Source organism: Mesoplodon bidens (assembly GCF_964165515.1).
Source record: "Mesoplodon bidens genome assembly, chromosome: 12".
In the NCBI taxonomy this organism is placed as follows: domain Eukaryota; kingdom Metazoa; phylum Chordata; class Mammalia; order Artiodactyla; family Ziphiidae; genus Mesoplodon; species Mesoplodon bidens.
Window position 1 is genome coordinate 35123130 of NC_138168.1, and position 144179 is coordinate 35267308.

At 39.6% G+C, this 144179-nt stretch overlaps 2 protein-coding genes across 4 annotated transcripts; one reads left to right on the forward strand and one right to left on the reverse strand.

Moving 5' to 3' along the window:
- Positions 1–1400: 1400 nt before the first annotated feature.
- Positions 1401–2835, forward strand: POU3F2 (POU class 3 homeobox 2; the record flags this gene model as incomplete). The annotated part of the gene is made up of 1 exon (XM_081250655.1): positions 1401–2835. The coding sequence occupies one exon, from the start codon at positions 1401–1403 to the stop codon at positions 2715–2717; it is 1317 nt and encodes a 438-aa protein (XP_081106781.1). The 3' UTR covers positions 2718–2835.
- A 33312-nt stretch (positions 2836–36147) lies between these two features.
- Positions 36148–107215, reverse strand: FBXL4 (F-box and leucine rich repeat protein 4). Of its 3 annotated transcripts, none has more exons than XM_081250529.1 (9): positions 107107–107215; positions 91883–91971; positions 90619–91202; positions 78637–78979; positions 69762–70006; positions 61871–62084; positions 45437–45508; positions 41651–41963; positions 36148–36690 (listed from the first exon to the last, which is right to left on the reverse strand). In XM_081250529.1, exons 3-9 carry the CDS (start codon positions 91128–91130, stop codon positions 36527–36529), a joined length of 1863 nt encoding a protein of 620 aa, XP_081106655.1. In that variant the 5' UTR covers positions 91131–91202; positions 91883–91971; positions 107107–107215; the 3' UTR covers positions 36148–36526. The 3 variants fall into 3 exon arrangements, with proteins under 3 accessions (XP_081106655.1, XP_081106656.1, XP_081106657.1); XM_081250530.1 differs by lacking the exon at positions 107107–107215 and adding an exon at positions 105300–106308; XM_081250531.1 differs by lacking the exon at positions 107107–107215 and adding an exon at positions 99874–100635.
- Positions 107216–144179: the final 36964 nt, after the last annotated feature.

Here is a 144179-nt window from a genome sequence, read left to right on the forward strand (position 1 = left end):
AAGCAGCTAACGGAAAAGTTGCATCCAAAAGCTCCAGGAGCACGAGGAAGCGCTCACGCAGTCCCCGCGGTTCCGCTTCCTGGAGCCGCCCTTGGTGCCTCCCCCGCACCCGGAGGCCGAACACCCCTTGCCAGGCGCTCCTGTAGCCTGGCACAGGGCGAAGGTCTACCGGCTCAGGGTCCTAGTTTCCTAAACCAAATACTGTGCGCGCGCCCCAGTGTTTGAATGTGTCAGAGACTTTCAGAGTTTTGTTTTCAGCCCAGACCGCTGCGCTGTCAGAGCAGGCAACTCCGCTCCTGGACAGCCGAGGCACGGGCTGAGCCTGCCTCTCGTGGGGTCCTCATCCCGAAGGGCTGGAAGACAATTGGGCCTGGAACCTAAAAGGAAGACATCCTACGCTAGCGGCGGGGTGGAGGGGAAGAAGAGGACCTTTATTGGGGCAAAAGTGTCCGCACACCCTGGAACAAGAAGCTTATGGGCACTGAAATTCTAACTGTGAGGGAAAGGAGACTTCAACAGGGGGTCTGGTCTGACTTCTGGCTCTAGATATGAGACGTTGGCATGTGTGTGTGTGTGTGTGTGTGTGTGTGTGTGTGTCCCAAGGTGAAAAAAAATCGGACTCCCCATGGCTTGTTGGGACTCAGCCTTTCTCTTCCTCCTTCTTCACCCCCCTCTCCCGCCCTATTGGGAGGAGAAGGTGGACTGACACCCTCCTCCCCTCCGCCACCCAAGTCTTGCAAGTGTCTGTGGTCGATAGATGGCTGGGGCGCCCCCCTCCTCCACCGGGACCGCCCGGCGCGTCTGCTTGGGAGACAGATGGGGGGCGGGCCCATCCGAGGGGCGGAGGAGGCCGGGGGTGGGGGAGAAGGGGAGGTGAGAACTCTGAGATTCTGAATTGGGTGGAGAGGGGGGACCAGAGGAGGGCTAAGAGGACTCCGCGCCCGGGGGGGAGGAGGAGGGGGCAGCTCTGCGCCAATCAGTGGCGCCGGCCTGGGAGGTTGCTAGCGGTATCCACGTAAATCAAAGGGCGCGGAGCCAATGGGAGGGGGCGGAGGGGGCGGGGCCCAGGCGCGTGCCGCTGCGAGCTGGCGCTGCCAAGAGAGCGGGAGAGAGCTGGAGAGAGCAGGGAGAGGGGGGGAGCGCGGAGCTAGTCGGAGAGTGAGAGAGAGCAAGGAGGGAGAGGAGGAGAAAGAGAGCGAGGGCGGGCGGGAGGCGGCGGCGGCGGCGGCAGCAGTAATAGCAGGAGCAGCAACAGAAGGCGTCGGAGCGGGCGTCGGAGCTGCCCGCTGGGGAGAGAGGAGAGAGACAGAGAGCGAGCGAGGAGAGGAGCCCGAGGCGAAAAAGTAACTGTCAAATGCGCGGCTCCTTTAACCAGAGCGCTCAGTCCGGCTCCGAGAGTCATGGCGACCGCAGCGTCTAACCACTACAGCCTGCTCACCTCCAGCGCCTCCATCGTGCACGCCGAGCCGCCGGGCGGCATGCAGCAGGGCGCGGGGGGCTACCGCGAGGCGCAGAGCCTGGTGCAGGGCGACTACGGCGCGCTGCAGAGCAACGGGCACCCGCTCAGCCACGCTCACCAGTGGATCACCGCGCTGTCCCACGGCGGCGGCGGCGGGGGCGGTGGCGGCGGCGGCGGGGGCGGGGGTGGCGGCGGGGGCGGCGGCGACGGCTCCCCGTGGTCCACCAGCCCCTTGGGCCAACCGGACATCAAGCCCTCGGTGGTGGTACAGCAGGGCGGCCGCGGCGACGAGCTGCACGGGCCGGGCGCCCTGCAGCAGCAACAGCAGCAGCAACAGCAGCAGCAGCAGCAGCAACAGCAGCAGCAGCAGCAGCGGCCGCCGCATCTGGTACACCACGCTGCCAACCACCACCCGGGGCCCGGGGCATGGCGGAGCGCGGCGGCTGCGGCGCACCTCCCGCCCTCCATGGGAGCGTCCAACGGCGGCTTGCTCTACTCGCAGCCCAGCTTCACGGTGAACGGTATGCTGGGCGCCGGCGGGCAGCCGGCCGGGCTGCACCACCACGGCCTGCGGGACGCGCACGACGAGCCGCACCACGCTGATCACCACCCGCACCCGCACTCGCACCCGCACCAGCAGCCGCCTCCCCCGCCGCCCCCGCAGGGCCCTCCCGGCCACCCCGGCGCGCACCATGACCCGCACTCGGATGAGGACACGCCGACCTCGGACGACCTGGAGCAGTTCGCCAAGCAGTTCAAGCAGCGGCGGATCAAACTGGGATTTACCCAAGCGGACGTGGGGCTGGCGCTGGGCACCCTGTACGGCAACGTGTTCTCGCAGACCACCATCTGCAGGTTTGAGGCCCTGCAGCTGAGCTTCAAGAACATGTGCAAGCTGAAGCCTTTGTTGAACAAGTGGTTGGAGGAGGCGGACTCGTCCTCGGGCAGCCCCACGAGCATAGACAAGATCGCAGCGCAGGGGCGCAAGAGGAAAAAGCGGACCTCCATCGAGGTGAGCGTCAAGGGGGCTCTGGAGAGCCATTTCCTCAAATGCCCCAAGCCCTCGGCCCAGGAGATCACCTCCCTCGCGGACAGCTTACAGCTGGAGAAGGAGGTGGTGAGAGTTTGGTTTTGTAACAGGAGACAGAAAGAGAAAAGGATGACCCCTCCCGGAGGGACTCTGCCGGGCGCCGAGGATGTGTACGGGGGGAGTAGGGACACGCCACCACACCACGGGGTACAGACACCCGTCCAGTGAACTCGAGCGGGGGGGAGGGGCAGAGCGCGGGGCTCCCCCTCCCCTTCGGTCCGCGACCCTTTCCCGGCCCCCTTGTTCCCTCTCTAACTTCTGATTGTTCTTTTCTTTTTAATTATTATTTCCCCGTCCCTTAAAAAAAATAAGGAAAACAACTAAGGCACTGGACTATCCTTTAAACGGTAGCAGGTGTAATGATATGTTTTGACCTTTACAGGCTAGTACCCAGGCAATGGAGTGGAGTGTCTCATAGAGAGAGTGAGAAGAGAATGTGTATGTGTGTGTGTGTGTGTGTGTGTGTGTGTGTGTGTGAGAGAGAGAGAGAGAGAGAGAGATGGCTAGCACTGAGTTAAATACCTGGCAAAACTAAATAAATTACCAAAAAGACAAAAAAATCTACCAAACCGTGATAAACACAAAACACAGCTCCTGATGCTTGGAGTTGGCACATGCTGCTGTGTTTATTTAATGTGGATCCCCATCAGGAAAGAGGGAAAAATACACACGTTCTTTGATGTAGGCAAAACTTAACCACATAAATTTGCACTGCAAGAAAATTGAAGTTTACATGAACAAATTCACAAACATGTTTTTCTTTCCCCCAGCGTTCATTTTGAAGTTGCCGGGTTTGGTTTGGTTTGGTTTGGTTTGGTTTGGTTTGGTTTTTATTCCTCGGAGAGAGTTGAAGCCAGCTCTTGGCCACTCTCCATCTCTAATGTTCTTGTGTTGCCCCTCTCGTTTTTCTTGCTGTTTGTGAACTTTGATTACCTTCAGATTCCCCCCCCACCTCCTTACATTGGTATAATGTTTATTTGCTCCTTTTACCAAAGCAAACCGATTGACTTCATACAAAATAAATAATTCTCTGCTTTCAGGAAATGTGCATGGTCTACCCGCTTTATCCAAGGCAAGAATTCTGTTTGGAATACAAAAATGAAAGTGAAGCATTGGTTTTTGTTACCAGCCACAAAGTAAACTTCATTTTCAGGCAGTGTTTCTGGGGCAGGTTGAGGAGGGAAGAAAAAGAAAAATCGATAGTGAGTGACTGATTGCTTCATTTTATCAGGCGGGCCCATTGTGAAAGAGCTCAGAGGAAATGTGGAGGTTAAATATATTTCCAGAGTTGTCCAACAGAAGGGAAGCGGCACTTCGAAGAGAACTAGGGAAATATATATCTTCAGACACCCCTGTACAGTTCTCTGCCTTCGGTTTTAATAACTTAATTATGAGGAATTATTTGTGCTGACAGCAGCAGTTAAACTTTGTTCCTCTAATAGCTTTTGTTTTTTAACATAAAGAAAATAATCTGGGAACTTAATGGTGTATGCATAGACTGTGATTCTTAGCACACAAATACCCATATGCATACAGAGAATATCTCCACTCTAGGCTGACTTTGTCTTCACTAGCTCATTTGTTTATCAAATCATATATAAGGTCCCACACCCTCTTCTTCTGTAATTTATTACAGAAAATACCAGTTTGACTTGGAGAGTTTTCCCACCTCTTTTACTAAAGCCAAATGAAGTAGAAAAAAGTGTTATTTTCAATCCTTCCTTTTCTCCCTTTGTTAACAGTTTTAAGTGCGTTTTTTGACCTTATCTTGATGGAAAACGATTAACTCTCATAACAAAAGGCTCTACCGGGAAGTGAAGGTGGAAAAAAAAACTTGTAACTTTATTGAAAATAAATACCATTAAACTGTGATCAGTTAAAATATTAAATAATAATCAGCACAAAAGGGCGCTAAAAGGGAAAACACTTTTTATTCATCTTAAAAGTTTGGGGCTTTTTTTTCTGGTTAGTTATTAGACAAATTTTTATTTGAAGAAATTAAATTCTCACTACCAGAAAATTATTGTTCGGCATCAGATTAGCATTGCAATCAGTAGTTAATGTTTTAGGAACTATGCTTTATATTGTCTTTTCAAACACCTGTGATTGTTTCATTTTCAATGTTTTTGCAAGATAAATGATGGCTTATAATGGGCATATTTATTTGCCTGTATTTCATTTCCCCCAGTGACTGTCACAAGGAGATGGAGCTGCTTCGGGGTGCATCCTGCCGCCTGTTCCTAAGGTGTGGGAACTGGCCTTTAGTGAAGCAATCCAGAGCAGGGCATAGAGCCAATGGTAAAGCGAGGAAATGAATTTTCACATTCTTATTACCAAGTGGATAAGGTCAGAAGCTGGAGTTCAGGGGACGTGTCTATAGCTCCTCTAACTCTCATAGATTTACTAAGATGAAAGTTACCACTGAACCTTACCACTATGTATATATGTTTAATATCTGTCTTTTGAAATGCAGAAATAGTTTAAACGTTTCTTTGTCTATTTTCTTTTTTTTTTAATGCTACCCAGGGAAATATTTTCATATCATTTTTAAGTGGCCTGCCTCAATGTATATTTATTTCTTTTAAAGCAAAAAGGTTCTGGAAACTGTTTTTCTGTAGCTTTAAATGAGTAGGTGAGCAAAATCTATATGGGATGTAATTTTTGTTCAGTCTCTTTAAAAATACTTTGTTTTGGTACATTTGGTTGTGCTTGTGGGGAAAATAAAAACGCAGAGATCCTTATATATTTATGTTAAAGTAATATTTTATTATCTACATAAAACAGAAATGCACAATACCTTCATAGTTTGTTCTAATTATTGAAATATCTTTATTTTATTTTAAAAATAGTGCCAAGTTTTAAGGGGGGAAAACCCTAGACCTTATACTGACTGAGTTGAGTTGTGTGTAAAACACTTCCCTTCCTTTATACTTCGTAAAGTTTTGGAATAAATTTTTTACATATACTGCCAGGTTTCATGTTTATAACTTTCAGGAACTTTTTTTTTTTAAAGAGAGAATACTCTTCTGATTCACTTTTCTTTGCAAAAACTATCAGTCCCAAACCTTGCAGTCACTAAGCCTGTAGTATTCCATTGAAATGGTCATTGGGTTTGAACTTCAGTTTGTTTGCCATTTCATGGTCTGACAAAGAGGTGTTTGTCCCCTGAAATATCTGCAGTGCCCCTGCATCATCTTTCCAGGTTAGCTTTACCTTATCTGATTGTGCTTTTTTGGAGAGCATCCATGGAACTAGGTGGACTTTGATCTTTACCCACATGTCCTCACATAATTTGGGACCTACAGAACAGCAAGGCTTAGTAAAGATGATTATTCTTTTTCACAATTAACAAATATCTTTCAACAAAGAATGATTCTGACAATATGCACTATGTGTGTTTACAAAGTGATTAGAGGGAGGTCCTCTATATTGTTCCTGTGAGGCTTACAGAAAAAGATGGAATTTGCAATGGTTTATACAATAGTGTCTATTTCTCATCAGGCAAGCAAACAGGATCTGAAACAAGAAATGAAAATAAGAAAATAACATAGGGGAAAGACTCAAGACCAGGATGCTAATAACAAATTGTTTCAGATAGTCTTAGATGGAGCATCACAAGGTTTAAGGTTAGTGAGAAATCCAAGCAGTGTTGCATTAGTTTACAAGTTTGCTGATCTATTTAAAGTCCTCCTTGGAACAGTGGTTTGAGTATATATATGCCCATTCTGAAAGGTAGTTGCTGGGCTTATTACATCTGATCATCTTTTCTAACTCCTAGTCAATATTACACAGGTCCCAAACAGATTCAGCCAAATGATCTTATCAATAGTCTGAACAAGAAGTGACAGAAAGAAGAAGTGTTTTGTGACTGCAGTCATGCTGATGGGTAAAATGTTTAAGCTGGCTATAGATTTGAGTTCTGCATCAATATCCCCCTCCGTTGTAAGCAGAAAACAAGCAGCATCTGCCCTCTGCAGGGCATTTGAGTGGACCTTGAGAAGGCTTTTTTTGTTCTTAGCCACAGGGGCTACTGACTGGAAACCATCACGTGTTAAATGGACACGCCACGGTTTTGACCCATGCTGGCCGTTCAGACTCTAGAGCTACTTGGGCAGTTTTGATGCCCGTTTGGGGAGTGTATGGCATGCTAAGGTGAAAAACTCCATGGTTGCCACTGGGAGAAATTTGGGGGGCAGTCATCCCTAAAATGTTGACTAGCCACAACAACAAATCCTTTCGTTTCCCTAAAGACAATAATGCAGAACACGGCCATCCTGAAAGAGCTCCTGTGTTTCCTCCAGATAGGTCACTTTTAAATTTTATGGGGTAAGATGGGGAAGAAATGATCGTGTGGGAGAGTTATGCGAAGGTCAGATGGAGGGAGTGACCATAAATAATATTATGCTTGGCACTTCTAAACATTCTCAGTTCCCATGAAGTTACCTCCCTTATATTTCAGATTCAACAACAAAAGCACTCTTCTTCCCGTCCTGCTTTTGCCAGTGGGAACCACACACTGGTTGGCAAAATTTTCTGGTGAAATAAAGGCATTCATCTTTCTATCTTCTTATGTCTTCAAAAGCAACTAATAAAGAGGTGCAAGAGCAACAATGGGGAAAAAATGGCATGTGAGCACATTGGTACCTGCCCTTGTGTGTCTATATGCTGCATTCATTTGCCTTTCATTTGCCTTACTGTGGAAGCGGCTTGGATAGTGCTGGGTTGCAGGGTGAGAGAAATGATCTTTTTATCACTGGTCTCTGTGATTTGTCTTTGTTGATTTTTCAATCAGTTTATAGAACTCTGTTCTAGATTCTATTGAATTCCTAGACAAGTTAAAGAATGAGGTAAAAAACAGAGCTTGTACAGAAAAAGGAAGAAAGATGGTGAAGTGAGGGTCAAAGGTAAAAGTGTTTCTTCGGGTCTGCTTGTGTATTTCAGTGAGGCAAAGGGGACAGTGTTTATTGAAAATGAAAGAAAAAGATGCATCTTTGAAGTACTATGAATGAATCTTGACCGTATGACTAAACGGGATGTACAGCTAAATTTATACAAACATTTTCCCTGTTCAGGAAAGTTTACTTTTTCAGGGATGCATAGTCTCTTAACAGGGGGCAGATGGTGTTAGGAAGAGAACCAGGGCTCCTGGTACATATTGCCCCTCCTTGATTCAGGATGGGAAATAATGCAACAGTGGCAGGGGCTTGCCACTCCGCTAGCAAATCATGGAATAAACTTGCTCACCTTTGTAGAACTTGGCCCAGAGTTATTTCAATGACCCTTACGTAGATGTGGGTACAGAAGGGCCAGAAAACGGCGTTTTAGTTTTCTTTAAGGCTTTGCTTGGTTGTGGAGATAAAGAAAAGTCAGAATATTTTCACATTGTTCTTGTGTTTGGTGGGAAACTAGGAGATTTGTTTCCTCCTTTTTTTTTTAAGAAAAAAAGTTAATTAACTTTATCATGTAGTACTTTCCCTTTACCATACCAACAACTCTGCTTGGCTTAGCTATTAGAGGTTTTAGACACAATACCATATCCCATCAAAACAACCCTGGCCTCTCTTATTGTTCCTAGAATTCTGGTTGTTGATAACATTAAGATGTATTTCTTTTTTTTAAAATGTCTGAAATGTTATTTAATACACCAGTAAAAGTGCATCTATATCTTAAAGTTCATTTCTGCCACGTCTTTCTGAGTTTTTATAGCTCTTTGTCTGGGATTTGGAGGCGGGGGGTCGGGGGGGACTTCCTTACGCGGATCGCAGATGAAGAGCCTGGGCTCTGGAGTGGCCTGTGGCTGGCGGCAAACAGCTCTCTGCTCTCCGAATGGGGAGCTGTCATCTAGAAAAAAGAAGAAAATAAATGCCCCACAAAGACTCACTTGTCACTGATTTTAGAAAGACAGGGGAGCACTTGGACCCCATCTGAGCAATATGGAGGGGATTTTGATTGTTATAAATTGTATACGATTAACTCTCGGTGTGCAGAACGGCGGCGATAGGAAACCTCGCTGTGGAGTAAATTTGAATCTGCATCCATTTTGATTTGGAGCATCTATTTTTCCTCCCACCAGTGTTTCCTCTGGGTTTGTTGTTTAAAAAGAAGGAAAGAAGAAAGCCACACACAACTAAATATGGCCAAAGTTTGGCAGCAGAGTGGGAAAAAGAAAAAGTTTCTTGCGGGTCTGTAACACAAATTAGCCATTGTAAATCACTGGGCTTTACGGTTCGGGCAAAAAATCCTTGTGGAAAGTGTTGGGAGTTCTTTCCCTCCTCCTATTAAGAAATCTCATCCCGTCCGAGGATTTTTATGTTCCACAGCACAGGATTCTGGAGAGAACGATTTGACATTAACAACTTTGGGTCGTTTGTTTGCTGCCCTAACAATATTCCTTCCAAGTTGTGACAGCGCCTGGGCCAGGCAGGCTAGTGTGCTGCGCGCGGGCGTCGGCCCGGCACCCGGCGCACGGGAGACGCCCCAGCCCCGCTGCGCGCCCCCCACCTCGGGGAGCCCGGCCGCCGCGAGGAAGGCCCAGGCAGTTCGGCCAGCCGGCATGGTTGGGGGTGGGGGGGACCGAAGGAAGACGAGCCCGGCTCTTCCTTGACTCCAGCCCCGGCCTTCGCTCCCGGACGATGAACTGCCCCTGAGTGTTGGCCAGAGATGGAGATTCTCTGCGGCTCCCGCTGCTCGGGCGCCCCGACCCCTAGGGGGAGGGTGGACAGCCCGGACCTGCTGGGCCGTTCCAGCACTCTCCCTTTCCAGGCAGACCCTGGGAGGCGGAGGGGGGTCGGCGATTGGTGGGTTCGCCTACCCCAGGCTGAGGGGTAGAGCTGGTGGTCAGAAGAAGGAGGGCAGATGCCCTGGGTGCGGCCACCGCCCCCGGGGAAGTTGTTCCTAGTCGCGGTGAGTTGGCGGGGCCTCTCTGGGGGCGCGCGTGGCCGGGGCAGAGATGCGATGGGGCACAGAGGCAGCTAAGTGTCGAGGGTCCAGGGGCGAGTGACTCTCCTAGCTTTCTGCCTGAGCGGCTTTTCCGCTTGACTCTGCAAAGTTGGGCCCAGGACATGGCTTTGTGCTTGAGAGAGGCAATTGTGGGAGAAGGAGCCCCAAGAGAAGAGGGCAGAGGCGGCGACTGCAGGAAAACTGGGGAGGAAAAAAGCTGCCCGCGAAGTAGATAATTTGGCCTTGTCCTGTTTGTCTATTTTGGGGGGAGAGAGGGTGGGGAGATGGGGAGGGTCAAGGAATGTAGCAAGGGAGCCGAGAGCTGGTGAGCGAAGTTCGGAGCGTGTTCGCTTCAGCCCACACCCATCAGACTTGTGGCTGCTCCCGACCTCAGCTGCCTGCCTCCAGTGGAGCGGAACCGAGTCTCCCAGCTCTGAAACTGGGAGGAAAACGAACCTCTGAATCCTCGGACACCGATCTCTCCCTGCTGGGCCTAAAGTCGCTCTTACGTCTACACAGGAGGAAAGTCAGTTCCCCAGCGAAGGGAACCTGGGAGCCCCTCTGGGCACCCCATCGTCCCAAGTCAGAGCTGAGGACAGCGAGCGGGGAGGGGGCCGCGCCGCACCACCCGAGGCCTGGGGCTCTCCTCTGGGGTCTGGGTACCCGAAACCCAGGCGGATGCCCCCCTTGGTCCCCCAAGGCCCCTGGGAAGGGTCGCTTGGTGGGAGGAAATCACTCAATTCTTAAAACCCTTGTCGACGGGCGCTGGGAGTTCTAGCAAGGCCTTCCGCCTCCAGAGGAGGGGAGGCCCAGCGGGGCACTGGGGCTCTTAGGGACTGGGGTGCGCGGCGGGGCCACTGAGGTGGGAAGCTGGCCGAGGAGGGGTGGGAAGGCGGCCAGCGCAGAAGCAGGGATTCCGGCGCGGCGCAGGTCTGGGCTGGCGCCCGGCCCAGCCTCCGCCCAGCGCGCCGGGCCTCCTGCTCTCTCCCGCCGCGCCCGCCCGCGGCCACTCACCGGGCCCCGGAGCCAGCCCGGGCGGGGACGCACGCAAACAAGGATGCTTCTATTTACTCGCCTCTGCCTGTGGATTTCTAAGACATTCAGCAGGCACAATCATTAAACTAATTTGTATTTGATTGTTTGGGCGGACGGAGGGTAGTTTTATTGCGCTAAGCATTCAAGCAGGCACGCATCGCTGATTACCAGTATACATTAAATAAAGTTGTTTGTACACATTGTCTTACCACATATAGGCAGAGGCTTATTATTCTAATTACTCTAATTAGTGCATTGAAATGTTTTCTACTTGATTTGAGGAGACAGTGATTAGTTCTATTACTTCTTTTAACTCGTATTTTATGGAAAACTGTTGGTGCATGTTCAAATTACTTTATTTGCCCCTGGAATATAACTCTGACCCAAACGCAGTGAACTGCACGGCCCTTGCGGGGCCCCAACTTTGATGTGGGCCTCGGCTTGGAAGAGGCGTCTGTTATTTATTATTTCCCTCCCACCCGCGCGGCCGCGTCTCCCAGAGCTGGGCCCGCCGCCCCCGCCCCATCCTGCGTCCCAGATGCGCGCCCCGCACTGGCCGACGGACCCGCGTCCCTGGCCCGCTGCCCCGCTAGTTCCCCGGTTGGGATTACTTTTAAGAGACGCCCTTAAGCATATTTCCCGTGAATCTGTTTCTTGAGCTTTAATGTTACTATTAATTGATAAGATCAGCTCATCAAACATACTATTTCGGTAGGGAATTGTAATTAAAACCTTAATCCTGTTTGAGACTTTTTTTCCTTTAAATTCCTTTTTTCTTATGGAAGGGGTGCAAAGTTCACTATAAAAAGTATTATAACAGGGAGATTAATTCGTTATCTAAATAACAATCTTTGCTATTGATCCAACGTACTTTCTCCACCTTTTGTTGGTCGGGGAGGCCCTTAGAAAGGAGAATATGACAAAACAGATTTGGAGCGAGCCCCACACACTGCGATCCACTTGGCAAAGCCAGGGGGTCTGCGGCCCTCCCCGCTTAACCACAATCCGAGGAAGCTCCCGAGGTGGGTCTTGGGCGGCTTCGGCGAAGCCACGGGGAAGCGCCGGGTCAGAGCCGCAGGCCTGGGAGCGGGGCCTCCTCGGTGATCCTCTCCCCTGGCAGAAGGAGATGTGCTCAGTTTCTAGGTAAATATTCCACCGGTTCTGCTTTTACTGTTAATATTTAAACTCGGATTATCCCATCTCTAAATGCGCGTTCCTAACCTTTGCCGGTGGCGGGGATGTAATAAACCCTGGCGGGGCCGGGGCGTTCAGCCTAGCCCGATCTCTGCCGCCGCCTCCCGCCTCCCGCCCCCCCCCCCACGCCGCCCCGTCGGCTCCCCCCCCCCCGCCCGCCCTCCGCCCCCCTCCGCCCTCAGCGAAAGCCGCGCGGGAATGAAATCAGCGCCTCCCGGCAGCTGACGGCTGAGCATCCTGGGCGCTCGCAGGCTGGGGGGAGGCCGCCCTTTATCCCGGCCGAGGAGTCCTCCCGGGCTGCAGATGGACTGGGGCAACCCCGCGGCGTCCCGGAGGAGAAAGCGCTCGGCTTCCCGGATGCGGCAGCCCCCAAATGGCGGGTGGGAGGCGGGGAGGTTGGGCGGGGTAGCTGGTGTGATGGTGGGGATCGGAGCCTCTCCACATCTCTCTCCCCTCCTCGCTCGCCCTGTTTAAAAGAGGTCGTGGCCCCAGTTTGAGAAGAAACCCAAGAATTTCTGAAGCGAAGAGGAGCGTCTGTGCTCCTTGGTCAGCTCAGTGGTCCGAGAGTTTCTTCTTTTCTAAGAGCTTCCCCCAACTCACACCCTCCTTCTTCCCTTCTAACAAAGTCCTCTTCCCGCACTCACAGACTTGTTATGTAACAGTCTCCCAGGCGGGTTTAACGAGAATAAAGGCCACCCCAGCCCCACCCCTCTTTCCTTTCCCTTCCCTCCTTCCTCCCCCCTCCCTTCCCCCGGTGCATCTGTTCTCCAGGACTTTCTGTCCTCGCACCCAAGACGGCCGCAGGCCTTAGCCGAGTAGAACTTTGGCGCCCCACAGTGGCATCGGCTCAGAATTACTCTGGGTTTTACAGCCTCCTAATCTGTTCCAATGTTTTGTTGAAGATCCAACTCTCCTTCCCTATCCTCCTCCTCTGCCTCCTCACTCTGCGTCCTTTCCCTCAACTACTAACCAAACGCTTGTGAAGGTGACTCTATGCATCTGACTCATACAAAGGTTTCTAAACATCCAGTTCTAGAAACTAAGTAGTTTCTAAACCATTCGGTTCCTAAAACTGCGTCTGCGAAGACCATACAGGCAACACCAGAAAAGTTCCCCAACAAAGTTAAGAGGAAAGCGAGCTCCCCCCAGTCCTTGGTTCCTGCACGTTTGGACTGTGGTGGGCAAGTCTTCAGTCTCTCAGAGAAGCCCCAGCTTTTCAGGGCCATCAAGACCAGAATATCAGGCTAGAAGCAATGGTTAATATCAGGAAAAAGGGTGTCCAGTAAATGCTATTTTAACTCAACCTAGGTTTCACCTGTGATTTTTTCCTATCTAGTAGGTTTGTTCAGTTTTAGGGTTCAAAAGAGAGTTTCCATCTGTAAGTTGAATAGAGACCCATCCATGAAAGAACTTTCCAAAATAGGGGAAACATCTCTCCCGCTCCCTCAACACCTACCAGGGGTGTCAATTCAGCAGGCAGAGCTGAGCTTTGCTTTCTTCAGGGCCCAGTGAATTAGTCCCTCTTTCACTCTGTAGGCCATTTTCACCATGGATGGCGATTTTCCCCTCTGCCTTCTCCCAAGTAACATGACAAGGAGGGGGAAGAGGAGAACAAGGGTCTGGAGGTACTGATGGACTCGGACCTGGGCCTGCAGTCAGAACACCTGCATTTGTGCACCAGCTCTGCACTTCTCTGTGAGCGACCTGAGGGAGTCACTTGATCTCCGAATCTCAGTTTCTTGCTGTGCAGACTGTGGTTAATACCACTTCTTTCTTTCCAACAGGATTTAAGTAAGGCTCAAATGAAATAATGTCCAGGAATGCATATAAAGTGCGAGTCTAATGGAAAGGGCTCTTGTTGCCAACTCCAGTGGAGGCTTCTGCTGTGACTGTCCAGCAAGAAAGGTTTTTAACTTAAAAACAATGACGCAGTCTTATGTCTACCAGAGTGGGGGAAGAGGAATGCAGGGACGGCCATCTCAATTGCATTATCCAGGAAAGGCATCACCAATTCTGATTTGCTTTAAAACCGGGCTGCCGCTGCATGTGATTTTTTTTGTATTTAGGATGTTCAGGCCCTGACTTGTAGCTAAAACTGTCATGAGGGCCTCCAGCACCATATCCCAGGACTCCTGCAAACCACTCCATGTCTTTGACATCTTACAACCTCTTGACGTTTATTGCATCCTTCTCCAGGAGTCATTTATAGCAGCCCGCCTTAGTCAGGAAGGGAATACTGGGATCATACACTTAAAAACCAATCACACACACACGTAAAGTAGCAGCAGCAACAAGAGCACTAACCACCAGCAGCTCATCGTGAATAGATACAGGCCTCCCACCTGTGGAAAGCTCCAGCGCTCCAGGGCCACATCCAGTCCCTGGGCTTGCAAATAAAGACAGTTTGGATCCAACAGGCGCTCTGCGACACTCTAGAGTCCCCCGGGGAGGCGCTGTGGCGGAAGTCAGTCCCCCACTCCGGGGTACCCTCCGCCGCTCAGGGGCCCCATCCCACTCAGAGGATCCTTCCACCACCCTAAGGCCCCTTCCATCACCCTAAGGAGTGGCCCGGCCAGTGCCTCCTTTCGCTGGCCCCGGGAGGCCCCCCTTGGGGCGCGCAGCCGGGAGGGGCCGTGCCGGAGCTGGGGTCCCACGTGTGGGTCGGGCGCGGGCGAGGCGGAGTCTGCGCTCGAGTCCCGCGGGAGCCCCGAAGGCGCGGGCAGGCCCGGGGCGCCCGATGTGCAGGCGGAGCGTGGCTCGCCCCGGGCCGCTCAGAGCTGCACTCCCTCTTCCTGTTGGTAACGTGGGGCGGCCGGGGCTGGGCCAGGGCCAAGTTTTACAAACACTTTGTCTCCCCAGGAGTTCAAGTGGGGAGGCGAGAGGCAATCGGTCGGGGGCCGGAGCCGCCACGCCGAGCGGAGCATCGGGGGCCCCAGCATCCCGCATCCCCGGGACCCGGAGAAGCCGCCCCGCGCAGACGAGGAGGTGGCCCGGCCGGGAAATAACCTGAGGTCCCGCGATCCGCTCCCCGGCGGCCCCAGTCGCGATCCAACGGCTCTCGCCTAGATGGTTTCCTTCTGAACGCCTGGAGGCCCCTGAGGCTTCCCTGGTCCCGCCGCGCCACGATGGGGGCAGAGGGGCTGCGGAGGCTGCCGAAGGCCGCGAGGGCAGCGCGCCTTGTGCGCGGGGAAGGGAAGCGAGAGGGCACCCGGACGGCCTCTGGGCGGGAGCCAAGGACTGCACACTAGATGCACTGTCACCTGTTTGCAGGAAAAGCCAAAACACTAGCCCCAGGACCGCAGGACTTCTACCAAGCGCATGGAGTCCTGAACCAAGATGTGTGGGCACTGCTTCCCGCAGCAAGGCGTTGCTAATGCCTGGACGTGAACCCACACGCGTTTCCCAAAGGACACACCCACTTTCCATTGATTAGGATCCTTAGTTGGAGTAATCAAATTAGGAAGGGAAAGGTAATTTAGCACTCTTTTTGTTAAAAAGAGAGAGAGTGCTTTGGCAGAAAAAAGAAACTGGAGTGGGCCCTCTAGGTAGGAGGTGACTGGCCCAAGGTGAGGCGGGGAAGCAGGAAAAGGCAGAGGGTGATCTGGTTTGGTCCCTGGGCCACAGCACTGGAGCCGGCACCCGGCTTGAGAAGGCTGCTAAGGGAGCCTCCTATGGAGTTAATTAGTAGAGGGTCTTGAAGAAGTTTTAATTAGATTCGAAAGGCAATTAAGAGCCATTGTAGAAGAGTGATCCGAAGAATATCAGGCTTCAGGAAGGAAGAGAGTCGGCGCAGAGCATTGGGTAGGTCTGCGAGGACAGAAAGCAAGAAAGTTAGCTGGGGACCTGCGGGAGGGCCCGGACTCCACAGTGGTCGGAGAAGTCTGAAAGAGACAGCAGCTGATGGAAAGGAAGAAGAGAATGGTGAGGCCATGACTACACCTGGGGGGGAATCAGGATAGAGAAATGGCCCAGGATAGAGAAATGGGAAGCAAGGAGAACTGCAGAAACTGTGTTCAGCTTCAGATGTGCTACTTGCACTAGTTTCTCCCTCCTTCTCTCTCTGTCTCTCTGTCTCTCTGTCTCTCTCTCATACACACACACACACACACACACACACACACACACACACACACACGAGTCTCATGAAGCCATCAGGATAGCAGCTTTCTCAGCGATATTTGTCCGTTTATTGAAACTACCTCTAAGGCAGACCCTAGTAAAATCAACTTAATTTCAATTCAAGAAATTTTTATTAAGCACCTACCTACCATATGCGAGGCTCTTTCTTAGATGGTGTTTCTGTAACTAGCTGGAGAGAATAGGAAGGAAGAGAAAATGAACATAAATCAGAGACCGCACATTTTTCATACGTAGTAGGCGGGATCCACGGGCTGTGAAACCTTTACAGAAGGACCACAGCCAGGCTTCCTGTAACTTCCCAGAAGGAGGCCTGCTTGAGCCATATCACTTCTTTTTTTATGTATCTTCTACCATATATTTTCATCCAAATCTTTATTTGCTTCCAAGGGAGTTAAAGAAAGGAGTCTATTTTAAAGAAATTTAGACATCCGTTAAATTTCCTTCCTTAACATGTTAAGTCATCTAAAACTAGGAGGGGTTAGAGTTGGGGATATTTGTTTACATTTAATACTACTTCCCAATTAAAGTGCAGAAACCCCTTTCTAAGATTTCCTAGCCTTCAAAAGATAGGAATGGTATACTGGATTACTTTTTGTTAGGAGGAAAGGCAGGCAATTTGAATAGAGGCCAATGGAATACAAATATGTCAATATTCTCTTGAATACAGTATAAAGGAACTGAGACTGCCTGACTTAAACGACAGAGCACAAACTTCCTTCCACATCATATCTTTTCCTCTTTTGCATGCCACTGATAGCCAACCTTACAGTGGTTCTTTTTTTTTTTTTTTTTTTTGGCCTGACCAGGTATTGAACCTGGGTTCACGACCACTGGACCACCAGGGAATTCCCTGGTGGTTCTATTTGCTATTTCCCATTTAAAACCAAGCTAAGCGAGGACCTTGATTTTTTTTTTTTTCTTAGAAGCTTCCTAAGTAGTATTCGGAAAAGAACTTTTCACCTGAAAAATTTGTTAGAAGTTAATATTTGGGGGCTCTTGAGATAAAAATGAGAAATTATTTTCTGCAATATTTGTCAGAATAAGATGTAGTCCTAATATGTTAAGAGAAAGTTTTCTGGAGTACTTTCACAAGCACTTTTTTTAGATGTAGACATACTACTCCAAGCCCACCCCACTCCCTACAATATTTTACAAATATGTCATATAAAAAAACTTCTCAGGTGCAAATAAGTGGATGGGACAGGCTTTTGGCTCCGAGTTGGAAGATGTACGTGTACAGTGGAGCCTCTCTTCTTGTCATTACCATAATTAATTTGGAAAGGAGAGAAAAGGGTATTGTGAAATGATAGTGCATGGGGGCTGCATTATCAGAATAATCTGTATAGTGAGGCAACATTTTAGAAACCAATTTAAAAAATATTTCTGAAAGAGTTTCAGGTAGCGTAGATTTGAATGCTGTCTTAATCAGATGATAACTCTAATGGATACCCTTCTCTTTATAATTTTGCAGTATTTCATACAGAAAGATCAAAAGAAAAATATAACAAATACCTGCACACCTATCACACCATTTAAGAAATAAAACATTGCCAATACATTATTCACCCCTCAGTTATGGCTCTGTGATGGCCTTCTCCTCTCTTCCCCACCAGAGGTGACTGCTATCCTGAATACAGCTTTGCCATCCATGAATTTTAAAATATTTTTCTACATATTTTTTACACATGCATTTCTATTTTTTTATGTTTTAAAACTTCATATAAATGATATAAAACTTTTGAATAAACCACACTTCATAAAAACAATATTAAATATCTCAAATGCAAAAGGCATCTTGGGTACACTGCTATACTTTTCAGACTTACATAATGCAACATATTGGTTCAAAGGCCTGTATGGCTCTTCCAAACCAGTTATGTTTTCAAAAATTGAAGCTCTGCAGAGCAGAGTAAAAGGCAGAATTAGTCATTACAATGTGTTTTTGCCTTTTTCAATAGGAGCAAAATCTCTATATTTTACAAATTATCAGCTTGGTTGTGTATATAAGCCAAAGAAACTAGACTGGAATGTATGGGTACTTCTAAATAACTGTATGTCCCAACACTTGGCCCTTCAGAAATACGTACTTTCAAATAGAAAGCATTATTTTTCATTTGGAGTACTTTTATAAGTATTACATGGTTCAGGAAGGATTCTATTATATATATCAAGACAATTTGGAAATTAAAAGTGTACTCGTTTCTTTCTCCATTATAAATAAAAACAAGAGGGAGGTAGATTGTTTCCAAAGCTCGTCACACAGTAGCCCCCATCCGACACCCTTCCTGCAATGAGATTTTGCCACTCCTCCCATCAGGTGGTATAGTTATTCCCCCACCCCCACCATTCCTACCTAAGCTGGGTTGGTCCTTGCTGTTACCAAGAAAACGCGGCCATAGACATGACTCTACATGGCTTACAAGGTAAGTTTTAAACACCTTGTCACTTCTATTTTTGCACTCTTGGAACCTCTGAGGGGAGAGGAGAGATGAGATGCCTCAGCCAACAACCTGGCTGAGCCCAGACCCAGCCAGTCAGCTAGCCGAATGCAGCCACAAGGGTGCTCACACAAGATCAGAACTGCCCAGACCATCCACAGAATCGAGAGGAATCATAAATCATCATTGTTTTAAGCCAGACATTGTGAGGTGGTTACAACACAGGAATAAATAACTGAAAAAAGGTAATATGAGAATGGGCTTGTGTTATAGCTCAGGCACATTTGCGCGGTAAGGTGAAGTCGTAAGAAAATGTCCACAGAGGGAAGTCTTACCAGTTCTGCATCATAGTAAAACCAAATATTTTTTAAGTTCTTGGGGTGCCATTCCTGCCCAACTCACAGTCCTCCAAGGTATGTCTAATATGAACAGAGACTTTACACTAGATGAAATTTTTCACACAACCAGTCCAAGTGACTCCCTAAGCGTGTGGGGAGCCCTGAACTCCTCTGATATCAGTATTATTTATATTTGCCATGAGGAGTTTATAGTCCAAGTACACAAACACATACCAATTTCCAGAACAACAGAAACAGATAGGTATTATGTGTCAGTTGACTCAATTAGAATCCTTAGTTGGAGGAGAATTCAAAGCTAGGAAGACTAGGGTAAGAAAATGATTTAGCAGTGTTTAATAAAATGAGAAGACGGGGGGGCTTCCCTGGTGGTGCAGTGGTAGAGAGTCCGCTTGCCGATGCAGGGGACACGGGTTCGTGCCCCGGTCCGGGAGGATCCCACATGCCGCTGGGCGGCTGGGAGCGGCTGGGCCCGTGAGCCATGGCCACTGAGCCTGCGCGTCCGGAGCCTGTGCTCCGCAACGGGAGAGGCCACAACAGTGAGAGGCCCGCGGTGAGAGGCCCGCGTACAGCAAAAAAAAAAAAAAATGAAGAGACGGGATCTGGCAGGAAGAAGGGGGATGGTACTCTACAGAGGGAATGAATGGAAAAGACAAAGAGAACTTGCCGTTTATAGGAAATGGCTGGGAGGAGGAGTTGCTTATTTCTTTAAAATAGTAGGATCTGACTATTAGGGCGCTCCCATTTGCAGCTACTGAAATTCAATCAAACAGGCTTCTAAACCCTCAAAATCAAACAAAACCCAAAAGTAAACAAAAATGGGAGTTTATTGGATCAGACAACATAACCCTTCTGAAATGACTCAATCCCGGGGGACAAAAAGCACCAGCAGGACTGAGTCTGGCTCACTTCCTCTCCTGGCAGCTGAATGCATTCTGGTGACTGGAACTGCTGGCTTGAAGCTGTAAGTCTGTATTCTGTACAGTGAGGCACCCTAGCTCAAAGAGTTCCACCTGAGGCCCAGCACTAGTCTTATTGCCCATCTTTTTAAACAGTAAGTGTGTGTGTGTGTGTGTGTGTGTGTGTGTACAGGCGTCTGTAAGGAGGGTTGCAATGCTCTGGTCAGTCCTGAGTTCACATGCCAACTTCTAAAACAAAGGAATCAGCTGCATCCAAACCATATGTCCTGAGAGTCTGAGAGTTGAGAGTTCCTAAAGAAAATCAGGGTGGTGGTTCAGGAAGGGGTAATATGTGGCTTGAATAGACAAAATAAATGGAATAAAATAAAATAAAGTGTCTACTATAATCAATGTACTTTTAATACAGTAATACTTGTATTTTAATCATCTGTTGGCTATGACTTAAATTAAGGATACTTGGAGAGCTCTTTTTCTCTTCTATCTTGACTTAGCAACTTAAAGAAATAGGTTGTATCAATATTTGAGTTACAAAAGAGAAGGTTATTTGTCTCTTACCCTACTGTTTCCTTATTTCTTACTGTAGAGGTAATAGACCTTTCTAGGAAACTACCCTTAGAAGATTAAAAGATTTCATCTAAAAAATGTACTTATTTGAAATTCCACAACATTCTTAACGAAAAAATATTATCTGCATAATTACATTAAATGGCTTCTGGAATACATTACCACTAATGATGCTAATAGAGTTAGTCCAGATGCAAACTATAAAAACATCCATTATCTTTTGTCCTTGAAGGAACTTCAAAAATTGCTTTTTTTCTTGTAAGAAGCTTACAAATGTTATACTCTAATTTCTTGTATGTTGTTTTGTAAACTGTTCTACAGAGCCCCGATAACTCACAGAAGTTTCTGAAATGATTCTGAAAATATATCCCATAATTTTGTACTTTTTTCTGTGGCCCAATTTCATATGTAATTGATTTAATGTCTGTAGTCACCAACATATTTAAATATGATTTTTATTTTCCTTCCTAGCTTGTATTCAGCCTACAGATATTAGCACTATATACAACAGAAACATTTTCTACTATTTTGTAGGAAATAAATTGTTACCATTATTGGTAATACACAAAGTTGAAAATGGGTTTCATTGTGCATCAGTGTTATGTTAACTTATAGAATGTACAAAAAATGTCTGTAGTGATAAAGTAACTTGAATATTCTGGGTCTCAAGTTCATAAAAAAGCAAATGTCCTACAAAAATGACGTTTATTAAAAAGTAAAGTAGATGTTTGTAAGGTAGGCAAGAGCATGGCGATAGAAGAGTATATGTAATGTAAACTTCTGCTAGCCTTGAGTGATTGTATGATGTCATTATTACATACACAATATTCTGAATCTAGTTAATAAAATGTTTTTATTTTCTTGTACATAATATGTAGGTCATAAGCTTTTTTGGATTAGGCAGTGTTCTCCAGAGAAAGGATATATATGTATGTATGTATGTATATACATACATAAAGGAATTGGCTCATGGGATTATGGAGGCTGGGAAGTCCAAAATCTGTAGGGTGGGCTGACAGGCTGGAGACCCAGGAGGACCAGTGTTCCAGTTGAAACCCAAAGGTAGTCTGCAGTAGGAAGAGGAAGAGCCAGTGTTGCAAATGAAATCTGAAGGCAGTATGCTGGAGAAATTCTCTCTTGCTTGGGAGAGGCCAAGCTTTTTGTTAGATTCAGACATTCAACTGATTGGGTAAGGCCCACCTACCTTAGGGAGGGCATTGTTTTACTCGAAGTCCATCAATTTAAATGTTAATCTCACCCAAACACAAAGAATACACCCGGAATAATGTTTGACCCAAAAGCTGGGCACTCCACAGTGTCAAGTTGATGTGTACAATTAACCATTCCAAATGCACTCCTTGTCAACTTGGCATCCATACGTATCTCCTGAAACCATACTTATCTCCAAATAAAGACAATAAGAAGGTCACAATTCCCCCTAATATGATACAATTATTCTGCATACAACCAAAAATGCACTAGTCCTTTCCTGAGGAGAGGATGCAAAGTCCTTAGATGACATTTACTCTTCTTGATATCCTTAACTTTCCATACTACAATGGAAAGTTAACAATACTTAAATATTATGATATAAAGAGACTACATCGTATATTACCTGATAAGGAGATAAGAGAAGGAAGAAACAAAGATATTTGCTATACAAACACACACACAAACATATTCATAGTAAAATAAGGAAGAAATATGACAATTTCTGTAACTGGTCACATGGTCCTGGCTGGTGTTCATGACTAGTTCCTTCCACTACCCATTCCGTATTCCCTTTGCCTTTAGCGAGCACCTCTGCTGGTTCTCATTCTTTACCTGGTGAGGTGATCCAAACCTTCATACCTGACAGTGTACTGTCATATAGGGAATACTGAGGCACCAGGCCAGGCAGTAAGTGACAAACAGGGAAGTTTAGTCTGGGGTGGGAAAAATGTCCAAATAAGTGGGCTGTTTTTATGTGTTTTAATCTTATTTTACTACAAGTGTTGTAAACTTTTCAACAGCTACTTGTTTCCTTCAGTTTTCATAGTGCTTTGGACCTGTTGTCTGAATAACCTCAGTTCTGTTCCAGTCAGCTTATTTTTATGGCAGAAAAACCTCTACCAGTATATGTTTTGGTTTTAGCGGGCATGTATCAGAGGATGCTGAGGAATAAATTATCCTCTTAGTTTGTTTTTTAATCAAGAAGGTTTCTAGTTTTCAGAGGAAATCCTGAATGCTATTACCCATTCATATACTATCCTGTATATGCTCACATGAAGATAAGTGCTCAGTTTTATGGGAATGTAAATCTCGTGCCTTTCACCAACATTGAATTCATAGTTGGAGTTTCATATTCAATTAAGTAATTAAAACTTGTTGAAATGAAATATCCACTTTAAATTGCCACCATTTAAAATAAAGTATCACACGTAATTAAAAAATAGACAAGAAAAAGATGGAAAGAAGAGAGTTTGCAAAAGAGATGATAAATCTGAAAGTAATAAATTAAAATGACTTTCAAAATAGATGGGAAATTAGGAAAAAATAAAACTGCCTTTTAAAATATTGCCTATTTTATAAAACTTGGATCTTAATAGTCTTGCCTTATACTAGAGACAAGGCCAAGCTGTGGATAATCTCCAAAATTTTTTTCAACAAATATTTATTGAGTACCCACTATGTGTCAGGTACTATTCTAAGCCCTGGAGACTTAGCAGTGAACAAAGCAGTCTTTGTGCTTATAGAGCTAAAAATGAAAGAGGGGTGGGTATAAATCAATCCATAGCTTGTCGAATAGTCATAAGTGCCATAGTCATAATAGTCCTTTTATGAACAAAAATATAGCAATGTATGGAGGCCAGTGATTGATGGGTGGAAGAGACTATGCTACTTTATTTTGCATGGTCAATAAGGACCTCTCTGTGTAGACAATATCTGAGCAGAGATCTAAGGAAAGTGAGAGCTGGCATGGTGGAGATACATGGGGAAGAGCATTTCTTTAGGGAGCAAGATGCTGAGGGTGAGGGGGCTGCTGAGAAACTAAGATCTAATAGGATAAGGGCTCTGGGTTTTATTCTGGAGGATTTTAAGCAGAGAACTGACATGATGTGAGTACATGTTAAAAGAAGTATATGGATATGGAAATTAGATTGAAAGGAAACAAGGGAAGAAGCAGGGGACTGGATGTAATAATCCAACAGTAGTTCTAAGTTTGTAGTATTTCATTTTCATTTCATTCTGAGATGGATCTGCCCTGTATGCATTTGGAGAAGGCTAACACTAATCAAAGCACTTTTACTTCAAAGGAATATTAAGATATTTTAGTTTACACATTTCTAAAATTTATATATGAAATAATTCCATCACTTACAGAGGTCCCATGCACTAAATGTGGTGATAAAAAAACTAAATTCAAAAAGACAAAATATAAACAGCAAATAACGAATGTATAACTGAGAAGCATGGTATTAATAACCAATTTTAAATTATTATGCTAAGTGTATAGTATCCCAGTATGTGGGTTTTTTGGGTTTTTTTTTTTTTTGCGGTACGCGGCCCTCTCACTGCTGTGTCCTCTCCCATTGCAGAGCACGGGCTCCGGACGCACAGGCTCAGCGGCCATGGCTCATGGGCCCAGCTGCTCCACGGCATGTGGGATCTTCCCGGACTGGGGCACGAACCCGTGTCCCCTGCATCGGCAGGCGGACTCCCAACCACTGTGCCACCAGGGAACCCCCCAGTATGTGGGTTTTTAAAAAATTATTATTACCAAAATAATTTATAGGATTTGTACTGCTTAGACTAGTTTGGACACCTGGGGTGCTTGTTAAAAATGTAGTTTTCTGGGTTCTATCTAGTCTCAGAATCTCCATGGGTTTGGGGACAGGAAATTTACATTTTAAACAAGCTTCCAGATGATTCTTATATATAATGATGTTTAAACCAGTAAATCTCAGAGTAATGGAAGAATAGTAGTTTAAATATTAAGATAAAAACAAGTAGGATTGCATTCTATTACTTTGTCTCAAATCTAGTTTTTAATCGGGCACAATATGAATAAAAGAAAATTAAAATTCTATCGCTCTGCCATAATTTTAAAAAAAAACAGTGAGTTAAACTATAATAAAAATTGCAGAAGGATATGCTTTGTTAATTAGATGATGATAAGACAGCATTAGAATGAGAGCTTTACAGTAAGAATGACCTTAGGAAACTTGTGGAACAAGTTTCTTATTTCACAGATGAGAAAATTGAGCCTCAGAAAAGTTGAATTAACAGCCAAAAAGAAGCACAGTCCAGACTGTGGTCTCATGACTCCCGTTTCCCCTCTGTTATTTCCATTATTACACCATCACTTACCTAGGAATATTTCTGTGAGTTTATCATATTTTTAATTTCCTACAAAATTAGGTGATAATGATATTTGGGAAAAAATTTATTTTATTTTCCAAAACATGAAATACAAAGAGTGAGGATCCTTCTAAAAATCCTGAACCTAAGCCAATGTAATCAGTAATAGATTTTTTTTAAACGTTAAGATGTTATTTCCTTTCATATTATTTTGACGTCCTCTGGCTACTCATAGTGAGTGCAAATATGTGTGGTACATTGTGGTATCACTGTTCAGAATCATCTGTTCCCCACACTGTGGGCTATGACTTAACCATAGCTCCAACAGGATGAGTAGCCTTGTTGTCTAGTGACTGGGCTTGGTCACATAATTTGCTCTGTCCAACAGAATGTGAACAGACTTGATGAGCAGTATATCCACTGAGACACTTTCATTTTTTATTTTTATTTTTAACTTTTTATTTTATGTTGGAGTATAGCCAATTAACAATGTTGTGATAGTTTCAGGTGCACAGCAAAGGCACTCAGCCATACATATACTTGTGTCCATTCTCCCCCAGACTCCCGTCCCATCCAGGCTGCCACATCACACTGAGCAGAGTTCCCTGTAACCAACAAGGACCTACCGTAGAGCACTTAAGACACTTTTAGATGCATTTCCCGTTGCTGCCAGTTCTCCTGCATCCGTGCCCTCTGCCACCACAGGGCGTACCCCAGGTAAGGCCTTCTCTGTCAGCCTGGGTCCTGGTGGGGCAGACCTGAACCTGAACCACATCTTGAAGGACAGCCACAGCCAACAGCCCACAGAGGCCAACTTGCCACATGACTGAGAAATAAACGTTATTGAAAGCCACTGACATTTTTGAGGTTGTTGTTCATTGCAACCTGATAAACCTAGCACACAAATGCCTCCATATCCAGGACAAAACTCTGGTACCTGAGGCAGAAAAATATCAAAAGTAAAAAGTTTGAGGGTCCCAAGCAAAGAGTCTTTGTTATAACAAAACCATGTAAATATCTTATCAATGTGCCTGCATATATGTTAGTGATGTTTTTTATGTAGTTTAGAGGTCGATATATGATAGGTGCATATTTGAGTTATGGTCATTTGTGTCTGGAAAATAGGTGTAATGAATCTACATGACAATTTCATAATGTAAAATTGCACCAACATGCGGAAAGGAAATGTCACAATTTATCTGGGGTTATAATTTTCAGTCCATGGAAATATAGGGAAATGGTTTTTAAAATTATAATCCCACAAACACACAATGCTCTCTATCAACGTACATGACCAGTGTCGGTTTTACATTAGCAAAAACAATTTGCTTCTCCTTGTGAGTTTTTTCAAAGTTTTTCTTCTTAATTCTCCTACTGATTACTGAATATTAGTTTAGAAAAAAATGCTTTTGAATTTTCTTCTTTCAATGTATTCAATGGCAAGGAAGAATTTCATAGATTTTGAAAGACCACTTGATTACACCTCTGGGGGAAAACTAGCAATAGCTTATTATGCCTATTTCTCAGAAATTATGAGATCAACATTTAATAACGTCATCTGGCAGTGGTGAACTACAGCCAGTTCATAACAACTCAAAAGAACAAAGTCTGCATCTCATCCCAACTCAGCCTTGAGGGACTTCACATCAATAGCTTGAAATCAGTCACAGTGGGAGAATTTATAAGACCAAAATTGGAAAGCACTACAAATCAGGGCACTACACATTTTCCCCCTCTGCCAGAGAGTTGGTTTTTAAATACTTATCAGTGTACCACTGGGCTTAAAAAGTCACCTTCTTTAACATTTGGTATTTTAACGTTCAAAATATTAAAAAATAGATGGCCTCATTTGATTTATGAGGGAGGATGTAAGGCTACAGTTACAACGGAAGCTAGTGGCTTGTTACAGAAGTTTCAGAAGGACAGAAGGCACTGAGGCATGAGACTAGATGATGCTCCAGGAGCCCTGTGCCACTCAGACTCGAGACTGGTAAAACTGATGCACCCAGCTTAAGAAATGAGACCCTTGATTTTGGCAAGGAGTGCCCATAGATGGGAAATCATAAGATATTTTAAAAGACAGAAGCTGAACAGTCATCTAATAGTCTAATGTGTTTCTCTTTTCTGGGTAGATACACATGGTCAGACACTGCTGACAAACAGTAAGGATAAAGTCTGCTAAAAACACACATTTAAAGGTCTTTCAACTTTACAAATACTTCTGATTATAAAAATGTATAAATATTTATTTTAGGTTTCACTGGGTGCAATTATTTTTAAGACTTTTAAACAAGTTAGCAGGGCTTCAACACTATCAGTTCTTTATTTGGGGTGTCTGTCAGCAAAAACATCTCAAGTAAGAAGAATGGTATGCCAGAATGTGTGTTAGTATTAACAGTTCTCTAGCTTGTGTTGTTGTAATCTTAGCAGCAATTCGTAAATATTCTATAGAACACATTGCTGAAATATAACTTCCCACTTAAAAAAACGTTTAACAAAATAAACACATATTTTTTGTGAGACAAGTAAATACATGTATATATATGTAACTAACATCTAATAGAGTTCATATAAGAGTATCTATTAGGGAAGAAACAATTCTCATAATAAATTACCACATTCCTTTATTGGAAGACTTTAGCAACAGATGATAGTAGTGAATTGTTGTTACTATACCCTTAAAAAATATATTACATATTAAATATTTTTAAAATAGTCACTGATCTACTTTTTTCTATTACTACACAATTGATGATTAGAATAGTTTATGGGCTAGCACAAATATTAAATAAAGCAATAAAGCAATTTGACAGTGAAATTCTACTGCCATTCAGTGTTATTAATACTGAATTAAATATTAAAAATAATCAGATGGTACAGCAGTTCCTTTAGGCATTTCCAATGACTAGACCATGATTCATATTTCACAGGATTTTAGGAAACCAATAGTAAACACATATTCTAAAAATCTAATATATGAATAAAAATTGAGTTAGAAATTATGGGCCAAAATATAAAGTGATCATGCTCAGAAATATTTTAAAATTCATATTATCAAAGTATTTAGTCAACTTCCTAATCGTCTTAAATAAAAATTAAAAATATTTTTATTAGAAACAAATTATAATGTATAATCTTTAGCAAATATATTAAAAATTATTGTAGTGAATACTTTTGATAATACACCATATAATGCTGCTTAGCAGCAATTTTCCAAACTGTGCTCTGAGAAACTAAAGTTTCCAAGAAATGTTTACAGGTATTCTGCAGAACATTAGCAAACACTACAAATCTTCACTCTATCCCACCTTCACAGTGTCCATTAGATATTAAAGGTTCTGAAGTTCAGTAGTAAAGAAACCTAACTTTGTTGAATCCATTGTATCCTATGCTTGTTCACCATAAAATTTTCTTTGCATATAACCATTTTTGAAAATTGCTCTGTGGTTGTTTATATACATTCTGTAACCACCTGCCGCATCTTTGCCTAGCACACAGATGTCAGTACATTTTTGTTGTCAGTATATACTGCTGACTAAATGAATAGATGAATGTGTTTTATCTTGTGTCATTTATTCCATTCTAGCTCACTACAGGTAGTTTGGTGTGACAAAGAACTGTGGAACAACTTAGGAGCTTATTGGTAATGAAGGAATTGGCTTCTACAAAAAGCAAATAAGGTACATGACACCTTATAAGTAAAAGTAGGAAAACACTGTATCAAACTTCATTTTGTTTTATTTTATTTTATTATTATTACTATTTTGGCCGTACTGCATGGCTGGTGGGACCTTAGTTCCCTGACCCGGGCCCCCAGCGGTGAAAGTGTGGACCACTTTGTAACCAATGGACCTCCAGGGAATTCCCTGGTTTCTTTTAAATAACAAACTAAACAAACTTTAAGTAAATAAATCTTATTTGGAGTAACTACTGAGAAAGTATAAAGGAAAAGTAAATAACAGTGTGAATGCAGTTTACAGTTTAATTGCAGATGCATGTAATTTTAGAGTTTACAACAGACCCGAGCTGATGTCATTTCATAGCATGAGGATGGATTGTTAGCGTTCAGCACATAGATGATAGCTTATCTTCCAGGCTTATTTTCATCTAATTTCATAGAGGCTGTGACACAAACCTATTTACCCAAACCTTCCATTATATTCAGCAGTGTCCTGAAATGATCAGTTTTGAAAGTGAACTAATGAGATACTCAAGCTTATCTTATTATTCTAAAGTACAGGATAACATGAACAATAAAAATCATTAGACACTGAACAGCATTTTTATACAAATAAAATTTAAAACATCTCAGTCAGTTGTCTGCACAGCTTCTCATTTGTAACGGAGCTGTTTCATCTTTGGCATAATTTAGTCAATTTATCTGATCATATGACTGCTTTGCTTTAAAATTTTTCCTTAAAAATTTTATACCTAAGACTGCACTAATTTACTGTACAAAATTCATTGATAAAAAAATCTTCCTTCCTCTGAAAAATGTCGATTTTGACATAATAGCCTTTTTCCTTTCAAAATCGAATAGACAATTAATGGTATTCTTATGCACAAAAATTTAAGCCAAAAATTCAGACTCATAGGCAAAAACATTAAATACACTCTGCTCTGCCAAAGGAAAAATCTTGGCCTCTATCCACATTTATAAAGCAATATATAAAATATATATAATAAATCATCTGATTAATTTATCTCTTCCCTTTTGACTTGTAGCTATAGCTGCCAATCATCACCTCATTTGCTTATTGACATTAACATACTGCTAGAGAACTAGGCTGCAAGTATAAAACCATAGCTGCAAGAAGTAGTGTTTTGGCAATAGCTAACATTTTGTTAAGGGTCATTGACAAAATTTTTGGAGTGGTTAAAAAAAGTTCTGAAGTAGCAATATTAAATGTGCTAAATGGGGGGAAACTAACATGAAACACCAATAAACGTGCGATAAATGGCTTTGAAGATGAAAATTACTCTGTTAGTAATAGGCATCCTTTTATACCTTAAAGTAAAAAATGAAAAGCCAAACATTCATTAATAATATATATGGTAACTAAATGTAATTTTTATTGACTCTTCTTGGTTAGTATTATTACACTTGCAAATATGAGTTTTCAGTCTAATTCCTACGAAACACCATAAAATAGAAATATTTCTGAAAAGAAATGTTTTTCTTTGCTACATGTTGGTTCAAAATTAATCACTCCGAAGGAGAGGAAGAATATTAACTGTCTAAACGTTTTGCTACATGTTGTCTATTTTTAGGGTCTTATTTCAGAGCCATTTAAATTGAGAAGATCCTTTAATTATGCTCCCAGAGTCAGGAACATACCTTTTATCTATTATGAGCCACTGGGAAGATAACTTGTCTTACTAAAATTCTAAGATAATTATAAAAAAATTTTAAAGTCAATTGACAGTGCTAGTAACAATGAGTCATCTGGCTTCAAATTTTAATGGATAGTCTATATATTCTCTCTTATTAAGGGAACCCTTGTACACTGTTGGTAGAAATATAAATTGGTATGGCCTTTATGAAAAACAGTATGGAAGTTCCTCAAAAAATTAAAAATAGAACTACCATACGATGCAGCAGTCCCATTTCTGGGTATACATCCAAAGGAAGTGAAACCAGGATCTGTAGAGTGCACCCCTACATTCATTTCAGCATTATTCAGATTCACAATAGCCAAGATGGAAACAACCTAGAAGTCTGTCAATAGATGAATGGATGAAGGAAATATGGTGTTTGTGCGTTGGTGGGGGGGGGATGTATAAAATGGAATATTATTCATCCTTAAAAAAAAAGGAAATCCTGCAATTTTCAAACAACATGGATGAACCTGGAGGACATTGTGCTAAGTGAAATAAACAGACAGAAAGAAAAATACTTCATGATGCCTGTCCAAACACCTAGGGCTTGTCTCTCATTGGTTCCCCCCCTTCCCCTTCATCCTTCAGACAAATTGCAAACTGTTCGAAACAGGATGTTGAAGGTGCGGATTCCCCAAGTGGGGAGATTGTTAAGAAAGAGGCCGGTGGGGAGAACCCGAGCACCAGGAGATGAGGAGATGAGGGGCCTTTTCCAAACTCTTCCCAATCAGACGATGTACCATCCTCTTTGTGTCCCATGTATGTTTCAGCTCTAGGAAGGTTCCCCTGCACCTGGAGTTTTGGGACCCATGGAATTGGGGGCCAGGAAGTATTACTCTAAAGGGGCTGCATTTGCTGACCCATCCTCACCAATTCTCTCAGCCCCACGAGTGTCCAGCCTTAGGTCTCATGCAGCTGTGGGTCTAGTGCGGTCAGTCCACGTTGCATCACAGCCCCTGAACGTATTTTGTAAGTATTTCTCACTCTCTCACTGTCTTTGTATTTCTTTTTTATAATTTACTTTATAATGGTGTATAGCTGATTTTCAATGCTGTGCTTCTTTCTGCTGTACATCCACTTGATTCACTTCCAGAGAGACATCAATAAATTTTTTTTCAGATTAAAAAAAAGAAAGAAAAATACTACATGATTTCACTTATATGTGAAACCTAAAATAGTCAAATTCATAGAAGCAGAGGGTATAATGGTGGTTACCAGGGACTTGGGAGGGAGAAATGGGGAGAGGCTGGTCAAAAGGTACCAAGTTTCGGTTATGCATGATGAATAAGTTCTGGTGATCTATTGTACAACAATGTGACTAGAGTTAACAATACTTTTTACTTGAAATGTGCTAAGAGGGTAGATCTTAATGTCACCAACCAAAAAATGTGTTAACTATCTGAATAGACAGATAGGCTAATTAGCTTGGATGTGATTTTTTTTCACAATGTATATGTATATCGAATTATCAATTGAATAATTGTATACCTTAAATATATACAATTCTAAATTGTCAAATATACCTCAATGAAAAAGAAAAAAATCCAAAATTCTTGTTATGGTAAAAAAGTTTTGTTTTCTCTGAGTCAGTAAAATACTGTCCTTAATTTTAAAATCCAAATGGTAAAATTAGGAAGATTATAAGCTGAGGACAGGTTTGAATGTGGTTTATAAAATTAGGAATGGTCAAACCTGGGTTAACTGATTTGAGAATCTCCTCAGAGGTCGCATATTCAGTCCACAAGCCAAATCCAGACTGCAACTTAAAAATGGTTTTTACATTTTCTAATGGCTAATAATAAATAAAAGAATATTTTGTGACACATGAAAATTACATGAAATTCAACTTTCAGTGTCCAGAAATAGAGTTTTATGGGAACGTGGCTACACATATTCACTTATTTGTCTATGGTGCCTTCCACATTACAATGGCTGAGTTGAGCTGTAGCAGCAGAGACCTATGCAGTGCTCTCATCATTTTGCACTACTGCTCAGCACGTTACAAATTGTAGTGACAGTTATTACTACCAACATTTTGAATGCCACACATACTGTCATTCTACAGTATTTCAAAATTTTTTATTACCAGTGCATACTGATAATGTCAGAACAACAAAAAAGTAGACTTCAAGTGTCACGTGTTTAAGGCACGGAGGAGTATGGATTATTTTGTTATCGAATTAGACGGCAAAGCATTGTGTCTAAAATGCAAAGATCCTGTAGCTGCTCTGAAAGAATATTATACACGGTGGAATTACCACACTAAGCACTCACCACAATATTTTCAATTCATAGGAATGCAGTGGCCAGAAAAGTTAGAAAATTTAAAACAAGGTATCTCATCACAGCAGAATTTCTTTACAAAAATTAAAAAATGAAAATAAAGCTACAGCCAAAGTAAGTTTCTGAGTGGCTCATTTGTTAGCCCAGCAAGGAAAGCCATTTACCAATGGTGAGTTAATTAAATTATTTTTGATTCATCAGCTAAAGAAATGTGTCCAAAGTAAACTTGCTTAAGACTATTAAATTAGCCTTTTGGCAAGAACAGTTGCTCAAAGAATTAAGAACATTGAGAACAACGTCATTAGTCAATAAAAAACCAAGGCAAATGATTCTGAGTTGTTCTCCTTGGCTCTTGATGTGTCAAAAGATGTTACTGATACTGCCTAGTTATTGTGATTTATTTGTTGAGTCAATGCCAAGGTTGAAGTGACTGAAGAGTTGGTTTCTATGAGTCATCTGCATAGGACAATTACGGACAAGAATATTTTCTAAGAAGTTAAGAAAACGTGAGTTCAGTATAACCTGAAGTAGAATCTGCTAAGATGTGTTACAACTTGTGGTGGTAAAAATATGTGTGGGGTAAACAAGGGCTTAGTTGGTCAAATTTACAAAGTTTGTGAAAATGCAATGTTTAAAACCTATGGTTATTTACTGTATTATTCATCTGCAGGTACTCTGTGGAATATGTATGATTCAGTCTTGTTACTGAACTAGCAGTGTCAATGGTGAACTTCATCTTACCGTCATCAGCTGTTATTTTTTTCATCAGATATAGAAACTGAATATCCTGATTTGCCCTCCCACACAATAGTCTGTTGGCTAAGCAGTGGTAGTTTTATTGTGAGTTGTTGAGATCAGAGTTGATATTGAGATTTTTCGGAACCAGAAGAAATGCACTCAAACAGTATTATAGAATACTGAATGGCTTTGTAATTTAGCTTCTGTTGCAGCCTTGATAATGTTTTGTAATGAATGCAACCAAAAACTGAAACAGTGCACAACAGTGAGAATAGCTACTCCCATTGTAGGTGGGATTCACTGGGATTCAGAGAAAAGCTTCCGACTCAAGGAGAACTGCAGAGTGGTGCTTCTCAAAGGGTGGCCCTCAGACCAGTAGCATGAGCATCGCCTATCATTAGAAATGCAAATTCTACTGAATCAGAAGCTCTGGAAGTGAAGCCAGCAAAACAGTGCTTAGATGTGAAACAGACTACAGTAAAGTAATTTTGATGACAACTAACACTGTTTGAATCATGAAGCCATGTCAAGCTGCTTTAAAATGCTCTTTTTTTTCAGTGAAAGATATATATTTTTTTAATTAATTAATTAATTTATTTATGGCTGTGTTGGGTCTTCGTTTCTGCGCGAGGGCTTTCTCCAGTTGTGGCAAGCGGGGGCCACTCTTCATCGCAGTGCGCACGCGGGCCTCTCACTATCGCGGCCTCTCCCGTTGCAGAGCACAGGCTCCAGACGCGCAGGCTCAGCAATTGCGGCTCACGGGCCCAGTAGCTCCGCGGCATGTGGGATCCTCCCAGACCAGGGCTCGAACCCGTGTCCCCTGCATTGGCAGGCAGACTCTCAACCACTGCGCCACCAGGGAAGCCCTCAAGCTGCTTTATATACTTCCTGTGCTATGAAAGGTAAGATAAGCGGCAGGAGCTCTATTCTCACATGAACTGGCAGTAGATATACTTTCTGAGCTCAAAGGATATGTCCAGCAGCATTTTCTGGACCTCAATGCAAGTGTAAAGGAAATACCCATTTGTCAAAATCCATTCACTTATGCAACTGAGGAGCTTCCACCTAACCTTCAACCAGGAAGTGAGTCGGGAAGTGAGTAATCTGCAATGTAATAACATTCTAAAAGAAAAATATCAAGAGAAGAAAGAACCTAATGGAATTCTTTCAATGCCTTCCAAGTGATAAATATGCTCCATGAAAATCATTTTCTCATGGATTAATGTAAGTATTTGGCAATACTTATCTGTATGAAAAGATATTTTCAAAAACAAAATATGTAAAATCTTACTATAGATCAATATTAACAGATGAATATGTACAATCAATTTTAATGACAGGAAATATTAACAGTGAATCCCAATTAAGTGAAATGTTATCCTCCCCCAAAGTATTTCTTTCTTCTTCTTAGTAGAACTGTAATACAAAAAACTGTTCTCAATTATTCTTATGTTTTGAATTCTGTCAATAAAAATGTTGTGGAAATTCATTTTCTCTTTAGTTACATAAGTACTTACATAATAATCTCCATTTTGCCTCTTAGCCCACAAAGCCTAAAATATTTACTATCTGGCCCTTTACAGAAACTTTTTGCTGACCTCTGCTCTAGAACCAGATACTACCTGGACACTTTTAAAAGCATAGATTGAATGTACTGTCTCTAAAGCTGGATGGCTTGAGTCTGTATGCTGCTGGCTCTGCCATTAGCAGCTATGGGATCATGAGTAAGTTCTTCAATCTTTCTCTGCCTCACTTATAAACGGGAGTAAGCAATGGTATCTATTTTACAGGGTTGTTAAGAGGACTAAGTGAGTTAGTAAATGCAAAACACAGGAAAGAGTGCCCGGCACAAAGTAAGCATTAACTCAATGGCAGCTGTTAGCTTAAGACAAAAGCACTGCTTCACCCAGTTGGTAGTCCAATTATAAATCTCATCCTCCTAAAAGGTCCACTGAATAAAACATTTAAGATGTTTACATACATTCCTGGGTGAAAAGAAAACCCAAATGCATGAAGCTAATACTAGAGGATAACCAAGCCCTTTTCCAACTGCCCTTTGCTTCTGCCATCAAATAGAAGACATTGTGGGGCATACCGACAAGACAGCAGCTCTCATACAATGGTTTCTTAGGTGGAGGAGATTGGATGACTATTTTCATATTTTAAATGTCACGTATTACATTCTTTATATTCTATAAAAGAATAAACACAGTACTACTAGTAATTTATAACATTTATAATTTTAAAATTCGACATATGGCTTAATTCAATACTATATTCTTATTCATTCAGTATTTACTGAATGCCTACTATTTTCCATATGTATAAATCCACTAGCTTTACTTTGGGGGTAAAATGCTCTCATATATGTACTATTGAGAGTATCCTCAAAAATTTCCTAGAGATATATATTAACTGTGTTAATTTTTAAACTAAATATGCTTTTTCTTAAATGATTACACCTTATAGCAAGAAATTCTAGACTAGTGCTGTCCAGTATAATAACCACTAGCTTCAGGTAACTACCGAATACTTGAAATGTGGCTAGTACAACTGAGGGATGGAATTTTTAATTAAATTTAAGTTAACTGAAATTAAATAAAATAGCCACATGTGGCTAGTGGCTGCTGTATTGGACAGCAGAGTTCTACGGGATCACTCTAGGATGTGTGGATATTGGAAATTAACATTTTGCCCTGTGCGGGAAAGTAAATTTTGTTACACTATATATTTAGTATTAGTTTGCTATTCGAAACAGCCCTGCCTTTTCATTCCACAAAATATTTTCTGTCTACTTTCTTAGCAGCAGAACTAAATCAATTTACTATTTGACAAAACAATGTTTGTTTGCTTTGTTTTCTCCACTGTCCCTGATTTCTAATTATTTAAGGTGCTGGGGCACAGAAAAATAAAATAAAATAAAATCCACATATAATGCAGAAATCTTAAACCTTTCCCTCTGGCAAATTTTTAAGGCATCTGCTGAACAGCTGGAAAACTATTTCATTTAATAGTTTACCTCTTGTTCTTGATTATGCCCATGTTTTACTACTGTTATTATCCAGTAGTAAAATAGATAAGTATATCTGAAGAAAACTGGAAAAACTGAAAACTTTCAAGTTGAAGAATTAGTATATCAACGTAAAAAATAATCTTAACAGATGAAAAGTAAGATTCTTTCTCCAACCAACTCTGAAAATTTTGTACATACCAAAAGAAATACTGGTCAGGTCATAAGGCTTATAATTAATAAGGCATCTTTACATGGAAGTGTGAAAAATTAACTTTATTCTTGCATAAATATCATGATACTTTATTGTTCAAAGTGCTCCTTTCAAAATAAGTTAAAATATTTCCATATTACTCTTTTATTAAACATCCAGTTATTGACTAAAGCATAATATCACTGATTAACATAAGACAAAAATAATATGAGCCACTCACATATTCTTGAAGGAAAGTGCTTACAATATTTTGTGAAAACATTTGTTTACATCACTGATTCAATGATTTAATGGACAGTTCCATATTTTTCTTTAAAATCCACAAATGTCTTAAGATATTCCCACCATTATAAAAATTAAACAAAACCAACCCCAAAACAAAACCCTACAAAAGCACATTAATTTTATTATAAGACATATATGAAGTCACTGAGTAAAGCTCTTTTTTATAAACACTTTTGGAAAGCTCACATTGAGTTCTAGCACAGCTCTATTATCAATCTGTGAACAGAAGGACACATCAAGTAAGGAAAGATCTTTACAAGATTCCAGGAGTTTTCTTAAAGATGCTGGACTTACCATTCTTGTTCCTGTTTTAAAAAAAACCAAACAAAATATTATATAACATTTATATAATATCCTGATAAAAGTCCCTTTTTATTATTTAAAATACACTTAAAATAGACTTTTACAAATTAAAAACATTTCTTAAAACAAGACTTCAAATTGAAATAGTCCTGTTAAAAAAAAATAAAATTTCCCAGCCAAATTGGTATCTAGGACCTGAATTTTGTCAATCTCTACCCATTCTATCTTCATTCCTACCTCCTACCCTTTCCAATCAGCTTTTCCAGACTTTCCTATTTCTGTTCACCCCAGTTCAAAACTGTTTGTACATCTCATTTTCCTGAACCCATGGGTCAAATCAGACAGCAATACTTAATGATTCAACCTCTAATTCCATGCAGTGCAATTACTGAGCGACTACCCTGTAGAAACTTCTGTTTCAGGCACTGGAGATACAAAGATAAGTAAGACCCATGTCTGCCTTAAGGAACTCATTGACTAGAGTTGAAAGCAAATAACTACAACACAATTTGATAAGTTTTACAGTAAGTGGTAGGTATAAAATGTCATTCCTGGAAGACAAATGATGGATGATGAGTACTATTTAGCCCATGTTAAATCTGAAGTGATTATGAGATATTCAGATAGGTTATAAATCATATAAATTATGTAAAGCACCTGATGCATGCATGGCAGGCACTCAATAAGTACCAAATATCACTAGGCTCTAAGATGTCATCTGTTGTAACTATAGCTTTTCTAAGGAGAAAAAAAATCATCACAATCGTATTACATATATATACCTGGGATGGGGATTCAATGTTCTGAAACACTAGTCTATGCCTTTTTCTCTGAGAAATCCTTTCTTTGCCCCTCCCCGCCATGAGAAGGGAGAAGTAACTATACTTCTACCAGAAGATGTAACTATAGTGCTACCCTGGCTGCGGCTGGCCCCATGATAAACCAATGCAGATTCTCCTGGGAATTTAGAATTGGGATTCAGTAAGGCTTCCAGTGCCCATTTGATATCTTGAACTAAGGACATGGAAAACTGGGCCAGGGCTGCTATATTTAGCCATGTGTACCCAGAAGAACAGAGATGGCCAGCATGACAAGAAAAGAACAAAGCAAAACCAAAGGGAGAAGCAGACACAAACGTCTCTGTAAGTGTACAGCGGCAGAGGGTGTGGGTTAGGGACAGGGGCCTGAGTATGCAGGATAGGAGAAGGAACGAAAAAGAGAAAAAGCTTCCTCGCCTTTTGATGGTTTTCCAGTCTCTCCTGAGGTCTGACCATACCCAGCTTCTACCCATGGGATCTGAGATGGACACCTGTATCTTCATAATAATCGTCTTTTTCGTATGCTTAAGTTATCTTGAGGGGGTTTCTGTTATATAAGATCAGAGAACCTCACCTAAGCCATTTGGCTCTGTGGAGCTTTTCACCTAGGGCTGTGACTTTTTTCTATCTGCCAGTCTTGGTCATTAGAATCTGAGTTTCCTGATAAATTAGGAGTTCCTAAAGCCTAAGAGAAGGCCAGGGAAGGAAGTCAGAGATTGAACATTTAACTGGGCTAGGGTCACCTGTCCTATGTTTCCAGGGTACTTTGTGCTGTTGTTTTGTTATCCACTTAGGACACAATTCTGTTTTCAGTCAGCTTGCTCCATCAGGGCACTGAATATCTCCAGTGTTTAAGATAATGCCAAACACAGTATATGCTCAATAAGTGTGTAATGAATGAAAAACGGAAGGAATGGTGGTTAACTGCCCATTGCCATCACCCTGGTGTAGACCCTCGTGAGGTGGATTATTGAAGCTAATCTCTTTGATTTTGATTTCTTCCTTCTCCAATTCACCTACTACTCATTTCCAGATAAGTATTCCTAAAACACAGCTCTAAATATATCACTCATATCCCTAACTAAAACCCAGTAAAACCTCTTCCTTGTTTAATTTTGTGCATACTCCTCATCCTGGTGTTCAAAACTCTCCAGGATACCCTCCATTATACCAACATTCTAGATCAAATTAGACTGCCTATTCTCTAAAGATATTCTGTACTTTTAACATATTTGCTTTTGCTTCATGCTATTCATTCTGCCTAAAATGCCCTTCTCCCCCAACTTCCTGCTCACTTTTTTTTTTTTTTCTTTTTTTTGCGGTACGCGGGCCTCTCACTGTTGTGGCCTCTCCCGTTGCAGAGCACAGGCTCCTCCCCTGCCTCGGCAGGCGGATTCTCAACCACTGCGCCACCAGGGAAGCCCTCCTGCTCACTTTTTAAGGATACCTTTCAAATATCTATTAGCCTTTTAAATTAGGCTTTTCCTTATTTCTCTGATCATATATATACTCTCTTTTCTTTGAGCCCCATCAAAGTGGACTTGCTTCTGGCTTTCATTACAGTTATTTATATGCTTGTTTTATTCCTTCTTGCTAGGTTTTCAACTCCTGAAGACAGGGACTGTGTCTTATTCAGCTTTGTACTGATCGATAAGTACGTTTAGTATGACGAAGATATGCCACTTAACATTCATATGTGCTAATCACAAAATGACAAATAAAATAATGAATATCAGCATGGTTTAACTAAGAATCCTTTTTTTTAAAAAAAATAAGGATTCTAACACCAAACGATGAAAGGAAACCAAAAAACAACAATAAAAGTAAAGAAAATATAGCACAGTGGTTAGAAGCATAGACTCTAGTTCAAGTCCAGATTCCTTACTAGTTATGAGCCCTGGGCAAATCACTTAACCTACTTCCACCTGTTTCCTCCTCTGTGGCTAATATCTACCTCATAAGGTTGTTGTGATGATTAAATCAGTTAATATATGCTCAGAACAGTCTAAAGCACATAGTCATGTTGTTGTTAACAATATTAATTATTGACTACTAGTGATATTACTTTTTACTGTGCTCTTTATATTTGAAATAAGACGTTCCAATATATTCGCATGACAGTCATCTTGCATTGGTAATTAGATTTGACATAATAAATAATGATAACTGCCTTGCTCTTATGCTCATGAAAGTCATAAATGTCTTCAAAAAGAAGTCTTTATACTTCGTACCTGCTTTTCTTTTATGTCTCTGTCAAGTAATTCATACATTTATAGACCAAACTTAGGCCACCTGACAACTGAAGCCACTGTTCGTCACAACTGTGCTTTTGTTTTGGGATCAGTGTTACTGACTTCTTTGGTAGCATCTCTTTCAGATACTGGCTACTCTCCATCTCTAGTGTATGGTTTTTTGGGGGTTTATTTGAGGGTTTTTTGGAGAGAGAATTGTAAACTAGATTTTAAACAACAATGGCACCATCCTCTGAAGTGAAGCCTGACGCAATTAGTGATCATTTTAAAAGGCCCTTGACTGCCTTTCCTCATTGTCCCTGTGAATTCATGACTTTTTTCTTGAATGTTTCAAAATAATTACCTTATTAAAAAAAGTCTAGGGTAATTCAAGGGGGAAGGTAGATAGGCAGGCAAAGAAACAAGCAAGGTAAGCGGTGTGGTGTTTTGAAAAGACAGTACTGACTGTGGAGACAAAACCCTTGGACGTGAACCCTTGCTCTGCCACATATTAACTGCTGGCTCCAGTGTCCTCATCTATGAAAAGACAATGATACCCAGCTTCCTGAGCGATGAAGATTAAGGAGAATATAACACAGATGAAGTATCTAGCCTAAAGTGTACATATAACAGGCAAGAATTTCTCCCTAAGGTTTTTTTTTTCAGTCAACTGTTTTTATTGATTTTTAAAATTTTATTTATTTTTTTTGAAGTACAGTTGACTTACAATATTGTGTTAGTTTCAGGTGTACAGCACAGTGATTCAGTAATTTTTGCAGATTATATTCCATTATAGGTTATTATTAGATACTTGATATAATTCCAGTGTATATATCCTTGTTGCTTATCTTTTTTTTTTTTTTTTTTTGCTGTACACGGGCCTCTCACTGTTGTGGCCTCTCCCGTTGCAGAGCACAGGCTCCGGACGCGCAGGCTCAGCGGCCAAGGCTCATGGGCCCAGCCGCTCCGCGGCATGTGGGATCTTCCCGGACCAGGGCACGAACCCGTGTCCCCTGCATCGGCAGGCGGACTCTCAACCACTGCGCCAGCAGGGAAGCCCTGCTTATCTATTTTATATATAGTAGTCTGTATCTGTTAATCCCATATGCCTAATTTTCCCTTCCTAAATTTTTAAGCAAGAATTTCTGCCTACAAGGAACTTGAATAAGTAACATGCAACTATATAAGCAACACCTACAAATGTACCATAAGCCTGGACTGTGGAGAGATTTTAACTGAAACTACAAACATAAGTGTTGAAAATCTTCAGGTTTCCCTTTGGTTGAATGTTGAAGAAACAGTAAAGGATATAATTAACACTTCAAGGACTAATCTATTAGTATTAATAGATTACTAGCAACACAGTGCAAGTGCTATTCGGGTTCACTACTGTGTGAGCAATTACAACCGTGGCATCGCTAGCACCTCTGGCCAATGTCAGAAGTAACAAAATATCACAGGGTTTCTGGCTGTAAATTGCAAAAAAGACACAAGGAATCCCAGCACTGGGAAGGATTTTCAATAGCTCTGCCTTAGGGTAGAACTATTCCTAAAAACTAGAATCATCAGGGATGGAAATTTCACAATATTCCTTAATCAAGAATTTAACATCAAGAAGCCATATGTGTGTGTGTGTCTTGAATTCATTAAACAAACGGATTAATTTCTTATCTGTCAATAATAATAGAGAGCACAGCTCACACAAATTCTCACTCTTCTTACCAGACCAAGAATTATGGTTATTTAGAGCTTTCTGACAGGTTCAACTATAAAATTCTGTTACTGCCCTCACTCTTTTACTTAAGTACAGTTATAATTATCGGGACAATTTTATTGTATCCAAGAATTTTTTTCTCCCTATAAAAAGTTTTTATGTCAAGGCTTTAAAAGAAACGTATAGATTGTATCCTTACCTAATATGTCCAGTTGGCGTAATCTGGTACAATTACATGCTAGTTCTTCAATGTCTGTGTCGCACACAGACCTGTTAGCTGTTAGAAAGAGTTTCTGCAAGTTTGGAAGCTGGCGTGCCAGTTTGGCAAAGCAGCCGGTGCTGCTCTGCAGAGTAGGGCACCATCCGAGGTCAAGTTCCTCCAGAAGTGGACACCCAGCAGCCAGCTCTGCTATCCCGTTCTCAGTAATGTTCTTACATCTCCACAGATCCAGAGTCCGGAGTTTTTTACACTTGGCTCCTATCATGCTAGCTATCACGTCATAGTCTTCAATCTGGAAATCAAATAATTTCAATCTTTCCCACATTATGCTCAGAAACACAAACTTGTTTTGAGCATGTTAAAGCACTCTTAATCATCTCCTGTTGTTTGCTTCTGTGCAAACAGACCCACATTGTCATTAACACGGATCTGCCCACTCATCTCACAGATCTGCCACGGTTTCGTAAAACAGCGAGAGTAATCACTTACTTAAACATCCATTTAACAGAATTCCAGACAGAGGATGTTAATGAATTAAATCCCAAAGCAGTCTGAAATCCTCAGTCCCTCTTAAAGAATTTGAGGATTATGTATTGTCCTTGTATGCCTCCCATTTTGACCGTGCTGTTGCTACTTTGATATATGTAAGATCTCCCTGATAACGGTATGCACTTAGCTAGGCTCTAAAATAGTAAGTGAATATGCTGATGGTACTAATAAAGATACTAGTTTGGGGGGACTGAAAATGCAACCTGAAAAATAATTTAGATTGTGATAATTTAGCTGCTGTCAGTTATTGGAGGTGTCCAGTGATTTACCTCATGATCGTGGGATGAGCTTCTACTATTCAAGAATTAAACATTTCAGTTCATGGGCTTTGAATGTTTTAAAAATGTTTCTTTAAACAGATTCTTTTAGGAGTTTCATTTGATTTTGTTATAATCAGGTATCCGCATTATCATCAGAAGTCAAAAGGAAACAAAACAGCAAACATTTCCAATGATTACTTCCTTTTGTTCATCTGTTTATTCATATTTTCATCTATGATGTGCCAGCTTCAGTCCAGATACTAGGAGCAACAGTGAATCAAAAAAAAAAGACTGTGTTCACATTTCTTGGAAAGACATACGAATAAATGAGCAAAATAAATTCAGAGTGATGAGTAAAACAATACAACAGGGTGACATGAGAGTGATCAGAGTGGCAGGGGTTGAGGGAGGGAGTGGTGGCTGCCGGGATCTCCGGGAATGAGCGTGGCTCATTCAAGGAACAGAAATATGATGGGTACACAGCCCAAAGGGAGTGAGAGAGAGGGCAGGCTGTGAAGCCAGAGAGCTACGCAGGGGCCAGGCCATAAGGCCGTGAAGGACTTTGAATTTTTATTTTAACTATAAGGAGATCAATGGAGGGTTTGAAACAAATATGATTCACATTAAAACAAAAAGCCCTCAGGACTCTGGAGGATGGTCTAAGGTGGGTATGAGTGGAGGAGGAAGCCCAGTGAAGAGGCCTGCACGAGTGCAGAGGAGAGATGCTGGGTCTTGGAGTAAGGTGAAGCAGTGCATTGAAGTGGACAGGTTGGGGGCTATATTTTGAGTCAGAACCAAAGAGCTGATAGATTAGATACAGTGGTGATGATTTCTAAGGTTCTTCAGGAACAATCACGCAGAAGACCACGAGAAAGCGATTTGGGTAAATACAACTATCTTCTTAAGTGAGTGGACCCAAACAACACAAAACTGTAGCTTTGATCATTAGTGCAGCCAATTAGCTTCTTTAGAAAGGAGCAATTTAAAAATTTTCCAAAACCCATGATTCTGATTGCTGTTATTTTGATAGTCAAAAATAAAATATCAAATGAATCATCCTGGCTTTTGGTCAGCTGACAGGAAAGAAACTGAAATAAACATGGTATTAAAGTATCAACCAAGAGCTGTCTGTGTTACTGTCCTGGTGAACGCAGACCTGCTGTGAAGAACAGTACTTCTGTGACAAGTATGAAATGGTTCAATCATCACGTTAGTAGCAGTATCAGCAATACTAGCAGTATTTCTGAACTTCGAATGTCAAGTCCTTAAAACGTCATTTCCTGGCAAATAAATATCAATTGTAACAATACTGGTAACTACACACTTTAATTTAAAAATAGCCTATTTATCTAAAGTAGCATTTCCCATACCATATTACATAATAATAGATGTAACACGAAAAAATGGGTTCATTAGTCAGGTAAAGTTGGAAAACACTGGTTTAAGCAAAGGCAAACTGTTTCTTTATTGTAGGACATACCATTGAAAACTCCAGAGGGAGGACATAGGAGCATCGTTTCCTAACTTAGACCCAGAATTCCTATTCCCCCTTCTTTCCCCCTACAATACACAACTTTTTAACTTGAATATCTTTTAGGACTAATGTTCCATAGGTCAACTTTGGAAAATGCTGACTTCAACTCCACCTAATTCCAACTATAAACATACATAATTCCAACTCTAAAGTGCCTGTGATTAGAGAGGCCTGTTTTTCTAGAGAATGCTGCTCTAGGTTATGGGGAGGTAATTAACAGGCAGAATAAGATACCTCTGGCCAAAGTCAAAGCAGGGTCCTTACCAATCTAAAGAAGGCAGGCTAACGATAAGCAAAGTCCAAGAGACAGTAACTGGTTGGTATGTTGTCACAGAAAGTGCCATGGAGTGTCACTGAGCCCATCTAGAAGAGCCACTAGAAGGACCCAACAGAAGCCCATGAAATGGCTTACTAACGTCAAAAGTTGACCAGAAGGGAAACCTAATGCTGAGTTAGTGGGCTCTCAAGATTGGTTCCGAGACCGGGATGGGCCTGAGCCCATACATGGGGTTTAATAAGGCCTAAAAACTTCTCTGATCTTGCAACCATCCTGCTTATCCAGGTCTTCCTAATAAGTGGATGCAAAACTGGAATGGTTTAGGATCTCCTGAATCTGCTTTGGGTATGGGGGCGCAGGTAAGAAAATAAAGAGGAATGGATCGCTCCACAGTCAGTTATATTGGGAGATGCATTTCCTGTGAGTGTGTATGCATGCACACATGCACCCAGGCTCATACGTGTGCACACACGTGCACACACAGAGTTCTACTGTCCCTTGAGTGTCAGTCTTATTTATTAAGCATGTAATTTAGTTGAAAAACATTTAATTCATCCCATGAACTCTTCCAATGACATATAAATTATAATTTTATATCTGAAAGGACTTGCAAGATTATTTATTCCAACAGTGCCTAGGCTTTTGGATTTCACAGACCAGTAACGTTTCAAAAAAATTAGTTCCAACATAGGTTGGTGTCCATCTTTTCATCTTACTCAGTAAGGACAGTAAAACAAACAAAATAAACCTATCTACTATCATCAGCATTTCCAGAAAATAATCTCTGAACTCAAAAACTAAAATTAGCTTTGTGAAAAACTTACCAGCATTTGGGTATGATTAATATATTATTTTGTAAAGAAGCCCAGAGAGTTAAATAGCTTGTCTGAGACAACATCTGGCTTGAGGCAGAACCACACTCTTTGCACCACACTATACTGCTTTCCTTGTTCTCACAGATAAATAATGTCAATGCTTCAAAGACAAATTCTCCCACTTAAGAAAAATGTTTTAAAGCGGGTTGCACATAGTTATCCATAAATCTGAAAAGCTGTGGGTGGGTGTGGGGAAGGTCAGGATAAAAGTCACCCATGGGAAGAAAAAGAGAAGCAGCAATTGAGAATAAAGAATTTTCAAATACTTACCATGACACAACTACCCAAACTGAGGTGCTGAAGCTCTGAACAGAAGTTCAAAACACTGAGCAGGGCTGTTTGCTGCCATCAGGAACCACATCAGAGGCAAATAAGGAAAGGACAAGAAAGTGAGACAAAGAGAAGAGGTCAATTAGACATTAAAGGCTGTCACTGCTTTTCCTGAAATAGAGCTCAAAACCTCGGTTACAAACACCACAAATGCCATTTAATGAGTCCCCAGGTGTTCACACCATTGATTGGCTTGGAGTCAAGGTAATCATTACTCGTCTCCACGTAGTAAGTCGTCACTCTGTATATGATTTTGCATGCCCTAAAGACACCTATATTCCCTATGACCTCTCAGTGCATTTTCCAAATGTAAGCAATTTGAAAGCCTGGTGAAGACTGAACAAGACAAGTTAAACCATCCCTCCCTCCCTCCCTCCAAAAAAAAAAAAAAAAAAGCACCAAGGGTTGGTGGGTTGGTGACAACTGTAGAACAGCGGCAGCTCTGACATTCACTGATCAGCTGCAGGCTGATGGAACTGCCAATAGCCACCCCAAATCAGGATTGAGCCGGTGACTTTAATGTCAAAGAATCCTCTTTGTTGACAAGGATCCCAACAACCATTGAGCACCTGTCACTAGCAACATGCTGACTGAAACGTGCACTTTCTAGTCATGTTCCTGCCATTTTAGCCCATCCATCCTGTGCAATGGAAACGGTCTCACCACTAAAGAAACCCAAAGGTGTCTGAGACTGCTACATAATCATGGTTCCTGAAATATCTCTGAACAGTCAAAATTTCACTTGATGACATGCCTGCCATGAAAAATTTAAAAACGAGCAATGCAAAGCATTCAGATTTCTAGTTTTTCCTTTTATAAATTAAAAAAAAATACTACACAAACATGTGGCAAACTTTCTAAACATCTGAACTAAATAAATCATATCTAGCAAAATTAAGATGATATTATACAGCCTCTGTTTAATCTATTCCAAGTGTTCAGAAATGAAAAACTTATCAGTTGGGGAGGGATTGAAGAATGTGCCAATGACAGCACAAAACATTTATTCAGATTCTTATTGAGAAAATAAAGTAACAAAGTACTTCATTTAAAATAAACTTAGGGCAGAAATAAAATAATAGTAGTTATAATAGGCCCTAGACTGGTACCAAACTTAAGACTAATTGTTTCACTGTTGTGCATTTTTTAAAATTTAAGCAAAAAAAAAACTTTTATATTGATTTTATGTTTAAGTTTCAACACAACTTATAACATTTATAAGACAATGTCATGTAGCTCTCAGAATGTTGACATCAGAAGAGGTATATGAAGATAAGTTAAGTTTCAGATTCTCCAAAATACTTAGCTATTTTAACTTACTGATGGGAAAACGACATTAGGTTTGTTTTTATTAAAGTACCATATCTTATCACAAGGTTGTTTTATAAGATTTTCCCAGAGCAAGATCCAGAACATAGTAGAGAATTTTTAGAGAGGATCCCATATATTCTTGTGGATAAGAAATTTTAAATTAAAAAAAAATACACATACATATACCTCTTCATGATTCATGGAAATTGTTTGGTCATTTATTTTTAAATTACTTACAATGAAGAACCTCAAATATGCAGACAAGTATAGAGTCCAAGACAATAAACACCCATGTAGTCACAACTCAGATTTATCAAATCTTAACATTTTGCCTTCTTTGCTTATCTACTCTATTTGTGTATCCCTCCATCCATTCACATACTTTCTCAGAAGTGACCTTTATCATGACTCAGGGTTTAAAAACATGCTTGAAAATTACATAACTTTACTATACATTATGATCACTTTTGAATTAATATTCTCATAATTATGTATCTAGAAAACACCTGTGTAAGGGTAGATGCATTCTGTAGGAATTTCAAGTCGTAGAAGAGGAATCCATGGCCTATTATACTTATTCAGGCAAATATTTTACAATAACTTACACAGTCTGCATATTAAATTGAGAATTAAAAATTCATTTAGGGCTTCCCTGGTGGCGCAGTGGTTGGGAGTCCGCCTGCCAATGCAGGAGACACGGGCTCGAGCCCTGGTCCGGGAGGATCCCACATGCCGCGGAGCAGCAGGGCCTGTGCACCACAACTACTGAGCCTGCACGCCACAACTGCTGAGCCTGCATGCCACAACTGCTGAGCCTGCATGCCTGGAGCCCGTGCTCCGCAGCAGGAGAGGCCACTGCAATGAGAAGCCCATGCACTGCAAAGAAGAGTAGCCCCTGCTCGCTGCAACTAAGGAAGGAAGGCCCGAGCGCAGCAACGCAGACCAAACGCAGCCAAAACGAGAAAAACAAATACCGTATGCAGCCAAAAATAAAATCTAAAAAATAAACAAATTTATTAAAAAAAAAATTCATGGGCTTCCCTGGTGGCGCAGTGGTTGAGAGTCTGCCTGCCGATGCAGGGAACATGGGTTCGTGCCCGGTCTGGGAAGATCTCACATACCACGGAGCGGCTAGGCCCGTGAGCCATGGCTACTGAGCCTGTGCGTCCGGAGCCTGTGCTCCGCAATGGGAGAGGCCACAACAGTGAGAGGCCTGCGTGTCGCAAAAAAAAAAAAAAAAAAAAATTCATTTAGTAGTAGAATTATCATTTTTCATTCCTACCTTAAAAAAGGAACTAACGTAGAACATAAGAGATTCATATTGAATATCACACATCTTTGATAAATAAGAGATGTGAGATCAAATGCTGAGACCAAGCTATAAGGGGATAAGGATGACCTTGGAAGGGATGCTGTGAGGAATGTAACAAGGAGTCAAATAGAGATAAATAAAAGGGTTGACTGGTAGCACTGAGGTGAGCAAGCACAAGTTAACAGTTTCCTGACTTTCTCCAGCAGAGCTCATGATAAGCCAGAGATGGTGGGAGTACCCAGGTATAGAGCACACATCTATAGATCAGCTTGCAATCTCTCCAAATCCAGTTAACTGATTTCCTCCTAGAATATCTTTAGTATCTTCTTTCTCTATGCTATTAATATTCAGAATTAAAGTACTACTATTGATGCTAAAGCAAAAAGGAGAAACTACCTCTTCACTTCCAGACATAAAATGACCTGATTTTAGAGAGACCACAGTCTCAGTGATTTAGAGCAGTTGAGAAAATACTGCTCATGGACCAAATTCAGCCCACTGGTTGTTTTTGTAAATAAAGTTTTATTGGAACATGGCACACCCATTCATTTATGTATTGTTTATAGCTGTTTTCACACTACAACAGCAGGGCTGAATAGTTATGACAGAGACCATATGGCCTGCAAGGCCCAAAATATTTACTATCCAGCCCTTCACAGAAAGAATTCGCCCACCCCCAACTTAAGAAAACAATTCTACCTTAACGAGTACTTGCATCACTTTTACCCTTGTAGAACACACAAATAGATGGATTAAATCTATATTAAGTATACTACAAAAAAAGGTATTCAGAAATAAAAACTGAACAATTTTATGAACCTCTTACTTAAGACTTAAGATATCTTTTAGCTTCCCAAATTGACAAATTCTGCTGGTTAGACCTGTAAAATTCAATAGAAGCACAAGAGTAGCTCTATAAAATTAAAACACAATTTAAATAGTTAAAGCTTTAATAATGCAATGCAGCAGATTCATTTTCAAATGAGTTTGCAATTTTTAAACAAAGGCCAACCTTATTTAAATCACTGTGGAACTGGAGTCACTAAGAAGTGACTGGCTCCATACTAATTTCTTTTACAGAATTTTCAAAACATACTCTAGGTAAAGCTGGCACCTGGTAGTAGGATTTATGTTCATAAAGAAAGAACCCTTTGGGGACTTCCCTGGTGCTCCAGTGATTAAAAATCCGTCTTGCAATGCAGGGGATGCTTGTTTGATCCCTGGTTGGGGAACTAAGGTCCCACATGCTGCCGAGCAGCTGAGCCCGTGCGCCACAACTAGAGAGCCTGCGTGCCACAACTACTGAGCCCACACGCCACAACTAGAGAGAAGCCCGCGCATCAAAATGAAGAGACTGAGTGCTGTAACTAAGACCTGACGCAGCCAAAATATAAATAAATAAATATTAAAAAAAAAGAAATAAAGAACCCTTTTATATTCAACCTAAAATTTACCTACTAACCCTGTTCAGCAGCCTCAAAATCCAAAGGATAACTATTAAGTTATAGAGAATTATTAATGCCTCTACTTGTTACAAGGAAATTTATTAAGAGGTAAAAGAAAGCAGGAATTCAAATTTTCATTGACAGCTTTTTAAGAGATGCTATGCATAAAGTTCAAAATCTCCTATGCTCCACATTACTAAAGTGCTAAGCAAAAATACTTATAAAATGATAACTGATACTTATTATACTCACATAAATGGCTTAGATATTCCACATTTATAGCTTAGTAGAGTTATAATTATGCATACCATATACATTTTATAATGAGACATTACATAAACCACATATGCAATGCTGTGTTCATATTTTGTATTAATACAGGTTTATAATTATTATAACTAATTAATAATTTTTGCAATTAAAAATTTTTGCAGTTAAAAATTGTTGCTTATCGGGCTTCCCTGGTGGCGCAGTGGTTGAGAGTCCGCCTGCCGATGCAGGGGACACGGGTTCGTGCCCCGGTCTGGGAGGATCCCACATGCCGCGGAGCGGTTGGGCCCGTGAGCCATGGCCGTTGGGCCTGCGCGTCCGGAGCCTGTGCTCCGCAACGGGAGAGGCCACAACAGTGAGAGGCCAGCATACAGCAAAAAAAAAAAAAAAAAAAAAAAAAAAAAAAAAAAAAATTGTTGCTTATCTTTAATAAAGAATACAACCCTTACTTGTAACACTCAGTATAGGAAGATAGGATCCCAAGTCTGTATTTCTCTATATGTGGCCCATGCACCACAAATACTGAAGCCCTCACCCCTAGAGCCCGTGCTCTGCAACAAAAGAAGCCACCGCAATAAGCCCGCACAAGGCAACAAAGAGTAGCCCCCTCTCCCCGCAACTAGAGAAAGCCCGCACGCAGCAACGAAGACCCAACACAGCCAAAAATAAATAAATAAATAAATAAATAAATAAATTTATTTAAAAAAAAAAAGACTCCGTGCTCCCAATGCAGGGGGCACAGGTTCCATCCCTGGTCGGGGAACTAGGATCCCGTATGTTGCATGGCACGGCAAAAACAAACAAATAAATAACCAAACCCTGATTCCTAGAAAGCATCTTAAAGAAATAGATAAGTTTATATATCACAGACATGCACCAGCTAAAACAGAGAGACTAGTGACATCACCTGATCACAAGTATACTTTCACTGATGATATATTTCAAACATATCACAGCAATAACTACAAGTAATGAGATAGGATTTTATGAAAGTATGTTCATTAAATGAAAATTTATAAATTTACATAAGAAATACCACCAAAGAAATCCTAAGAACACAATCACTCAATTATTGTAATTGAAGATCCATCTACATATATGTATGAATTTCTCTTTCTCTAATTTAATTTTTTTTTGCCCCAGTGTTCCAATCTCTAAATTTGGGGAAGGGAAATATAGAATAAAAGTTGAAGTATTTTAAGACCTATTTAAAGTACTTGAAACTAACTATATTTAGAATATTTCAATTCAATTACTTTATAGATATTTGCTATAAACCAAATTGTTCTTTTATACAGTTTAAATATACAATACGGTATAGTTTATATACTGATACATAATCACAACTTGAAAATAATATTGTCTTTTATAGGTTAAACCTGAAGATCAGCATTGTGGTGGAAAAGAACGACTTCTGATTGTTCTCTAAAAAGAGAGTGTTCAAGATCATAAATGACATAAATTAATAAAGCTCTTATACATGCCTTTGAGGGAAAAAAAGGAAAGTTCTCTAAACCTAACTGTAGACCTACTCTAGACCACAGTCTCAGAAATTTTAGTATAAGGTTCAAATAATGTGTTAAATTCCAAAAACCCAAATGTGTGAAAGAACAAAACCTAAGACTAAATCACACACATTTGCCTTGCCCTGTAGTCTCCTTTCAGAGCCTATTTTTACCACTGTAGTGGATCTCTCCTATAATAATACAGTTGAATACATCTTTGCTCACAGATGACTAAACTGATCAATTTCCATATCAACCCATGATGGGTGATGGCAGAGATGTGCAGTCAAAAAGTCATGGCAGTTTGCACGCCAGCTGGACTTGACTGTAACCTTATTGCCTATATAAAAGAAAGAATGTTTTGATCAGAGGGGTAAGGGTTGGACCATCAAGGGAGCATAGGAATCTGAAGCACACATTGGTTGATTGACGCTGTTCATCTAAACGATGCTCAGCTGAAGAGGGTGCACTGGTCCAAAGACTTTATCTATTTTCTTCCAAAAGTATGTCTTTCCTTCCTGTTAAGAGGATGGTATCAATCTGTTTTGTGTCGATGCCTTTAAGCATTTAAGTCACATAACTAATGCTCACTGTTCTCATTCTGAACTCACCAGACAGGTCTTATAACAGTGATCTGGTTTCCCCTGTGACATGCCAACAGTGAGAGAATGTGTTAATCAGCTATCTCTAATGAATGCGTCCTTACCAGGTAGATTTCTTATACCCGGTATACTGGTTACTGTCATGAATGTGGATGATAATGAATCTGACCCCCAAGAAGCTTCTCAACTGTGACTGAACCATAGCCCATCATGCAGGTCACACACACTCAATCCCACCAAAAGCCTGGCACTTCCCACTGGCACTTCTATAAAGCAACCCAGGATAGAAAAGAAGTATAGACATATTCTTGTCTGGAGACATAAAGACTTTTAAAAGTTTGTTAGTTTTAGAATATAATATAGTAAAAGTTATTAAAATCTTAATTCTTGATTCTGTTTAAGAACAAAGTAATTATTAGTATCTTTTGTTTTATATGTTGTCTAGCTAAACAAATCTGTCTGAAATGGACTGCCTTTTAGGTGACAGTTAATGACAGCCTGCATTAGTCAATTTAGGTGACCAAAGTGGGTTCTTCCTGCTTCAATTGTTCGATCTTAGTTAATAATCAGCAGTGGCTCTGGTGAGAGGCCACTCCTTTCCTTAAGTCTGTTAAATGCACTTGCTCTACTAAAAGAAAGAGCATCCCTGCTTCTACTTACCAATATACAGGAATGTGTTCTCTAAATCAAATAAGAACGCAGTCAGGAGAACACCATTATCTATGTGTCAGAAAGCAAATTCATGGCACTAAATCAAATCATGCTGTTTGCAAAAGACAGTTTATGTATCTTTTGTAGGAAAGCTCAGGTGCTTTCATTAACAGACAGGGTGGTATGCATTTTTACTTATATATTCACTCTGCTGAATAAACTGGCACAGAAAAAAGAAACTAGGAGGAGAGTGTTGATATCCAACAGAAGTAAAGATCAGCTACTTTTGTTTGTCTTCTAGTTCTTGAAGATGAAGGCAGTGGGGTCCTTGAAACTGTCATCCCAGCCTAGTAGGCCAAGTAAACAGTTGCTGAACCACATTTATGGATTACTGTCATATATACTAGTCCCCTACAATACCTATAATCAGTTTTTGCACTACTTCAAATTCTTTCAATTTATGCTCTATCATTCTTGAAGTGAGGCAATCAAAATTGGATGCAGGTGTTCCATTTATAACTCCAACTTTTAAAAAAACACTCTTGGTTTTTTTGTCTGCTGCTAAGCAACAGAATGACATTCTTACTGAGCTACCTATCATGCCCCATCTCACCCCCAACTTCAGATATTTTTTCTAAGCAACAGAATGACATTCTTACTGAGCTACCTATCATGCCCCATCTCACCCCCAACTTCAGATATTTTTTCCCAAACAAAGAAAAGGTAAATAGGCTCAAATTCCTAACACTAATCCAGATTGTTTTAGACAATGCAAAGGACTTCTCTTGAAGTCACTTTTTATGCAATATGTTAAAAAGTTATCCTTATGCTATCCTTTGTAAGTTGTATTAGTTTGCTAGAACTGCCATGACAAAGTACCATAGACTGGGGGGTAGCTTAAACAACAGAAATTAATTTTTGCAATTCTGGAGGCTAGAAGTCTGAGATCAGGTGTCAGCAGGGTTAGTTTCTTCTAAGGCCTCTCCTCTTGGCTTGAAACTGGCCACCTCCTTCCGGTGTTTTCATATGGTCTTCCCTCTGTGTGTGTCTGTGTCCTAATCTCCTCTTCTTAAAAGGACACCGCTCATATTGGATTAGGCCCCATCCTAATGGCCTCATTTAACTTAATTACCTCTTTAAAGGCCCTCTCTCCAAATACAGTCACATTATGCAGTACTGGGGGTTATGACTTCAACATATGAATTTTGGGGAGACACAATTCAGCCCATGCACAAGTATTTACGAATAGGTTGCAGGTATATGTCCCTTCAGGAGTAAAAGAGAATTATATCTTCTACTTATTTTCAAATGGTTCAGGAAAAAAATATGCATATAGTAGGAAAATCTACTTTTTATGCCACTTTTTGTAAGTCTAAAATTATTCCAAAATAAAAGCTTTTTCCTTTTAAGTATTTAAAAGTCTATTTAATGAGTTAAATTTCTATAGCCCTCCTCTCATGAGAATACATCATCATGTATGGCTAAAGAAGTACTTGCAGTTAATGTTTACCATAAATAATAAGAATCCTGTGAATAGAGATGAAAAGGACTACAGGTACTTAAAGTCTTTCCAATCATTATATACCTCACTCTACTATAATTACTTCTTTGTCACGAATGGCAGAAGAAACTAAGTACAACTAAAGTTCTCCTTCCTGTTTGCTCTAAGTTCCCATCTTTTGCCTAAAAGTCTTGCTTACACAATTCTAAAAGATCTACCAAATTCAGTAAAAAGAAAATTACTGCATTTAACCACTCACTTCACTAGTTATGCTGGGATCACGCAATAAACAGGGTCTAAATCTCAGCTTGAGGGTCATTTCTGTCTCTCCATCACCTAGTACTATCTTGTTTTTCACCAGGCATACATTTACTGCTCCACAACTGCTGAAATTCAACAAATGTATACCCCTAACTCTGAAAAGAGGTTATTTAATGATTTTCTTTTTTTGGTTGATGTTATAAGAAGACATTTGCTATTTCTCTGATGAAGCGATTTTTCATCACAATCCTAAACATACCTAAAGAAAGAAAAAGATCTCATGAAATAAACTAACAAAACAAATAGAACTATATTTCACTATTTTTTAGAGCTAAAAATTCTGGACAAATACAGTTCAAATATTTTCTTACAAGTTTTCCAAGTTGTAGATCCACCCAACCCTCTGCTTAGTTGATGTGGTTATTCTGTAGAAAGACAAACTTATGCTTACTAACTTAGAAAATAAAGAAAAAATGAATTGACAAGTGAGAGTTATCACTCATTCATTCAACACAAGTTTACTGAATATCTACTAGACATATTCACTATAGTGAATACCAGACACTGTACTACGTACTGGTTGTAAAAAGTAAACAGTCAAACATGGTCCTACCCATTAGGGAGTTTTAAAGTTAGGAATGAACATTCCTTTTACCAGAAACAGGTCGTAAGTGTGAAAGCAGTAATTTGGCCTAAATCTCTCTTAGCACATGATGGAAAAGATATTCCAATTTAAGAAGACCTAAAAGAATACTTCACAAAGTTGGGAATGATTGTGTAGGACTATGCTGAGTAAACCTATACTATCATTTTCACATTTACACAAGTCCATCTAATTTATAAAGTGTGTTGTTGTTTACATGTACGACCTAATCTGGTCTTCTCAATAGCCTATGTGATAGGGTAAGTTTTTTGTTAACAGATAAATAAACCTTTAGCTTAGTATAAGTGACTGACCCAAGCACATAAATCTGTCAAGTGGGAAAGCCAAGAGAAGGACTGAGTTTTTTCATTCGGTCCCATCTGCCACAGATTGGTCGCTTCACCCTCCTCCAACAGCCTCAAATGCTTCCCTCTGTCCCAACCGATTTCCCCATCAGTGAGGGGGCTTCCCCAGATGCGGGAATCTCTCCCCTGCTTCAGCTTCCCACCCCTGCACCCCCCAGGGTGCAGGTCCCATCCCGCTTCCTCTCCTCCTCCTTCTCCCTTCTTTCTTTTGTCATACCCAGTTATACGGGGATCTTTACAGTCTTTTCCAGTGTCCAAGGTCTTCTGCTAGTGTGTAGCTGGTGTTCTGTGAGAACTGTTGCACCTGTATATGTGTTCCTGATGCATCTGTAGAGAGAGATGAAGTCCACGTCCTCCTACTCCTCCATCACCTTGGAACTGTCTAGGACTGAGGTTTTTGACACTGATCTCTGATACAGACCAAATAACAAATATCTTCCCAGCTTTTAAATTATCAAATAATGTCTGAATCAACACCCAGACCTCACTGCTAAGCAGTTCTAACCATACCTAAAGTCTGAACAAGATCCTACTGCTGCTTCCTCTCACTGTAGGGTACTAGCTATGGTATTAGCCAAAGTAGTGGAGCTGGGGAGAAAAATCTTAACGAGCTAGGCCAGCTCATAAAAGGCTGGGCTCAAAAATTGGTGACAATGACACTTGGGGCTTGTTTTAAGGTTGCTCTCACACAGTTGACTACCAAAGCAGCAATTAAGCAGTACAAATGAAATGCACTGGGATATAGCCCCCGTGTCTGACAAGGTTACACATGAGGCTCAGTGGTCAATGCGGCAGGCCTTGTTGGTAAAATGTCAGGTACAGAGAAGCCCAGTGCCCTGGGCCCACTGCCTGTTTCACCATTGGCTCAGGGAGGTGCCACATCAGCACACCAGGATCTACCTATATAAGGCAATTCTGACCCTACTATAGTTTTGTTCTCCTGCCTTCTCATTCTTATTGAGTAACCAGACCTGCAATATGTCTGGCTATACCTAACCACTTAAGAACACACTACCTAGACATCAACAATGCACCACTTTACATGCTAAAATATTTGGGGAAATTATATGTACCAATGCCGCTCCCCACTATAGTGTAATATTGAGAGTTGGCCTATATATATAAACCATGTGCTTGAGGTAGTTCATCATGTACGGATTCTACAAACTATTACTTAAATGATACTAAATGTAATTTGAATAACTAACTGTTGTTATAAATTCAGAACTAAGACTTCAAACTAAGTTTGTTCATAATAAAAATAAAAGGCAAAAGTCCATTTGTCTATAGTAGATATTTTAGACTAGAAAATGTTTACAGAATATAACTTAATAGTTTGCATTTTACACTGGATCAAAATGTTGTGTATCTTATTTACAATGTTATATTTCCTTACCAATTACGGATTAGAAAAGGATTAAGTGGTAAAGAGAAAAGCTCTATTTTAGATAGAGGCAGCCAAGCTATTGGAATAACTACTATTCTATGCTCTTATGTATCTTACAATTTTCACTGTAACTCTGAGGCCACCAATTCTGGGTTCAAATCCTGACTCTAACTTATTGCTCTGTGCCACTGGGAAACATTAATCTTTTGGGACCTTCATTTCATCATATATAAGATTTAAGAGTAACACCTACTCTCAATAGACTAGTGTAGAGGATTAAATAATATGCGAAATGTCTAGGACAGCAAACAACGTATTCAGTAAGTTTTCCCAAACTTTGGGACTAAAACCCAGGTCTCCAATATCCTCTAAAGCTGTATTCACTATGCACAGAGATTTGCTTCAATCTTATAAAATGGCATAAATATATTACATTTATTAATGTAAATTATATATAGGCACATAAATATAGCTCCACTACATCATAAATCTGACCTCTCTGAAGATTATAAGCTATAATAGAGTCAATATTTTGAAATACTAATTTTTGCTTACTTTATAATTATGTAGTGTTTAGAAAAACAAGGGTAAAAGTGGCACTGGATAATATGTATTCCTTTAAAAAAAAAAAACCTCTCCCAGGAAGTTCAAATTCATATCTTCTTTTTCTCCTCATATATTTCCTTAGAGCCATCAGAGGCATCTGAAGTCAACTGCTATTCCTTCTTTCCAAGACAGTTTATAACATCTGAATGTACTGCCAGCAATTATGTGGAAGGTTTAGAGAGAAGCCAATCCCCTACATCTTGTCTTCTCACTCTGTTTTCTCCCATCCACCAACATCATTGAGTGCAGGACTGAAGCAGTGAACATATGGAAGGGAAAAGGGGGTGACATAATGCTTTGCCTAAGTGACAAGGGAGGTGCTTATAGATGGATGCGAATACCAGTGCTGTGGCTTCTGTTTGTTTTAAAAGAGACCAGCTGATTGTGTTGTCTTTTCCCTTTATTCCTCTAAGTTACTTGGTGCCCGTGGGAATGACAAGATAACAGAAGTGAATAAAGTACAGGCAGAGAGACCTGGGAAGCTGTAAAAGTAAACACTGCCTGGGTAGGTTTTTCTTAATTTTGAATTTTGCCATTTATATCACTAAGATGACACTATTTTTTATTTTATTGTAAGTCAACCGTAGATCAATGAAAATCAACTGTATAATTTTTTCTATGTCAGAAAAATTGTGTAGGGTAAATTTATAAATGATTTTATGGTATTTTAGCAGATAGACAAATAAAAACAAACTTTAATAGGTAGTAACATATGGTACAAACCAAATTTTACTTAATGCAGTCATACAGTGATTTCACATCTATGTTTAAGTAACTGAGGGAAGCTGAGCTGATGCTATTTAGACTTGGATACATATGTATAGGTCTCCACTCTTGAGAGATGAAATCTTCTCAATTCCTATAAATCACACTTTAAAAAAAATATGTAGTCATATTCTATCAGTTTCTTGGGGTAAATGGAAGAAAACTGTGGACTATGTAATGATTCCCTGACACTTAGATCATGTTAATTTATGACATTTCAAAAGCATCACATGGAATATATTTTTACAAATCATCACAGATGTAAGATGCCTAGCAAGTTGATATAATTTTTTGGTTTTTACCCGATTTTTCTTCCTGAAGGTTCACTTATTAATGAACTATGCTACATTTCTTCTTAAAGTTAAATTTAATCAGAATATTTTAAAATGAGGCATCATCTTGCTCAGAGGATATCAGACACACAGAGCAATATAAAACAGTAAATACACCAGTAAAAAGCAGGTGTGGCATAATTCCAGAATAGATAGGTCTACCCAAGAAAAGAGAGCTGACAATTTTACACCCACATAAATGACGAGTCATTTCACCACAGACCAGTGAAAACATGGGCTAACACTATCTTTAAACTGGCATTCAGGGACAATAGTCCTCTCATTTTACAAAGAAAGAATCTTGGACTTTGAGAGACTATGTGAGTTAAGCTAGTCACTGGTAGGGCCAGAACTAGAATCAAAGTCTTCTTTCCAACAAAGCAGGTCACCAGTTAAACTCTAGGTAAAAATTTTGCCCCAAACCAGGAATACTATATTCAGACTTCCATAGATTAGTTTAAAAACTACGTCAAGCTAAAGATATCTACTCTGATCTACCAATAAAAAATGCTATACACCCAGATGGTTTTATAGATAAATTCTAACAGATAATTCTCATTTGTTAAAGTTATTCCAGATCAAAGAAAAAGATGTTAATGTCACAAATCATTTTGCTAAGGTGTCATAATCTCAGCTCCAAACATGATAAAATGGCATGAAAAGGAAAAACACAGCTCAATTTCATTGAAGAAAGCAGATGTAAAAAGTATTGATAACTCTTAACTCTTAAAGAATATTTACAATGAACCAGGTACTGTTGTAGACACTTTATATATATTAAATCATTTAATCCTCATAACAACTCTTTGAAAGGCATACTATCATTATCTCCACTTTACTGAAGCACAAAGGGTCAAGAAACTTTCTCAAGGTAACATAGTTTGTAAGTGATAAAGCTAGAATCCAAAATATTGGATTCTAAATGATAAAGCTTGGCTCCAAAACATTAGGAAAATAACCCAGCTATGTATTAAGTTAAAACATGTAGGACAATTATACTGCAATAAAGATGTTAAAAAAAAAACTAAAAACATGTAGGAATTACCGCAGGAATGTAAGGATTGTTCAACATGTCATTATATTAATAAATAAAAGAAGAAAAAAGATCAGTGTGGTAATGGAGGCTTTAAAATTTTTAAAAACAATATACATTTTTGATAAAAATATTCTTAATCAAATGAGAATGATAAAGACTACTTATCAGAAAGAAACATCAAACAATATATAAAATTAGTAAGCTACATGAGGAATTTCTATTTAGTTCACTAATGAAGTTCCAGCGCCTAGAGCAGTGCCTGGCACGTAACAGGCATGCAAATATTTGTTATATAAATATTAAAAAAAAAACTCCCTCTCTGTTAGAAATACAACTGGGATACCTATTGTGACTCTATTATTCTACATTATTTATGAAGTTCTACTTAATGTAGCAATACTTTAAATACTGGAACAGAGAGAAAAAGTGTATTAATTTCCAGATTATATAATTGTATCACTAGAAAACCCAAAAGACATAAGTTATTAGAACAATTATAAGCATTCAGTAAGGTGAGCAGATACAAGATAAATATACAATAACCTAATTTTTCTTTATATTAACAATAACCAATTAAAGTTAAATAAAAGAAAATAGTATCTGAGACTAAAAAATAGAAGGGTTAAATTTAACCAGAAAGAAGAAAACTATAACATGTTCTTGGATGTAAAACAAGACCTATATGAACAGATAGGAAGCCTTATTAAAGAGCAAAATGAAATATAATAAAGGCACTGCTAATAAAATCCTTGCTGAAAAATATATCTGAAAGAATAGTATACAAGGATTTATTTTAAGTTTAAAAAGAATAGAGAGGAGACTTTCCTAACACACAGTAAAACATACCACGAAACTGCCATACTCTTACTACTGTTATTAGTAGCTAATATTTATTGAGAGTTTACTGTGTGTTCAGCACCCTCTAAGTACATTACATGTAATTAATTCTCACAATGACCCTATGAGATCTGTATTTTTATTATCTCCACTTTAGATATGAGGAAAGAGAGAGATTGAACACTTGGCCAAGGCAACATTCAAGACAGGCAAGGGGTCACTAGAGTGGGGTACACCATTTTGGAAAAGTAATTTGGCTATCTTATGCATTCATTTAAATATTTACTGAATGGCCAATCTTTACCAAGTATGATACTACATACCAGGAACACGGCAATGAAAAAGACAGACAAGGGTCCTACCTTCATGAAACTTATATCCCAACGTGAGGAGACAGGTGACAGTATGAAAACCAGTAAGATAATCTCATAGTGATAAAGTTGCTAAAAAGAAAATACACTGTGGGTGATATGACAGAAGCAAACTAGAAGGGGGGGGAGGGTTACCTTTTATCAATGTCTAAGAAGCCGTCTCTGAAAAAAAGAAATTTAAGTTGGACATTGAGTTGAGAAGAGGGCAGCCATGTAATGAGCTGGAAGGATATTCCAGACAGGCAGAGGAGAAAAAGCTGTGAGCTGGGACTGGATCAGAATGTTCAAGGAATAGAAAGAAGGCCAACATTACTGGAGTAGAGGAAACAAGTATATGGCAGTAAGTGGATGTTTATCACAGGGGCTCAGGCACATATTGTGACCAGATATACCACTTACAGAACTCTATCCTATAGCAATAGTAACCGGTACATATAAAACTCTGTGCAAAATAATGTTATCGCTAGATGGTTTGTAAAAGAAAAACAGCTGGAAAAACCGACATATTGACCATTTGGGGAACAGTTGAGTAGATTATGGTAAAATGTAATATGTATACATATAGCTGATCCACTTTGTTCTACAGTAGAAACTAACACAACATTGTAAAGCAATTATACTCCAATAAAAAAAAAATGAAAACAGTCAGGTGGTAGTATATGTAATGACCTGGTAAGATGTCCTAGAGCTATGTGAAAAAAACCAAGCAGATCAATAAATAGTATATGACTCCATTTTTCTTTAATGAGACTCCTAAACTATGTATTAGGGATTTTAACTCCAAAGTCTGGTCCTGGATAAACTCCACTTTGCTTCCTCCCACTCCAAGCAAATGTTCTCCTACATACTTTCCTCCCACCTCTTTCTCTAATTCATTCCCTGCCTGCATTTCGGCTCACCTCAGCCCATTGCTTGCTTCTTTATCTAGAAACGTAAACAGCAGTACAAAAATTCTAAGAGCACAGAGGATAACATTTTCTTAAAATGAAAAATAACCACAACACAATAGACTAATTCTGAAATGACTGAATCAGCCAGCTCTGATGATTTTAGAATAGTCAGGTTGCATCATACACTTAAACTATTTGAAAATCAGAAATCACATTATTATGAGCAATTACAGGTAACTAAATATTCGGTTGGCTATTAACACTACCAGAGGTGTAAATCTTACCTCTACTTTTGTTCGATAGAGAACGAGTCGTTTAAGGCCACATAATTTGGCAATGTGGTTGAAAGCTTGAGGTGGTAGTTTATCACAGGATGAGAGATTTAAGTCCTGTAGATTTAGACACATCTCAGAAATAATGTCCAAGCAAGTTTCATTAAGGAAGTGGCTGCAAGATAATTCAAGACGCACTAATTCAGATCCACAGACCTTCAGAAACCTGTAAAAACAATGTTCCGTGTGAATTTCATAAAACTAAAAGATATTTCTTGCAAGTACTTTGGAATTATATCGACTCTAAGCAGACACCTTCAGAAAAAATAGATTTCTATTAGGGAAAATAAAAAACTTGTTTCACTTAAATTCTCATTTACTACATGCCAAAACAGGCACGGTTAGGCTAAAATATATCAACCTAAGAAGATAAAATGGATTCACATCACATAAAAGGTCAGCTACTGCTACGTGGGAAATTAAGAAAGCGGAGGGTGCTTTTCTTCTACTTACCTGTAATTCACATCTGAGCTGGGAGAGCCAATAAACAAAACATAACAAAACTCTAAAACTCTTGGAAGATATTTCTCCCTAAACAGTACCCATTCAGTACTGGATAATTTATTTTGAATGTGGCACACAAAGTGCCATCTCTAAATGACCTCAAAACAAATCAGACTAGTCTCCTCTCAACTAAGAAAATTTCTGGGTTGGTTTAACTATACTGTTGAGATATGTTCCTTGTAACTGATACTATTTAATGCCTAGACTGACGCTGAAATTATTACAAGATATTCAATTGCAGCTTCACACAAAATACACAGAAATAACTTCATGTGGAGGATACAAAACCCTTTATCAGAGTAGTAATAACAATATGTATCTTCATTACATTACAGATGGGGGGAAAACAGTCCTTTCCATAATCATCATCTGATAATAAAAGTAAAATGTGAGCCTACAAGTATTCTTATCCCTGAAACTTTATCAACAAGTGGTGCGCCTGTTTATCCCTTAAACAAGCGCACCACTCATCCCTGTCCAGGTCTCTTGACGTTTTCTTGCCCATCTCAGTGTCACATCAGTCACATACTGTTATTTTATTTATGCCACATCTTTTTTCTACATGATTTAATTATTAGCTTACAAATATACCTGCAAAATAAAACTGACTAAATCAATCACTTATGAAAGTAAAGGAAGTAACACTGGACTTCTAAGTCAAAAGATGGATATTTTGCCCTGTTCCACCATTTCCTAGCATGTGACCTTGGAAAAGGCATTTACCCAAGTCTCAGCATTTCCTCAGATGTAGAAGGCAGACTAGAAACATATTAACAGCATTCACCACCCTGTGGTTTTGAACATCCCACGATAATGTGAAAGCAGTTTGCAAAGACCAAAGTACCCCACGAACATTAAAATAAAAGTGAAATCTTGGCCAACACACATTCAAACAACAATTAAAAAATTTAATTGCTACAAATTTTATATGTTGCAAATAACTCAGTAGCCCACACATCTTATTTACACCCAAACATCCAAGAACATCCCTTTATTCTTAATCCACTGCAGCGTATATTCTGCTCTCCCTGAATTCATCCTTTCCTTTTAAATGCCAAATTAAATGGCCTTTCTTTCCAGGCCTTGTATTACCTGATTTATTGTGGCATTTCACACAACCGCCCTCACCTTCCTTCAAATTCTCAGATAGTCCTCTCGCTATTCCCTCTCCTTAAATTCCTCCGACCTGTCTCACTGCTGTGTCCTTTGTATTATAGTAGCTAAATTGCCAGTTTGCATCAAGCACCTTAATTCATTCACTCAACAAATATTTATTGAGCTCCAACTACGACCCACAAGTTACTCTAGGCACTTGGAAGTTGGCAGTGGGCAAAGCAAAGTTCCTGCTCTCATGGGGCTTACTTACATTTTGGGAGGAGAGGTAGACCATAAACAAATAAATTAAATGAGTAAAATGAATAGTATATTAGAGAGTGAAACGTGCCAAGGAGAAAATTAAAGCAGAGAAGGACAACAGGAAGGGTCAAGGGTAGACAGGGTGGTAAGGGAAGCCTCACTGAGAAGGTGAATCAAGACCCAAAGGAAGTGAGGGGGTGAGCAAAGCAGTTCCCTGGAGAAGCTGCACTCCAGGTGAAGGGAGGGGCAAGCACAGCAGCTCTGAGGCAGGACAGCTCAGACAATGCCTAGAGCACGGAGCTGTCAGGAGGCTCAAAGTGAGGGAAATGGGGAGCACATCAGAGAGGTACGGGGCAGTTCAGAGTGTGTGTCCTATAAAGACTCTGGCTTTTATTTTGAGGGAGATGGGATCCTTAATCATCAGAGGGTGCCGAGCAGAGGTGTGGCACAACCTGCTTGTATTTTTTTTTTTTTTTTTTTTTTGCAGTACGCGGGCCTCTCACTGTTGTGGCCTCTCCTGTTGCGGAGCACAGGCTCTGGACGTGCAGGCTCAGCGGCCATGGCTCACGGGCCCAGCCGCTCCACAGCATGTGGGATCTTCCCGGACCTGGGCACGAACCCGTGTCCCCTGCATTGGCAGGCGGACTCTCAACCACTGCGCCACCACGTAAGCCCCTGCTGGTATTTTAACAGGGTCACTCTGGTTTCTGTGCTCCGCACAGACTGAAGGAGAACAGGGGTAAAAACAGGGGGACCCTCAGGACACCACGATCGTATTCAGGGAAGAGAGGATGGTGCACTGGATCCGGTGGTGGCACTGAATGCCGTGCTCAATATTCAGACTCAGGACCTATTTCAAAGGGAGGCAGTGTGTACTACATGATGACATACCTTCTTCATACTGAACTGAACTCAGGCTCACCTATTTCTCAACCATAATTTATTTTTCTGTTAACCACAGTTTCCTTACATACTGATTTGTTTGCATTGAGTTTTATAAGGTGCCTCAAATCCTTCAGCAATTGAAACAGATTCTTGGTGTACCCAGTACTTAGCATGATGTCAGGCATGTAAAAAACACTGGATGACTTTGTTGAATAAATCTTCCAATGGTGAAAATTCAGTTGAAGAATTTCAATTTCCTCTACTCTGGAACAAACTAAGTTTTATGGACTCAGAGAATTTTTCCCTTAAGAGGGTCAAACTCCTAAGAAATATGACAAAATTAACATTTTTACCGTACTCTGAGTTATGGCTATTTCATCACTATTTATAAGCTAGCAATCTAGAAATGAATGTAGGGTGTCAGAGATCTGGAGTATCCTATTTTGATTTGATACTTCTAAAATTATTTGCAGATTACAAAAGTTAAATGAGTATATTCACTCTTAAAATTAAAATCTTTAGGCATCTTATCTCTTGAAGGTCTTCATTATTTGGCAAAGCACTTTGTTCTACAATTCTTTTTGGTATTGGATTTGGAATACTTTGATATTTCTTTTCTCTTTGCTCTCATTAATGAACTTTTCCCTTCTAAAGACAGAAAGTAAATCAACAGAAAGCCAACTGTTAATAGACTAGAAAACATCCCAAATTGATTGAATGAATGAAAAAATTTGGAAGCACAATAAAGATAATGATCATGCTTATCTACCTTTATGACTCTCTCTCTTCCTTTTTATATACTGCATATTTTTACCGAGATTATTTGGTCAATATCCCCATAGTCTCTCTTCCTAAACTTACAAGATCTACACTACCTACTTTTTCATAATATTTCCATTCCAAGAAGGCAGAATTAGCAGCAGAATCAATTAATTAGCTGAACACCACTCTTGTTTCTTTCCTTAATGCTCCTCATAAAGTTTTATTTTAACGCATAATTACATACATGTTTTTGTCTTGGTCATCTATTTATTCATCTCAATTGTGATACTGGTCACTTGAAAGGAGAATTATAGCTTGTCTACTTCCTGCAGCCTGTTCATACCGTGTTATGAATTCTCATCAAGTATTTCTTGATATTGAGGGTATTAAGAGAAGACCTAAGTTCAGATAAACAATCCCAAACGAGGTTTCTTGCTCCGAGAAATGGAGTCTCTGGAGAGAGAAATAAATTGCTTATCTTTATGAGGTGAATTCATTTGTCTAGATTAATATAAGTACATAAAAAGTAATTTACTAAATGGTAACTTGCACCCTAAAATAATTAACATCACATGAATGAATGATTTAATCTGAGTTTATTCATCACAAAATAAAAGGCACTAATCCTTACAAGCTGCCTGAAGTATCAAGGTAAAGCGGAGAATTAGGTATAAATATCCACGGCTTCCGATTGCTAATCTCATGTTTTGTTAGCTGACCCTCACTTGAGTTTTATAAGACAGTATATTTAAGATAATTTTAATCCCAAATAGCTGGAGCATTATTTACTATAGCTGATCCAAAATAAAGTAATTAAAAACAAAACAAAACTTCTTGCTTAACTGTGTATGGTACTATCTAGCAATGGTAGAAGGAAGTGGAAAAGAAAGTCTTAAATTGTCTTTAATCTCTAGGAATTGACCACCTAAAAGAGACAACAGTGTAAAACACAGGCAGGCAACTGAATAAACAAATATATGAATAAGCAAAAAGCTCTCTATTCCAGAAAACTGTAGCTCTGTGTCAAAACATCAAGTTCTTGAATCTAGAAAGCATCCAGTAATGTTTTCTGAAGGGAACAAGTAGAAGGGCGAGGGATAGAAATCTCTACATAACTGAGGTGGAGCTCAAGGTGATTATTTTGAGCAACTATCTGAAGAAAAATGATAGAGGAAAACTAAATAGAACCTAAGACTTTTTGAACATCAGAATGATAATGATTAAGCCTCAGAGCACCAACAGGCAGGGAGGCAAAGGCATATCCAAGACTTTACGGAAGTGTATTATAAGAGAAAAGTGGAATTACAGTAGATGTGATTTTAATGACTAATGATATAAATGAGCAGTACTTGAAGTTACAAATCACAAATCTGTAGATAGAATAGGATTTTAATAACTGATTAAAAGTTTTAAGTTCTTATTATTCCAATTTCCCTGTTATTTTGAATAAAATAAATTCCTAAGCTCTTTAAAATCCAGTGAAACAATTCCAGCTTGTGAAGATAAGGTTTTTAGGTAACAAAAATAAACTATATCAAACTTTTCCCAAAGACTTACTCAAAAAGCAAGCTCATCATCATTGGTCTCTATTTTAAAAATGTACTTTTTTTCTTTAAAGTATTACAAGTAAGTCTTCTTCACAGTAATGAGCATAAATAGACCATACTTACTCATAGATTATTCATTAAAAATCAAGCCATGAATATTTATTGTTTATTCTGGGGATGCTGCCTATAAGCCATAATGACTATCAATTCAGCAGTCAAGTCAAGGGGGCCAACAGCAATCAGTAGGCAAAACGCCAGTATCTCCCACCCAAAAAAAGATTCTCTCTCCCTGTTATTTAACCTTTTTATTTTCTTAATGAGAACAATGACTGTACTTAAAGGAATGCTATCAAGATTTATGGTTTTACTGGCTGAAATACTCCTGTGAAATATGGAAAACTTAAATTTATGTATGTACTTTTGTGATTATTTAAACAGCCCCGCGGCAACTAAATGGCTGAATTGAAAATGGAAGAGAAATTGCTGGTGAGAAAGTAGATTGGAGCTTTAACCTCATAAAAGAAGATCTTTATCCAACACGTGTCTAAGATTTTAACAATAGCATTGCGAAGTTTTCTTCTCACAACTTATGTTTCTGCTCATGCACCCGAAGAAGCTACATCAAGTTTTTAAAAACTGATTTAATACTATCTCTACATTTTATTCATTATACCATGGTTATATGCAACATTTTGCCAAAGAAGCTGGACTTCAGCCATTCATTACCAATATTTTCTTTAACTCATTAGTTGCCTCCCTGTTATTTTATTTATAAAAATATAGGAAGGATATGTTTAAATGTTTATTCTTATATCTTTATCTTTTCTGTAGCAGGAACTATATTATCTATCTCTTTACATGGTCCACGACACTCACCATAATGCCTTACACACCAAGAGTGAAAACAAACAGTAAGTTCCTAATGGTGGGAAACATTGAAAAAAGAGCTATGAGGGATTAAAACACCCAAAAGTCCTTATAATGTAAAATAATGCTTACTGATACCAATGGTTCTATCTGCTCTCAGAGTCAGTTAGTCTTGGCTTATGATCTATAGTGCATGCTCTGAATACCCACAGTCATCATTAGCTTCAGTTCTTATTGGTCCCATTAATAGCGAGGAAAATTAGCCAATGAAGTGTGTGTGTCTGCAGCAAAAGGAAGTAGAAAGGACTAAGCTTGTGTTCCACTGGAGAGCTGTCAAAGATCCAGTAATTTTCAAAATGTGGATTCTATAAAAATTTACCAAAATCACACTGCCAAAAAGAAATGCCTTATTTTTCTACTATATATATATTATATATATTATATATATATAATATATATTATATATATAATATATATATAATATATATATAATATATATATACCCTTTTAAGCAAATTTACATAATAAAAAAGAATTTTGTATACATAGCCTGTTGTAAAATCTTTAGACTCTGACCCACAATCCCAGCATGTTTTATGTAAGAACCCCTTCCCCTGGCTCTATTTCTGGCAGAAAAGAAAGAAACTCAGTGCATCCATGGTTTCAACATGTGCTATAAGCCATTACTGCTTGTGTTTATTTTTTACTTTGATGCATAAATTATCAATATTAGCATTTTGAACACATTGGTACTATTTCAAACATGACTTCATCTGAATCTAATGGTATCAAATATTTATTTCTGGAACTGCATCTTTATTTTTATACTTTAAGTCAAGGGGAACAAAGCTCAAAATATAGATTTCTAATTCATAAACCACTGTTCAGGAATGTATCCACTGGGGCTATGTGTAGGGAGGGATGTAGTTCATTCTAACTTCTAAAAACATGATAGGAGATTATTCATTAATCAAAAATAACAGGTAATTTCCCCAAAGTGTCTACTTCTTCGTTATTTAACTTAATGAAAAGGATTATACTGTAACATACAATGAGAATAACCATCAAGGTTAGCAGAAAAACACCTGTTTCTTTCACAAGAAAAATGACTATGGGGAGTTCCCTGGGGGCGCAGTGGTTGAGAGTCCGCCTGCCGATGCAGGGCACACGGGTTCGTACCCCGGTCTGGGAAGATCCCACATGCCGCGGAGCGGCTGGGCCCGTGAGCCATGGCCGCTGAGCCTGCGCGTCCGGAGCCTGTGCTCCACAACGGGAGAGGCCACAACAGTGAGAGGCCCGTGTACCGCAAAAAAAAAAAAAAAAAAAAGACTATGGCATTACTAAATGAATATGTACTCGTGCAAGCTTTCAAATGTTTAACAGGTGACATTTAATAGTAAGGAAACTAAATGCTTAAATAGAAAGGAGCAGAAACACCTGGGCAGGTCTGCAAGTGTGGTCGCCTATTTAACATGCAATTGCATTTTCAACATAATTAGTTTAAATGAGCTTCTAAATTTGGGTGATGTATTGCACATGTAATTAAGATTTAATTAAAAATGTTCTATAATAAATTGTTTTCTATTTCTGACAAATCACATTAGGGAGGTAGATTTTGATTTGGAAATAGTTTTTAAAATGTGTTAATCATCTGTGCTGAAAATATGAGAAAGACAAAAAGGAGCTCTGTTGAAAGTTACTTGGGATTTAAAAAATATGAGGTAAAGGGCATAATTTCCCTCCATCTTATGAAGTCTAGCTGAAGAGGACAGTGAAACTAACTCATCCACTTTTGTAAGCAGAAGCACTCTGAACATGATCTAAAGTACATGATATATAATTTCAAACTTTTATTATCAAAACTACTACATAGTAAGTATAGCCTGCTGATTTAAATAACCTCAACAAGGCTTGGCACTAACCTGCTAAATCCCGAAACAGAGATGAAGCCCCTATTGCCAGTCCAAGATAAATTAAGCCACTGGACGAGAGTACAGCGAGGCTGCAGAAATTCCAGAGAGGTGTCATTTAGTTTTGCCCAGTATGGTTGCAGATTGAGGTGGATGTACTGCAGAGGATCACAGCAATGCTGGTTCAGTAGTTTGCAAGTCTGTGCTAATCTACACAGGTCTGGTAGTGTCAGATGATTCAGAATCAGTTGAATGAGCTACATAAAACAGAGAAACCAAGATCACCCAGACTGAAAAAACAGTATCACTTTTTGAAGCATATGATATGAACTAATAAAGAACAACAGTATCATACATTTTATAACAATACTTTCACATACTAAATAAATCAACATTCAACAGAATTATCCAAATCAGTAGTAACCATACATACATAAGGCTATATATACTACATTTCAAGAGCATTCAAAGTATATTCAATTCATGTCGACTATTTTTTTTTTTTACAGTGCAAAGATATATTTTGGTAATCTATTGAATAATACAATTTTTCACAGACTTAACATTTACGAAACATCGACTACACATCAAACACTAGTGAGAAGAGCTCCCACTTTCAGGGTTTCCAGAGTCCAGTGGGGACTGATAGGTACGATGATATGTTTTAATAGCTTGGATAGACGCATAGACCGCTACTAGAGCCTGACCCAAGACACAGGCCTAACCACAGTGAAAGCGGACTTGGACCAGCAAGGCTCAGCTTTAAAGAGTGAGAGGCAAAACTGGGGAGGGGAAAGATTAGTTAGTGGTAAGGACTGGGTCACAGAGAGCCTCACAGAGGAGCCTGGATTTATTCTGAAAGCAATGAGGAGTCTTGAAGGGACTTATGTAACTGCAGAGTGAGAGAGTCAGATTTATGGTTTAGAAAGATCATTGCAGGGAGCACTACTGGAGGCAGAAGGGAAACCTGCCTGGCGGCTACTGTAGATTCCAGGGAAGAGGAATCAGGGGCCTGCTTAAGGCAACTGGCAGTGACTAGGGAGTAGCTAAACAGATACAAAAAAGTATTAAGGAGGAGGAATCAAAAAGCTTTTTATCTCTAATTAAAATAGTTTCTTTGAACTAGTTCAAGATTTGTTTTTTTCTTAATGGTGAACAGTCGGGGGCTCCTAAACTAATTTTCAAAGAATCACTGCTAAATAGCCTATTCTGAACCAAGAAATACTAAGAAAAAAAAAAAGCAAATATTTGCTAAATGGTAAAAAAAATCTTTAGATGAGAGAGAAGGTTGAGTTTCTTACTTAATGCAGTGTATTTATCTAGCTATACGTTTTGATTTGCAATTATGCCCTTTAACCTAAATGCTCTTTGTCAATTTATTTAACTATGCAGGCCCAGTATTAAATTTAGGTCAGAATAACACTGTTTGAGGCCAAAATATGACAAAGAGTGACAACAACATATTTAAAATAAGCTTGAAGAGTACATATAAAATATGAGGATTGCTGACTAATACATATATTGAGTATGAGAAGGCTTGGGGTGTTTTTGCTATTTATTTATTTATTTTATTTATTTTTTAAAATTTCTTTTTGGCTGCATTGGGTCTTCGTTGCTGCATGTGGGCTTTCTCTAGTTGCAGCGAGCGGGGGGCTACTCTTCGTTGCTGTGCGTGGGCTTCTCATTGCGGTGGCTTCTCTTATTGCAAAGCACAGGCTCTAGGCACGCGGGCTTTGGTAGTTGTGGCACGTGGGCTCAGTAGTTGTGGCTAGTGGGCTCTAGAGCGCAGGCTCAGTAGTTGTGGCTCGTGGGATTAGTTGCTCTGTGGCATGTGGGATCTTCCCAGACCAGGGATCGAACCCGTGTCCCCTGCATTGGCAGGCGGATTCTTAACCACTGCACCACCAGGGAAATCCCTGCTATTTATTTTTAACATTTGAACTGGGCTTTTGAAAAATAACATTAAGGTGTGTGTGTATGTGTTATAAAAACAGGGAAATGTAAGGAAATAAAAAATTAGTCTAGGGCTTCCCTGGTGGCGCAGTGGTTGGGGGTCCGCCTGCCGATGCAGGGCACACGGGTTCGTGCCCCGGTCCGGGAGGATCCCGCATGCCGCGGAGCGGCTGGGCCCGTGGGCCATGGCCGCTGAGCCTGTGCGTCCGGGGCCTGTGCTCCGCAGGGCGCGGGGCCACAACAGTGAGAGGCCCGCGTAAAAAAAAAAAAAAAAAAATTAGTCTAAAACCTCATCATTCTGATGACATGCAAATTGTCAACAAGCAAATTATACAAACAACAAAAGAAAATTCAGGTAAAATATTAGAAAATCCAAACACTGAAGGCAGGTAGAAAATGAGTTTTTCCCTCTCCAACCTCCAATCTAATAATCCCTCTGCCCCTTGGTAAATACTGCTCACAGTTTTTCTGATCTCTTCCAGATAAATATGTATGAAATTCTATTCTTGGATTTGCACCAAAAGAATGATACTTTATACACTGTTCTGCACCTTACTTTTCTCATTGAATGATGTATCTTGTAGGTATTTCTATATCTGCACATACAAATCCACCCCATTCCACCTTACAGATGCGATACACTAATTCAGCTAATTTCTCATTGATATATTTCCTGCTTTTTTCCCTATTATAAATAACACTGCAATATCATTTTGTGTATCTTGGCAAATTTTGCAAATACATCTTAGGGTAAATTTCATGCATTTAAACGTTTTGATATAAACACAAAATTGCCCTTCAGAATGTTTGCATCAATTTACCACAAACAGGGCATAAAAGTACCCGTTCACTCATAACCTAGACAGCACTGGTATCAATACTTTAAATGTTGCCATTCTGAAAGCAGGAGAAGGAAAAAATAAAATAAAACAGAAACAAAAATAGTATGGCACTGTTGTCTTGGGGTTTTGTTTGTTTGTTTTGTGTTTGTTTTGTTTTGCGCAGCTTGTGGGATCTCAGTTCCCCGATCAGGGATTGAACCTGGGCCCTCGGCAGTGAAAGCATACAGTCCTAACCACTGGACTGCCAGGGAATGCCCTATTTGCTTTGTTTTTAACTACAGAAATGTAATCCTTTGCCAAGGGAACTGCCAATGTTCCCTTCCTTCCTGTTGGTCTGTTTCTAGACTCTATTCTGTTCCATTTATTTCTCCCATATCAATAGCCCTCTGGGTCAAATAAATAACTTTTGTTCTGACTTTTTAAAAGTTTATGTGTGGGAATGCACCAGATCCTTTGGTTGCAAATGAGACTCTATCTTCATTGTTGATCCACAAATATCAGTACTATGGCTTCATAATGTGCTTTATTATCTGGTGGGACTAGTGCTCCCTCCATCACTCTTCTTTTCCAGAATTTTCCTGAGCATTTTCATAGTTTTTAGGTGAACTTTTCTATTAAAAAACAAACAACAAATTATGTTTGCATTTTACCTGGAAGTTCATTGAACACATAGATTACTTTAAGGAAAACTGACATCTTTAATCTTTACTTCATTGTGTCTTCCTACTCAAGGGCGTGGCATGATTTACCATTTAATGATCTTTTTTGATCCTAGAGTTCCTAAAGCTACTGATTTTTATCTATTAACTTTGTAACCTGCCGACTTACTTATTGTTCCAAATAGTTTTTGGTCTCTTCTCCTGAGTATTCTAATACAAAATCATATTGTCTGCAAATGATGATAATTTTACAGCCTTCTTTCCAAAAATCACGCCTCTCATTTCTTTCTCCCATCTTCCAGCATTGGATAGTATTTCCAGAACAATGTTAAGTAACACTGACGTCTTGTTCCTGACTTTCATTTGTATGTGAGGCACATATGTAATTAAAAAATTTTTAGTAATTACAATTTTTTAGAAGTCAAAAGAGTTTAGTTAATGATACAGTGCTGTATACTTGAAAGTTGCTGAGAGTAAATCTTATGCATTCTCACTACACACAGTCACACGAAAGAGTTAACAATGTGAGGTGATGTATGTGTCAATTATCTTGATCTTGGTAATCACTACACAATGTATATCAAATCATGTTGTACACTTTAAATATATACAATTATATTTGTCAATTATTCCTCAATGAAGTTAAAAAATAAAATAAATTCAAAAGAAATAGGTGATATTAATTTTAATATATTTTATTTGATGAGATATATTAAAATGATTATCTCAACATGTGTTCAACATAAAAATTATTACTGAGATACTAAATCTTTTTTTGTCATATTAAGTCTTTGAAATCCTGTGTGTATTTTACACTTTCAGCTCATCTCAATTCAGATTAGACATAAAGTGCTCAACAGCACATGTGGCTAGTGGCTACCATATTGAACCATGCATTTCTAGTGTTTGATAATTAAATATGATGTTAGCTTTTGGTTACTAATATTTGGTAGCAGACAATTCGTAGATAGCTTAATAAGGTGTTTACTTTTTAACAGACACTGATAAAAATTCGGATATCTATCCAGCTTCCATTTGTCAAACAATTTTGCACATCTACTGAGACGATCGTAGGATTTTTCTCCTTTGACTATGATATTATTTTATAGCACTGTACTATTATCATATAGATTCTCTAATACCTAAACACCCTTGAATTCCAGGAGTACATCCTGAATGACTTTTTGTATTATATTTTAAAATAATTCTATTCACTATATTTTGTTTGCAGAAGTAAAATTGGTCTGTAATTTTATTTTTATGTGCTAGAGTACTATAACAGCTTCACTAAGAAGTTAAAAACTTTCCTTTTTCTTTATGCTATGAAAGAGTTTAAATAATACAAGATTTGATCACTTCTTAAATGTCTGAAAGAACCTATGAGCCATCTGGGCTTGGCAACCGTAGGACCTTAAATATTTGTAGAATGAATTAAAACTTGGTTGTTTTAACTACAATATTAAAAGCTATTTCAGTAAAACTTTTAAGCAGTTAGTGAAAAGAGGCATTAAAAGTTAAATATATCCATGTATCAGAGGATAAATAATTTAGTTTTTTCCAGATGATTTATAATTTAAATAACTCCCAGCAATTGCTGGCATCATTCCAAAGTCACCAATATTAAAAGATGTATATTGTGTGAAAACATTTTCTGATCCTTAATATTATATTTTAAGTAAATTTCAAAGTAGAAAAAGAATAATGAAGTTATTGAGACCATGACATTGGCATGTGAAAAAGCACTTTTGGATTCTGATTAAGCAAAAGATAACAGGTTTTAGGGCCACAAGATAATACCCATTAATTATTACTCATCTAGTATCTAGTGTCTGTCAAAAGATGTTTTTATATGGGGGTATCCTAGCCTAAAGAACCATTTGACACCATGCTGAAAGTAAGATGTTGTATGTCTCAAACCACAGCTGATCTGCCCTCAAAACCCACTCTACTCATAACACAATTATCTTCAACTAAGGAAACATTATGTCACTTGACATATTTAAATGTGGGTTTTTTTTTTCCTTTAAATAACTTGGATTATATAATTTGGGCAACTTTTAAAAAAAGAGTTTCTCTTTTTACTCACTGTGAGATCATTCAGTGTTTTGCAGCATCAACTCTTTATGCATTGTACTGCTTTCATCATGGCTAATTAATGTCCTTCAGGACGACTGATTCTATCTCTCAGTTTCGTCTATGTGATTTTGTTGCATTGATTAAACCCTTTGCATGTACTGGAAGCTTTTACTCTTTATTGGCTCCTTCCCTACAGCATAAAAGCATACTGAAATCTCTCCCAGCTTGCATCACAAACAGAAACCTTCCCACCCTGCTACATCTTCTGCCACTCGCCTTTTCTCCTCTTAAAAGATAAATTAGAGCAAATAGTATCTATAATAATTTCATACTCTTCCTCATTTTGATATGCGTTATTGAGTGTGACATGAAGGGGTGGAGTGTTAGGATGCCAAGTATTATTCACTATTGGTGGACAGTCTTGCCCATGATTGGTGTATATTAACAGAAATATTTTTCTGTTTATGCTCAGAGAGCAGACACTTTTTGTCTCTGCTTCTCCCCTGCTCCTTGATGCCTTAACCAGATATGGTAAGGTTTTTCTCATCTCTCATCCTACGGCCATAGTTCCATTGAACTGATAATGGTAAAGGATTATCAGAGATCTCCCGATGACCAAAGCCAGTGGGCACTTGTCACTGAGCTCTCTGCAGTGGTGTGGCCGACCACACCCATTTTATGTTCTCTATACCTCTTTAGCATCCTATCGTTGATTTTAAGACAATCTCATCCTTGGCCCAAGTGCCTTTTCTGACTTGTCTTCCTTCCTCTACTGGACTCTTAGATGTTAGCAATCCCAGAATTCTTTTCTTGGCCCTTTATTCACACCCTCAGAGTTTTCCTGGTCAGTTTCATCTACCATGGTAGCCCTCTCCTCTTCTGAGAAGACTCACACAAATGTAAACTCAGACCTGCCTCCTGCGTTTCCAACTCACATAGCAACTGCCTACTGTCAACTTCTCAATCAGAGAAGTTGGCTTTGATGAATCACAGGCACCTCCAAGTCAATGCACCCTTCCACCTTCACCCACTGGTTTATGATTAATGGCCTACCCATCCACCAGGTCATTTCAACCAGAAGCCTGAAAGGCCTTGTGATGTTCTGCTTCATGTCCACATTCAATAGTTACTTTGATTTCTACCTTCTGCATCTCTAGAATACTCCTCCGGCTTACCTCCTTTCCCAACCTTCCAGTACCCAGAGCTTCATAACTTCTTGCCTAAACTTCTGCAGTAGCTCCCCGACTGGTATCCCTGCTTCCCACCTTGGCCTCCTTTTGGTCTATTCTTCATTTACCAACAGAATAATCTGAGAAGGAAATCTGATTTTGTTATTCTTCTTTTAAAGTAAATAAAACTTTCAATGTTTCCCTACTGACTACAGAAAAGGTTCACAATCTTCTTCATACCATGACACATACGAAAAACAAACTTTACATGAGGCCAAACACCTGGGCAATCATTCTAACTGTGGGCCAAAGCATGTGCAAAAATGCCTGCATATTATGGATAATTTCTGGAATGCTAGCTATTATTCCACATCTTTCTCTCCCACTAAAAAAAGCATATGAAGAATTCAGAGAACACAAGAAAGTGAGTGTGAAATTATTATAGGTATCATCTTGGATTTGTTCTAATTTTTTATCAAAAGTAAATGATTTATAAAATCTAAGGTCTCTATGACTCCCCTCAACTGATTCTGCTGCGTACAGGAGAGACACAGCAGCCTGAGGACCACTGGCTGAAGAGAGAAAATGCAAACCTCTCGGTAAAGCCCACAGAGCCCTCTACAACGTGGCAGGGTGGCCTGTGCACTGCCAGGACTAGGATGTCCCAATCACTGTCATCTGTGTGGAAGGTGGCCTCTGGAGTGATGCACCGAGGCAGCCCTGAGCCTGTGTCCAAGTTCATCTCTTGCAGCTTCTGCTATCAAATCCTATTCCAGCCACAGTGAAATACTGGAGTTCCCAGACAGGTCACACAGTTTCACTTCTTCTCACCTTTGGACACTCTCTTCCCTTTGCCTGAAGTTCCCGTTATTCATTTGAATGTGATATGTTAAGCATTTTACCAGGTCTGGATAAAATTCAACACACTCTTTAAAGTACATTTGTTGAATTTAAATCTCTATACTGTAGTTTGGGGAAATGGGTAAGAATCAAGGAAGTGAGCTTCCTCCAGATGAGCTGCTGCCACTGCTGCCAGGACAGACCCTCCTTGAAGCCCCAGGGAACAACACTGTCAACATCCCACGCTCCTCTCGCCCAGCTCAGCTGCTCCTCCGTCTTTCCTCCCTCCTCCCTCTAAGGGCCAGGGTGTCTTGTCCACCTATGAAGCTTCCTTCCATAACACAAGACTTGACCTAGAAGGCCTGGGTTGGATCCTGGTTCTATGGCTTACTGACTGAATTTCCTTGGATCCTTAAATTCATCTTTATGTGGCAACTTTAGCTACTTCACAGGATGTACCATAGCATTTGAACTGTGAAATGTTGACCAGGCATTATAGTTCCTGTTAGGCACTCAAGAGGCTACCTTATTGTTCCATGCAAGTTAAGCTACTTGTATTATTACAATGAAACCTGAAATACCCACCAGTGTGGAAGGGGGATAGTTGAACTGGTGAAAGTTTAAGTTTATAAAATTTTCTTTAAAAGATCTGATTATATTATTTTTAACCACACACAGCTCTTCTCAGCAGGGGAAGGAATGCCTGGCCCTACTCCCACCCCAGGGGGTGTGCTCACGGCATTTGATGCCTGGGAGCCAGGAGTGCTAAATATACCCTGGAAACGTCCCTGTAGTGACACACTGAAAACAAGACTTTAGGTAAAGGGCACTCTATACCTGCCTAGACCAAAAGTCATAGCTAGTTAGAATATAGAATAGAGTTAGTATAGAAGAGTATATGACACTTGGAGAAACTGCACACTATTAAACAGAATAAGCATTTCTCTCACAGTCTTATTAATACTCTTATTTTTCATAGCAAATCATCTTTAATATAACCGGTATCAAGTTAAGCACATATTGCCCATATTAACACTGTGTAATTATGAATTAAAGTGGAGTGTAATTTATCATTGCTTTATGTATTTTGGTCATTGTTAATCAGTGATAAAATAACATATATTTAATAGTTTATCCAGAATCACTAAAGTCAATCCAAAACAAAGGTGGTGAGGTTACTGAACACAATTTTGTCTAGTCTTTCCAAAATCAAAATACACAATACATCAGATTATGTATACCTTGCTAATGCTCCGATTTCTCTGACATCTAGCAAAATAAACATTAACATCTAAACATTTTTAAATGATAGTATGTCCAATATTGCTACTGAATATCTTTGGCTTACCTCATAAGGTAGTTTATCAAAATATCCATTACTTGTCCCTTCCCTGAGGGCAATACTGCTAAACTTTTTGTTCAGATTGTCCATTCCACATCCATTCTTTTCTTCATAGTCATCTTCTAGATCATTCATATCAATAAGTGAAGTCTTGAGAGAAAGCACTGGCTTGTCCTTTGTACCATGTAATACAACTGCATCTAATTCAGTGTAATAATCCAGAAGAGAACTATTTACTTCCAGCCGTATAAGATTTGTGGGAAAATTTATCTGCTTAATACAAGGTTTAAACTGGCGAGCCTGGGAAGCATTCACCTTCGTAGGTTTCTCTGACCAAAGAATCTCCCATCTGCCAAAGAAAGAAACTTCCCTATAATACAGTTTAGAATGAGATTTACTGTTACCTTAATGTTAGGGGCCCAGCCCAATACGTTACAGTGTGAAGCAAAAGCATTAAACAAGGTGGATAGGATCAAACCAAGAATTGTTTCCAGGACATGAAAAAAATTTTAAACCTAAATGCCATAGACCTTATTACTTAAAATATTTTTACTACTTAAATTATTTTTACAACTCCTTAGAAGGTCCTTTTTGGCAGATTTCATGTTGGTAAGTTAAAAACTGGAATAGGTAGTCAGAGGTACATGAACAACATTCAGTTTTACAGATAAAGTAAACACGAAGTATTAAAGCACACAGTAGAAAGCACTCCTGTGTGCATGCCCTAAACCAACGGTGGAAACTTAACTTCTCACCTTGCCTCACCAAGGTCTCCTTCTCTGTTTCTGTTACTGGTGCCATACAAATTCAAAACTTTCATTATATTTTTCTTTGGCCACAGCACACAGCATGTGGAATCTTAGATCCCCCCACCAGGGATCAAACCTGCGTCCCCTGCGCTGGAAGCGTGCGGAGTCTTAACCACTGGACCACCAGGGAAGTCCCAAAACTATCATTTTCTTTGATTTTCTTTTATCCAGTCATTACATTTTATCAGAGTTTTCATGAAACCCGCGTCCCCTGCGCTGGAAGCGTGCGGAGTCTTAACCACTGGACCACCAGGGAGGTCCCAAAACTATCATTTTCTTTGATTTTCTTTTATCCAGTCATTACATTTTATCAGAGTTTTCATGAAATTGTCTCATATGCGCCCTTCTCCTAAGTTTGCATTATTGTCATCTTTTAGTCATCCTTGTATCCTCCGTACCTAGCAAGTAGCTAACACGTAACAGGTGAATAACATTTTCTCCTATTCCTTCAAAATGAACTTCTACTTTACAGCCAGGTTAATCATTACTTTCCAGATAATAAACTTATTTCCACACGAAGGTGTTTGCTCATGTTGTCTTCCCCTCCCAATGAAATGCCTAACCTACAATTATCTGCCCATCTTTTCTTCAAGGCCTAACTCATATTCCATGTCTTTATATAGGTCTTCTTAAAAAATTATTTTCCAAAATTATTTAAAGATTCTTTGTAACATAGCATCGTTAGATACATAATATTCTCCAACATATGGCATAAATAACCATTTCTCTAATATTGTTTTCTAATATAACAGAAAATTAAAAACATAGACAAAAATACTTCAATAAATACTTCTATTTCTATTTATTTACTTTAGCTAGCAGAACTTTTACATAAAGATTTTATGTCAAAGATTAAGAACATTTTTAAGTCTCCCAATACATACTACAAACTGCTTTCAAAGAAGCTTATGCCAACAGTATGTAAGAATGACCACTGAAAGCACTCTTTATTTTTAAAAATAATCTCTAATTTCACAGTGACCCAGGTCTCTGTGACATAATTTATAATTCACTGACTACTAATAACACTTAAAATGTTTCATATGCTTATTAATCATATCAAATTTTTTCCCCTCCAATATATTGTCAGTTCATTTCCTTGCCCCAATGGCCTATTTACATTTAATGAATTTTATTTTTTTTATACAGCAGGTTATTAGTTATCTACTTTATACATATTAGTGTATATATGTCAATCCCAATCACCCAATTCATCCCTCCACCACCACCCCCTTCCCCGCCCCTGCTTCTCCCCCTTGGTGTCCGTATGTTTGTGCTCTACAGCTGTGTTTCTATTTCTGCCTTGCAAACCGGTTCACCTGTACCATTTTCCTAGATTCCACATACATGCGTTAATATACATTTGTTTTTCTCTTTCTAACTTCACTCTGTATGACAGTCTCTAGGTCCATCCACGTCTCTACAAATGACCCGATTTCGTTCCTTTTTATGGCTGAGTAATATTCCGTTGTATATATGTACCACATCTTCTTTATCCGTTCATCTGTCAATGGGCATTTAGGTTGCTTCCAGGACCTGGCTATTGTAAACAGTGCTGCAATGAACATTGGGGTGCATGGGTCTTTTTGAATTATGGTTTTCTCTGGGTATATACCCAGTAGTGGGATTATGGTAATTCTGTTTTTAGTTTTTTAAGGAACCTTCATACTGTTCGCCACAGTGGCTGTATCAACTTACATTCCCACCAACAGTGCAAGAGGGTTCCCTTTTCTCCACACCCTCTCCAGCATTTGCTGTTTGAAGATTTTCTGATGATGCCCATACTAACCAGTGTGAGGTGATACCTCATTGTAGTTTTGACTTGCATTTCTCCAATAATTAATGATGTTGAGTAGCTTTTCATATGCTTCTTGGCCATATGTATGTCTTCTTTGGAGAAAAGTCTATTTAGGTCTTCTGCCCATTTTTGGATTGGGTTGTTTGTTTTTTTAATATTGAGCTGCGTGAGCTGTTTATATGTTTTGGAGATTAATCCTTTGTCTGTTGATTCCTTTGCAAATATTTTCTCCCATTCTGAGGGTTGTCTTTTCGTCTTGTTTGTAGTTTCCTTTGCTTTGCAGAAGGTTTTAAGTTTCATTAGGTCCCATTTGTTTATTTTTGTTTTTATTTCCATTACTCTAGGAAGTGGATCAAAAAAGATCTTGCTGTGATTTATGTCAAAGAGTGTTCTTCCTATGCTTTCCTCTAAGAGTTTTATAGTGTCCAGTCTTACATTCAGGTCTTTAATCCATTTTGAGTTTATTTTTTGTATGGTGTTAGGGAGCGTTCTAATTTCATTCTTTTACATGTAGCTGTCCAGTTTTCCCAGAACCACTTACTGAAGAGGCTGTCTTTTCTCCATTGTATATCCTTGCTTCCTTTGTCATAGATTAGTTGACCATAGCTGTGTGGGTTTATCTCTGGGCTTTCTATCCTGTTCCATTGATGTATATTTCTGTTTTTGTGCCAGTACCATATTGTCTTGATTACTGTAGCTTTGTAGTGTAATCTGAAGTCAGGGAGTCTGATTCCTCCAGCTCCATTTTTTTCCCTCAAGACTGCTTTGGCTATTCAGCGTCTTCTGTGTCTCCACACAAATTTTAAGATTTTTTGTTCTAGTTCTGTGAAAAATGCCATTGGTAATTTGATAGGGATCGCACTGAATCTGTAGATTGCTTTGGGTAGTATAGTCATTTTCACAATACTGATTCTTCCAATTCAAGAACAAGGTGTATCTCTCCATCTGTTTGTGTCATCTTTGATTTCTTTCATCAGTGCCTTATAGTTTTCTGAGTACAGGTCTTCTACCTCCATAGGTAGGTTTATTCCTAGGTATTTTATTCTTTTCATTGCAATGGTGAATGGGATTGTTTCCTTAATTTGTCTTTCTGATCTTTCGTTGTTAGTGTATAGGAATGCAAGAGATTTCTGTGCATTAATTTTGTATCCTGCTACTTTACCAAATTCATTGATTAGCTCTAGTAGTTTTCTGGTAGCATCTTTAGGATTATCTGTGTATAGTATCATGTTATCTGCAAACAGTGACAGTTTTACTTCTTCTTTTCCAATTTGTATTCCTATGACTTCTTTTTCTTCTGACTGCCGTGGCTAGGACTTCCCAAACTATGTTTAATAACAGTGGCGAGAGTGGACATCCTTGTCTTGTTCCTGATCTTAGAGGAAAGCTTTCAGTTTTTCACTATTGAGAATGATGTTTACTGTGGGTTTGTCATATATGGCCTTTATTATGTTGAGGTAGGTTCCCTCTGTGCCCACTTTCTGTAGAGTTTTTATCATAAATGGGTATTGAATTTTGTCAAAAGCTTTTTCTGCATCTATTGAGATGATATGTTTTTTATTCTTCAATTTGTTAATATTGTGTATCACACTGACTGATTTGCGTATATTGAAGAATCCTTGCATCCCTGTGATAAATCCCACTTGATCATGGTGTATGATCCTTTTAACGTGTTGTTGGATTCTCTTTGCTAGTATTTGTTGAGGATTTTTCCATCTATATTCATCAGTGATATTGGTCTGTAATTTTCTTTTTTTGTAGCATCTTTGCCTGGTTCTGCTATGAGGGTGACGGTGGCCTCATAGAGTGAGTTTGGGAGTGTTCCTTCCTCTGCAATTTTTTGGAAGACTTTGAGAAGGATGGGTGTTAGCTCTTCTCTAAATGTTTGATAGAATTAGCCTGTGAAGCCATCTGGTCCTGATCTTTTGTTTGTTGTAATATTTTTAATCACAGTTTCAATTTCATTACTTGTGATTGGTCTGTTCATATTTTCTATTTCTTCCTGGTTCATCTTGGAAGGTTATACCTTTCTAAGAATTTGTCCATTTCTTCCAGGTTGTCCATTTGATTGGCATACAACTACTGTCTCTTATGATGCTTTTTATTTCTGCAGTGTCCATTGTAACTTCTTCATTTTCATTTCTAATTTTACTGATTTCAGTCCTCTCCCTCTTTTTCTTGATAAGCCAATGGCCTATTGAGATCCAGGTAAAAACTGATTACAGCAAGGCATTTAGGGAACTGAAATAGACAAAAGAGTATGAAACTCAGGGGAGAAATCTGAGCTGAGACTATAGAAGTCATCGACATACAAGTACCATAATGGTCTTTAGGCCAAGATGGGGGCAAGAAAGGCATATAGCACCACTCTCAGGAGAAGGGAAGTCTGGTTAATTTCTACCTTTAGGAATAAAAGCAAAAGTCAGAAACTCAATGGGATTCCAGTAAACATAGCACTAACCATAACAGTAGGACTTTTGCAGTTAACAGAACCCTTATAATCATCCCGTATTTGTTAGATTTGCTACTTCTCTCCTGAAAACTAGGAATAAAACCCATCAAACATATAAAGAACCTGTGAGTATTTGTATTCAGAGACAACCAGAAAGTAGGAATGGAGAGACTGGTCCCTCTCTACATCCAATCTTGGGAGGCAGGGGAAGAGTTCTAAGGAACAGAGCAGGTTGTGGCAGATTTAAGAAGGAAAGGAAAGCTAGCTGGGCATCTTCTCACTTTCTGTGACAAGGCAGAAAAGCATATTTGGAATGCCAGCCTAGACCTAAGAAGTGCCCCTAAAGCCTAAATGCAAAAATCTTTAGGGTTTCTAACAATGGAATTGATTTGAACACTCTACTGAAAATCCACACAGTTAAATAGAGCTAGCCATACAAGAACAGAAGTATGAAACATTTAAAACCATGTTCATGGAAAAACGCATTCCTAATCTTGGACAGTACATTTCCAAGAATCCTGGGGTAAATGGTGGAAGGTATTAGAAAATTCAAACTGTGGTTTTACTCATCCTTTTGTTGCTGCTGGAAAATGACATGAGATGATGCTGGAGGAATGTCTCATGTCCAAGAAACAAGGACCACTCAGGACCCTGTGAAATAACTGCCTGTACTGGTTCACAACACATGTGGACTAAACCAGCCTATTTTATTGTTTAACTTCAATTAGAAGTTTTTATGAGCCTTAACAGAAACACTGAAAATGTAATATAGAAATCACCTCTGCCAGGTCCCTTGCCAAGTACTGATTAGAGCAGAAATATTCTACTGTAATAATGTATTAATCTACTAAAGTCCTCTCTCTCTCTCTACCTTGCAGAATGGACAAGGTTAAGATGATGCTTTAAAATGACCTCCTTAACATTTCTAGCATGTTTAAATGTTTAATGCTATGTTAGCACCATTTTTGCTTCTGACTTTATATAGCATAAACATTATATATTTAGTTACATATATCATAAGTTTAAATATGACAGCATACTTAAAGTTGAAAAATATCAAACCTTATCAGTTATTAGAAATATTTTTTAACATCTAAACATAAAAAATTCAAGTATCATTAGCTTATTTATATTTTATTTTGATTTTTCTTGATAGCCTAAGAAGTAATAAAGAAAAGTGGTAAAAAGATGGAAAAATTATTTTACAGGTCTGTGGCCAGTTGAATTAAATTAATACTAACTCTGAGACCAATACAAATTGATCTGGGGGTATCTATATTTAGGTGTTTTTGTTGAAAATTCTAATAGAACTAGAATATATTATTTTAAAGTTAGAAAGAGAAAGATATCTACGTTACCCAACAAGAGAATATGTCAATATTTTTTTTAAATTATAGTATGATTGATTTACAATATTATAATAGTTTCAGGTGTGCAACATAGTGATTCAATATTTTTACAGATTATATTCCACTTAAATTTATTATAAAATAATGGCTATATTTCCTATGCCAATCTCTTTTTATTCTAGAAAATTAATGCCAGAATTTAAAAAACTAGTCAGTGAAAATAAGCAAATACAAGCAAATGCACGTGTGCATGCATGTGTGTACACACACACACACACACAATTTTCCATGAGATAGCCCTGACTCTTAATCCTCTAGACCCAGAACAGTGTTGATGAGATTAAACTGCTTTAAGTCATGGCCTTTGTAGTCTGCACATTTATGTGCTGACTATATATGCCCACACACTGTATTCATCTACTGGACAAATCTGACAAACACTAATGCCCTTTGTAAGTATTTTAAATCTACAGCATCATGTGCAAAATTCAGCATGGAATCCCTATCAGGCTGCGCTTTGTCTGCACTTGGAGCCCTTAATTCTGGGTTGGTAACCAGCATTCTCTTTACCAGCCCACTTATTTCTCCTTCTGTTGATTGCACTGAATGCCTACTATATGTCCAGTGCTTGGACACAAAGCACTCCGTCTCTGTAACTGTTGACCTGTTGTTACTCACTGAGAACATCTCTCTAGGGCTCCCAGGAAGCAGCAGGTAGACAAGAGAGGAAGAGAGATGTTCATCAATGGAAACCGGAGAAAGCAAGTTTTCTAACATATTCAGGTTGGAAGCCAGACACATGGATGCAGAGCTTCCTTATAACCAAAATTCCCCCTGGTTAGTAAGCACATCTAGTAACCAGCAAAAAGAAAGCTCTCTTGCCAACACTGTTCCATTTTACCTGCTGAAAGTGAAGGGATAGAATAGGAAAACAAACTAGAATAAAATTAAAGTACTCTAATAGGTACACCTACTCACTCCCTGCTTCCCAGCCTGTCTCTAATTGTAACTAACAAAGTGGCATCTGCTTTAAAAAAGAACTAACCAATAAAGGGTCTGATCATTTCTGACTTAAATGACAAAATCATGCTTCTTGACTCACAAAGTCAAGGGGACCAGACTATGACCAATTCGTGAAATCATTGCTTAAGCAACTTCCTTTGGCAACAAATTCTTTCTGTGACGGCCACTTTCTTTCTCCCTGCTTTCTTAACTTCAATATTCTGTAGTGAAAATGCTTTCAACACTCAAAAAAAAAAATCCATACCATTAAATTTTATCCCCAAATAGCTTTATTCCAGCTTCCTTAATATGACCTCAATTTGTCATTCTCTTCCTCCTCTTTCCCTGTCTCTTTTCCCTGCACTAGCCTTTTTTCTGACTCTTACACAAGCATCTCTTAAGATCTTATACTCAGAACCAGGACACTCTATACTACCTTTTTGCTTTTCTCTCAGTAGAGCACTAGGCCCGAAGTCAGAAGACTTTGAGATCTTACAGAACTACCTGTAACTTTCCTACCTCACTCACTGAACAAAGAAATGCAATCAGACAAAATGGAGAAAGATTGCTTTTAAATTTTAAATGTTCTGGGACAAGTTCATTTCCCATAAATTCCTGAGCTACTCCAACACACTCTCTTATTTGCTAACTCCTAAGGGAGAAATAAAACCGTATGCAATTAATTAAAGTAACAGGCAGTCCAGTTCAGTGGTTCCTAAACCACAGTGTGTGATAGAGCTTTCCATGATTAAATGTGAAAAATAAAGAATACATTGGTATATATAAAGATATGCACACATATACATGTAAGTTGCCAACCGCTCTTTATTCGAGATTCTGAGCATGCTAATTTCTCAGTATAAACTGGGGTTTCTTTTATGAAATAATAGTGATGAAAAATGATGTTGGTAGCAAAGTAAATAATCTGACAACCGTATATCAGTTCTCTAACTTTTATTATCAATACCATTATGTTTACCAGTTTACTGGAGTTGACTTTCTCTACCTGTGCTCTGCTTAGATCTCCTGGTAGGTCTGGTGCCCATGTCCCAGATGTGCGGGCTTGCTCCTAAGGGCTCCCACCTGCAGCCTTCTACAGAGAACTACATAGGCTCCCAGAGCCTCCTCTTCATCCTGACAGTGGCATGTGCCTGGAAGATTTCCATCCCCGCTTCCCACTCCCCCAGCTCACAGCCCAAGACAGACAGGCAGGAGCATCAGAGCCCAGCTCCCGGGCAACTGTGCCTCCAGGCTGACTGGGATTTCACAGGACTTTGCATCCTTGCCTGACTTCTTCCCTTCCCTACAGTGCTTTCCCCACTCCCTTATCTTCCCCACTCCTTACCAGTTTCTTCAGGAGCACTTCCTTAACAAATCTTTGGTAGAGGAACAGTCCTCTCAAGTCTGCTTCTGGGAAACTGGATCCAAGAGCTCTATGAAATCCCAAAGCTTGTGGCCCTTCAACAGCTTGTTCTCTCCACTCTGGGGCTTTTCTCACTTCTTAGAACACCAAGATCTCACCTCATGGTTTCACCTTTGCACGTGGTATTCTCTCTCCACCTTTCCTGCCCAAACTAAAGCTTCACTCAACCCTCAGGTCCCAGTTAAGTCACTTCCTCTGGGAGGACTTCTCGGAGCCCCACAGGTTAGGCGTTCCCCTCTGCCAGCACATGCACCCTGCAATCTCACGGCCCTCTTCCAGGCTGGCCTGTAAAACTCAAAGAACAAGACCCACATCTGTCTGGCTCTGTTTTGTTCCTGGCAGTGAGTGGGCAGAGAAGGTGTTCAATCAATGTTTCTGACTGTCTAAAGAAATTCACCAAAACGTTAACAGTTACTGAATCTGGGCAGAAGAACTGTGGGGTTTTTTTATATATATTTTCTTTTTTGGCATTTTCTAACAAGTTTTTTTAAACACTGAAACTGATTTCATAATCAGTAAAATTTAAAAGGCCCTTTTTTATTCTGCAATAATATATATTGGTTAGCTTCTTTTTCTCTTAAAAGTTAATGGTATTTTCTGTGGAATAAGCCTAAAAATCAGTTAGGCAAAGTAGAGATACATCTATAAATAAAGTTGTCACTTTGATCACAATCACGCACTACAGCTCTCAGCTAGGAACCCAAGAGCATGATTCATACTCAAAATCAGTTATGCAGACATTAAGTTTTAGATCAGAGGAAAGACATTACATGTTGCATAGATCTTATCTCCATATTGGTTCATCTTTTTTAGAAAAAAACTAGATAGCTTTGTAGGAAAGAGGCAAAAAACGACAGAGTCCAATGAAACAATTCTCACATAAGAAAGGATCCTACTCAAAGTACTTTTTTTTCTCCTCAGGAAAAAAAGCCTGTATATTAAAGGATGCTGGTTTCCTGTTTTTTAAAAAAACTGACCCATTAATATAATATTGTTCACAATGAATTATCAAAATCGTTCTGATAAGAACACATAAAGATTATACCAGCAGTCTCCAGCTTGAGTTGAGCTGTACTCTGCATTTGCTTCCTGGTAGACTGGGAGGTGCTCCCTGGGAGTTGAGGGGACAGGGACTTCCAGGAAGCAGTGTGTTAGATGCAAACGTGCAACATGATCTGCGCCCTCACTTCTCCATAGGCAGCTGGGCTCCTACAGTTTAATAGGTGTCACAGACTGCCCTTGGGCTAGAATAAGCTCATAAGGGCAGAGATTTTTGTCTATTTTGTTCATTGTTCACTAATGTATCCTCAATACCCAGAACAGTGCTTTAGCACATAGTAGACACTCAAATATTTAATGAATGAATCAAGCAATATAAAGGTTAAAAACTGATAAGATCAATAAGTACTCGAAAAATGGACAAATAACATGACAGACAGTTCAAGGAGAAGGAAATATAAATGGCTCTTAAACATGAGAAGATATTCAACCTCAGAGATGATAAAAGCATTTCAAATGAAAGTTAACATGGGATAACATTTTTCCCCTAACATTTTTCACCTAACAAATTGACAAAAATGCTACAATTTATTAAAACACTCTGTAGGTGAGGCTTCAGGAAAACATGCATGCATATACATTGCTGGTGGGAACAGAAATAGGAGAGCCTCTTTGGAGGGAAACTTGGCACTACGTATTAAAATTACAAATACATAGACCCGTGGCCCAGCAATCTTTCTGGCAACTTATCCCACAGATATACTTGCACACATGCGAAATGACTCATGGCAAGGTTATTCACTGCATTAATATTAATAATAGCAAAAGTATCGAAACAACTAAGAACCCATCAATAGGGGAGTTGTTAATAAGTCGGGGTACACATACACTGCATTACTTGCAACTGTAGAAAAGAATAATGAAGCTCTCTTTGCACTTACATGAAAAGATACAATATACACCAGTAAGTGAAACAAATAAGGTACAGAACAATGCAAATAGTGTGCTTATTTTTGTGTATAAAGAAAAGTAAAATAAATACATTTGTATTTGCTTCTATCTGCATAAGGAAACTCTGGAACAATGCAAAGAAGTGGATAAAAGTGGTTTCTTTGAGGGAGGGGTGGATCCTAGGCACATGGAGAACAGGGTACATGCAAGACTGTGTTATGTAATTTTTAGATTATTGAACCATGTGAATATATTACCTAGTCAAATAATTATATTTTAAAAAATCAGGAGGCTGAACTATAGAAACGAGAGAGAGAGAAAGATAGAGAGAGAGAGAGCAACTTTAGGGAGAATGCATGAATACTTAAGGCAACATTTACTTATTTTAATTAATTATTTTTTTTTGGCTGCACTGGGTCTTCATTGCTGTGTGCGAGCTTTCTCTAGTTGCGGCGAGCAGGGGCTACTCTTCCTTGCAGTGCGCGGGCTTCTCATTGCAGTGGCTTCTCTTGTTGGGGAGCACAGGCTCTTGGCACACGGGCTCAGTAATTGTAGCACTTGGGCTTCAATAGGTGTGGCTCATGGGCTCTAGAGCGCAGGCTCAGTAGTTATGGCGCACAGGCTTAGTTGCTCCGTGGCATGTGAGATCTTCCTGGACCAGGGCTTGAACCCGTGTCCCCTGCATTGGCAGGCAGATTCTTAACCACTGCGCCACCAGGGAAGTCCCCAGCATTTATTTTTAAATGAATATACTTGTTACGAAAACATCCGCCTAAGATTAAAGCTAATCCCCTATGGACTTCCTCTAAGGTGTCACTCTGTAGGTCGACTTTTGAGTTACTCAAAGTATTTAAAAGCAGTAATATGATGCCTGTTTGAAATTATGTTAGAAATCATATTTCCAACTAACTTCTCAGATTGGCCCATGTCCCAATTGGTTCAAATCGTGCTTTTCATTTACAGTAAGTTCACACACAAATCTCACAATCCATGATTATTATGGTGTGAGGCTTTATAGGTATAAAGAATGCATTACATTTCATATGTCTGATCTTTCTTTCCCTATCAGAAAACTAAGGAAAATTTTAAAAATCGAATTTGTTTAAATGACTTAAGAGAATGCTTCCAGTGAAAAAAGACCTCCAGTATTAAAACCACCACAACCTTTCAGCCATAGAACATGGTCATTAAAAAATGAGTCTTACCTGACTTCAGCTGGTGGACTTGGGGAATAGGGATTTGCAGAACAAGCTAGAATTCTAATGACTGCTCCAGGATGATAGGTTTCCAGAACGTGAACGGCTGTAGGATACACCTGTTGTTCAAAAGCAAGTTCCACATAGTCTTGGCTCTGGAAATTAGGCGGCGTCCTCTTAAATGGCACAGGAGCACTGGGACACTGATCCCACCATGTTCCATAAGTTCGAAACACAGCTGTCTGAGTGAAGTCACCAGAACTCGGGAATACATTTGGTACACCTGCTAAGTTCCACATGGTATAGGACATGCTATTCTCACTCCCATAATGGGAGCTGAAATCCACTACTTCTTTGGCATACTGGACCACCTCTGCATTGAGAGGGGAAGTCCGGCTGTTTGCTTCTATAGTTCTATGGCTGTTCATCATTTCTCCTCTTGTAGCTGTCCTGGCTCGGCGCCGAAGGCACATATAATAAAACATAGTCAGAACTGTTAACATGGGAAAGACTGGTGGCATCTAGGTGCGAATTAGGAAGCTTCAAAAGGTCAGGTGTCCTCGGTAAGACGCGTGAACTCTTTGAAGGATGTTCTAAAAAAATGAATGGCTTGTTGAAGTAAAATAATTTAAATAAACAGAAAAATGCATGGATAAGGTAATAAACAGGATTTTTACCCAATGTAACTTCCCAGAATGAAACAGAAAAAAACAACATTCACGTAAATGAGACTCTCTGGTATAATTTATCTAAGGTACTTTTAAGAAAACTGAATACTGAAAATGTATACAATTTTATGCTATATGGGAAGCAAAACTGATATTACAAGGCAATGGCAGATGTATGACCCAAAAAAACCTATTTTATGCAAAATTATAACTATCCTTCAAGAAATACTAAGTCCTTGAACTTTTAAAATTAAAATTATTTAAAATATACGAGGAGCCACTAAAGTACTGCTGTAAATCCAAAAGGATCTCAGGCATTTTATAACTTCACATTTTAACAAATGATTCCCTATTGTTAATTATGACTCACTTCCGAACATGCGAAGTACAGATTCCACATTATGGGAATATAGATTTCTGGAGCTGACAGTTAATCCAGACCAACTATATTAACTGCCTCACACATCACAGATCACCAGACAGTGTTTAATTTATAACCCCTAGCATTATTTGTGAGGGTAGTCCATGGCTGGCTGGCATCTGGTTTGTTGCCAGCTACTCTTAGAAATCACTCACCCCAGATAGAATGGTCACAGGATACATACCAGAAATGCAAAGGTTGGCACTCATCCATGTGGCCTGACAATTGCACTCTGATTTCAGGTACAAATGTTGAAACATGACATTCTTTTACCTGTAAGACAAGAGTTTTAGAAAATATTTTTATTTCTGACTTAGGAAGTCAAATATCCCAACAAGATTATTATCATAGATAAATAGCTACTTATTAGATACAGAACGTTCAAATTGAACACATCACATTTTTCTGAATTGTGTGGACAATTTTGAATAATTAATATATTTTTAAAATTTTATGACAGAATGGAATAAAAATATTATTCATGAACCCTTTTTATATAGAGGTTGCAAACCCATAGCTTATGGGTCAAACCATGCCAGCAGATATATTAGAACCAAATAGTGATTTTTAAAATTTGGAGGAGTTTGCAACCTTTAACAATCAAGAAAACCCTGTTGAGAAGAGGCCTGGTGGCCACTCCTGTTCCCAGCCAGCTCTACTAGTTTACAACACAGGCCTGGCCCCTGTCTGCACTGACTAGTAATCTCTTGTCTACACAAACAGGGAAATCAAGCATACTCATTTTTCTACCTGTAAAGTCTTGAGTTTAACTTCTCCTAAGTAAAAGAAGGAAAATAAAACAACTTTTCTTTAGTAGAGCAAAACGTTAACACTAAGATTATAAAACATAAAATGCCTCTCCAACCCAAAACCTCTAACAGCTTTTTGTTCTTACGTACAAGATATAATCTAAAACCCTTGGTTTGACATTTCAAGGCTCTCCTCAAGCTAGACCCATTTCTTTTTGTCTAATGCAGTAAACTCTTTCACTTTCTAAACACCCTTCATATTTTACTTTAACTCCACCTCTACATTCCTTTTCCAGCCACTTTGTTCCATAAGTAGGCTTACTATCTGGTACCACCTTTGTATCAGATATATACCTTTGTTCCACGAGGGCCTACATTAGGACCAAGTTTCTTGAAGGAAGGAATCTAGCCAAAGATTTCATTTATCAAAGTACTCAGTACATAGTAGGCACAAAATATGTCACATGTTGACAGAAAGATGATGAGCAAACAAATAAATTATACAAATCTAAAATAACTTAAAATTAGATAACAGCAGCCTCTTCCTCTCAATCCCAGCCAGATCCAAACACACTGAAATGCCTGACAAAATATAACCAGCAAAACAGTAAATAAAGAGCTGAGTTAGAAACAAATGAGGAAAACCCACAGTTGTGAGAAACAAAGAGGAAAGTCAAAGGGCGGAGAGCAGGAGCTGAAGCTAGTATGAGTCAGGGAACCAATTATGGGTCTTAGTGGTTGTAATAAGGGGACTTTCTAACACACATGCAGAGAGGTTATTTCAAGCCACAGGTCACATTTGGAAGAAACTTCATAAAGCCAAATTCAGGAAAAATCACCCTATCTGTAAAACCAGGAACGCAAAAACTTAGTCCACCGGCCAGAAAGCCAAAGTACACTTGACATCAACCTAGGCAGTGGCGGAAAGTCACCGGAGGGAAATCAGAACCCTGTTAGGCGTGTACCACGCAGGGTGTGTGCCTAAGTTCACACTGTCTTCATGGCTGAGAATCCCTATACCATCCCTAAGCCAAAAGATCTAAAAAGAAAGAGTGGTCCTGAACTGGTAGGGGCAGATGTGAACCTCTTTGCAGGGATGCTTCCACAACACGAGACTGACTAAACCCTTACTAAAGATGCATCACAGCACAAACTTACAGACCGTAAAAGAAAATGAACCACAGGGACGGACAGTCAGTAGGCAGACACACTAAATGGAAGAACTTGCACCCTAAAAACAAGAAATAATAGAACACTCTGAACAAGACTTTTTCTGAAAAGACTAACAAAGCATGTATTAAAATAAATAAGGAGTTTCTGCAGCACATGCTCTAATGCTGACATATCAGGAGTTGACAAATCAGATTCACCTCAGGACATACAACACCAAGTGCTAAAGTATAGGACAGGTTATAAATGTGGGGAAAATAATTATCTAGAATATCACCTCTTTATTCAAACATTTCACCTACCACAAGTATAAATATGTCAAATAAAAAAATTTACAAATGCACAAATATCAAATCTTTAACACCAAAACCTGAAATGAAATAGCTCTTTCTTTTACCACATACACTTTATTTCAAAATAGGCCCCCGGGTAAATTAAGAAGTGCAATTTTCTGAAGAAGTTACTTTGCCCATCTCTTTCTCAAAAGAGAATTAATGAAACAAATTTAAACTGCAAAAATGAAATTTATGAAATAAAGAATAATGTACAAGTATCCAACTCAATTGACAGCTCAGCTAATTTGGAAGACTGTGGATGTTTTATTCCTGGAAATCTTCAAGGGAAGGACAGAAACCCATCTGCCAAGGTGGATGGATGGGTCTGACTGTATAATCTATGGACATCACCCCTCCCTCCACAGTCTATAAATTGCTGCAACTGAGCTCCTTTTACTTTCTCCATAAAACTGCATTTATCAGAAAGTAATAGTTTTATAAAACCAAAGAAACATCTGCAAAATAAGATATCATCATTCATGTGAACATTCACAATCATTCTTGGTGAAAAGGTAGAGACAAATTGTGAAAGACAAATTCTATTTGACCGACTAAGCCAAGAACTTTACAACTGTTTCCCAGCTAGCTTTTACCATCATAGATTATGGGATAATATCAGAAACAGCAAGACTGTCGTGTGGGCAATATCATTTTTAAGCTGTTGTTAAAGTAAAATTTTGCACTGAAGTAACATATGTAAAAGTGAGTTATAACTTTATAACATATAAAGAAGTTTACATTTACGCATGAAGTTTACATTTTCACATTTACATATGAAGAAGTTCAAACTTCTCAGTGGAGAAGAGAAATGTAAATGGATGCTTGATTTTTTCCAACTATGGATAACAATAATCTTTAGAGTTAATTTTTTGTGAGATAAAGCTAAAATGACAAAAAATTTTAAAAGAAGGAAAAGCAGTGTAAAAAAAAAAAAAAAGCACTGGAAAAAAAGCACTGGAAAAGCAAATATATTTATTCTTTTTCCAGCCATACTATTTGGGAAAACGTAATGAAGTTAAAACCTGTTTTTGAAAACAAACATGGCATAGAAATAAAAAAGGGAAATGTGTAAACCCATTATTAACATCCTTCTTGATTCTAAACTCCTTTCCAGTCAACTAAGATGACACATAAAAGTGTTTGGGGGGTGGGGACGAACATATGGAGAAGAAAGGATAGCTCACTCTACTTTTCCCTGGGAAATGAAGCTGAAAAAGGGAATAGAGCCACAGTTTCAGGACTCATGTGGGCAGCAACGACCAATGCAGAAGTTTAAATTGTCCATGTACTATCTGGACTTTTGCCAAGGCATTGAGGCAATTTGTGATAACCAGTGAATATCCCAATGGGCACTGAACCAAATGCAAAAGATACAATAACTCCCCTTTACAAGGAGAATGGAATTCAAAGACAAAATGATTTTTCCCACCTGGTGCAAATAAACAAATATTAGTCTGGTACACTAAATTTGTCCAAGAGGGTGACTATAAGATACACCTTTTGGGAGGTATATACCTTTCTTTTCCAGTTCATTCAAAAAGCTACATTATACAAGGATCATTTTTACACTGAAATGTCTGTAATATATTAAATGTGCTTTTCAAATCATTTTGAATATAATAAAACATTCGAGCAAAACAAAAAAAAAGCTACATTAATTTTAAGGATTCTCACAATACGTAAAAATATGATTTTCCATTTAACAAAAAGTCTGAAATAGAAATAGGGTGATCTTTATTTTACAAGTTATTTTATCTAATCAATTGTCAACAATGATTACGAAGCAAGAAATTCCCCACAACTCACTGAAATTTTATACCAGCACAATCAAGGAATACAAAACAACAGCCATTTTAACCTGCATGAGGAGACTCTCACACACCTTGGGAAACAACTTGCTTTATGCGACATATTATTTTAATACAACTTTATTTTCAACCACATCTTTCATATTATAAAACGCTTAACGAAGTTAAACAATACAATTACAGAGAAAGCAATAACAGTGGAAAAGAGAAATTAAGAGGTATAGACAAGGGAGAACATATGTTTACTACTGAGATTTGAAGTGAGGTGGGGAGTCGATGAGGCGGAGAGAAGCAGGATGGCAGGAGCTGCAGAGAAGATGGTGGAGGCAAGAGGAGGAAGGAAAAGGGCTTTGCATGAAATCAACAAAAGGAGGCAGTTGGGATGAACTCGAACGCCTAGGTTCACGGCGTGATAGAATAACCTGGAAAACAAGTTTAAAACTCTAAAGAGGATTCTCAACTTAAAGTCAAAAGATATGGGAAAGATAAAAAGGCCAGGCAAAAAGGCAGAGTCCTACACTGAAGGCAAGTCATAACACAATACTCACTTGTAAAATAGCCCACAGAGATGTGCCAATGAAGTGACAGAAAAAAACGAGGGTTTCGGCAGCCTTGCAGGATGTTACCAAAATGTCACAGAAGGCGTAATGTGGTAACAGATCAAGAAGAAAAGGCTGAACTTTAAACGCTGTCATTTCTGATTCCTGATGAAACTGATCAAGAGACACTGCTTTAAGGAAAGGACTTTTCTGGTTGAGTCTAGACATCAAGACACGAGGGAGTGGAGGAAAATATCAATCAAGAAAAGAATGGAATTACACTTGAACTTGGTGCAGCAGCTGACATAACCAGCCCCCTTCCCTGGCCTGGCCCCTGTAGGCTTCTACGCCACCACACACTCTCCGATCTCCTCCCACCCCTCTGGTAACTTCTCAGCCTCCTCTCTGGGCCTTCTCCCTCCTCATTCTTCTAAAATATATAGAGGTCCCATTAACGGAAGGCTGTCTTCTTGATAACATGATACATGAGAACTTCCCACCTACCTTGGACCAGTCTTCTCCCAGTCCCTTCCACTTCTACACACCCCACCCTTCCTGTAGACCCACCAGAACCTCTACCACGGCCTCAACTGCACTTGTGCTTTCACACCTCAGCATCTTCAAGTCTCCCACTGAGGCTGCGTAGCCCTGGAATTCCCTTGCTCTTCCTCTGCTTGGCACCCTCTTACTCATCTTTAAGGTTCAGACCTTATCCACTACCTGCTTTTTCCTTGCTCTTACATTTCGTGTGCCATTTCTTACATGCTGAGATATTTTTTCTACCTTAATAGACTACGAACCCCTCAAGTTCTAAGAATGTGTCTTAATTAGAACTGTATCTTGAGGGCTTAGCACATGCCAATATATACTCAATAAACATTTATTCATTTTTTTGGAGACTGGCAGAGTAGACGGCAGAAGAGAATTAAAATAAATAAGTTTAAAATAGACACAGAAATAAAACCCTTCAATATAAGGCACATGTAGACCAAAAAATGAAGCAAAAAAAGTTCCATATCTTGATATAGAGAAAAAGAGGGGGGAAATGGATAAGGAAAACGGAAACACAATAGGTAAGAATCAAACGTATGACCTTCCTTGAAGCCCTCCAATAAGGAATAGTATATATATTGAAATTTTACTGTTCAAAGAGAATGTAAAAAAGTGGTAACTTTTTGTACTAATTTCTGTTAGTACAAAAGCAGCCTTGAATACGTAAAAAGACCTGACCTTGGCCACAAAGAAACTCTGATTGAAATTAAAGAAAGATTCATGAAAGAGATGATTGGAGAGGTAAAAGAAAGCTATTCTCTCAAATATGATGATTTTTTTTAACACTCCAAATCTATGTTAAGACCATACGGTGATTATGGAGAACTGGAAAAACTGTGGATGAAAAAGAAGTTCTTAAACAAAAAACGGATAACCTCAAGCAAAAGAAAAGAGACAGGCCAAGAGAGGCAATAATATAAGAGTAAGGGTAAAAAGACAGGTTCATATTTTTCAGGTATTAGATATGCTATAGGGAGGAGCAAAGTCTTAACAAAAGCATCCCTTAATTACTTACAATGTACTATACTGAAAAAATACGACAGTGTCAGGAAGGAGACTATGGGGGGCTGAATATTATAACTTCACGTTTCTCTCTCTTCCTCTAAGTAAATTCTCCTCCAGTTGAAACATTTTTATTATGACTATAGTTTTTAATCAACAAGGCCCCAATATCGAATAAACAGGTTGAGTTCTTAACTGAACCATGTGGATGAACAGAGAGAAGAGAGCCTCCTATCCAGCTTCAAGGCTTTTTGAAAATCCAGGCATATAAAGCAGAAGGAGAAGGCAAGGGAACCAACCAGGAAGAAAAACCTAAAGGCCAGGGAAAAATCTTGAAAACCAAAGAGGTAAACAGTATCCATTTCTCTTCCAGCAATCAAGGTCAGCTTTGAAAATACAAAAAGTATGGAACACAGTGGGGTCTTCCAAAATTTCTACTCAATTAATGAGCAAATGGTCAGGACTAAGCAGGAAGTGCCTAACCAGTGAAACTAGGAATAAACTTGTCAGAAAACAAAGGAGGAGGTTTAGAATCAATTTAAACTAGGAATTGACAATGGTTAGTTCTACAGAATGTTTTATTTCTCCTCTTTCTTTCCTAGACTTTAACAAGCATATCTAAACTTACGAAATATTTCATAAGCAATCTTTAGTAGCACGAAAAAGGAATTAAGGAGTCAATGTTAAAAACACACACACACACAACTGTAGGATAAATGAATGGTGATTTTCTGATACAATAGATCTGGAAACCCTCTTCCTACCCAAGATACTATCTCACAAGTGACAAAGAGGGACATATTTCTAATTACACAGGTATGACACTATAAAGTACCTTACTTACAAATGTCACTAATGCTATATCATCTCTATTTTACATGTTTCTTGTTTAATGATGAATAAGAATAAACCATCTGAATGGGAAGAACTATAATAACCCTAAACCTTTAGCAGACACACAATGTATATTTAACTAAAACCTACAGTATTAAAAATTAGGAATATCTGGTGGCAGATAATTTTAATGGACACACTAAAGAGAGAAAAAAAATCTCTCTCTAGCTATTAAAACCACAAAGTAAATGTGAATTTATTTTAGCCAAATACTAACTATACATTTGTACATCAAAATAAAGAGCATTTTACCTAATAAAAATATACTGAATTTATTTGGCCTTCCTAACAAAAATCCAAGTACAAGATCATAGGTATGTCATTGCTAGCCATTCAAGCTAAAAGAGCCATTAGTTAAAATGGCGTAATACTGTTAATAACTTTGGGGTATAATTTACTTTCCAAAACATATACTCCATTTTAAGTGTACAGTTCAATGAGTTCTGACAAAGACATATACCAATGCAACTGCCAGCAGGACCGAGATATAGAATATCTCTATTCTCCCAGTCACCCATCCACTCCCTGTGCCAGGAAAAAACTGATCTGCTTGCTGTCACTATAAATCAGATTGTCCTTTATTCTAGAGTTAACATATAAGTGAAATATGTATGTACTTTTGTGTCTAATTTATTTTGCTCAGCATAACTGAGATTTTTCCCTGTTGTTACATGTAACAGCAGTTTGTTCCTTTCTTGCTAAATCATATCTATTATACAGACATATTCATTCACCTGCTCACAGACATTTGGGTTGTTTCTAGGACCAAAATGTTTCCAAAATGGCTGTAACATTTTACATTCCCACCAGCAATAAGTGAGAGTTCTAGCTGCTCCACATCTTCATCAACAGTTAATACTGTCAGTCTTTAGACATTCCAGTGGGTGGGTGGTGATACCCTACGGTTTTAGTTTGCATTTCTCAATGGACTAGTAATGATGTGGATCATCTTTTCATGCTCTTATTTCCCATACGTATCTTCTTCAGTGAAATGTCTATTTTGCCCATTTTCATTGGTTTTTTGTTTTCTTATTATTTATTGAGTTGTAAGAGTTCTTTATACATTCTAGATACAATCTTTATCAGATATATCTTTTGCAAATAGTTTCTCCCAGTCTGTGCTTACCTTTTTTTTTTTCCTATAAATTTATTTCATTTATTTATTTTTGACTGCATTGGGTCTTCGTTGCCGTGAGCGGGCTTTCTCTAGTTGCGGCGAGCAGGGGCTCCTCTTCATTGCAGTGCACAGACTTCTCATTGTGGTGGCTTCTCTTATTGCGGAGCACGGGCTCTAGGCTCGTGGGCTTCAGTAGTTGTGGTACGCGTGCTCAGTAGCTGTGGCTCATGGGCTTAGTTGCTCCACGGCATGTGGGATCTTGCCAGAGCAGGGCTCGAACCTGTGTCCCCTGCATTGGCAGGCAGATTCTTAACCACTGTGCCACCAGGGAAGCCCTTGCCTTTTCATCTATTTGATAATATCTTTTAAAGAGAAAAGTTTTCAATTTTTAAGGGCAATTTATCAATTGTCTTTTATGACATATTTTTGTGTCCTAGCAAATGTTTTACTTAAGAGCAGTTTCAAAAGAATAAACCCTAAGACAGATAGTGTTTAATACCTTAAATCTGAGAACAGTTAAATACAGATAATTCAAATTTTAAGATATCAAACTGGATGCTACAAACACTTCCAGTGGGAATACAAAATGGTACAGCCACTTTGGGAGAGTCTGACAGTCTATTATAAAGTTTACATACTCTTACCAAACCATCCAGCAATCCCACTCTTAGGTATTTACCCAAGTGTATTAAAACCTATATTTAAACAAAAACCTGTACACAAATGTTTATAGCTGATTTATTCATCATCATTCCAATCTGAAAATATCCAAGATGTCCTTCAACAGGCAAATGGATAAACAGTGGTACACCTACCCAATGAAATACTACTAAGTAATAACAAGGAATGAGTCACGATTCAGGCAATAGCAGAGATGACTCTTAAAATGCATTTTTTGACTGAAAGAAGACACAAAAAGGCTACCTAACTGTTTAATTTCATGTACATGATACTCTGGAAAAGGCAAAATTATAGGGAAGGAAAGCAGATCAGTGGTTACCAGGGAGTTAGGGGAGAAGACAGGGTTGCTTCCAATGACTACAAAGGGGCCACGCAGAAGAATTTTTACAGCAATGAAACTGTTCTGTATGCTTCTGTTTTCAGTCTTTGCTATGGACCAAGACAGTCAAGTTGGAGATTTGGTATCCCAGAATCGGCTTGTTTATGGGCATCCTAGCTTATTAGTCTGTTTTTGACCAGCACACCCTGAAAGATATCTACTAGTTGGCATGTCCTGCCCGTTCATTATGCACAGGGCAAAGCCTGATCTTAGAGCCCCAGCCGCTCACCTGGCCATTGGAGACCACCTGCCCAGAAAAGAGACCTTCATGACTTCAGAGAGATTCCCAACCAGGAACAAATCAGTCACTACAGATCTGAATTTATATATATGAGTAGAATTAGCCATCTTAAAGACATAGAAATAACTTGGGTAATTAGAGAAAGTGGTCTCCAACAAAAGCTAATGCAAAAAATAGAAGAGTTTTAAAATAATAACTATTATCTTTAGTGTGAATTAACAGGGCATAGGATCCATAAAATAAGTACAAGCTAATTTAGAAAAAAAAATTTTTTTAAGTTCGTGGAAATTAAAGTCATGGTGTTCAAAATAAATTGAAAATCTAAATGAAAAAAATAATAAGTAACCTGGAACACAGATGCAAGATACCTAATATCTATATAAAGTGAATTCAAGAAGAGGTTGAAGCTGATGAAAATTCAAGAAAATACTGTAATATTTTAGAAATTCTTAAGGAAAAAGAACTGACTCAAACTCTTACTCACATAGAAAAACAAAGAACAAACAGAAAACTGTTTCTGGACATGGAAGTATACTTCCCATAACTCTTCTTAAAAACATTACTCAAGAAAGTATTCCAGTCAAAAAACAAATGAACTAAAGTAACTAATTTTTAAAAAGGGAAGACATAATATTCTAGTAACCAGTGACCTTATAGTTAAGTCTAAATCATTATAGATGCAGTAGTGGTAAAGTTGAAAAGGATGGTTAGGGAAAAAAAAACAGAAGACAAGTGATTTAAAAAGGAAATCAAATCAATAGAACCAAGAATGTGGGGAAGGCAAGGAGTCAAGGTCTCACCTTATTAAATGGAGGTGTGAGGGCAACAGAAAGTCAATTCTACATGGTTTTAGAATTTCCAAACTTGCAGGGGAGAAAAAAAGTAAATACGAATAGGTTAAATTTTCCTATTAAGAAGTAAGCCCTTTTGCAAGCGATCCTTGTAATGGAGTGATTCTGTATTTTGACTATGGTGGTGTTGACAAGACCTACATAAAATGTCAGAGAACACACATACACACACAAGTGCCTGTAGTGATAAAACTGATGAAATCTGAGTAAAGTGTGCAGATTGTGTCAATGTCAATTTCCTGCATGTACTATTGTGCTACAGCACAATGTTACCACAGGAAGAAACTGGGTGAAGTATATACACAAGATCTTCCTGTATAATTGCTTTTAAGTGCTTGTGAATCTATAATTATCTTTTTTAAAAAGTTTTCTAACAATGCAAAATAAATAATAAATAAAGACAAATTTTCAAGTTGGGAGGGGGGGAAGGTTTTAAGGAAAAATGAAAGTCTAGCTAAATGATGTTTTACATTTAAAGAGAGGAAAGTAAAGCAAAATGATGTAGAATAGCTGAAAGAAACATATGGGCAATAAAGATCTATCCAGTATACACAAAACTGACAGAGATGGCAACAGTAATATCAGAAATCATTAAACAGAACAAAAAAATTTATAAGATTAAAATCCACTAAGAACAAACATCTTTAAGGATGAATCCAACCAAATTCACAGTCACAGTAAGAGACTAATATATTTTGCTTACTGATTTGTCAGTTTTGAGAAAACAGTAAATAAGGATATAGTACAATGAATGTGTCAAACCAAAAACAGGGAAAGGACAGCTTATCAAAAATGTTTTGGGAAAATGTCCATACATTTAGAAAAGCAAATTTAGAATACAATTGATCCTTGAACAACGCAGGGGTTAGGTGCATGGGACCTCTGTGCAGTTGAAAATCCATGTATAACTTATAGTTGGCCCTGCATATACACAGTTCCTCCTTATCCTCAGTTTTGCATCTGCAGATTCAACCAACAGTGGACTGTGTAGTGCTGAGCATTTACTATTGAAAAAAATCCACGTCATACTGGCAAATGTAATTCAAACCCATGTTATTCACTGGTCAACTATATTATCAAAGCAACCATTTTTAAAAAATCTAAATATATAATACAAAATATCCAATAAGAGAATATGTACAAAGAGTATTTTAAAATACGGAACGGAAACTCAGGAGGCCATAAAGGAAGAGAACACAGAACTGACAACATACATACTAAAGATTTCTACATGGCAAAAGCTCCCAGAAACAGCATTTAAAGAATAAACTATGAAAAAATACTAGCAAATGGTGTACCAGGTCACTGATAGCATGGCATGTAAAGAGCTATTACAAATCAGTAAGAAAAAGAGGACACTTCAACAGAAAACTAAGCAAAGAATATGAACAGGTAAGTAACAAAACATTTACAGATATTCGACTCCATCAATAAGCAGACAAATGCAAAATTAAAACAGTAAAAATACTACTTTTCATCCATAAAATTACTAAAATATAAAAAATGATATCATTTTAGCAGTGATTTTTTTTCAGGAAAATTCTTTACATGTCTCTCACATTTCTGCATATCCTATAAGCAGGGTCACTGATAATCTCTGTTCCAAACTATCCTTTCAAGGGTATTTATACAGCAAACATTGTTGGCAGATAAAGAGAGGTCTCCCTCTGGAGTAGAGGGAAGGTGTTTTTTTTTTTTTACTATCCAGCATAATAAAGATAATGTCTCTCTCTAGGGCAAAGGTTAGGCAGGTTTACTTGCAGCCTATTATGAACGAGTCAGGTTCCCTAAGCTCAGGGTTCCTCTCTGTAATGCAATCTACTGCATGTGCTAGAATCATCTGACCCTCATCACATCACCCTGTGGAAATTAGGGTTCAAGGAAATGGCACAAGACAGTGATGATCCTCTGGCTACTGTTATTGCTGTGCTTTGTCTCTGACCCAGGATCTCATGTCTTCTACCAGCAACCATGAAACTATGAGCTTACAAGTAGGGTAAAACTCAGCCTTGACAATTCCTGGCAATGATACAGCAACAGCAGGCAGCATTCTCAGAAATTGTATAAATTTACTCTTATGGCAACCTTTTGAAGAGAAATATGGAACAATCTATCATAATTTTAAAACGTATCTAGCCTTTGACCCAGCAATTCCACATCTAAGCATTCACACTAAGGAACTAAGTAAATGTGCAAATATGTGCACATAAAAGTAATCCTTGAGGGTTTCCCTGGTGGCGCAGTGGTTGAGAGTCCGCCTGCCGATTCAGGGAACACGGGTTCGTGTCCCGGTCGGGCAAGATCCTACATGCCGCGGAGCGGCTGGGCCCGTGAGCCATGGCTGCTGAGCCTGCGCGTCCGGAGCCTGTGCTCCGCAACGGGAGAGGCCACAACAGTGAGAGGCCCGCGTACGGCAAAAAAAAAAAAAAAAAAAAGTAATCCCTGAGGCTTTGTTTCTAACAGAAATAAATTTGGAATAGCCTAAATATCACCAGAGGATTGCTTAAATAAATTTTGGGTTATTCCTACAATGAAATATCAAAATACTTTAAAAAGATAATATTATATGCACTAACACAGAAAGATGTTCATCAGTTATTACTAACTGGCAGTTACTGAAAATGATATGTAGTATACTGCCAGTTATGAAACACACATAGGCTTATACACATGTATTTTTAATGTCTGGAAGGAAAGAGAACAAGTGATTAAACAGTAATGATCTCTGGGGAATGGGGTTACCAGATAGGTGGGCACACCACACTTTTACTTTCCCCTTTGGCTATTTCTGTATTACTTGACTTTTTTTAAAGAACGTATACATTTATTTTATGATCTAATAACATTTCTAAGTATCTATTATAGCAACACTTGAAAATTCATTACATTTAAGATGTTCAACTGGGATAGTAAAATACAAATGGGCATGGTGCAGTCCCAGGGATCACTTCTATAGGCATTTATCCCTTAGAGCTACTGAAACCAAGTACAGAACATCCTAGGTCACAGCTGATGAGGAGAGACACACTCCACTTACTAGTACACAATGCAAAGTCAAAAGACATGCAGATTTTGAATCAAGCTGCTTTTCTAGGTACATCTCTGAGGAGCAACTCTAACATGGCGAGTTGTGAGTTAGCAAGAGAAGGGATTTATTTAACAATGGTTAATGATTCAACTGACCATGAGAAAGGCAAGCTAAAAAATAATTTCAACAAGAGGCAAGAAACTTTAAGGAGGGGGTGGCGTAGGGAGGAAGGGGTAAAAAAGGAAATCAACTTACCCTCACTAAATGTGTCCATTCCAAAAATATTTAGGCACTGTGTGAATCACTAGACACTAAAACACATTATAAAGCTAAAGTAATAAGACCAGCATGGTATCAGTACAGGAAGCCAGAGATTGCTAAACATTAATTCAGAAAAAGTCCCAAGAATATATAAGAATTAGGGCCTCAGATAAATACAGTACTTGCCATCAGTAGGGAAAAACAGAATTCAACAAATGATGATGGGGACAATGACTAACAACTACGAGAGAGGAAAAAAAGGGCCTTAATTCCGTCCTTACACTAAAATATAATTGAGGTAGGTTAAAGATTTCAATATGAAGAATAAGACCATTAAAAGTACTAGAAGAAAACAGAGGAGGATTCTTATACACAATTCACATGGCAAAAGGTTTTTCTTCAGAGGATACCAGAGTTAGATCCATGAAGTTCAAACCGATTATGTTGATCACAGCAAAATTTAAGAGGATGAGGCAATGAGACTAACCCAGTAAAGAAAGAAAGGGCGGTTTTTGTTAACGGGCCATATTTAGAAGTAGCAACATTTTACGATGTCACTGTACAAAGGACTATAATTGCATTACTGGATCGCGGCGCTAGTAAAAAGGAATTAACCATCTTACATTGAGCTGACCTCTGATTTTCAAGTCCATAGCACAAGGGAAGAGTATGAAAATGCAGAACTCAGAAAAGCCAAAATTTGGGACAGTAGTAAAAAGGAAAAAAGAGAGAAAGAGAGAGAAAGAAAAGAAATGGTACTCAGACAGGAAGTGTGGAAAGAAGGATCCATTCAATGAACGAGTAGGGCACCTACTATGGGGTGATGCGTACTGTCACTAGAAAAATAAGTACATGTCCCTTTCCCCCAAGAACTTAGTATCTAATAAAGCGCTAGAGAAGCACTGATGTCTCAGGAAAATCTCCCTCTACTCAACCAACAGGTACAATATGTAATATAGGACAACAGAAGCAATGAAGTGAGCTTTAAGTGGAAAAAAATGTACTTATATTCTGAACTTAAGAATACCAAGAAGCAGTAAAGGCAGCTTGTGTCCTCTAACAGACCAAAGCAAGCAAGATCCCCACACCTGCCGTAAGTCCTCCGGGGCATAAAGCCAGACACAGCATCTTTGCCAACGCAACTACCTGACCACAGGTTTAGAGCATCTTGACTTTCTACTTATTTGTATATTTTAATTAGTGACAGCAAGCGAGGCTTTGTGGCAACGAGCACTTGGGAAACCATCAAGGAAATCCAAAACCACTCCCATTGCAAACATGCTGACAAGGAGGCCAAGTGGATGTTCATCATCACACTGTATTCTAAGGATATCCCTAAAACACATAAACAGGGCTGCTGCCGGGTATCTCGTGGCAGTCCTGGATTAAGACATGGGCCTGGTTAGGTAAAAACCATCGGGTGCCAAAAAGAAATCAAGGAAGCACGCGCGGGAGGCAGCAAGTACACAGGCCGGCAGGTGGCCGACTCGGGGCTGCAGGGTCAGCACTACCCGCCAACCCCGCGGCGTAAACAACCCTGCGCCGCGCGCACTGGGCGACGCCTCACGCCCGGCAGACAGTCGAGCAGAGAAGCAGCGCCCAAGGCAAGTAAGCTGTTTGCAGGGTCACCAGCAAGCCCCGCAAGCACAGGCGGGCGGCGGGCCTGTAAGGCCGAGGAGGGGACCTCTTGCCGGGCGCCCGGGCTCCCCGAAGCGCGGCTCCGCCCGGGCCCGGCCCAGCCCCAGCGCCGAAAGAGGAAGACGGAGACCCGCAGGAGGGAGAAGTAAAGGAAGGGCCGTACCCTGCAGGGTCCGGTACAGGCGCGCGCCGTAGGCTCCACCAGCGACCAGCCGGCGCGGGGAGGCCGGGGCGCGGGGAGGCCGGGGCGCGGGGTCGACTCCCAGGCTCCGCGCAGCGGCGCAAAGGCGGCGCGCCCGGCCGAGCACGACCCGGAAGGAAGAGGCGCAGGCTGCGCGGAGGGGCGGGGCCAGGGACGGGGCGGGGCCACGGCGGCGTCTGGACCGCCCCTCCTAGGCCGAAGGGAGGAGCTTCCTACTGCCTTCCTTGCCAGAGTCGTACCCTACAAATTGCCTGTTACTCCCCAGAAGGCAGCGGTTGCAAATGTACTGCGGAAATAATCTCTTCCTCTCATCGGCCTGCTAGGACTTCTCCAGTCTAGAGTTGTTGGGTCAGGGGATGCACAGGGCTTACTGATGTTAAGGTTCTCAGAAGAAAAGTGGAACAAAAGTTATAGGCGCTCTAAAGGCATAATTCACCAAGTTTGCAAACCTCTTCTGTCCCAGATACAAGTCCTTCCTGCAGGCTTATCTCCCTCCCAACATTCCGAAGGCCGTGATCATTACCTCTGTTGAAGAAGATGCTCTCACAGTCTCCCTTAATCATTTTAATGTATTTTGAGTAGATACAATATTACCCTTTTTGTAGTTTGCATATTTATCTTGCATATTGCAAGGTTTCCATTAGGATGGAAAACATTTAATAATGAAGAAAGGTTGACCTACATTACTTGCTATCTAATTGCTCCTAAAGAGGCAAAATAATAAGGATATTTATTTATAAATTATATACATGAACTGAGCTAATACATGATGTGCAGTATAAATTGTATATAAAAATGGAAATTTTTAAACAGGATTGAACCTTAATCCCCATTCCACCCTCAACTCTCCTTGAGTGTGGCCAGAACTTGGTGACTTGCTTGCAAAGAATATGGAAGGGAGGGGAAAGTAGCTTCATTGTGGAGAAAGCTGGGAAACACTTCCTTGGCCAGAAGGAAGTTAACACGGTTAGTGATAAGCCAAGTTGATAGCATGTGCCTTGATATGGTGAGAGGAAAAGGGTACTTCATCTCTGTGATAGTCTTCCTCAAAATCTGTAAACCCTGTAAACCCTGTCTAACCTTGAGAAAACATCAGAAACCCCAGGTATCCTATAAAAAACCTGAACTAAATGCCAAGTTAATGAAAACAACAAAAAAAGAAAAACTGAGAAATTGTCACAGACCAGAGCCCTCTCTCTCCCTTAGGAGACAGGACCACTAAATGTAACACGGTATTTCGAATGGGATCCTGGAACATGAAAAGAATATTAGTGGGAAATCTAGTTCTACTAGAATAAAGAATGGAATTTAGTTAATAGTGATGTACCAGTGCTGGTTTCTTAGTTGTAACAAACGTACTATTATAATATAAAGTATTAACAATAAAAGGAAAGTGGATGAGTGATATAAGGGAACTCTCTGTATCATCTTTGCGACTTTTCTGTAAATCTCGATTTATTCTAAAATAAAGAGTGGATTACAAATAATAAATTAATTGTAAGTAAATGAAACTGACTGTTTATGGTTGCCAGCTAGACTAATTGAGCTGATGTCCATAGAGCACTCAGACTCAGTCTTACTAAAACAGTTTCTCATTTCTCATATAATTTCTAAATAAACTTTTCATTGAAGTAAAAAATGTCTTTAGAAAAAGACACAAAATACAATGCAGAGTTTGATGAAAAGTGAACATACGCACGTGTTCAACACTCAGGTAAAAAAAAATAATTACTAGCACTCAGAAGCCTCTCCTTGCTCTTCTAAATTTCTACCCTTTACTCCTCTTCAAAGGTAACCATTATCCTGACTTCTAATACCAGAGATTCATTTTGCTAACTTTTGCCTTTATGTAGATGGATTCATACATTATATGTACACTCTTTTGAATCTGGTTTCTTTCTCTCAAAATTAGGTTTGTGGGAGTTATTCATATTATTGCGTGTAGTGGTAGTTTCTCGAGTTTCTGTTGTACAAATATACCATAAATTATTTATCTATTCTACTCCTGATGGACATTGAGCTGTTTTTAGTTTTGATTATTACAAGTGATGCTGCTATGAACATTCTTACTCATATTTGTCAGTGCACATTTTTTGCACGCCCTTCCATACATTTCCTTTTGTGTGTGTGTGTGTGTGTGTGTAAGAGATGTAGTAGTTGGTGCTGTTGTTTTTAAAGGCACTTGAAGTGCTGCTTGGAACGTATATAAGGTTATATTTAAGGAAAGGAAAAGGCCACGGCAAAGTTCCATTTCTGTGAGTAGATGGAATTTTGATCATCATTGTTCAGTCTATCCTCCTTCCATCCTTCTCATCTCAAGGGCCATGCCATTGCCGTGCTTTGTTTGCTGGGCAGGAGAGCCAAGTGAGGCCAAGGAAAAGGGTGATACTTATCAGTTCATGATGGCACTGATTTAATGGGTGAGCTAATGCCTCGTTATTAAATGGAATGTTGTTTAGAGCTGAATAGCATCCCACGCCGTAACAGCACTATTACAAATAAAGAAAGTCCCAACAAAGCTTAATTGTGCATAAAGTCACCAGCTCAGCAAGTTGCTTATGATCCATTCTATGTTAGCTTCAAAAGTTACAATGTTCTGCTCAGACGGGGAGGCGGGCAAAGAAGCAGCAGGTTCAAAACTCTTCTTTGTCTCTAACTCTTGAAACACTCACCGTCATACCCTCTGCTATTTTCAAGTGATTTTTCTTCATCTTTTTATTTATGTATTTATTTTATTTACTGTTTGGCTGCATTGGGTCTTCGTTGCTGCGCGCGGGCTTTCTCTAGTTGCGGCGAGCGGGAGCTACTCTTTTGTTGTGGTGCACGGGCTTCTCATTGCAGTGGCTTCTCTTGTTGTGGAGCTCAGGCTCTAGGCGCACGAGCTTCGGTAGTTGTGGCACACGTGCTCAGTAGTTGTGACTCGTGGGCTCTAGAGCGCAGGCTCAGTAGCTGTGGCGCACGGGCTTAGTTGCTCTGAGGCATGTGGGATCTTCCCGGACCAGAGCTCAAACCTGTGTCCCCTGAATTGGCAGGTGGATTCTTAACCACTGTGCCACCAGGGAAGTCCCTTTTCTTCATCTTAAAAAGAAATTTCTACCAGTTATAAACTTTCAGGGCAATGAGTAAGTATGGCAATAAGATACTATACCAGAGAGGCAGAGATGTCATTCAATACGCTGCCAAGAGGACCCAAAATGTCTTCATAGTGAGCTCCCTTAGGTTTTCTGCCATTGGTTCCCGAATAAGTTCTTCTGTCAAGACCTCTCAGAAAATGCAACTCCATACATTTCCTGCATAACTCAGCCAAAATAATTTACCCTTCTGTGAAATCTTAAGTTAACTAGTTTGTTGGAAAATGGCATTCAGTCAGTAATATTATTAGTCCAAGGTGTTTAATTTGCAGGTGGCCAAAGAGCATGAATAATAGACAGTGAAAGTGGTCTATCAGTGTACTTTTTTAAACCTCTTACAGTCTAGAAAAGAGTTTCACTTTAATATTAATCTATCACAAAATTAGTCTAGAAATCGTCACAGCCATTAAGAAGAAAATAAGAATTTTAAGCCAGAAGTAAGCCCAAAAGTCATGTAGTCCAAACCCCTTTTTTTACAGATGAGGAAACTGGGGCTCAGAGAGGTTAGGTGACTTCCCCAAATCAAAGTGTCAGAACTGTCCATGAAACTTAGTTTTCTGACTTTAAATCCAGAGGCTTTGGGGTTCCTGTTTTTTGTTTTTTAATGATACCACATTTTCATGTTATTATTTAACAAAAACTAAACTAATCATGCTTCTATATTACCATAACCTTGAAAGAGCTGAATACAATGGAAAGAAAATTGAACTTGGGAGTAGGAAGACCTGTCTATCTAGCTCTGCTATGTAAGTAGCTCTGCGATCTTGGATAAGTCACAACTTCTCTGAGCTTGTTCTCAGGTCTATGAAATGTGCCTAACTCACAGGCACTGGAGAGATTTAAAAGAAATCATATATTTGAAAGTCATCTGTGAGCTATAAAGTAGTATGCAGTGTATGAATATTATTAATATTTATTACAAGGTGTTGAAGATCAGAAATTGAGTCTTTCCAGTACAAAATGTCAGAACAGAACCTTCAAGTTCATTCTAGTCTAATCCTTCCCATTGTCACCAGAGGTGAGAAAAGCCCAGAAAATGTGAGTAATTTACCCAAAGACTTATGGTACGTTGCTGGCAAAGCCAAGACTTGAATATAAGTCTCCTAACTTACAACTTCTAATATCTTTGAAAAGTGACTACTAATTACAAACCAGTAAGATGGTTTAAAATAACCAGATAAAACTTTAGACAATCTACACAGGCCTCAAAGGGATATCTTGAAATAGTTTTTAAATATTTTTAAAATATATTTTTAAAATAACTTATCTAACTCATACTGTTTGCGCTGTTTTGGGCTGTACTGTTCTTTCTTCTGTAGCTTGAATCATTTACTTAAAATTTTAGCATTGATAAATGATTCTCACTGGTCAAGCATAATATAGGAGAAAAACCACCTGGAGACAGTGGACAGAATAGATCTCTTCCTGAAGTAACTTCACACCTGTGGTTCTATGATGGATGGAGCACACAGCTGTGAAAATGAAGCTTGTGGTCAGGACCTCCACTAAACTCAGTTGAGGCTACAATCCCTCTCCTTCCTACTTTTCCTTTTTTAAGTGGAGATGCTTTTAAAAGAGCTCCTGTGTGTCTGCATTAGGCAGATCCCTATGGTCTGTTCATAGAGTGGCATGGTAATCGACAGAAGAAAAGCAAAGATTCTCTGTCCATACAGGTAAAGCAAAAGGATATGTGACTGAGAGTTTCAGTAGTAATGTTCCATATAATTCAAAGTCTTTAATCCCTTACAACTATTTTGTTCTCAGTGGAAGATTTGAGGGGACTGGATCATCCAGATAAACACTCAGTATTCATTCACTTATTTGTGCTCTGGCACAAGTGTGAATATCCTGTCCCCACTGTAATATAATCTATGTATTTATTTAAAAGAAAATCATGAAAATCTGATTTTCTAGGTTACGTATATCCATTGGAACATAAAGAAGTGTATCCTCTTTTTGTTATTGAGCCATAACTATTTTCCCCATCAAGTTAATATAAATAATATCACAGGGACTTCCCTGGTGGCACAGTGGTTAAGAATCCGCCTGCCAATGCAGGGGACGCGGGTCCAAGCCCTGGTCTGGGAATATCCCACATGCCACAGAGCACCTAAGCCCGTGCACCACAACTACTGAGCCTGCACTCTAGAGCCTGCGAGCCACGACTACTGAAGCCTGCGCACCTGGAGCCCACGCTCCGCAACAAGAGAATCCACCACAATGAGAAGCCCGCGCACTGCAACAAAGACCCAATGCAGCCAAAAATAAATAAATAAGTAAAAGAAATTTATTTTTTTAAAAAAATAGTATTACCTATATAGTAAATACAAATAAACCAAGAATAATTTATTATGCATAATTTAAAATGAAATCTTTACAATAATGGGTGAAACTTTATTATAAAGCTTCCCCCAAACCCAGTACCCATTGACGACCTATTTCTTTCACCCAGCATTATCTCTTCTGGATAGTGTGTGAGCAGACAAACATCATGTGGCAAGAAGCACCCTAAAAGTGTATCTGTAAGTATCATCCTTTGTGATACTCTAACTGTTTGGGATTTCTTGGTTAGAATCTTCAGTGCCTTATTGGGAAAAATTCCTCTATGTCAAAGAAACATAGAAAATAAATTACAAAGTAGCTTTCTTTTTTTCTCTCTCTTTCTTCTGGTTATAAATTGGTAGAAGTTTTCCAAGTTTTGAGGAGAAATTGACTTTCCTCTTTAATGGGTTCCTCAAAATGTTACCAAGGATAAAGTTCCTATTATACACTATCCTTCTGCTATTTTTTTTTCTTGCTTATCATTTCAGTCTTTAATGGTGACAGATCTGATTGCTTTAGAGTAGGGGGTCTTTCCTCCAAATCAAATGACTCACAAAGCAAGTCACTAAAAGAAGAGGGTGAGAATCCAGGATTGGCTGCTGGCAGCGTTCCCCCTTCCGCCCGCTTCTTGGTCTCCTGCCCCCTGAGAACGCCTGCGGCTGCCAGGACAACGCAAATGTCTTGGAGACGGGCCAGACAAGATTTAACAGTGGTCGGCTGGGATCAATCAGTTATAGAACCGAGCACTTTATTTACTATTTCCTAAGTAGATTGCTATTCATATAATGTTGGACTATTTTATAGGATGAGAGGTCTTGAGCTAATTTCATATTTGTATGTCCTATTTCCCTAATAATGAATATTTTTCCATAGCCTTTAGTGCAGCTAGGAAGCAAGCTTAATGCAATCACTGAAAAGTACCTCTTTAGGGAAACAACACAAGTATTTGAAATTCAGAAGAGTGGGTTTTTGAGCTACTTTCTGTGAAGGTCATATTCTGAAGATGGGAGGGGCCATTTTTTGGTAAGGACAATATCACTATTTATTCTCCCACTAATAAGAATTTATGTTCATTTAGACAGAGAGTTGGACCTTACATACAAATTGTGTTTGGTGGTTTATTCTATTCCAATTCTGTCTGTGCTTCTGACTGCAAGTAGGAATCTAAGTAGGCATTCTTTCACAAGGAACGCCTGACAAATACCATTTGTCATAAAAATAGTAAAAGTAGTATATTTCAGTACTTTAATGGGAATCTGAGTCTCCTGGGAATCACGTTAAAATACAGATTCTGATTTTGGGTGGAGCTTGAGTTCTGAACTTATAACAATTCCCAGGCTATATGGATGCTACTAAGCCTTGAACTGCACTTTGAATAGAAAGCTTTAGGCCATTTCACTTGCGAATATTGTATCTGACCTATGAAGATTTAGCATGACCAAGCACCAATATTACAGAGCAATATCTCAACTTTAACTGGAGTCTTGAATAAGGCAGTAAGTGGATAGAATCTTGTTAAATATGTGTGTCACTCCTTTAGATGGTTTTAAATTTCCTCAGGAATAGGGGAAGGTAATCTAGATTCTATTTTCATTTTACTGAAAAGGCCAGTGCAAGAGAAAAATCTATGAGGAGATAGTCCAAGTGGGTATCCCTTTAGTCTCAGAAGACTGTAGCTGGCCCATCTTTCAAAGTAATTGAGGAAGCCAACAGCCAGTATTAGCAGAGTCTTGGGGATCGAATTCTGGCATGTGCCAAGGCTACATGAGCTGGATGAGTTTAGCTTTCTATGTGTCAAAGTTCTCAACCAGTAATGCCAGTCTCTAGCTGCTATTGTGCTCTGGCCTGCTTTTGTTTTCACCAAGTGCAAGTGCAGCACAGAAATGGGGGCATAAGAGAAATATCAGATTTGTTATTCACAGCAACAGCTCCAAGGCCAGACAGGTCCAAAGTAAATCTGAACAAGGTCTTGCTGTGACTTTGTGACCAAAGACTTAATGTTCTCATACCATTAGTGGGCTCTGGCACTTTATCAAACCTGTGATATTGACTAACTACCAGTAATTGCTGATTAATGAGCAAAGTTTTCTCTGCCTTGTTTTCTTCAGGATTCTAATATACCTTCATCTTCTGGAAATGTGTTGAATCAGTCAGTTGACATTCTCTGTGAGCTCTTTTTAGATATTGATGTATCTAAACAGAGGACATCTTGCTCTTTCACCTGTTCCTCTTGAGATGACCTGTAGTGCTATATCTGCCTTAAGTTATACCTTTAAGAAAACAATCACACATTCATGCATTCAGAGAGAGCAATTAACAAACTAGAGCATCTGGGAAAAAAATTTTTTGTTCTGTAATTTTCAAAAGCTCTTTACTTAAGCAGGATACAAAAATGATATAACTAGAAGGATTTCTAAAGAGCATCTAGTCCAGGGTGACAAATGAGTTTCACTTCCAGTGCCGCAGGACCGAGGAACGAGGACAGATGTACCTTTTATTTTCCAATCCAGATCTAGTATCAACCCTAACTTCTAATCTGAGTTTTTCTTTTCTTTCCTTCCCTCTCTCTCTTTTTTTTTTTTTTTTTTTAACTATTTCTCTATCCAGACACAAGTACCAACCAGGCCGCAAAATTACATCTGAGGAAGGACTGGGGATATGCCAAGAGCCTAGGACAACTCTGCCAATTTCACCTCCCTTTCAGACTTCCTCTACCCCTTATTCCATGACTGACCAGCATCTGGGGCTCCCCAGCACCACATACATGGCAAGCTTCATCCTCTAGCATTTTTAAAGGGGTCCATATTATGACTGGGTGCTTTGTGCCTGATTCCATGGTCCCAAAGGATCACGTTACAGCACCCTTGAACCATACTATAGAATGTTTATGACCAAGACACAGCTCAAAATAGTTGGGTACATAGACGTGTCTCTGGTTTCCATTTACATCCTTTTCCAGAATCAAGGCGTCAAAACTACTCGCAGGTGCCTCCTTTGCTTTCCACACTTCCTCATTCATTGCCTATAGCACTGGGAGGGAGGCACAGGCGGGTGACAGTACCATTTGAGACCTTATAATATCTTGGAAGCATCCAAGTATAGAAATATATTTTGTCTTGTTTATTTCAGGATTCAGGAGAGTGTTAATTGCAGCCAAGATGTCTAGAGCTGATTTAGATCTCTCTCTGTCAGTGTGACCTTGGCTAAGTTCCTTCACCTTTTTGATATTTTGTCAGGTGCGGATAATGGCACTTGCTCTTAAATGTGGTTAATCAAGATATGCAAAAGAACTTTGCTCTCTCCACAGGAAAGTTTCTCGTCTATATAAACACAAGGAATTATTAAGATACTGATATTTTCAGGCTGAGTTAAATGTGATTGAATTTTGCACCATTAAATGTGCATGTTCAGTGATTTCGTTATTGGTGGGCTGATTCTTGGTATGTTAATGAAGACCTATCTATAGTTTTCTTGATTAACTCGTGGCTCAGGACTTGTTACTTCAAGCACCAAACAAGATTCAGTTTTTTGAGGCATTGCATCCAATATCTCAATTATTCATCTTAGGAATTAGTGTAAAATTAGCACAGATCTCTGTTCATATGGAAATAGATGGGTAGGTTAATTGAAATGCTGTAGCTGGAAAAAGTTTTGCATAAAGAAAGGATTGATATTAATATCTTTGAATGGAAGATGTATATCATATTGTTACTAAGGAACAATTCATTCATGTGTACTTTTTCTAAACAATTATTTTATGTAGTTTATCTCAGTTCCAAAGTAGAAGCTATTCAGTCTAGCAAATATTTTGAAATGGAAATATGCTAATAACACTTTTTAACTTAAAGTAAAAGCTATGTTAAAACATTAACATTGGGCTTCTTTGGTGGCACAGTGGTTAAGAATCCACCTGCCAATGCAGGGAACACGAGTTTGATCCCTGGTCTGGGAAGATCCCACATGCCGCGGAGCAGCTAAGCCCATGAACCACGACTACTGAGCCTGTGCTCTAGAGCCCGCGAGCCACAACTACTGAAGCCCACGTGCCTAGACCCCATACTCCACAACAAGAGAAGCCACCACAGTGAGAAGCCCGCTCACCAGAACGGAAGAGTAGCCCCCACTCACTGCAACTAGAGAAAGCCCACGTGCAGCAATGAAGACCCAACGCAGCAATAAATAAATAAATAAATATTTTAAAAAATTAACATTTCTTTCTTGCTCCTTCTTGTCATATTTTTTTATCACTTTTCATGTTCAAATTTTCACATTCAGCTGCTGTAAGGGTTTATTAATTCTTAATCAGAACCAAATCATTAGGGTACACTTCTACCAACTATCCAGATTAAACACTAGGTGTGTGTGATAACTTGCCATCACTAAAATTCCTTGGTTCTCCCAGGTAAGTCCCTTGAAGCCTTTTCCGAAATTACATACAAAGTTAAGTCCAAATAGTGGGAATAATAATTTATAGAAATGTGAAGGGAATGAGACACTAATTTACATCACATGTAAATATATATATTTTTTATACTTACGTATGTATCTATACACACACGTACACATACACACCAGACTCAAAGACTCTAATCAGATTTAAATTTCTGAAGCTTATAATCATATATAATAAATACATATCATATAAACCTTATTATACTATTATAACCTTAGTATATGTCACCATTCTTTGTCACTTAGAAATTTAACTCAGAAATTTAACTCAACAAACTTGTGTTGTGGATCTCTTATGTGAAAGGTATTCTGCTAAGTGCGGAGGACATAAGCACTAACAAAGACCTCACTACCTAGCCAAGGACATAATCCATATGTACAGATACGTTAATCACAAGAAGAGGATTTAAAAGCATTATAAACAAAATCCTGAAGGAGCATAAAGTTGGATAAGATGCCACCAAGCATGGCTACTTAAAGGAGTTGGCGTGTTGAACTGAGCTAAAAAAGATAGGTAAAATTCCGGGGATTTCCAGGCAAAGGCAAGGACATGAAGAAGAGCCTGCAGGGGAAAAAGAGGCAGGAAGAGTTTTGGGGGACTAGTGATAGGAGAGAGTTGCCAAGAGTAGCAAAATATCGCCAACGCTTTTTTTACCCACAGCATACTGTGATCATTTTGCCCCCTTTTGATCAATGTTGTGAAAATATTGTTATTGAACACAGATTGGTATGTGAAGAAATTCTAAAGCAGAAGTGATTTTCTAGGGAGCACATACACTATCCTTTCACTTCTTCTGATGGCCTAAGATAACTGAGCTTGGCATTAACTAACACAGTCAATGTTAATGCTCCTTAAGCAAGAGCTTAAGGAGTTCACAGAAGGAAAAAAGAATCATCCAGCGATACTGTGCTGGCAGCCATCTGACAAAATCGGAGCACAGGGAAGATGGTGGGGGGAGGCACAGGAGGGCCCTGGGCTGAGGGGTTATTGGCTGAGACCGCAGGTCCAGGCCCCCAGTTCCACTTCATACTCCAGTGGAACCCCGGTAGTAAAAGGCAGTAGGAGTTGGGGATAAAAACATTGAGCTAGTAGTCCTCAAACAGAGGGGCTTCTCCAACCATTTCTAACTCAAAATTATGGGACGAGGACCCCTATGTATCTACTTATTTGTACAAAGGGCCTGTTTCACTTACTATGACTGCATAACAAATTACTCCAAAAGTTGGTGGAGAAAGACAACAATTTATTATGCTCACAGATGCTGTGGATCAGGTTTTGGACAGAGTATAGTGGGGTTGGCTTGCCTCTGTTCTATACTTTCTGGGCCCCAGCTGGAAGACTTCAAAGCTGAGGGCTGGAACCATCTGGAGGCTCATTCACTCACGTGTTGTGCAGTTAATACTGGCTGTCAGCTGGGGCCTGGAGTTCCTCTCCACTTGGGCTTCTGCATATGGTCTCTAGGCTAAAAAGCTAGTTTGAGTTCATCACAATATGGTGGCAGAGTTCAAAGGGCAAGCATCCTAAGGGAGAGAGCCATATGTAGACTATATTCTTTCTATACTCTAGCTTTGGAAGTTATATAGCATCACATTGCAGAAGTGGTTACAAGTTCCTGCCCCAAATCACAGGGAGAAAACAGAGACCCCACCTCTTGGAGGGAAGAATGGCAAGGTTCTGAAGAGCATGTCTGAAGCAGATATATTGCCATAGCCATATCAGGAAAATCTGCCACAGGGCCTTGGAGCGCTCATACAACCGATCCTGTGTACTCTGTTTCTGCCTTTCTCCTTCCCTTTCCTATACCCCTTGTAGCTGTTGCAGTTTCTAGAATAAAGAGAGGGGAAGAGGACTTAACAAGAAACCTAGATGCTGCCTAGGGGAATTATTAATAAAGTTGATTATGGGTTCTCAAAACTCAAACTCAGTATAGATTAATATTCCTGGAGCATGGAGAGGAAAAATGTATTTAGAGAGGTGGCTTTGAGGCAGGAGATAGATGGGCTCTCAGGGCAAAGGTTTGAGTTCGTTCCCTGGAGACCGATATTCCGAGATGGGAACAACAAGACAATTGAGAGAGGAGGCTGGGCCCTGCCCAGATACAAGATAAGAGACCACATATTCCTCATTCTCAAAGTCAGGAGACCTGACTACACATGAGCAGAAAGGCTCCTTGGAGGTCAAAATGGAGTGATGCCAACTGATGCTCACTACCCATAGGTCTCTTCGGTAGAATCCATCTTGGCAAAGAGATGTGCCCGCACACGTGGGACAATCCTGAGATACACCAAATACGGACTTTGAACCAGGCAAGTCAAAATAATTGGTCAAAGGAAACCTGGAGTCTATCCACAGGTACTGTACTTCTTTTTTTCTCCTAATAAATACTTTACTTGTTTCACTACTTTCCATCTTTGCGGGAATTTTTTCTGCAAAGCTGTAGGGCCAGGGCCTTGTCACTGACCACTGGTCTAGTGGCTAGGATTCGGTGCTCTCATCGCCACGACCAGACCTCAATCACTGGCCAGGAACTGAAACCCTGCTTCAAGCCGCTGCTGGCCGAGGCCTCCCGTGATCAGTCTGGGATAAATCATTGAAGACTTTATGCTGAGAATTTAGGTTTTCTGTTGGACTCAAGACTTTGTTCTGTGGCAGTGGAGAAATGGCTGCATGTTTTTGATCAGGTGAGTGACTTAATCATTTAGGAAAATGACTCACTCTGAAAGCCCTGGGCAGAATGGATCAGAATAGCAAGACACTGGAAATAGAGAGAAAGCAGAAGTTCTCTTAACTGACCCCCTCGTAACTGAAGTGTCTCATTAATCTCTGCTCTCAGTGCTGTGTCTCGAATCTCTGGATGCTGAGACCAGGAAGATATACCCAAACAGGCCCTTGTATTCTCCCTCTTTCCAGATGAGTTGCTTGCTGATCAAGAGTCATGATATTTGTTCCCAAAGTTGTGTATGAACTTTAGTTGCAATTACATAATTTAAATATTTTAAGACAAAGTTAATTATGAGTGCAAAAGGAAAGAGGGTGGTAGTTTCTGTAAAAACGAAACTACCTGCTTTGGGAAAGACTAAATAAGAGTATAATAAATGCTGTAAGATTAAGGGTGGGTGAGACAGGTAAAAGTTAGGGGGGAAAAATGAACATCTAGAAAGATTCTATAGTCAAGTTACTTTGTAAGAGTTTTGCACTTTCAGAGAGTAGCACAGCAAGTAAGAGCCTATAGAGCTAAGCTTATTAAATCCGATTCCAGTTCTGTTATTTGCTGTCTATGAGATTTACCTAACCTTTATGTGCCTCAGTTTTCTTATCTGTAAAATAAGGTTACTAATAGTACCTACCTCATAGTCTGCAGTAAGGATTAATAGAGTTTAAAATTTTTAAAGTGCATACAAGAGTACCTGCTACATTGAAAGTGTTAGAGAAGGGCTGTTATTATTATTATTATTACTATTATTATTAGTCACTATGGATATAGCTTTTAAGAGGACAATAAAGAATAGCAATAGGACTACCCTGGTGGCGCAGTGGTTGAGAGTCCGCCTGCCGATGCAGGGGACACGGGTTCATGCCCTGGACCAGAAAGATCCCACATGCCGCGGAGCGGCTGGGCCCGTGAGCCATGGCTGCTGGGCCTGCGCGTCCGGAGCCTGTGCTCCGCAACGGGAGAGGCCACAACAGTGAGAGGCCCGCATACTGCAACAAAAAAAAAAAAAAAAAAAAAAGAAGAGCAATAAATGGATCAACAGTCAGGAAAATGTTATGGCTACATCAAAAGATGAGTGAGTGAGTGTATATTTATATGTTCATAAGGTATCTGAGTGTCATTATTTTTACAATTCCCTGCTTAAACAGACTTAAACATGACATTGAAAGCCATTGGCCCCGACGATCTCAGATAAGAGAGCCTTATCTGAGGCTGGAGGGCTCGTGCCAGGTGGGTTACATTAGGGGTCTAGGAAAGGGGCAGGGAGAATGGAGAGTAAGGGTCAGAGAGGAGACACTTGAAGAGAATAGACTCAGCAGGAGAGGAAGGAATATGACCTGAAGGTTTGAGCCTAAGTGCTTGAAAAGATATTCATCTGAAGAGAGGACTGAATTTTGGGAGGGCGTGGTGAAAACACTTTATTTAAATGTAATGATTTTGGGACTTCTCTCATGGTGCAGTGGTTAAGAATCCACCTGCCAATGCAGGGGACATGGGTTCGATCCCTGGTCCGCGAAGATTCCACATGCCACAGAGCAACTAAGCCCGTGTGCCACAACTACTGACCCTGCGCTCTAGAGCCCCCAAGCCACAACTACTTAGCCCGTGTGCTGCAACTACTGAAGCCCATGTGCCTAGAGCCTATGCTCTGCAACAAAGAGAAGCCACTGCAATGAGAAGCCCATGCACCACAGCAAAGAGTAGCCCCCGCTCGCTGCAACTAGAGAAAGCCTGCGTGCAGCAACGAAGACCCACACAGCCAAAAGTAAATAAATACGTAAATAAATAAATAAATATTTTAAAATAAATAAATAAATAAATATAATGGTTTTTAAACTGTGGTATTTCCCAGGATTTGGTCCTGGCCCTCTTCATTCTTCCACAAAACACTTTCTAGGCAAACTCATCTCATGCCTTTGGTTAGCATATTCTAATCGTGCCAGAATTCATGATCCAGCTCAAACCTCTCTGCTGAATTTTAGACTAGTATATACAGCTGGCTCCCACACACAGCTCTTCTTGAATGTTCCACAGAACATTCATTGAACATTCAATATGTGCAAAGCAATTTATCATCTTCCCACTAACACCTGTTCCTTTTCCAAATTACCTTAACAAATGATACCGTCATTCACCCAATCATTCTGGCCATGACTGATCTGGAAACCAATCTAAATGTCTTCCTTTACCCCACCCTTCACATTTCATTGGTCTCTAAGACTTGCCATTTCACCTTTTAAATATTGTTTGAATCTATCCCTTCTGCCTCCTAAGTCATTTCCCTGACTTCTTAACTGGTCTCTCTGCCTTCATGCTTTCTTCCTTCTAATCCATGCCTCACATTGACAGAGTTATATTTATAAAATGCAATATGATCACACTACACAAATGGTTAAAACTCTTCAATGACTCTCCATTGTTTATAAGGATCTAGCCCCAAATTTTGTAGATGGTACATAACATACAGGACACATGATGAACTGCTTTCTGCCTCTCTGTCCAGATTCATCTCTACCCCTTGTACCCTATGATCAGTCATATAGAATTATCATGAAAATAGCCCTACCTTCCAGAATTTACCATTCAAAAACTCTGCACAGTGGAATTCTCAAGGCAGAAGATCTTACCTTGATCAATGAAGAGCATCTGTATTTGCTTCAAGGAATCTTTCAAGAAACAGAGAAAAACAATCTCAATCCAAACTTTCTGAATTCATTTAAAGAAATTCCACAGAGAAAAATCCTCAAAAGGGGATATTTGCAATATATATATTATTGTAAATATTTGTTTTATAAATTTATAAATATTTGCTTCTAATTAACTATATTTTATAATTTCCTTGCATTTACTTTTATGATTAACTTTGGTATTTTTATAGCATGATTAGGACCAGAGCTCCGATTCATAACACTGTATCTATAGGACTTTATCTAAAGAATTTATCTAAAAATGACTTGACTTCTAACAATCATACAAAAAGCAATTATGCTGCCAGAAGTACCCTATACACAAAGACAGAAATGAAAAAGAGAACAGAAAGGATATTAAAAGAACTCCAAGAAAATGCTTTGCACATCTCTATAATAATAAAATTAGAAAGAAATGAACAGTAGTCTAAGAAAATATAAATTACCAAAATTGGCCCTTGACGAGGTAGAAAATCTAAATAAATCAATTTTCATGTAAAAAATAAAGTTGTCACAGAACTACTCCTCAAAAATGTGCAGGACGCAGATGGTTTTACAGATGAATTATTTCAAACTTTCCAGGAACAAATTTTTTCTATGTTATATAAACTGGTCCAGAACATAGATATAGAAAGAAACTGTTTCTCTCCCTTACATGAAGTTAGCATTCATTCTAACAAGGAGAATACAAACTTCAAACCAACTGCCCTTAAAAGAACTGACACAAAACTCCTAAGTAAAAGATGAGCCCATTTAGTTTGAATATTTTTAAATGTTAAAGAATGACCTAGGGGCTTCCCTGGTGGTGCAGTGGTTAAGAGTCCGCCTGCCAATGCAGGGGACACGGGTTCGAGCCCTGGTCTGGGAAGATCCCACACGCCGCCGAGCAACAAAGCCTGTGTGCCACAACTACTGAGCCTGCACTGTAGAGCCTGTGAGCCACAACTGCTGAAGCCCGCGCACCTAGAGCCCATGCTCCACAACAAGAGAAGCCACCGCTCGTCGCAACTAGAGAAAGCCCATGTGCAACAACGAAGACCCAATGCAGCCAAAAAAATAAATAAATAAAAAAGAAATAATTTTTTTTAAAAAAAGAATGACCTAGCAATGTTAATTTCAAAAAAAAAAATGCAAGGATAGTTCACTAGTAGAAAATGTATTAATAAATCAAAAGAGGAAAACCATATTATCATCCTGTAATGAAAAAAAGGCATTTAATTTATTTTGATAAACTTGAACTAGGAAAATGCAGACAGTCCATGTTTGTCATAATCATCACCTACTCTTAAAATGGGTATGAAACGGTTAACCAATAAACCCCTGAGATGCCACAAGGTATCATAAACTCCATACATTCTGTGCAGTAGAAGAGCCTGTTTCAGTCCAGCTCTGTCTACTCCCTCCTCCCAGAAATGGAGCATGAGATGCAAAGTGCTTCCCATGGCACTGCCCTGGAGCAGGGTAGGTATAGACAGACCACAGGGAGACAAGGCAGGGAGCAGAGAGCACTGCACAGGTATAAAATCCTCACTCCTAGGAAAGCAGGCAGCCACAGCAGGCATTTCAATGGCATGTTGTCAGGAAGAAATACAACTGATGAAGCAACTGCTCATGCAAAGGCTGTTCATTCTCTGGAATTGACATCACAGATCTGGTGTAGAGAGGTGATCATTTAACATAGATGACTGAAGACCTGATCAGTGGGGGACGGAGAAAAAAAAGGCAATGATCCAGCTCAATATAAAAAGAGCATCCAAACTGGGGCAGGATAGAAATTGTTACCTTCATCACACCTGGAACCACACTGGGGATGTGCCCTAGTTTGGGATATTTATTTATAGCTGAGTTCCTCATATAACTTGTAGGATGAAGAAAGAGGGAGGTACTACACAAGCCCACGCTACACAAGCCCATGAAGACCTAAGGGTCTGCAGGGTAAGCTGCTCCTTTCTAAGAAGAGTCTCCTGAACTGCTTTGTTTTGCTTTGTTTTGCACTCCCTTTAAAAGCTGGGGTGAGGGCGTCCCTGGTGGCGCAGTGGTTGGGGGTCCGCCTGCCGATGCAGGCGACACGGGTTCGTGCCCCGGTCTGGGAGGATCCCACATGCCGCGGAGCGGCTGGGCCCGTGAGCCATGGCCGCTGGGCCTGCGCGTCCGGAGCCTGTGCTCTGCAACGGGAGAGGCCACAACAGTGAGAGGCCCGCGTACCGCAAAAAAAAAAAAAAGCTGGGGTGAGATGTGCCTCCAGCTTCAAGTGAAAACAAACTGCCACAATAGCCACTGCTGACTGGGGAAGAGATTGTATATGAAGCAAAGGCAGCCTTAGAGTGGAGCCAATCAACCGAGCATTAAACTAATAAAAGATGATGAAAATTGTTTACAGTGCAATACATTTAAATTTAAGTAAAAAGATGATGTTTGAACTAAGTATATGATTACTTTTTAAAAATACACTTTGGTAGTTTGTATGCATAGGCAGCTCTGTCAAGAGTTCCAAGACCACTATCAGGCTGAATGATTTGCTGAAAGGACTCACAGGACTCAAGAAAGCTGTTGTACTTACGGTTATGATTTATTACAGGGAAGAGGTACAGATGAAGATAAGAAAAGGGTAAAGGTACCTAGGGTGAAGTCCAGGAAACCCCAGGCACAAGCTTCCAAATGTGTCATCCCAATGGAATTGCACAGGGACATGCTTAATTCTCCCAGCAATGATATTTGACAACACGTACAAAATGTTCCCCAAAAAAGCAACTCAACTGAGTCTTGGTGTCCAGGGTTTATACGGGACGCCAGTCATGCAGGCATGAAGGGCTGTATGAATGCTCTCAACTACTCAGACTCTGCCCATATGTCCAGAGCAAAAACAGACATTCACTGTAAGTCACGTTTTATTTGTTTGTTTTTTTATATATATTTCACTTTTTAGAGCAGTTTTTGGTTCACAGCAATATTGAGCAGAAGGTACAGAGATTCCCCATATACCTCCTGCCCCTACACGTACATAGCCTCCCTTTTATCAATATCACCCACCAGAGTAGGTACATTTGCTACAATTGATTAACCTACATTGACAAACCATAGTTTATATAGGGTTTATTCTTGGCGTTGTACCTTCTGTGGGTTGGGATAAACTTGGAATAACATGTATCCACCATTATAGCATCACACAGAGTAGCTTTACTGCCCTAAATATTTTCTGTACTCAGCCTATTCATCCTTCCCTCCCCACTAACTCCTGGAAACCCCTGATCATTATACTGTCTCCATAGTTTTGCCTTTTCCACACATCACAAGGTTGGAATCATACAGTGTGTGGCCTATCATCTTGGTTTTTTTCACATAGTAATATGCATTTAAGGTTCCTTTTCATGGCTTGATAGCTCAGTTCTTTTTAGCACTGAATAATATTCCATTGCCTGGATATACCACATATATTTATCCATTCACCTACTGAAAGACATCTTGGTTACTTCCAAGTTTTGGAAATTATTAATTTAGCAGTAATAAACATTCGTCAGCAAGTTTTTGTATGGACGTGAAGTTTTCAACTCATTTGGGTTAATACCAAGGAGCACTAGTGCTAGATCGCATGGTAAGAGTGTGGTTAGTATTCTAAGAAACCACCAAACTAACTTCTCAACGGGCTGCACCACCAGTGGTGAATGAGAGTTCCTGTTGCTCCACACATAAATCATATTTTTAGGGTAAGTCTATATGGTCAAACAGGTGTAGCCTGGCCCAAGACCTCAGGCACACAAAACACTCTTAGCTGGCAGAATACTCCAAGGTCTCAGAGGCTATCTCCCAGGAGTTAGTCAAGGGCCAGCTCTGAAGCCACACTTTTATTTCGAAAGGACTGAATTTGAACAGCAAAGGTCTGCTGAGTTAACACTTTCCTGCCCCCCACAGCCCAGGTCGTGAGAGCCCAGCTCCTCCTAAAAAGAACCTGTTCTACACCCAATTAGCATGAGAAGAGGACTTACCCTATGATTTTCTTCTGGCAGCCTGAAGTAACAGGAAACACCCACTGGCTGAAACACAGATCCTTCTCTCCTCAGAGGTGTTTTCATCATTCCTGGGGTGGTACTACTCCAACCCGCAATTCTCTCCTTTACCTCTAGCTAGCACTGTACCCTGCCTAGAGAGACAAAAAATAAAGTTCTCTACTGTTCTCCGGGCTGGAAATCCCTCCCTACCCATGTGGTCCGAGGGAGGCTGGAAGGAAGCATTGAAGCTTGCCTGGGTTTGTTCTGGCACTGGTGAGTTTCAGTTCTTAAAGAATCCATTTGGTTAGAGGAAAAGAACCTGCTCTCAGTTCCTTCTTTGGAATTCAGCAAAATAGTAACCTTTAATTAGACTACTTTAGAAAAATGACAATTCTTTGCGAGGCTGGGGTGTGACCTTACAGAAGGAAGCATGTGCTCTGGATTGGCAATGCTCCTTCTCTCTCTTAGCCAGAATGTTTGGGTCTGGGACACAGAAAGGAGGTGAGAATGATGCCCTTCATAATGACACCTAAGGACCCACTCTCAACGTTTCCGGTTAGACAAGGCCAGACCAAGAAAAATAATGCATGCATATTAAGAAAGCTGGATTTATCCTGGGGGTAATGGGAAGCCATTGAAGGAATTTACATGGGCCATGGCAGACTAAAATTTATATTTTTAAAATATTGCTCTGCACACAGTGAGGATAGAGGGAAACAAGAATGGATGCCAGTTTAGGAGATTAGTGCATTAATTAAGGCAAAACTGGATGGATTAAGATAGTATCCGTGGGAGTGGAGAAGACTTTGGATAAGAGATATTCAGAGAAAACTGACATGTGCTGGAAAGAAGCTGACATGATGCCCATATTCTGGGTTGGGTGAGAGAAGGATGGAGAATCCATTAGCCCAGGGGCTCTAGTAGGAAATACAGAGGAAGGAGTAACACCTAGCATGATGGACTACACTTAGGAGGGGTTAACACATCTTTAAGTTGAATGTTGGAAGAGGAATTTTAAGAAGATTATTCTGAAAGCAGTAAGTCACAGGTCCTGGTTAAGTGAGAAACAAAAGCCAGAGAGACCCCAATTAGGGTGTGGCAGTGATAATAGGAAAGGAAAGAAAAATCACTAACTTGAAACCATAAAACTCCTAGAAGAAAACAGGCTGTAAGCTCCTTGGCATCAGTCTTTGCAATGAAAGAGCTATCAAGATTTCTGATATTTTTACCAGAAATAAACAAATGAGACTACATCAAACTAAAAAGCATCTGCACAGCAAAGGAAACCATCAACAAAATAAAAAAGCAACCTACCCAATGGGAGAAAATATTTGCAAATCATATATCTGATAGGGGTTAATATCCAAAATATATAAAGTACTCATACAACTTAATAGCAAAAAAACCAAACAATACAATTAAAAAGTGGGCAGAAGATGTGAATAGACATTTTTCCAAAGGAGACATACAGGTGGCCAACAGGTATATGAAAAGGGGCCCAACATCACTAATCATCAGGAAATGCAAATCAAAAGGGCAATGAGATATTACCTCACACTTGTTTGAATATTATCAAAAAGTCTACAAAGAACAAGCGTTGGAGAGAAGATAGAGAAAAGAGAACACCTGTGCTCTGTAGGTGGGAATGTAAATTGGTACAGCCGCTATGGAAAACAGTATGGAGATAACTCAAAAATTAAAAATAGAACTACCATATCATCCAGAAACTCCACTTCTGGGTATCTATCTGAAGAAAAAAACACTAACTTGAAGAAAAAAACAGTAACTTGAAAAAATATGTGCACCCCCATGTTTATTGCGACATTATTTACAATAGCCAAGACATGGAAGCAACCTAAGTGTCCATAATTTATGGATGAATGGATAGAGCAAATGTGATTATATATATATATATAATATATATATGTGATTATGTGTATATGTATTATATAATCATTATTATATGTAAAGATTATGATATATACATATATATGTGTATATATATATATATATATATATATATATAATTCATCCATAAAGAAGAATGAAATCTTGCCATTTGCAACAGCGTGAATGGAACTTGAGGGCATTATTCTAAGTGAAATAAGTCAGACAGAGAAAGACAAATACTGTATGATCTCACTTATATGTGGAATCTAAAACTACAGAGACTTCCCTGGTGGCATAGTGGTTGGGAATCTGCCTGCCAATGCAGGATACAGGTTCGATCCCTGGTCTAGGAAGATCCCACACGCCGTGGAGCAACTAAGCCCATGCGCCACAACTACTGAGCCTGCACTCTAGAGCCCGTGAGCCACAGCTACTGAAGCCCATGCACCTAGAGCCCATGCTCCTCAACAAGAGAGGCCACTGCAATGAGAAGCCCGCTCACCACAACGAAGAGTAGCCCCAGCTCAATGCAACCAGAGAGAGTCCATGCACAGCAATGAAGACCCAAAGCAGCCAAAAATAAATAAATAAACAAAATTTTAAAAAAATAAAATAACAAACAAAAGAAAAATTTATAAACTCTGATGGTTGGTTAATAGAATACAATGTATGATGGGGAAAAAAATAAAGATGATTCCTGTCTTCCAATTTTAATTCCTGGCTGAAGTACCAATGTCATATGACAGGAATGCCATGGATAAATAATATTATTAATTCTAATAAGAAACTTCAATCTGAATTTTTATTGTATGGCTAAATTATTTTTTCCATTTGGCACAAAAGTCTCATTATTCTTACAACCATTATCATTGGGAAAATAAGTTTTCTTATCCAGAATTGAGCTGATTTCCAAATTACCACTTGTGCTGATAATGCTTAAGCGCCATAGCTTTTGTTTCTTCAGTACTCTTGCTCCCTGATGAATGGTGATTTAGTTAGTGTAACTGTTCAACCAAGTTTTAAAGCCTGATTGTAACTTTCAGTTCAAGACGTTTGACAGTTTATCCACATTTAAATATCTGAAAAACATTTGGAAACTTCAGCTGGGAGATCAAAAAATTCTATCACAAAGGTTCCTGACCTTTCTACATTTCTGAGGAAAGGAGTTAAGACTTCAGGCTTTCTTAATACACATTTGAAACAAAGATCATTGATCGAAAGTTTTCTGTTCTGCATTTGTCTCTTTGGCTTCAGCTAACGTCAGTATGATGTCTGTGGCTCTCCATCCATTACTTTCTCTTTTTCCCTCTAACTCCTATAAAGTTCAAGTGACTTTCAGTAGAGTAAATACAGGTCCAGATTCTGTTTAGGTCTGAGTATGTATTACCAAAGTGGTCAGAATACTAAACTAAAACATCAATAATCCTAACACTGGCTGGCAAAGGATTTACTTAAATTTGAATCCTCAGTCTTGTTTTCATTTTAATAAAATTAGATATTTTCCAATTCCTCATTCATTCAGTAAATGATTCCTTATTGGGGGTGTACTGTGTGCCAGACATTTGGGATACATCTGTAAACCAAATGAAGACCTTTCACTCATAAAGCTTACACTTGAGTAAGGATGTAAAACAATAAGCATAATAAATAAATAAATCTATGGTATGTGAGGAGGTGATTAGTGCTTTGAGAACAAAAAAATGTAGAGCAGAATGGAGTGGATTTAGGAAAGGGAGGTAGGGTGGAGCAGTTGCTGTATTAAATATGGAGATCAAGGTGGGCCTTAAGGAGGAGGTGAGACAGAAGCATAAACCTGAAGGATGTGAGGGAGAGAACCAAAAAGATATCTGGGGAAAGAGCATTTCAGGTAAAGGAAACAGCAAGAGCAAAAGAACCCAAGGCAGGATAGTGCCTAGAATGTTCAAGAAACAGCAAGCCCTGGGGTGTAAGGGGATAAGCAGAGGAAGTAAGCTGTTGCAAGCATAGGCATGGATAGGTACTCACAAACACCTGTTGACAAACTCAAGGTCTCATTTGATCTGAACATAACTATGCAACATTTTTTCAGCTCCAAATAGATTTTCTGCTTGTTAATCTCCCATTTTCACCATTTCTCCAAGACATTTTGTCTATTTCTACCCCTATGCCTGTATGAATTCCTCTTGCACTACATTTTGTAGCTTTCACTTACTAATAAAATCCTCTTATTTGCACAGCAACATGGATGGACTTGGAGGATATTATGCTAAGTGAAAAAAGTCAGACAAAGACAAATACTGTATGATATCACTTGTATGTGGAATCTAAAAAATACAACAAACTTGTAAAGATAACAAAAAATAAGCAGACTCACAGATATAGAGAACAAACTGTGGTTACCAGTGGGGAGAGGGAAGGAGGGAGGGGCAAGATAAGGGTAGGGGACTGAGAGGTACAAACTACAATATGAGGTATAAAATAAGCTACAAGGACATATTGTACAACATGGGAATATGGCCAATATTTTATAATAACTATAAATGGAGTATAACCTTTAAACAATTGTGAATCACTGTATTGTACACCTGTAACATATAATATTGTATGGCAACTATACTTCAATTTTTTTTTTAATTGGCCAAAATAATTCTCTTGTTTGCTAAGGTCTACCTCATGGTTCATTCTTTCTCGATGCTGCTTTCCCTAACTTCACTTACCCTTGTTTTTTTTTTTCACTTACTCAGTGCCACACATTTTATCCCTTAAGTGTTTGCTGTCTGTGTCATTCCTTTACTCCATCATTCAGGTTACTCTTTTTTATTATAGGGTATGTGCTTCCTGAAGTCCCAGATCACATGTCATACATACTTCATCTATATTTGACTCGCCTTGACTAGCAGAGTGCTTATATCTTATCAGGCTCTGGTCATACAGAGATGAGTAACACTCCATCTCTATCCTGGAGGAGTACAAGCTGGAGAGAAAATGACTGGCAAATCAATAAAGATGATATTACACGATCAATGGACAGGTATAATTCTGAGAGTGACAGCACTCAGAACAGAGAGGAAAAGAGGAACAAATATGTATCAGAGGCCACACGTTATCTCATTTAATTCCTACAATAGTCTAGCAGATGGAGGTTAGAAACCTCGTTTTAGAAGATGAGGAAATTGAGGTCCAGAGAGGTGAAGTTTCTTGACCGTGGTTACTCAGGTAGAGAAGATCAGTCCTGGGACAAGAACTGCACCTTTGATTTTCATTTAAGTACACAGTTCTTCCACTTACCTATTATACTTTATCAGTCCAAAGAACACAGCAACTGAGAAATATGTTTTATACCAGCCAAATAAAATAGCAATTTCTTTCATTTGCCTTATGTTGCCTTTCAAATATCAGAGGATGCCCATGGTAAACATACTTCGCTTTATTTTATAAACTTCAATCTTGTCTCTCCTCAGACTTTGATATAAAAAAAATAAAATCTAGTTCTAGCTCTATTTTTCTCTTACAATCCCTATTATATGTTTGTTTAAAGATCAGTTGTGAAACGAAAATGTCAAGTTCAAATTCTAACTCTGCCTTTTATTTATTATTAGGTTACTCAATTTAGTGGTTTTAGGTCACTCCATTTGTAAAATAGAGATACAAAGTTGAGGACCCTGGTAGAATTAATTAATATTTTTAAAATCACTGATACTATGCAACTGAAGAATGTTATTTAAGTGGACAGAATTACAGATTTCCTGGCATGCATAGGAAAGCCTATTAGGATATGTGCATTAGACAATTACCTGACTTCTCAAATAACCATTGTGGAAAAAATCTAAGACCATTCAAATGAGAACAAACAGAGGATAATTATTCAGAGCTCGCTATATAGCAAGGGAGTCAGCCGCCGTCATTCACATTTTGGCAGAGACTCAAAGGCAGGCGGAGGAGTGGGAATGCTTTACAGTAGAAAAAAGGGATCCTTCAGGTGTGCCTTGACTGAAGGCTGTTAGCACGGGAAGCTTTAGACAGGCTATCTAGAAGCGGGGCATCCTGTGTGATTGGTTAAGAGTATATATTTGGCTTTCTCTGGTTGGTCCTCAGTTGGGAGCAGGGACAACAATTAGGGAAGCTGTCTTATTAATCAAGTCCTGGCCGTTTTGTTACAGGGGTTAGTGTTTGGCTTTCTGGGTTGGTTGCTAGAGATAGAGGTCTGACTACAAGTCTGACTTACAGCAGGTTGGCTTCCTGGACTAGTTACTGCAGGTAATGGATTGGTTTCCTGGTCTGGTGGCTGCAGACTGTGGGTCAGAGCTTTATTTTCATTTATGACCTGGCCATTGTCTTGTTGGATATTCAGTCTCCCACTGTATATCTATCAACAGTTGATTTAGCAGGTTTCTATGATTTAAAGAACTCTATATGTGTTTTAATAAATCACTATTTTAAAATTTAGTTCCAGAATCATCTAGAGTACATATACCAATTTTTCTAAGCATTAATCTCACTAAATTCAGTATACTAGCAATTTGAGTGTTTCCTTCTCTTGTCAAAACTTTTAGCTAAATATTTCAAATGTGACCTAAGATTTCTATCATGATTTATTAGGCAATATATGTAGGGTGGAAAAGTCATCATTGGATTCTATAGAGTTTATTGCCATTGTTAATTACCATGGTTATCATTGTTAATTAGCCCTCCAAAAAAAGTTAGGCTGGTCACATATGTGTTCTTATACTTCAAAGGCTAAGAGGAAATAAAAAACTATAACTGGAACTCAAGGTGCTATACACTAAACAATATGAAATTTCTGGAGAATGAAATCACTTTCAAAACTCTCCATGACAGAAAAAATCTTTGCAGCCAGCAAAGCAAAGGTAATTCATATATATGCTGAGAGAGTCATAAAACTACTGTCAACATTGTGACTCTAGTAACTTTCTTTTGGTCACTTCCCGTGAAGGTGGCCAGAAAGACAGAGTGGACATTTGTTTTTTTCCCTGCCTGGATGATTTTTGATTAGTGATGTACCCCTTCTCCACACTCAGCTCTCACTGTCAGGGGTTAGAGGAGGCTCCTATGGGGTAGACCCTGGTGTAAGCCAATCAAAATGTCAGATTTCATGACCACTGTGATTGGTTCAAAGATGGGCTTATGATCTAAACTGGTCCAATCAAAATAAATGTCAAGAGTTTAAAGGAGAATACTAGAACAAATACTCTCACACTTTCCAGGTGGGCATGAGCCAGAAATCCTGTAGCCCAAGGACAATTGGCAGCCACCTTGCACCCACAAGAAGGGTCACAAGTTTGAAAACAAAATCAACAGAGACAAAATATAGTCCAGCAGTAAAGAGAGGGAAACCAGAAAGCAACTGATGAGATCGTTCGAATCTGAGTATTTTCTATTTATAACTTTATAGTCTTTTCCTAATTATAAAACAAACATGGCAAAACATAAAGACAACATAAACAAGGCTAAAGAAGCAAATAATCCCACTGTCCATAACCTTATCATCCAGAGATGACCATGCTAACATTTCAGAAGTCAGAATTTCAAAAGGCAGAGTCAAAAAGCTTGTAGCTGGAAAAAGAGGGATGTATTGGGGGAGCAAAGCAGAATGGCAATATCATACAACACATATCATCAAGCAATCAACAGCAATTGCCATGCAAGATGGAACCATTTCTTTGGTGAAAGCCCTGTGGCAAAGATTATGATTATTTCTTGCAAGCAGCAACTAGAGCCCCAAATCAAAAGGCAGGATTTGACTAACCCAGGTTTGATTAGACAAATTCACACACGTAATCTCAGTGTCAAAGAACCACTGCAGTCATTAACTGAAGCCAAGCAAAAGTCATAGCTCTGAAAGGGAATATCTGTCTAAATGTCCCTAAGGCTTCCCTGTCCTCAGGAAGATTTCCATCAAGAAAGCTTCCCTACAAGAAATGAAATCACAGCCATGTACTTAATGTGATTTCAGGACTACAAGTCTTCATTTGAACAGAAAAGTGCCTTCACTTTGGGCCTTTTATATGTACTCCTACCTGAGCCCAAAACTCTTACCCCCAGAGACATTTTGGTGCATTAGAGAACAAAGCCTAGTGCATTAGTCCTAAAGAGATATTTTTTACCTCTAAAAGAAACAAAAATTGACTGAGCGAGAGTTCTGTAAATGAACCAGAGACAGCCCCTGTGCATTCACCTAAAATGGCCCCAGAGTTACTGACTTCACAGCAGACTCAGACCGTCAGCCCAAAGCCAGCCAGAGCCAAACTCAAATTCTCACACATCCAGTTGCTTTAAATAGAGTCCAAATAAACGTATTTTTAGCCCTTTGGAGCCTACCTACTTTACACACTCCCTGAAACTGCACCCAGTATCTGCTAACCATGGATAAGACGAAGCCCGTAGCTATAAAAGATGTCAAACCACTTTTGCCCTTCAGCGCTCTCGGACCCAGAAACTCCCTACCTCCAGTTGAGCAACATGGCTAGACACAAAGCTCCCCACTCCAATGTCCCCTTCAGCCCTAGTCCCCTTTTAGGTGGCGGTCTCAGCGTGCTGTTGCCTCTGCAAGGTCTCCTGCTGGGAGGGGCTCCCCTGTCCCGCCACCCTGTCCGAGCACCCCTCAGTAAAGCTTCTTGTGTGCTCTTGTCTCTCGTGGTCCTGTCCTTTCTTTGTTCAACTCCAACATCTCTCAACTTACCAGAGCCAGCTGAGTCCCAGGCTTTCCTAATGCATTTGTACCATTTCTTTCAGAAGAAATGTGTTCCCCAAACCTTATTAATGAAATGACTTTTACTGCATATTAATATTAATATATCTCCCTGGCTCACCCAAGTTCCAAACTGACTGAGAAATAAAGGAGTCAGGGGAAGGTGATCAAACTTCTGATAAAACTACTGAAGTTTATGACATTCATGTGTGAATTCAGCAGTGGGCTTCCTCAAGCTGCCGTGTGAATTATTAGGCAGATTTACTCACTCAGTCTCAGGAGGGGTTGGAGATCCAACCTGCCCACTCCAAGGGCACATCAGAGCTCGTGGACTCTCCAGGCAGCCAGGAAGATGCACCCCAAAGTGATAGGCAGAGAAAGAGGCTCAGTTGTTTCCCGAGTGCATCAGCCAGAGAGGCCCCTGAGTGATGGGGAAGATATAGGTCAAGAGTTTCCCGATGGATGGCCGTCCACATAGAAGGAAACAGCAGCTTTGGGGAATAAGTGTTCTCCCCTAATAATCATGTTTTCTTTTGTGATTGCAACTTACAAAAGTGGAAATGCTTCTGTAGAGAAAGTTTAGATCCAAGATGACATGAATGACTTTACAATCATATATTTAAAGGAGGAATACTACTATTTCTCTAGATAAAACGCTCATTAGGATGCTCAAATTATATCAATGAAAATGACTAAATTTATTTTTATGTTTAAGGTAATAATAATATACAGGCCTAAAAATATGTCAGCTTACCTGAATGAAACACAATGGAATGAAAACAACTAACCAGTAGTTTAGTCCATAATGATAATTTAGCGCTGTATTCTGTGCAAGGAAAACATACCACTGCTTGGGGTGTGTTTAAAACCTCTTCTAGGGATTGTAGTTACTTTCTGGTTTTTCTTTCTTTCTTTCTTTCTTTTATTTTTTTTTGGGGGGGGGGTTTCTTTTTTCTTTTTTGTGGTACGCGGGCCTCTCACTGTTGTGGCCTCCCCCGTTGCGGAGCACAGGCTCTGGACGCACAGGCTCAGCGGCCATGGCTCATGGGCCTAGCCGCCCCGCGGCATGTGGGATCTTCCCGGACCGGGGCACGAACCCGTGTCCCCTGCATCGGCAGGCGGACTCTCAACCACTGCGCCACCAGGGAAGCCCGTATTTTATTTATTTATTTTTGGCTGCATTGGGTCTCCATTTCTGTGTGTGGGCTTTCTCTAGTTGCATCGAGCGTGGGCTACTCTTTGTTGCGGTGTGCGGGCTTCTCATTGCAGTGGCTTCTCTTGTTGCGGAGCATGGGCCTTAGGCGCACAGGCTCAGTAGTTTTGGTGCGTGGGCTCAGTAGTTGTGGCTCGCGGGCTCTAGAGCACAGGCTCAGTAGTTGTGGTGCACAGGCTTAGTTGCTCCACGACATGTGGGATCTTCCCAGACCAGGACTCGAACCCGTGTCCCCTGCATTGGCAGGAGGATTCTTAACCACTGGGCCACCAGGGAAGTCCCTAGCTTTTCAAGATGAACAGTTCCGTCTTGGTTCTAAGAAAGAGGAGGCACTAACCACCAGCAGTGGTGACAGCCTAAAACATAGCAACAAAGGAAGGAAAGCACTTGGGAGAACACGTCATCCTAAAAGTCTCCAAAGCAGGTTGTCTTGCGGTGTTTCTCAAGTCACAACCTTGATTACAAATACCATAAACTCACATGTCCGCCTGGCAGGCTTCTGTATTTTGAGGTATACTTATAAATATCCACTGGGCAGAAATGTACACAAGACTTAAGTCCCAGGAAACAAGAAAGGAAAAGTTTTGAGCACATGAGAACGAGAGGTTATATGAGGGTACTGTGGCTTTAACTGTAAGCCCTGAAACCCTGAGTGTGTTGTGACATTGTTGTGACATCTAAGAAGAGTTACACCAGACAATTTAGATTTCACTGTGACATATGCTGTATAAATTCTTTAATGTTTAGCTTATCTTGCACTAAACAGCAGAAGAATACTTAGTAAGTGCAAGTAGGTCAACATCACTTTAATTTGCATTATCAGTTCAGAAGAACATTTTACACTATATGTGTTGTGATAAAACACTGTGTCATTTCTGTCACCCAATGCGGAGTATTTTTAGGTCTTTGCACATTATGTGTAGAGATATTTGGTATCGCCTTTAATGTAACTTGCCATCTGTGTTCTAGTTTCTAAGCTTTGGCAGAAGTGAGCTAAAAGCATTGGCCAAACTTCAAGGGGTTAAGATTTTTGCTAACAAATATGGACTATTTGATATGAAAACCATCATTGTTTGATATGTCAAATAAAACATTTGTCAATCAAAAGTCTTTAAGCACTGGGCTATGTGACATTTACTCTTTTATAAACCAACAAAGTCCCTGGTGGCATGCCTTTTTTCCTCTCATTTAAATAGTGGTAAGAGAACAAATCATACTTCAGGGCAAGTTGATAACTGCCAGTCACGATTCCTGCCTTGTTTACTATAATGAGGAGGGTAATAAATGCATCTGACCATTTCGGCTGGCATTTGCATAGATGAATGATTTGTCCAGTCAGTTGCTCTCCAGTGATTTGGGTCTTTTTGTCAGCACAAAGAGCATTCAGTCTCTCTGGAATTTCCAGCAGCCAGGCTCTCATTAGCAAACATCCTTTACCATGAATGATTCAAATAATTACCACTGAAATAATAAACTGTTTCACAAAAACATTTTAGTTGATGGCTCCAAACATCAACTTTTCTGAATTGTTGACATTCAAATAAGCCAGAGAGCTTCATTGTTAGGAACAATGGTGCTCTTGTTAAAGGGTGGGCATTGTTTTACCTCCAGCAGACCTTTAAACTTGGCCCACTATCAAATGCGTCCCTCAAGCTGCCAGCCAACATTCTGGGTAGTCAGAGGGCATGCACCAGATGGAGCTGTTAAAACTTTACATATTCAAACTCCAGGAAATAGTCTTTAGATTTTCTTCTGAGGTTGCAAACCTAGAACTCCAGATTAATTAGCAGTTGTTACTTTGTATCTTTTCTGCACCTATTGGAGCCAAATAATATTCAATGTCCTCACTTACACGGAGCTATTCAAGCGCAAGTTCTTTGCTGTAATGGTATTCTATGGGTATAATTAAGTGTTATTTGATATAGTTTTGGAGTTCAAGCAAATGAGCAAGCAACAATTATACCTTATTATGATCTTCTCTAGTGCATAGCCATAGGGCTGCCCTCAGTGCATTACCAAGTTCGTAGCACCAAGCAGACAGCAGTTCCTGTTATCAACTTTTTTCACCCTCTGTGCCATGCATAATTTAGAGAGTTTTATTAATTTTGAGCGGGTTTAATGTATGCGCATGTTCTCAAGATCTAGGTAGACTGTATGACTAAGTTTAGCTTTCATAGGGCAATTGTTTATGCATGTAAATGTCTGAAAAATATTTATCCTCAAAGCTTAAAAAGCTACGGTTTCATTTAAATAGATTAACTTGCACATTGCACCTTCTTCCTTACCTGCAAGAAAAAATTCAGGAAGGGAACAAGTGGAATGTATTTCTGTGCTTCGCAAATTTCCCCATTACTTTGCTTTCTCTTTCAAATGTAGACATTTTATATAAAGCAAGAATGGAAAACCGTCAACAATACTGAAATACCTTGATGTTCATACAAAATTACAACTCGATAGAAGAACATCTTGATCACTGGTAAGCGAAATTTTTAAATGTTAGCTTTGCGGAATAGCTTAAGTATATTAATAACACCAGGTGGATTTTATAGACTCTATAGCCACACTCTCATAGAAGTCAAGGACATCAAAATTACCCTTTGAGATGTGCCTCATATAGACGGCCACAGAAATGGAATACAATTCCTTAAGCTTCCATTTCTATCCCACAAAGATAGGTGCAAATTAGAAGCATAATTTGTCATACTTAAAATAATTTACTTTATTGGGACTTTGTATCCAGATTCTCAAGTTTCTCCTTTGCGGCTAGCTGGGCATCTTTTGTACCGAATGGTGTGGATTTTTGTTTCCCCTTCCTCGTGCTGCCTTGCTCTGGTTGCAATCATGGTCAACGCTAGGGAGCCCATTTTTCATTTTGTTATTTGGCTTGTCAAATCAAAGGTCAAGAGATGATGAAGAAACCCCAAAATAGCTCAGGATTGGCAGATTCTCCCCCAAACTTTCTAACGGAATTTGGTGCTTATGAAAGTGAGGAAATAAAGAACTGGCTCTCTAGCCATAAATTATGCAGGCAAGAGCTTTCCAAGTTTTGCACGGTTTCACTGCCTAGTGCCTAGAGGCCCGGAAAAGAAAAGCAGGCGTCCTCCCGTTAATAGGGCTATCTTCACGATCGCAGGGCTGGGGGCACAAGAAGACAGCTTTCTGACATCGGCTCATCATTTACGATTGGCGATGAAGACAAAGAGTAAATGCAGCCTTACCTCTTTATCTGTGATCCCTTTCAGACGTGACTTTATAGAGGAGGGATATAGAGCCATAGAATGTCCGTGCCAGGAGCGACATCAGAATCATCGTAAGCAGCCAAACTTGTACTTGAATCCAGGGCTCTTGACAGCACAGGCAGAGGTCATTCTCTTAGAGTTAAACCATAGTGATGCACCCCCTAAGGCTCGAACCTCACTCGTGAGGACCTTTCTCATGATAAATTTACAGCAGACAGATGCCCTAAACATGCATGAAATTTCTTTCATGTTAATAACAATGATTCCACACAGTGCTACCACCGGTCAACAGGGTTTTTAATGATAATGTCTCTCCAGGTGCTGGGACAAGAATCAGTCACCGTTGGGTTGTCAGTTCTCCCCCAGTGACAGGAAGGAGAATTGTCTGGTATTGTGCTCATAGAATAAAGGGAACATGCTCTTTTTAAAAGGCAGAGATTTTTGTTGAACGGATTATTCCGGAGACTGCTACTATCAAGTTGCTGAGATGTTTTTAAGCCCATAGCTTCCTGTGAGCAAAGTACTGTTTTCGGTTCCATGTGGAGGCAGGAAGAAAAAGCCCCACAGGGCCTTTTGAAACAATGCATTTTCTTGAGTTGTCCCAAAATACTGATGTCTTTGATATTGTGGTTTGGTTGTAGAATTCAGGCAAGTATTTCCTCTTTAATAAATGCTCAAATGGCATTAACTTTTGCTTTAAGCTCTGTTATAGGCTGAATTGTGTCCCCCTCAAAATTCATATGTTGAAGCCATAACTCCCAATATTTCAGAATGTGATTGTATTTGGAGATAGGGCCTTTAAAAAGGTGATTTTGTTAAAATGAGGCTGTTAGCATGGTCCTAATCCAATCTGACTGGGGTCCTTACCAGAAGAGAAGGTTTGGACACAAAAAGAGACACCAGAGATGCTTCCACATGGAGAAAAGACCACTTGGAGAGGCAGCAGGAGGGTCGCCGTCTGCAAGTCAAAGAGAGAGGCCTTAGAGAGGAAGCCAACATTGCCAGCACCTTGACCTTGAAATTCCAGCCTCCAGAACTGTGAGAAAATAAATTTCTGTTTTAAGCTGCTCGGTCTGTCGTGTTTTGTTACGGCAGCCCTAGCAAATGAATACAGGTTCCTTGAATGTATAACTTTCTTTAACCTCTAAACTAGCCCTTGCCAAGCCCTCTGCCTGAAATGCATTTCCTCCCCTCTGTCTTTTGCCCGCCTAACTCCTACTCATCCTTCAGTTCTTGGCTTAGACCACACCTCCTCCAGGAAGACTTCCGTCTGTGCAGCCCTGGTCCATACCCCTCTTTTGGGTTCAGTAGAGTGTCATGACACATCACACAACACTCAGGAGGAAACCTGAGTTCGAACTCTTGCAGGTAGCAGCCAAGGGCCAATAGGTTTGGCATTTGACCTTACTTTGCTCAGTTTTAATGGAAAAATGTATTATGTTACAAATGGGAAGTCACCAACTTGTGAAATAGAATAGTTGAGTAAAAGTAGGATTGTTAAGGTCTTGGATTTAGGCCCTCAGATTTGCAAAATCCCGTGCTGCGCTGACTGCTGGTCTAGTAGAGACACACATAAACAGTTATGCATGCACCTGTGCCCACACGCATGTTCACATTTACACACTTGGGCTCCCCATATGCATGGACATGCACACACATGTGCACGTGCATTTGAGGGAGAGGCAAACCGGACAATCCCAGAAGGGAGTTGTTGTCACTCATTAACACTTTACCTAACAATGTGTGCTTCTCCTGTTCAGCCTTTATTAACTGCGTTGAGACTGCTTTTCATATCCAGTCTGATGTGGAAAGTCTTCTGATTGGGCAGCACTTAACTAAAGTAAGAATTCACCTAATGGAACTAGCTCCCTTCCTTGAAGTTCCCTGAGAGCAGAAATGCTTCCATGGTAGCCTCGGGGCCTATGGGCACAGGGCCTGAACTTAGAATAATGCCCAATAAATGTAGCTCTTAAAGTGGAAAGAACTGAGTGAGGGAGAAAGAGTGAAGCCAAGAAAGAGACGAAGTGAGGGGCAAGCTTTCTTATTCATTCATTGCTCAGTGACTCGCCTCAAACCCTACAGCCTCCGGTATCTGCACTCATCCTTTTTATACTTGAACTTCTCTTCAATGACCATGTTTCTATTTCTTTGTCATTTTGAAAGGGATGGATTTGAACCCACATTTTCTGAGCCAGAATGACAAATTCTGCCTTTCCTGGCTTTTACTAGATAAATATTCAACCACAAACCTCTGATAACTTCCCCAGTTTGACTCTAAATAGTTATCATGAAGGAATTACAGATGCTTTCTCCTGTTGTGTGGAATAATTGCCTCATCTGTCCCCACCCCTGAACTTATTCACTAAGCTTTAATCATCACAAAAAAATGTATTTATGCAAGGAAATAGCAAGTTATTCACTCAGCTCATTTTATTCACCATTGTCTTCTGATTTCTTCACACTACTTAATTTAGCACGTCAAGGTGAAACGATTAGTTTATCTCACCTTGACACGGTTAGAGTCCACTGACAAAACACATTTGTGACATTCTTGTCTTCTTCCTCTCTAGTAATAGCTATCTCCTGAATTACTTATTGTTGGTTGATATTTCCAAGCCAGAATAAGTATGTGACCAGCAGATAAATTTGGTTGATAATAAATCAGAACAAATAAGGCCATCAAAGAAAATGCCATCTCTCAGGACCACTAGCCATGATAAGTGATTGTTTCAGATCAACATCTGCTTTTAACTCGTCCCGGATGATAAGAAAAGCCCAATTAACACCCGCAGTTTAAAAAGCTGCAACTTTTTATTTATCTAAGACTCTACTGCTAAAAACCTTGCCAGATTTACAATTCTAAAGACAACAGCTTTTTGTAAATGTGTTTTATTTGCAGTTATAATATCTATAGTTAAATCAGTTCATTAAAAACAGAGTTGTAGGGTTTCCCTGGTGGCGCAGTGGTTGAGAGTCCGCCTGCCGATGCAGGGGACATGGGTTCGTGCCCCGGTCCGGGAAAATCCCACATGCTGCAGAGCGGCTGGGCCCGTGAGCCATGGCCGCTGAGCCTGCACGTCCGGAGCCTGTGCTCCGCAACGGGAGAGTCCACAACAGTGAGAGGCCCGCGTACCGCAAAAAAAAAAAAAAAAAAAAAAAACAGAGTTGTAAACTATCTCCCAAACTGCCATGTTTGAGTGTTTAAAGCAAAAATGATTAAATCATATTCTTACACTGCATTTGGGTAGAACTGTGAAGTCATCTAGTATACAAAATAATGTCCTTATATAGGAAATCCTTTCTTAATTAAGAGAGAGGTTAGACCGTGTAATCTTGTACTCTGCACATTTAGTCACTCAACCTAGAATTAAATGTGCATTGTCCCTAAGCACTTCACCAGGGGAGCATTCGCTACACTTAACTTCTTAAGAGTTGTTACCTATCCAGGTCTCAGAGAAAATGAGCAACAGCATAAAATCAGTGGAAAAAGTGACACCTTCTAAAGCACAGAAACAATCATGTAACACACTCTAGGTGCAAAGCCACCGGTCTGGGTGAAAGCAGGCTGTATTTTGAATTGTATTATTTCTTACTTGGTGTCATTGTTTTCACAAGAAAGCTACGTTTTTTTCTTTTTTCTTTTTTTTTTTTAAATAAGAGCTGAAAAGATCCTAGAGTTTCCACGAGGCTCTGCTGTGGAAAGAGTCCTATGAGTGAGGGTTCACGGGCAGAGAAGGAGCTCTGGACCCAGAGCCAGAGGCCTGTCTCCCAAGCACAGCCCTGCTCCGCGGATTGTGTGATTTGGGTTTGCCTCTTAACCGCTTTCTACCTTTCTTCATTGTTAAAAACAGAATACTAATAGCTGTCCTGCCTGCATAGTTGTTATGAGGATCAAATGAATTAATAAACGTGAGAGTGCTTTGGAAAAGTTAAAAGTGCCCTTCTAGCGTTAGTTATTCTTATTTGGCTTTCATATTCTTCGAAAATCCCATTTATAATAAGGCTCTCCTGGAGAAGTAACTGTTTATTGAAATCCCATGAAAGCTTTGTCTTTGTATTATCTCTTATGGGTTCCCTGGGAAGGTCAGCAGGTAAGTCTCTGTTCCTTATGCGCCGTGCATACCTTGCCCAGAGCGATTCCAGGACCTACCTTTGCGCTGCACATGGTCAGATCGCTGAAGATCGGCGCTATGGCAATGAGATTAAAAATACATATACTATTTATACAGTGTTTTTCTAATTACAAAGGTAATACACTTTCTTTTTTTTTTTATTAGTTTCTGCTTTATAACAAAGTGAATCAGTCATACATATACATCTGTTCCCACATCCCTTCCCTCATGCATCTCCCTCCCTCCCACCCGCCCCATCCCACCCCTCCAGGCGGTCACAAAGCACGGAGCTGATCTCCCTGAATACACTTTCTTAATAGAACATCCTGAAATGACAGGAACTCACAAAGAAAGAAAAAAATGTAAATTACTTCCAATCCTACTACCTAAATGCAAACATTGTTAATATTTTGACGTATGTCCTTCAGGCCTCTTTCCATGTATCCATGATACACGATGTGTATTTGTAAATAGACATGTTGCTATGAACTGGTTGTTTGCCCGCACTCTCAACAGCCCCCCCACCCCATTCATATGCTGAAGCCTTAACTCTCAATGTGTGTGGAAACAGGGCCTTCAGGAGGTAATTAAGATTAAATG

Excerpts from the sequence above, each read along its gene's own strand:
- FBXL4 (XM_081250529.1), bottom strand. The coding sequence starts at position 91,130 with ATGCCACCAGTCTTTCCCATGTTAACAGTTCTGACTATGTTTTATTAT. Across the intron at positions 70,007-78,636 it reads TTGATAAACTACCTTATGAG|CTCATTCAACTGATTCTGAA; the intron begins GTAAGCCAAAGA and ends TGTTTTATGTAG. Across the intron at positions 36,691-41,650 it reads ACGCCAACTGGACATATTAG|GAACAAGAATGGTAAGTCCA; the intron begins GTAAGGATACAA and ends TTTTTAAAACAG.